Source organism: Columba livia, unplaced genomic scaffold (genome assembly GCF_036013475.1).
Source record: "Columba livia isolate bColLiv1 breed racing homer unplaced genomic scaffold, bColLiv1.pat.W.v2 Scaffold_105, whole genome shotgun sequence".
Classification (NCBI taxonomy): Eukaryota; Metazoa; Chordata; class Aves; order Columbiformes; family Columbidae; genus Columba; species Columba livia.
In genome coordinates this window covers 2,666,705-2,810,883 of record NW_027043010.1, presented here as the reverse complement: position 1 = coordinate 2,810,883, position 144,179 = coordinate 2,666,705, and positions in this window count along the sequence as shown.

Here is a 144,179-nt window from a genome sequence, read left to right as displayed (position 1 = left end):
GTGTGTCACAGTCCCCATTGGACAGATTGTGTGTGTCACAAACCCCATTGGACAACGTGTCTGTCATAAACCCCATTAAATAGCGTGTGTGTGTCACAATCCCCATTGGATAGCGCGCGTGTCACAAAGCCCACTGGACAGAGTATGTGTCACAAAACCCATTGCATAGCGTGTGTGTGTCACAAACCCTATTGGACAGTGAGTGTTACAAAACTCCCTGGACAGAGTGTGTGTCACAAGTGCCACTGGACAGAGTGTGTGTGTCACAAACCGCATTGGACAATATGTGTGTCACAAACCCCTGTGGGAACTGTGTGTATCACGAACGCCATCGGACAGTCTGTTTGTAACAACCCCCCCTGGACAGTGTGTGTGTCACAATCCCCAGTAGACTGCGTGTGTGTCACAAACCCCATTGGATAGTGTGTGTGTCACAAACCCCACTGGACAGAGTGTGTGTCTCAAACACCAATGGACAGTGTGTGTGTCACAAAACCCATTGGACAGAGTTTGTGTGTCACAATACCCATTGGACAGTGTGTGTGTCACAACCCCCATGTGACCGAGTGTGTGTGTCTCAATCCCCTTGGAGACCGTGTGTCTGACAAACCCCACTGGACAGTACGTGTGTCACAAAACCAATTGGACAGCATGCGTGTCACAAACACCATTGTACAGCGTGTGTATGTCACAATCGTCATTGCACTATGAGTGTGTCACAAACCCATTTGACAGCGTGTGTGTCACAAACGCCATTGGACAGAGTGTGTGTGTGACAAACACCATTGGACAGTGTCTGTGTCACAATCCCCATTGTACAGTGTGTTTTTGACAAACTCCATTGGACAGCGTGTGTGTGTCACAGTCCCCATTGGACAGCATGTGTGTTAGAAACCCAATTGGACAGCGTGTGTGTTACAAATCTCCCTGGATATTGTGCTTGTCACAAACCCCATTGGACAGAGTGTGTGTGTCATAAACCCGATTGGACAGAATGTGTGTCACAATCCCCATTGGACAGCGTGTGTGTGACACGAACCCCATTGGACAGCGTGTGTGTCACAAGCTCATTGGAAAGATTGTGTGTGTCACAAAACTCACTGGACAGTGTATGTGTCACAAAACCCACTGGAGAGCGTGTGTGTGTCCCAAAGCCTATTCGACAGTGTGTGTGTAACAAAACCTGTTGGTCAGCGTGTTTGTCACAAACCTCATGGGACAGCGTGTGTGTGTCACAAACCCCACTGGAAAGTGTGTGTGTCACAAACCCCATTGGATAGCGTGTGTGTGTCACAAACCCCTTTAGAAAGTGTACGTGTCACAAACCCCTTTGGATAGTGTGTGTGTGTCACACACCCTATTGGATAGTATGTCTGTCACAATCCCCATTTGACAGCGTCTGTGTCACAAACCCCATTAGAACGTGTGTGAGTCACAAACCCCATTGGAGAGCGTGTGTGTGTCACAATCCCCATTGGACAGCGTCTGTGTCACAAAACCCATTAGAACGTGTGTGAGTCACAAACCCCATTGGAGAGCGTGTGTGTGTCACAATCCCCATTGGACAGCGTCTGTGTCACAAAACCCATTAGAATGTGTGTGAGTCACAAACCCCATTGGAGAGCGTGTGTGTGTCACAATCCCTATTGGACAGTGTGTGTGTCACAAACCCCATGGGACAGAGTGTGTGTCACAAACACCCTTGGACAGTGTGTGTGTCACAAACCCCACTGGACAGCGTGTGTGTCACGAACCCCAATGGACAACGTGTGTGTGTCACAAAACGATTGGACAGCATGTGTCAAAATCCCCATTTGACAGAGTGTGTCAAAAAACCCATTGGACAGCGAGTGTGTCACAAGATCCATTGGACAGAGTGTGTGTGTCACAAACCCCATTGGACAGCAAGAGTGTCACAATCCCCATTGGACAGATTGTGTGTGTCACAAGACCCATTGGGCAACGTGTGTGTCATAAACCCCATTAGACAGCGTGTGTGTGTCATAATCCCCATTGGACAGCGTGTGTGTGACACGAACCCCATTGGAGAGCGTGTGTGTGTCACAAACCCTCCTGGTCAGTGTGTGTGTCACAAAGCCCATTGGAGATCGTTTGTGTCACAAAACCCTTGGACAGAGTGTGTGTCACAAACACCATTGGACATCGTGTGTGTGTCCAAATCCCCACTGGACAGCGTGTGTGTCACAATCCCCATTGGACAGAGTGTGTGTCACAAGCCCATTGGAAAGATTGTGTGTGTCACAAAACCCACTGGACAGTGTATGTGTCACAAAACCCACTGGAGAGCGTGTGCGTGTCCCAAAGCCTATTCGACAGTGTGTGTGTAACAAAACCTGTTGGTCAGCGTGTTTGTCACAAACCTCATGGGACAGCGTGTGTGTGTCACAAACCCCACTGGAAAGTGTGTGTGTCACAAACCCCATTGGATAGCGTGTGTGTGTCACAAACCCCTTTAGAAAGTGTACGTGTCACAAACCCCTTTGGATAGTGTGTGTGTGTCACACACCCTATTGGATAGTGTGTATGTCACAATCCCCTTTTGACAGCGTCTGTGTCACAAACCCCATTGGAGAGCGTGTGTGTGTCACAATCCCCATTGGACAGTGTGTGTGTCACAAACCCCATGGGGCAGAGTGTGTGTCACAAACACCCTTGGACAGTGTGTGTGTCACAAACCCCATTGGACAGCGTGTGTGTCACGAACCCCAATGGACAACGTGTGTGTCTCAAAACCATTGGACAGCGTGTGTCACAATCCCCATTTCACAGAGTGTGTCAAAAAACCCATTGGACAGCGAGTGTTTCACAAGACCCATTGGACAACGTGTGTGTCATAAACCCCCTTTAGACAGCGTCTGTGTGTCACAATCGCCATTGGACAGTGTGTGTGTCTCACAAACTCCATTGGACAGAGTGTGTGTGTCACAAAACCCACTGGACAATGTATGTGTCACAAAACCCATTGGATAGCGTGTGTGTGTCACAAACCCTACTGGACAGTGTGTGTGTCTTAAAGGGCATCGGACAACGTGTTTGTCACAACCCCCATGGGACAGTGTCTGTATCACAAACCACATTGGACAGTGTGTGTGTCACAAACCCCATTGGAAATTGTAGGTGTCACAAACTGCATTGGATAGTGTGTGTGTGTCATAAACTCCATTCTACAGCTTGTTTATCACAAGCCCATTGGATAGAGTGTGTGTGTCACAAACCCCATTGTACAGCATGTTTGTCACAATCCCCATTGGACAGAGAGTGTGTGACAAAGCCCATTGGACAGTTTGTGTGTCACAAACCCCATTTGACAGCGTGTGTGTGACAAATCCCCTGGACAGAGTGTGTCACGAACCCCATTGGACTGCGTGTGCATGTCACAGTCCCCATTGGACAGTTTGTGTGGCACAAACCCCATTGGACAGCGTGTTTGTCACCATCCCCATTAGACAACGTGTGTGTCACAAACCCCATTGGACAGAATGTGTGTGACAAACCCCATTGGACGGAGTGTGTGTCGGAAACCCCATTGGAAAGAGTGTGTGTCACAAACCCCATTGGACAGTGTGTGTGTCACAAACGCCATTCGACAACATCCGTGTCACAAACGCCATTAGACAGTGTTTGTCTTTCACAATCCCCATTGGACATGGTGTGTGTGTCACAATCCACATTGGACAGTGTGTGTGTGTGTCACAAACCCCATTGGACAGTGTGTGTTTCAGAAACCGTCATGGAAAATGTGTGTGTCACAATCCCCACTGGACAGCGTGTGTGTCTCACAAACCCCATTGGACAGAGTGTGTGTGTCACAAAACCTACTGGACAGCGTCTGTGTCACAATCCCCATTGGACGGTGTGCGTGTCACAAACCCCAATAGACAGCGTGTGCGTAAGAAACCGCCCTGGACAGTGTGTTTGTCATAAACCCTATTGTACAGCAAGTGTGTCACAATCCCCATTGGACAGCGTGTGTGTCAAAAACGCCATTTGAAATTGTGTGTAAAAAATCCCATTGGACAGTGTGTGTTTGTCACAAAACATCCTGGTCACTGTGTGTGTCACAAACCCCATTGGACAATGTGTGTGTGTCACAATTACCACTGGAGAGTGTGTGGTAGTTACAAACTCCATTGGACATTGTGTGTGTCACAATCCCTATTAGTTAGCGTGTATGTCACAAACCCCATTGGAGAGTGTATGTGTCACAAACCCTCCTGGACAGCTACTGTGTCACAATCCTCATTGGACAGTGTGCGTGTCACAAACCCCATTGGACACCGTGTGCGTCACAAACCGCCCTGGACAGTTTGTTTGTCACAAACCCCATTGGACAGCCTGTGTGTGTCACAAAGCCCCCTGGTCAGTGTGTGTGTCACAAACCCCATTGGACAGAGGGTGTGTGTCACAATACCCATTGGACAGTGTGTGTGTGTCACAATACCCATAGGAAAGCATGTGTGTCAAAAACCCCACTGGAAAGTGTGTTTTTCACAAACCGTATTGGTGATCGTGTGTGTCAGAAGCCCATTGTACAGAGTGTGTGTTTCAAAAAACCCAGTGGACAGCATGTGTGTCACGAACCCCTTTGGACTGCGCATGTGTCACAAGCACCATTGGATAGCGTGTGTGTGTCACAAACCTCATGGGACAGCGTGTGGTTATCACAAACCCCACTGGACAGAGTGTGTGACACGAACCCCATTGGACAGAGTGTGTGTCACAAACCCTCCTGGTCACTGTGTCTGTTACTAACCCCATTGGACAGTGTGTTTGTCACAAGCTCCATGGACAGAGTGTGTGTCACAAAACCCATTGGACAGCATGCGTGTCACAAACACCATTGTACAGAGTGTGTGCAAGAAACCCAATTGTACAGCGTGTTTGTCACAATCCCCATTGGACAGCGTGTGTTTCACAAACCCCATTGGATAGGGTGTGTGTGTCAAACCCCATTGGACAGCGTGTGTGTGTCACAATCCCCACTGGACAGCGTGTGTGTTTCACAAACCCCATTGGACAGTGTGTGTGTCACAAACAGTCATGGACATTGTGTGTGTCACAATCCCCATTGGTGAGCGTATGTGTGACAAACCCCATTGGACAGTGTGCGTGTCACAAACCCTCATGGACAGTGTCTGTGTCACAATCCCCATTGGACAGTATGCGTGTCACAAACCCCATGTGACAGCGTGTGCGTCACAAACCCCCTGGACAGTGTGTTTGTGTCACAAACAGTCATGGACATTGTGTTTGTCACAATCCCCATTGGACAGCGTGTGTGTAACAAAACCCATTCAACAGAGTGTGTGTGACAAACCTCATTGGACAGCGTGTATGTGTCACAATCCCCATTGCACAGTGTGTGTGTGTCACAAACCCCAATGGACATTGTGTGTGTCACAAACCATCATGGACATTGTGTGTGTCACAAACCCCATTGGACAGCGTGTGTGTCACAAGCCCAATGGACAGAGTGTGTGTCACAAAACCCATTGGACAGCAGCCGTATCACAAACACCATTGCACAGTGTGTGTGTAACAAACCCAATTGGTCAGCGTGTGTGTCACAAACCCCAGGGGACAGCGTGTGTGTGTCACAAACCCCATTGGAAAGTGTGTGTGTCACAAACCCCATTGGATAGCATGTGTGTGTCACAAACCCTATTGGACAGTGTGTGTGTCACAAACTGCTTTGGACAGTGTGTGTGTCACAAGCCGTCATGGACATTGTGTGTGTCACAATCCCCATTGGTGAGCGTGTGTGTGACAAACCCCATTGGACAGTGTATGTGTCACAAGCCCAATGGACAGAGTGTGTGTCACAAAACCCATTGGACAGCATGCGTGTCACAAACACCATTGGAGAATGTGTGTGTGTCAAAAACCCCATTGGACAGCGTGTGTGTGTCACAACCCCCATTGCACTGTGTGATTGTGTGACAAACACCATTGGACAGTGTGTGTGACACAAACTCCATTGGACAGTGTGTGTGTCATAAACCGCATTGGACAGAGTGTGTGTGTCACAAACCCCATTGGACAGTGTGTGTGTCACAAATCCCATTGGACAGCGTGTGCGTGAAAAACCCCCCTGGACAGTTTGTTTGTCACAAACCCCATTGGACAGAGTGTGTGTGTCATAAACCCCATTGGACAGCATGTGTGTCAGAAACCCCATTGGACAGTGTGTGTCACAAATGCCATTGGACAGCGTGTGTGTCACAAATCCCTTTGGACAGCCTCTGTGTATCACAAACCCCCCTCGTCAGTGTGTGTGTCACAATACGCATTGGACAGTGTGTGTGTGTCACGAACACGATTGGACAGTGTGTGTGTCACAAACCCCATTGGAGAGCGTATGTGTGTCACAAACCCTCCTGGTCAGTGTGTGTGATACAAACCCTATTGGACAGCATGAGTGTCACAAACACCATTGGACAGTGTAGTGTGCAGCAAACCCAATTGGTCGGCGTGTGTGTCACAAAGCCCATGGGACAGTGTGTGTGTCACAAACCCCAATGGACAGCGTGTGTGTGTCTCAAACCCTCCTGTTCAGTGTGTGTGTCACAAACCCCATGGGACAGCGTGTGTATATCACAATCCCCATTGGACAGCGTCTGTGTCACAAACCCCAATGAACAGCGTGTGTGTCACAAACAACATTGGACAGAGTGTGTTTGTCACAATCCCGATTGGACAGTGTGTGTGTCACAAGAACCATTGGACAGAGTGTGTGTGTCAAAAACTCCATTGGACAGAGTTTGTGTCATAAACCGCATTGGACAGCGTGTGGGTGTCACAATACCCATTGGACAGTGTGGGTGTGTCACAAACCCCATTGGACAGCGTGTGCGTCACAAAACCCATTGGAATGTGTGTGCCTCACAAACCCCATTGGACAGTGTGTGTGTGTCACAAACCCTATTGGAAAGGGTGTGTATCACAAACCCCATTGGGCAGAGTGGGGGTCAGAAACCCCCATGGACAGTGCGTGTGTCATGAAACCCATTGGGCAGCATGCGTGTGACAAACAACATTGGACAGCCTGTGTTTGTCACAAGAACCATTGGACAGAGTGTGTGTGTCACAAACCTCATTGGACAGAGTGTGTGTCACAAGAACCATTGGACAGGGTGTGTGTGTCACAAACACCATTGGACAGCGTGTGTGTCAAAAACCCCATTGGAAAGTGTGTGTGTCACAAGCCCCATTGGACAGTGTGTGTGTGTCACAAACTCCATTGGAAAGTTTGTGTGTCACAATCCCCATCAGAAAGTGTGCATGTTCACAAACCCCTTTGGATAGCGTGTGTGTGTCACAAACCCTATTGGATAGTGTGTATGTCACAACCCCCATTGGACAGCGTCTGTGTCACAAACAACATTGGATAGCGTGTGTGTGTCACAAACCCCACTGGACAGCGTGTTTGTCACGAAGAGCATTGGACAGCGTGTGTGTGTCAAGACCCATTGGACAGAGTGTGTGTTTCACAAACCCCATTGTACAGCGTGTGTGTCACAAAACCCATTGGAAAGTGTGTGTTTCACAAACTCCATTGGATAGCGTGTGTGTCACAAACCCCATGAGAAAGTGTGCGTGACACAAACACCATTGTATAGCATGTAGCATGTCACAAACCCTATTGGACAGTGTGTGTGTAAGAAAAACCATTGGACCATGTGTATGTGTCCACAAACCCTATTGGACAGAGTGTGTGTCACAAACCCCGTTGGACAGCATCCGTGTCACAAACACCATTGGACAGCGTGTTTGCGCCACAATCCCTATTGGACAGCGTGTGTTTCACAAACACCATTTGAGAATGTGTGTGTGTCAAAAACCCCATTGGACAGCGTGTGTGTGTCACAACCCCCATTGCACTGTGTGATTGTGTGACAAACACGATTGGACAGAGTGTGTGACACAAACTCCATTGGACAGAGTGTGTGTCAGGAACCCCATTGGACAGTGTGTGTGTGTCAGAAACGCCATTGGATAGTGCGCGTGTCACTAAACCGATTGGATAGCGTGTGTATCACAAACCCCATTAGAAAGTGTTTGTTTCAGAAACCCCTTTGGATAGCGTGTGTGTGTCACAAACACTATTGGACACTGTGTGTGTCACAAAACCCATTGGATAGAGTGTGTGTCACAAACCACATTACAAAATGTGTGTGTCACAAATCCCATTGGAAAGCGTGTGTGTCACAAACCCTATTGGACAGTGTGTGTGTCACAAACCCCACAGGACAGCGTGGGTGTCAAAAACCCCATTGGACAGATTGTGTGTTTCACAAACACCATTGGACAGCATGTGTGTCATAAACCGCATAGGACAGTGTGTGTGTGTCACAAACCCCATTGCACAGTGTGTGAGTCACAAACCCCATTAGACAGTGTGTGCATCACAAACCCCCCTGGACAGTTTGTTTGTCACAAACCCCACTGGAAAGAGTGTGTGTGTCATAAACCCCATTGGACAGCATCTGTGTCAGAAACCCCATTGGACAGTGTGTGTCACAAATGCCATTGGACAGCGTGTGTGTCACAAACCCCATTGGACAGCCTGTGTGTCATAAACCCCATTGGACAGCGTGTGTGTGTAACAATACCCATTGGACAGTGTGTGTGTGTCACAAACCCCATTGGAAAGTGCGTGTTTCACAAGGACTATTGGACAGCGTGTGTGTCACAACCCGTAGGACAGAGTGTGTGTGTCACAAAACCCACTGGACAGCGTGTGTGTCATGAACCCCTTTGGACAGTGTGTGTGTCACAACCAATATTGGACAGAGTGTGTGTGTCACAAACCCCTTTGGGAAGTGTACGTGTCACAAATCTCATTGGATAGCGTGTGTGTCACAAACCCCATGGGACACCGTGTGTGTGTCAAAAACCCCACGGCACAGAGTGTGTGTCACGAACCCCATTGGACAGAGTGTATGTGACAAACCCCATTGGACAGCGTGTGTGAGTCACAATCCCCATTGGACAGTGTGTGTGTGTCACAAACCCCATTGCACAGTGTGTGTGTCACAAACTGTCATGGACACTGTGTGTGTCACAATCCCCATTGGTGACCGTGTGTGTCACAAACCCCATTGGACAGTGTGTGTGTCACAAACCCTCCTGGACAGCGTCTGTGTCACTATCCACATTGGACAGTGTGTATGTGACAAACCCCATTGGACAGCGTGTTTGAGTCACAATCCCCATTGGACAGTGTGTGTGTGTCACAAACCCCATTGCACAGTGTGTGTGTCACAAACCGTCATGGACACTGTGTGTGTCACAATCCCCATTGGTGACCGTGTGTGTCACAAACCCCATTGGACAGTGTGTGTGTCACAAACACTCCTGGACAGCATCTGTGTCACAATCCCCATTGGACAGTGTGCGTGTCTCAAACCCCATTGGACAGCGGGTGCGTCACAAAACCCCCTGGACAGTGTGTTTGTCACAAACCCCATTGGACAGAATGTGTGTCAAAAACCCCATTGGACAGCCTGTGTGTGTCACAAACCCCCCGGTCAGTGTGTGTGTCACAAACCCCATTTAAACAGCCTGTGTGTCACAAACACCATTGGACAGTGTTTGTGTCACAAACCCCATGGGACAGCCTGTGTGTGTCACAAACCCTCCTGGTCAGTGTGTGTGTCACAAACCCCATTGGACTGCATGGGTGTCAAAAACACTATTGGACAGTGTGTGTGCATCAAACCAAATTGGTCGGCGTGTGTGTCACAAACCCCATTTTAAAGTGTGGGTGTCACAAACCCCATTGGAAAGTGTGCGTGTCACAAACCCCATTGTATAGTGTGTGTATGTCATAATCCCCATTGGACAGTGTCTGTGTCAGAAACCCCATGGGACAGCGTGTGTATGTCACAGTCACCATTGAACAGCGTCTGTGTCAGAAACCCCAATGCACAGCGTGCGTGTCACAAACACCATGGGACAGACTGTGTGTGTCACAAATCCCGCTGGTGAGTGTGTGTGTCACAAACTCCATTTGACATCGTGTGTTTCACAAACACCAATGCACAGTGTGTGTGTCACAAACCCCATTGGACAGCTTGTGTGTCACAAGCCCATTGGAGAGAGTGTTTGTCACAAAACCCTTTGGAAATTGTCCGTGTCACAAACCCCATTGGACATTGTGTGTGTCACAAACTCTCCTGGACAGCATCTGTGTCACAATACCCATTGGACAGTGTGCGTGTCACAAAGCCCATTGGACAGCGTGTGCGTGACAAACCCCCCTGGACAGTGTGTTTGTCACAAACCCCATTGGACAGTGTGTGTGTCATAAACCCCATTGGACAGCATGTGTGTCACAATGCCCATTAGACAACGTGTGTCTCGGAAACCCCACTGGACAGTGTGTGTCACAAATCCCATTGGACAGTGTGTGTGTCAAAAACCCCATTGGACAGCCTGTGTGTGTCACAAACCCCCCAGGTCAGTGTGTGTGTCACAAACCCCATATGACAGCGTGTGTGTCACAAACACCATTGGACAGTGTGTGTGTCACATACCCCATTGGACAGCGTGTGTGTCACAAGCCCAATGGACAGAGTGTGTGTCACAAAACCCATTGGACAGCATGCGTGTCACAAACACCATTGGACAGTGTGTTTGTAGCAAACCCAGTTGGTCGGCGTGTGTGTCACAAACCTCATTGGAAAGAGTGTGTGTCACAAACCCCATTGGATGGCGTGTGTGTCACAAACACTATTGGACAGTGTGTGTGTCACAAACCCCATTGGACAGCGTGTTTGTCACAATCCCCATTGTACATTGTGTTTGTCAAAAAACCCCATTGGACAGAGTGTGTGTGTCACACACCCGATTGTACAGCGTGTGTGTCTTAAACTCCATTGGACAGTGTGTGAGTGTCACAACCCCCATTGGATAGAGTGTGTGTGTCACAAACCCCATTGGACAGCGTGTGTGTCACAAAACCCATTGGATAGTGTGTGTGTGTCACAAACACTATTGGAGAGCGTGTGTGTCACAAGCCCATTGGATAGCGTCTGTGTGTCACAAACCCAATGGGACAGCGTGTGTGTGTCATTAAACCCACTGGACAGAGTGTGTGTCACGAACCCCAATGGACAGCGTGTATGTGTCACAATCCCATTGGACAGCGTGTGTGTCACAAACCCCATTGGACAGTGCGTATGTCACAAACCCCTCTGGACATCCCGTGTGTCATGAACTCCATTGGACAGTGTGTGTGTCACAAGACCATTGTACAGCGTGTTTGTCACAATCCCCATTGGACAGGGTGTGTGTCACAAACCCCATTAGGACATTGTGTGTGTGTCACAAACCCCATTGGACAGCGTGTGTGTCACAAACCCCACTGGATAGCGTGTGTGTCACAAACACTATTGGAGAGCATGTGTGTCACAAGCCCCATTGGACAGTGTGTGTGTGTCTCTAAACCCACTGGACAGAGTGTGTGTCATGAACCCCATTGGACAGCCTGTGTGTCATGAACTCCATTGGACAGTGTGTGTGTCACAAGCCCATTGGACAGAGTGTGTGTGTCACAAACCCCTCTGGACAGAGTGTGTGTCTACAAACGCCATTGGAAAGAGTGTGTGTGAGAAAACCCATTGGACTGCATGTGTGTCACAATCCCCGTTGGACAGCGTGTGTGTCAGAAACCCCATTGGGCAGTGTGTGTCACAAAACCACCTGGCCAGTGTCTGCGTCACAAACCCCATTTGACAGCGTGTGTGTCACAAACACCATTGATCAGTGTGTGTGTCACAAACTCCATTGGACAGCGTGTGTGTGTCACAAACTCCCCTGGTCAGAGTGTGTGTCACAAACGCCATTGAACAGCGTGTGTGTCACAAGCCCAATGGACAGAGTGTGTGTCACAAACGCCATTTGACAGTGTGTGTGTAACAAACCCAATTGGTCAGCGTGTGTGTCACAAACACCTTTGGACAGAGTGTGTGTGTCACAAAACGTATTGGACAGTGTGTGTGTCACAAAACCGATTGGATAGAGTGTGTGTCACAAACCCCATTAGAACGTGTGTGTTTCACAAACCCCATTGTATAGTGTGTGTGTGTCACAAACTGTATTGGACAGCGTGTGTGTCACGAACCCCATTGGACAGAGTGTTTGTGTCACAAACCCCCTCGGACAGCGTGTGTGTCATAAACCCCATTGGACAGCATGTGTGTGTCACAAACCCCATTGGACAGTGTGTGTGTCAGAAACCCCGTTGGAAAGTGTGTGTGTCACAAACCCCATGGAACAGAGTGTGTGTGTCACAAACCCATTTGGAAAGTGTGTGTGTCACAAACCTCATTAGACAGTGTGTGTGTCACAAACCCCACTGGTGAGAGTGGGGGTCACAAACCTCCATTGACAGTGCGTGTGTCACAAAATCCATTGGACAGCATGTGTGTCAGAAACACCATTGGACACCATGTGTGTGTTACAATCCTCATTGCACAGTGTGTGTGTCACAGACCCCATTTGACAGCGTGTGTGTCACAAACGCTATAGGACAGAGTGTGTGTGTGACAAACAGCACTGGACAGTGTGTGTGTCACAATCCCCATTGTACAGTGAGTTTGTGACAAACCCTACTGCACAGCATGTGTGTGTCACAATCCCCATTGGACAGCCTGTTTGTCACAAACCCCGCTGGACACTGTGTGTGTCACAAACCCCACTGGACAGAGTTTGTGTGTCATAAAGACCATTTGACAGTGTGTGTGTTACAAACACCACTGGACAGTGTGTGTGTCACAAACCCCATTGGACAGCGTGTGTGTGTCACAAACCCTCCTGGTCCGTGTGTGTGTCACAAACACCATTGGAAAGCATGTGTTTCACAAGCCCATTGGACAGAGTGTGTGTCACAAAACCCATTGGACAGCATGCGTGTCACAAACACCTTTGGACAGTCTGTGTGTAACAAACCCAATTGGTCAGCGTGTGATTAACTAAACCCATGGGACAGCGTGTGTGTGTCACAAACCCCATTGGAAACTGTGCGTGTCACAAACCCCTTTTAATAGCGTATGTATGTCACAGTCCCCATTGGACAGCGTCTGTGTAACAAACCCGATGGGACAGCGTGTGTGTGTCACAATACCCATTGGACAGTGTGTGTGTGTCACAAACCCCATTGGACAGTGTGTGTGTCACAATCCCCATTGGACAGCGACTGTGTCACAAACCCCAATGCACAGCGTGTGTGTCAAAAACACCATTGGACAGAATGTGTGTGTTACAATCCACATTTGACAGTGTGTGTGTCACAAAACCGATTGGATAACGTGTGTGTCACAAACCCCATTAGAAAGTGTGTGTTTGAGAAACCCCTTTGGATAGCGTGTGTGTGTCACAAACCCTATCGGACAGTTTGTGTGTCACAAACCCCATTAGAAAGTGTGTGTCACGAACCCCATTGGACAGATTGTGTGTTTCACAAACACCCATTGGACAGCGTGCGTGTCACAAGAACTATTGGACAGCGTGTGTGTGTCACAATACCCATTGGAAAGTGTGTGTGCGTCACAAACCCCGTTGGAATGTTTGTGCGTCACAAACCCCATTGGACAGTGTGTGTGTCACAAACACTATTGGAAAGTGTGTGTGTCACAAACCCCATTGGAAAGAGTGGGGGTCAGAAACCCCCATGGACAGTGCGTGTGTCACAAACCCATTGGACAGTGTGTGTGTCACAAACCCCATTGGACAGCCAGTGTGTGTCACAAACCCCCCAGGTCAGTGTGTGTGTCACAAACCCCATTGGACAGCGTGTGTGTCACAAACCCCATTTGACAGCGTGTGTGTCACAAACCCCATTGGACAGCGTGTGTGTGTCACAAACCCTCCTGGTCAGAGTTTGTGTCACAAACCCCATTGGACAGTGTGTGTGTCAAAAGCCCAATGGACAGAGTGTGTGTCACAAAACCCATTGGACAGCATGTGTGTCACAAACTCCATTGGACAGTGTGTGTGTAACAAAACCAATTGGTCGGCGTGTGTGTCACAAACCCCATGGGACAGCGTGTGTGTGTCACAAAGCCCACCGGACAGCCTGTGTGTGTCACAAACCCCCCAGGTCAAGTGTGTGTGTCACAAACCCCATTTGACAACGTGTGTGTCACAAACACCATTGGACAGTGTGTGTGTCACAAACCCCATTGGACAGCGTGTGTGTGTCACAAACCCTCCTGGTCTGTGTGTGTGTCACAAACCCCATTGGACAGCGTGTGTGTCACAATCCCAATGGACAGAGTGTGTGTCACAAAACCCATTGTATAGTGTGTGTATGTCACAATCCCCATTGGACAGCGTCTGTGTCACAAACCCCATGGTACAGCGTGTTTGTGTCAGAAACCCCACTGCACACACTGTGTGTCACGAACCCCATTGGACAGCGTGTATGTGTCACAATCCTCATTGGACAGCGTGTGTGTCACAAACCCCATTGGACAGAGTCTGCGTCACGAACCCCATTGGACAGTGTGAGCTGACCCTGGCAACTACAGGCCTGTCAGCCTGACCTCGGTGCCTGGCAGGGTTATGGAGCAGATCATCCTGAATGGAATCACACAGCACCTTCAGGATGGACAAGGGATCAGACCCAGCCAGCATGGGTTTAGGAGGGGCTGGTCCTGTCTGACCAACCTAATCTCCTTTTATGATCAGGTGACTCACCTGGTGGATGAGGGGAAAGCTGTGGATGTGGTCTATCTGGACTTCAGCAAGGTCTTTGACACTGTCTCCCATAATATACTCTTGCAAAAGCTGGTAGCCCATGGCTTGGACAAGTTTACTCTACGCTGGGTTAAGAACTGGCTGGAGGGCCGGGCCCAGAGAGTGCTGGTGAATGGGGCTGCATCCAGCTGGCGGCCAGTCACTAGTGGTGTTCCCCAGGGGTCAGTGTTGGGTCCAGTCCTGTTTAACATCTTTATTGATGATTTCGATGAGGGGATTGAGACCATCATCAGCAAATTTGCTGATGACACCAAGTTGGGAGGGAGTGTCGACCTGCTGGAAGGCAGGAGGGCTCTGCAGAGGGATCTGGATAGACTGGAAAAATGGGCTGATTCCAATGGGATGAAGTTCAATAAGGCCAAATGCCGGGTGCTGCACTTTGGTCACAACAACCCCCTGCAGCGCTACAGGCTGGGCGCAGAGTGGCTGGAGAGCAGTCAGACAGAAAGGGACCTGGGGGTACTAATTGACAGGAAGATCAACATGAGCCAACAGTGTGCCCAGGTGGCCGCGAAGGCAAATGGTATCCTGTCCTCTATCAAAAACAGCGTGGTCAGCAGGACAAGGGAAGTGATCCTTCCCCTGTACTCTGCATTGGTGAGGCCACACCTGGAGTATTATGTTCAGTTCTGGGCCCCTCAGTTCAGGAAAGACATTGAAGTGCTGGAGCGGGTCCAGAGAAGAGCAACACGACTGGTGAAGGCACTTGAACATAAGACCTATGAGGAGAGGCTGAGGGAGCTGGGGTTGTTTAGTCTAGAGAAGGGGAGGCTTAGAGGTGACCTCATCACTCTCTATAACTACCTGAAGGGAAGTTATAGCCAGGTGGGGATTGGTCTCTTCTCCCAGGCAGTTAGCAATAGGACAAGGGGGCATGGGCTTAAACTCTACCAGGGGAAATTTAGGCTGGATATTAGAAAGAAATTCTTTACACAGAGAGTGATCAGGCATTGGAATGGCCTGCCCAGGGAGGTAGAGGACTCGCCGTCCCTGGAGGTTTTTAAACTGAGATTGGACATGGCACTTAGTGCCATGATCTAGTAAACAGACTAGAGTTGGACCAAGGGTTGGACTCGATGATCTCTGAGGTCTTTTCCAACCCAGTCGATTCTGTGATTCTGTGATTCTGTGATTCGGTGATTCTGTGATTCTGTGTGTGTGTCACAAGCCCATTGGACAGAGTGTGTGTGTCACAAACCCCATTGGATAGCGTTTGTGTGTCACAAACCCCATGGGACAGCGTGTGTGTGAAACTAAACCCACTGGACAGAGTGTGTGTCACGAACACCATTGGACAGCGTGTATGTGTCACAATCCCCATTGGACAGCGTGTGTGTCACAAACCCCATTAGACAACGTGTGTCTCAGAAACCCCATTGGACAGTGTGTGTCACAAGTCCCATTGGACAGTGTGTGTGTCAAAAACCCCATTGGAAAGCCTGTGTGTGTCACAAACCCCCCAGGACAGTGTGTGTGTCACAAACCCCATATGACAGCGTGTGTGTCACAAACACCATTGGAAAGTGTGTGTGTCACAAACCCCATTGGACAGCGTGTGTGTCACAAGCCCAATGGAGAGAGTGTGTGTCACAAAACCCATTGGACAGCATGCGTGTCACAAACACCATTGGACAGTGTGTTTGTAGCAAACCCAGTTGGTCGGCGTGTTGTGTCACAAACCCCATTGGAAAGTGTGTGTGTCAGAAATCCCATTGGAAAGTGTGCGTGTCACAAACCCCATTGTATAGTGTGTCTGTGTCACAATCCCCATTGGACAGCGTCTGTGTCACAAACCCCAATGCACAGCGTGTGTGTCACAAACACCACTGGACAGAGTGTGTGTGTGAAAATCCCCATCGGACAGTGTGCGTGTTCACAAAACTGACTGGATAGCGTGTGTGTGACAAACCCCATTAGAAAGTGTGTGTTTCACAAACCCCTTTGTACAGTGTGTGTGTCACAAACCCCATTGGAAAGTGTGTGTGTCACAAACCCCATTGGATAGCGTGTGTGTGTCACAAACACTACTGGACAGTGTGTGTGTCACAAACCCCATTGGACAGCGTGTTTGTCACAATCCCCATTGTACAGCGTGTTTGTCACAAGCTCCATTGGACAGAGTGTGTGTGTCACACACCCCAATGTACAGCGTGTGTGTCTTAAACCACATTGGACAGTGTGTGAGTGTCACAACCCCCATTGGACAGTGAGTGTATGTCACAAACCCCATTGGACAGCGTGTGTGTGTCACGAACCCCATTGAACAGCGTGTGTGTCACAAGCCCAATGGACAGAGTGTGTGTCACAATCCCCATTGGACAGTGTGTGTGTGTCACAAACCCCATTGGACAGTGTGTGTGTCACAATCCCCATTGGACAGCAACTGTGTCACAAACCCCAATGCACAGCGTGTGTGTCACAAACCCCATTAGAAAGTGTGTGTTTGAGAAAACCCATTGGATAGCGTGTGTGTGTCACAAACCCTATCGGACAGTGTGTGTGTCACAAACCCCATTAGAAAGTGTGTGTCACGAACACCATTGGACAGATTGTGTGTTTCACAAACCCCATTGGACAGCGTGCGTGTCACAAGAACTATTGGACAGAGTGTGTGCGTCACAAACCCCATTGGACAGTGTGTGTGTGTCACAAACCCTATTGGAAAGGGTGTGTGTCACAAACCCCACTGGAAAGAGTGGGGGTCAGAAACCCCCATTGACAGTGCGTATGTCACAAAACCCATTGGACAGCGTGTGTGTCACAAACCCCATTGGACAGCCGGTGTGTGTCACAAACCCCCCAGGTCAGTGTGTGTGTCACAAACCCCATTTGACAGCATGTGTGTCACAAATTCCATTGGACAGCATGTGTGTGTCACAAACCCTCCTGGTCAGAGTTTGTGTCACAAACCCCATGGGACAACGTGTGTGTGTCAAAAACCCCATTGGAAAGTGTGCGTGTCACAAACCCCATTGGAAAGTGTGTGTGTCACAAAACCCATTGGAAAGTGTGCGTGTAACAAACCCCATTGGATAGGTTGTGTATGTCACAGTCCCCATTGGACAGCGTCTGTGTCACAACCCCATGGGACAGTGTGTGTATGTCACAATCCCCATTGGACAGCAACTGTGTCACAAACCCCAATGCACAGCGTGTGTGTCACAAACCCCATTAGAAAGTGTGTGTTTGATAAAACCCATTGGATAGCGTGTGTGTGTCACAAACCCCATTAGAAAGTGTGTGTCACGAACACTATTGGACAGATTGTGTGTTTCACAAACCCCATTGGACAGCGTGCGTGTCACAAGAACTATTGGACAGAGTGTGTGCGTCACAAACCCCATTGGACAGTGTGTGTGTGTCACAAACCCCATTGGAAAGAGTGGGGGTCAGAAACCCCCCTAGACAGTGCATGTGTCACAAAACCCATTGGACAGCGTGTGTGTCACAAACCCCATTGGAAAGTGTGCGTGACACAAACCCCTTTGGATGGCGTGTGTGTGTCACAAACCCTATTGGACAGTGTGTATGTCACAATCCCCATTGGACAGCGCGTGTGTGACAAGACCCATTGGACAGAGTGTGTGTGTCACAAACCCCTTTGGACAGCGTGTGTGTCACAAACCCCATGGGACAGCGTCTATGTGTCACAAACCCTCCTGGTCATTGTGTGTGTCACAAACCCCATTGGACAGCGTGTGTGTCACAAGCCCAATGGACAGAGTGTGTGTCACAAGCCCATTGGACAGCATGCGTGTCACAAACACCATTGGACAGTCTGTGTGTAACAAACCCAATTGGTCAGCGTGTGAGTCACAAAAACCATGGTACAGCGTGTGTGTTTCACAAACCCCATTGGAAAGTGTGAGTTTCACAAACCCCATTGGATAGCGTGTGTATGTCACAGTCCCCATTGGACAGCATCTGTGTCAAAAACCCCATGGGATAGCGTGTGTGTGTCACAATACCCATTGGACAGTGTGTGTGTGTCACAAACCCCATTGGACACTGTGTGTGTCACAAACGCCATTGGAAAGTGTGTGTGTCACAAATCCCATTGGACAGTGTGTGTGTGTCACAAACTCCATTGGAAAGTGTGTGTGTCACAAACCCCATTAGAAAGTGTGCGTGTTCACAAACCCCTTTGGATAGCGTGTATGTGTCACAAACACTATTGGACAGTGTGTATGTCACAACCCCCATTGGACAGCGTCTGTGTCACAAACCCCATTGGATAGCGTGTGTGTGTCACAAACCCCACTGGACAGCGTGTTTGTCACGAAGACCGTTGGACAGCGTGAGTGTGACAAGACCCATTGGAAAGAGTGTGTGTTTCACAAACCCCATTGGACAGCGTGTGTGTCACAATACCCATTGGACAGAGTCTGTGTGTCACAATTCCCTTTGGACAGCGTGTGTGTCACAAAACCCATTGGACAGAGTTTGTGTCACAATCCCCATTGGACAGTGTGTGTGTGTCACAAACACCATTGGACAGTGTGTGTGTCACAAACCGAATTGGTCTGCGTGTGTTTACAAAACCCATGGTACAGCGTGTGTGTGTCACAAACCCCATTGGAGAGTGTGTGTTTCACAAAACCCATTGGATAGCATGTGTGTCACAAGCCCCATGAGAAAGTGTGCGTGTCACAAACTCCATTTTATAGCATATAGCATGTCAAAAACCCCATTGCACAGTGTGTGTGTCACAAAAACCTTTGGACAGAGTGTGTGTGTCCACAAACCCCATTGGACAGAGTGTGTGTCACAGTCCCCATTGGACAGCGTGTGTTTCTCAAACACCATTGGACAGCATGGGTGTCACAGACACCATTGGAGAATGTTTGTGTGTCAAAAACCCCATTGGACAATATGTGTGTGTCACAATCCCCATTGGACTGCGTGATTGTGTGACAAACAGAGTTGGACATACTGTGTGATACAAACTCCATTGGACAGAGTGTGTGGCACGAACCCCATTGGACAGAGTGTGTGTCACAAACGCCATTGGACAGTGTGTGTGTCACAAAACCGATTGGATAGTGTGCGTGTCACAAACCCGATTAGAAAGTGTGTATTTCAGAAACCCCATTGGATAGCTTGTGTGTGTCACAAACCCTATTGGACAGTGTGTGTGTCACAAACCCCACTGGATAGAGTGTGCGTCACAAACCATATTAGAAAATGTGTGTGTCACAAATCCCATTGAAAAGCGTGTGTGTCACTAACCCTATTGGACAGTGTGTGTGTCACAATCCTCATTGGACAGTGTGTGTGTCACAAAACCGATTGGATAGCGTGTGTGTCACAAACCCTATTAGAAAGTGTGTGTTTCAGAAACCCCATTGGAAAGCGTGTGTGTCACAAACCCTATTGGATAGTGTGCGTGTTACAAACCCCACTGGACAGCATGTGTGTCACGAACCCCATTGGACAGATTGTGTGTTTCACAAACCCCATTGGACAGCGTGTGTGTCACAAGAACCATTGGACAGAGTGTGTGTGTCACAAACACCATTGGACAGCGTGTGTGTGTCACAATACCCATTGGACAGCGTGCGTGCGTCACAAACCCCTTTGGACAGAGTGTGTCTTTCACAAACCGTATTGGAAAGGGTGTCAAAAACCCATTGGACAGCATGCGTGTCACAAACACCATCGGACAGTGTGTATAACAAACCCAATTGGTTGGCCTGTGTGACACAAATCCCTTGAGACAGCGTGTGTGTGTCACAAACCCCATAGGAAAGTGTGTGTGTCACAAACCCCATTGGAAAGTGTGCGTGTCACAAACCCCATTGTATAGTGTGTGTATGTCACAATCCCCATTGGACAGCGTCTGTTTCACAAACCCAATGGGACAGCGTGTGTGTGTCACAAACCCCACTGCACAGAGTGTGTGTCACGAAACCCATTGAACAGCGTCTATGTGTCACAATCTCCGTTGGACACCGTGTGTGTCACAAACCCCATTAGAAAGTGTGTGTTTCACATACTCCATTGTATAACGTGTGTGTGTCACAAACTCTATTGGACAGTGTGTGTGTCACCAACCCCCTTGGACAGTGGGTGTGTCATAAACCCCATTGGACAGCGTGTGTGTTTCACAATACCCATTGGACAGCGTGTGTGTGTCTCAAACCTCATTGGACAGTGGGTGTGTCAATAACCCCATTGAAAGTGTGTGTGTCACAAAGCCCATGGGACAGCTTGTGTGTGTCACAAACCCCGTTGGAAAGTGTGTGTGTCACAAACCCCATTGGACGGCGTTTGTGTCACAAACCCCAATGCACAGCGTTTGTATGTCACAGTCACCATTGGACAGCGTCTGTGTCACAAACCCCAATGCACAGCGTGTGTGTCACAAACACCATTGGACAGCCTGTGTGTGTCACAAACCCCGCTGATCAGTGTGTGTGTCAAAAACCCCATTTGACATATGGTGTGTCACAAACAACATTGGACAGAGTGTGTGTGTCACAATCCCCATTGGACAGTGTGTGTGTCACAAGAACCATTGGACAGTGTGTGTGTGTCAAAAACTCCATTGGACAGAGTGTGTGTAATAAACCGCATTGCACAGCGTGTGTGTGTCACAATACCCGTTGGAAAGTGTGTCTGTGTCACAAAATCCATTGGACAGCGTGTGCGTCACAAACCCCATTGGAAAGTGTGTGTGTGTCACAAACCCTATTGGAAAGTGCGTGTGTCACAAGCCCCATTGGACAGAGTGGGGGTCAGAAACCCCCATGGACAGTGCATGTGTCACAAAAGCCATTGGAAAGCATGCGTGTCCAAACACCATTGGACAGCCTGTGTGTGTCACAATCCTCATTGCACAGTGTGTGTCACAAAACCCATTTGACAACGTGTGTTTCACAAACGCCATTGGACAGAGTGTGTTTGCGACGAACACCATTGGACAGCGGGTGTGTCACGAGAACCATTGGACAGCATGTGTGTCTCACACACTCCAATGGACAGTGTGTGTGTCATAAACCCCATTGGACAGCATGTGTGTCACAATCCCCATTGGACAGCGTATGTCTCAGAAACCCCATTGGACAGTGTGTGTGTAAGAAACCCAATTAGTCAGCGGGTGTGTCACAAACCACATTGGACAGAGTGTTTGAGTCACAAAACCCCATTGGACAGCGTGTGTGTGTCAAAAACCCCATTGGACAGTGTATGTGTCAAAAACACCCTTGGAAAGTGTGTGTGTCACAAACACCATGGAAAAGAGTGTGTTTGTCACAAACCCATTTGGAAAGTGTGTGTGTCACAAACCTCATTGGACAGTGTGTGTGTCACAAACCCCAATGGAGAGAGTGGGGGTCACAAACCTCCATTGACAGTGCGAGTGTCACAAAATCCATTGGACAGCATGCGTGTCAAAAACACCATTGGACAGCATGTGTGTGTCACAATCCTCATTGGACAGTGTGTGTGTCACAGACCCCATGTGACAGCGTGTGCATCACAAACGCCATCCGACAGAGTGTGTGTGTCACAAACATCATTGGATAGCGTTTGTGTGTCACAAACCCCATGGGACAGCGTGTGTGTGAAACTAAACCCTCTGGACAGAGTGTGTGTCACGAACCCCATTGGACAGCGTGCATGTGTCACAATCCCCATTGGACAGCGTGTGTGTGTCACAATCCCCATTGGACAGCGTGTGTGTCACTAACCCCATTGGACAGATTTTGTGTGTCACAAACCCTGTTGGACAGCGTGTGCGTCACAATCCCCATTGGACAGCGTGTGTCTCAGAAATCCCATTGGACAGTGTGTGGGTGTCCACAAACCCCCTTGGACAGCGTGTGTGTCACAAACACTCCTGGTCAGTGTGTGTGTCACAAACCCCATTGGACAGTGTGTGTGACACAAACCCCATTGGACAGCATGCGTGTCACAAACACCATTGGACAGTGTGTGGTCAACAAACCCAATTGGTCGGCGTGTGTGTGTCATAAACCCCATTGGAAAGTGTGGGTGTCACAAAGCCCTTTGGAAAGTGTGCGTGTCACAAACCCCATTGTATAGTGTATGTATGTCACAATATCCATTGGACAGCGTCTGTGTCACAAACCCCATGGGACAGCGTGTGTATGTCGCAGTCACCATTGGACACCGTCTGTGTTCACAAACCCCAATGCACAGCGTGTGTGTCACAAACACCATTGGACAGCCCGTGTGTGTCACAAACCCCACTGGTCAGTGTGTGTGTCACAAACCCCATTTGACATCGTGTGTTTCACAAACACCATTTGACAGTGTGTGTGTCACAAACCCCAATGGACAGCGTGTGTGTGTCACAAACCCTCCCGGTCAGTGTCTGTGTCACAAACCCCATTGGACACCGTGTGTGTCACAATCCCACTGGACAGAGTGTTTGTCACAAAACCCATTGGAAATTGTGCGTGTCACAAACCCCATCGGATAGCTTGTGTGTGTCATAATCCCCATTGGACAGTGTGTGTGTCACAAAACCGATTGCATAGGGTGTGTGTTCACACGCCCCATAAGAAAGTGTGTGTTTCAGAAAACCCATTGGATAGCTTTGTGTGTCACAAACCCCATGGGACAGTGTGTGTGTGAAACTAAACCCACTGGAGAGAGTGTTTGTCAGGAACCCCATTGGACAGCGTGAATGTGTCACAATCCCCTTTGGACTGCGTGTGTGTCACAAACCCCATTGGACAGCGTGTGCGTCACAAACCCCCCTGGACAGTGTGTTTGTCACAATTCCCATTGGACAGTGTGTGTGTCATAAACCCCTTTGGACAGCATGTGTGTCGCAACCCCCATTGGACAGCGTGTGTCTCAGAAACCCCATTGGACAGTGTGTGTCACAAATCCCATTGGACAGCGTGTGTGTCACAAACCCCATTGGATAGCGTGTGTGTCACAAACACTACTGGAGAGTGTGTGTGTCACAAGCCCTTTGGACAGAGTGTGTGTGTCACAAACCCCATGGGACATCGTGTGTGTCTCACAAACCCCATGGGACAGCGTGTGTGTGAAACTAAACCCACTGGACAGAGTGAGTGTCACGAACCCCATTGGACAGCGTGTATGTGTCACAATCCCCATTGGACAGCGTGTGTGTCAAAAACACCATTGGACAGACTTTGTGTGTCACAAACCCCGTTGGACAGCGTGTGCGTCACAAACCCCCCTGGACAGTGTGTTTGTCACAAACCCCATTGGACAGTGTGTGTGTCAAAAACCCCATTGGACAGCATGTTTGTCACAATCCCCATTGGACAGCGTGTGTCTCAGAAACCCCATTGGACAGTGTGTGTCACAAATCCCATTGGACAGCGTGTCTGTCACAAACCCCATTGGACAGCGTGTGTGTGTCACAAACCCTCCTAGTCAGTGTGTGTGTCACAGACTGCCGAGAGAAAAATTCCATCAGAGCGGACCCGAGCGGACGGAGGAAGAAATGCGGCCGACCCAATATGAGTGATAAAGCATACTTCAACTTTATTGCCTGAGATAGCGTGCATTTATACCAAATACCATAATTATGCATACTTGTCTCTATCTAATAGGCAAAGCACATCTACCCACTCCACCTACTTGGATTTAGCTAGCTATGCGCATCCCACATTCTTCTGACTCTTATCTCTTCAAAAATATACTGACCCTGCCTTAGTTAGTACTTTTCCGTTCCCCCCTTTCCCACGGCCTAACAGACAAGCTAACTAAGGCCTACTTATGTCAACTAAAATGGGCTCTGCTCGTACAGTTGCTTGGTGGACTCATGTCTGTGCTCCTTGAGCCAATCCCCGACAACAGACCCCATTGGATAGCGTGTGTGTCACAAGCAGAATGGACAGAGTGTGTGTCACAAAACCCATTGGACAGCATGTGTGTCACAAACACCATTGGACAGTGTGTGTGTAACAAACACAATTAGTCGGCGTGTATGTCACAAACCCCGTTGGACAGTGTGTGTGTGTCACAAACCCTATTGGAAAGAGTGTGTGTCAAAACCCCATTGGACAGAGTGGGGGTCAGAAACCCCCATGGACAGTGCGTGTGTCACAAAACGCATTGGACAGCATGCGTGTCACAAACACCATTGGACAGCCTGTGTGTGTCACAGTCATCATTGCACAGTGTGTATTTAACAAACCCCATTTGACAGCGTGTGTGTCACAAACACCATTGGACAGAGTATGTTTGTGACAAACACCACTGGACAGCTTATGTGTCACAAGAACCATTGGACAGAGTGTGTGTCTCACACACACCATTGGTCAGCATGTGTGTCATAAACCCCATTGGACAGCGTGTGTGTGTCACAATACCCATTGCACAGTGTGTGTGTGTCACAAACCCCATTGGACAGCTTGTGTGTCACAAACCACATTGGAAAATGTGTGTTTCACAAACGCTATTGAAGAGCGTGTGTGTCACAAGCCCATTGGACAGAGTGTGTGTGTCATAAAACCCACTAGACAGCGTGTGTGTCACGATTCCCTTTGGACAGCGTGTGTGTCACAAGCACCATTGGACAGAGCGTGTGTGTCACAAAACCCTTTGGAAAGTGTATGTGTCATAAACCCCACTGGATACCGTGTGTGTGTCACAAACCCCATGGGACAGCGTGTGTATGTCACAAACCCCAGTGGACACCATTGGACAGAGTGTGTGTATCGCAGTCCCCATTGGACAGTGTGTGTGTCACAAAACGTATTGGGTAGCATGTGTGTCACAAACCCTATTAGAAATTGTGTGTTTCACAAACCCCATTGTATAGCGTGTGTGTGTCACAAACTCTATTGGACAGTGTGTGTGTCACAAACCCCGCTGGACAGCGTGTTTGTCACGAACCCCATTGGACAGAGTGTCTGTGTCACAAATCCCCTTGGACAGCGTGTGTGTCATAATATCATTGGACAGCGTGTGTGTGTCACAAACCCCATTGGACAGTGTGTATGTCAGAAACCCCGTTGGAAAGTGTGTGTGTCATAAACCCCATGGAACAGAGTGTGTGTGTAACAAACCCCTTTGGAAAGTGTGTGTGTCACAAACCTCATTAGAGAGTGTGTGTGTCACAAACCCCACTGGAGAGAGTGGGGTTCACAAACCCCCATTGACAGTGCATGTGTCACAATATCCATTGGACAGCATGCGTGTCTCAAGCACCATTGGGCAGCGTATGTGTGTCACAATCATCATTGCACAGTGTGTGTGTCACAAACCCCATTTGACAGCGTGTGTGATACAAACGCCATCGGAGATAGTGTTTGTCTGACAAACACCATCGGACAGTGTGTGTGTGTCACAATCCCTATTGTACAGTGTGTTTGTGACAAACCCCATTGGACAGCATGTGTGTGTCTCAATCCCCATTGCACAGCGTGTTTGTCACAAAACCACCTGGACAGTGTGTGTGTCACAAACCCTCCTGGACAGTGTGTGTGTCAAAAACCCCATTGAACAGCGTGTGTGTCACAAGCCCATTGGACAGTGTGTGTGTGTCACAAACCCTCCTGGTCAGTGTGTGTGTCACAAACCCCATTGGACAGTGTGTGTGTCAGAAGCCCATTGGACAGAGTGTGTGTCACAAAACCCATTGGACAGCATGCGTGTCACAAACACCATTGGACAGTGTGTGTGTAACAAATCCAATTGGTCAGCATGTGAGTCACAAAACCATGGGACAGCGTGTGTGTGTCACAATACCCATTGGACAGTGTGTGTCTGTCACAAACCCCATTGGACAGCGTGTCACAATCCCCATTGAACAGCGACTGTGTCACAAACCCCAATGCACATCTTGTGTGTCAAAAACACCATTGGACGGAGTGAGTGTGTCACAATCCCAATTGGACAGTGTGTGTGTGTCACAAAACCGATTGGATAGCGTGTGTGTCACAAACCTCACTGGACAGCGTGTGTGTCACGAACCCCATTGGACAGATTGTGTGTTTCACAAACCCCATTGGACAGCGTTTGTGTCACAAGAACTATTGGACAGAGTGTGTGTGTCACAAACGCCATTGGACAGCGTGTGCGTCACAAACCCCATTGGAATGTGTGTGCGTCACAAACCCCGTTGGACAGTGTGTGTGTGTCACAAACCCTATTGGAAAGAGTGTGTGTCAAAACCCCATTGGACAGAGTGGGGGTCAGAAACCCCCATGGACAGTGCGTGTGTCACAAAACGCATTGGACAGCATGCGTGTCACAAACACCATTGGACAGCCTGTGTGTGTCACAGTCATCATTGCACAGTGTGTATTTAACAAACCCCATTTGACAGCGTGTGTGTCACAAACACCATTGGACAGAGTATGTTTGTGACAAACACCACTGGACAGCTTATGTGTCACAAGAACCATTGGACAGAGTGTGTGTCTCACACACACCATTGGTCAGCATGTGTGTCATAAACCCCATTGGACAGCGTGTGTGTGTCACAATACCCATTGCACAGTGTGTGTGTGTCACAAACCCCATTGGACAGCTTGTGTGTCACAAACCACATTGGAAAATGTGTGTTTCACAAACGCTATTGAAGAGCGTGTGTGTCACAAGCCCATTGGACAGAGTGTGTGTGTCATAAAACCCACTAGACAGCGTGTGTGTCACGATTCCCTTTGGACAGCGTGTGTGTCACAAGCACCATTGGACAGAGCGTGTGTGTCACAAAACCCTTTGGAAAGTGTATGTGTCATAAACCCCACTGGATACCGTGTGTGTGTCACAAACCCCATGGGACAGCGTGTGTATGTCACAAACCCCAGTGGACACCATTGGACAGAGTGTGTGTATCGCAGTCCCCATTGGACAGTGTGTGTGTCACAAAACGTATTGGATAGCATGTGTGTCACAAACCCTATTAGAAATTGTGTGTTTCACAAACCCCATTGTATAGCGTGTGTGTGTCACAAACTCTATTGGACAGTGTGTGTGTCACAAACCCCGCTGGACAGCGTGTTTGTCACGAACCCCATTGGACAGAGTGTCTGTGTCACAAATCCCCTTGGACAGCGTGTGTGTCATAATATCATTGGACAGCGTGTGTGTGTCACAAACCCCATTGGACAGTGTGTATGTCAGAAACCCCGTTGGAAAGTGTGTGTGTCATAAACCCCATGGAACAGAGTGTGTGTGTAACAAACCCCTTTGGAAAGTGTGTGTGTCACAAACCTCATTAGAGAGTGTGTGTGTCACAAACCCCACTGGAGAGAGTGGGGTTCACAAACCCCCATTGACAGTGCATGTGTCACAATATCCATTGGACAGCATGCGTGTCTCAAACACCATTGGGCAGCGTATGTGTGTCACAATCATCATTGCACAGTGTGTGTGTCACAAACCCCATTTGACAGCGTGTGTGATACAAACGCCATCGGAGATAGTGTTTGTCTGACAAACACCATCGGACAGTGTGTGTGTGTCACAATCCCTATTGTACAGTGTGTTTGTGACAAACCCCATTGGACAGCATGTGTGTGTCTCAATCCCCATTGCACAGCGTGTTTGTCACAAAACCACCTGGACAGTGTGTGTGTCACAAACCCTCCTGGACAGTGTGTGTGTCAAAAACCCCATTGAACAGCGTGTGTGTCACAAGCCCATTGGACAGTGTGTGTGTGTCACAAACCCTCCTGGTCAGTGTGTGTGTCACAAACCCCATTGGACAGTGTGTGTGTCAGAAGCCCATTGGACAGAGTGTGTGTCACAAAACCCATTGGACAGCATGCGTGTCACAAACACCATTGGACAGTGTGTGTGTAACAAATCCAATTGGTCAGCATGTGAGTCACAAAACCATGGGACAGCGTGTGTGTGTCACAATACCCATTGGACAGTGTGTGTCTGTCACAAACCCCATTGGACAGCGTGTCACAATCCCCATTGAACAGCGACTGTGTCACAAACCCCAATGCACATCTTGTGTGTCAAAAACACCATTGGACGGAGTGAGTGTGTCACAATCCCAATTGGACAGTGTGTGTGTGTCACAAAACCGATTGGATAGCGTGTGTGTCACAAACCTCACTGGACAGCGTGTGTGTCACGAACCCCATTGGACAGATTGTGTGTTTCACAAACCCCATTGGACAGCGTTTGTGTCACAAGAACTATTGGACAGAGTGTGTGTGTCACAAACGCCATTGGACAGCGTGTGCGTCACAAACCCCATTGGAATGTGTGTGCGTCACAAACCCCGTTGGACAGTGTGTGTGTGTCACAAACCCTATTGGAAAGAGTGTGTGTCAAAACCCCATTGGACAGAGTGGGGGTAAGAAACCCCCATGGACAGTGCGTGTGTCACAAAACGCATTGGACAGCATGCGTGTCACAAACACCATTGGACAGCCTGTGTGTGTCACAGTCATCATTGCACAGTGTGTATTTAACAAACCCCATTTGACAGCGTGTGTGTCACAAACACCATTGGACAGAGTATGTTTGTGACAAACACCACTGGACAGCTTATGTGTCACAAGAACCATTGGACAGAGTGTGTGTCTCACACACACCATTGGTCAGCATGTGTGTCATAAACCCCATTGGACAGCGTGTGTGTGTCACAATACCCATTGCACAGTCTGTGTGTGTCACAAACCCCATTGGACAGCTTGTGTGTCACAAACCACATTGGAAAATGTGTGTTTCACAAACGCTATTGAAGAGCGTGTGTGTCACAAGCCCATTGGACAGAGTGTGTGTGTCATAAAACCCACTAGACAGCGTGTGTGTCACGATTCCCTTTGGACAGCGTGTGTGTCACAAGCACCATTGGACAGAGCGTGTGTGTCACAAAACCCTTTGGAAAGTGTATGTGTCATAAACCCCACTGGATACCGTGTGTGTGTCACAAACCCCATGGGACAGCGTGTGTATGTCACAAACCCCAGTGGACACCATTGGACAGAGTGTGTGTATCGCAGTCCCCATTGGACAGTGTGTGTGTCACAAAACGTATTGGATAGCATGTGTGTCACAAACCCTATTAGAAATTGTGTGTTTCACAAACCCCATTGTATAGCGTGTGTGTGTCACAAACTCTATTGGACAGTGTGTGTGTCACAAACCCCGCTGGACAGCGTGTTTGTCACGAACCCCATTGGACAGAGTGTCTGTGTCACAAATCCCCTTGGACAGCGTGTGTGTCATAATATCATTGGACAGCGTGTGTGTGTCACAAACCCCATTGGACAGTGTGTATGTCAGAAACCCCGTTGGAAAGTGTGTGTGTCATAAACCCCATGGAACAGAGTGTGTGTGTAACAAACCCCTTTGGAAAGTGTGTGTGTCACAAACCTCATTAGAGAGTGTGTGTGTCACAAACCCCACTGGAGAGAGTGGGGTTCACAAACCCCCGTTGACAGTGCGTGTGTCACAATATCCATTGGACAGCATGCGTGTCTCAAACACCATTGGGCAGCGTATGTGTGTCACAATCCTCATTGCACAGTGTGTGTGTCACAAACCCCATTTGACAGCGTGTGTGATACAAACGCCATCGGAGATAGTGTTTGTCTGACAAACACCATCGGACAGTGTGTGTGTGTCACAATCCCTATTGTACAGTGTGTTTGTGACAAACCCCATTGGACAGCATGTGTGTGTCTCAATCCCCATTGCACAGCGTGTTTGTCACAAAACCACCTGGACAGTGTGTGTGTCACAAACACCACTGGACAGTGTGTGTGTCACAAACCCCATTGGAGTGCGTGTGTGTGTCACAAACCCTCCTGGACAGTGTGTGTGTCAAAAACCCCATTGAACAGCGTGTGTGTCACAAGCCCATTGGACAGAGTGTGTGTCACAAAACCCATTAGACAGCATGCGTGTCACAAACACCATCGGACAGTGAGTGTGTAACAAATCCAATTGGTCAGCGTGTGAGTCACAAAACCCATGGGACAGCGTGTGTGTCTCACAATACACATTGGACAGTGTGTGTGTGTCACAAACACCTTTGGACAGTATTTGTGTCATGATCCCCATTGAACAGCGACGGTGTCACAAACCCCAATGCACAGCGTGTGTGTCACAAACCCTGTTGGACAGTGTGTGTGTCACATACCCCATTGGACAGCGTGTGCTTGTCACAGTCCCCATTGGACAGTGTGTGTGTCACAAACGCCACTGGATAAAGTGTGTCCACGAACCCCATTGGACAGCGTGTGTGTGTCACAATCCCCGTTGGACAGAGTGTGTGTGACAAACCCCACTGGACAGTGTGTGTGTCACAAACCCCCGTAGACAGTGTGTGTGTAACAAAACCGATTGGACAGCATGTGTGTCAGAAATACCATTGGACAGCGTGTGTGTGTCACAATCCCCTTGAGACAGAGTGTGTGTCAGAAACCCCATTGGACAGCGTGTGTATCACAATCCCCTTTGGACAGCATGTGTGTCAAAAACACCATTGGACATTGTGTGGGTGTCCACAAACCCCATTGGACAGCGTGTGTGTCAAAAACAGTCCTGGTCAGTGTGTGTGTCACAAACCCCATTGGAAAGCATGCGTGTCACAAACACCATTGGACAGTGTGTGTGCAACAAACCCAATTAGTCGGCGTGTGTGTCACAAACCCCATGGGACAGCGTGTGTGTGTCATAAACCCCATTGGAAAGTGTGGGTGTCACAAAGCCCTTTGGAAAGTGTGCGTGTCACAAACCACATTGTATAGTGTATGTATGTCACAATCTCCATTGGACAGCGTCTGTGTCACAAACCCCATGGGACAGCGTGTGTATGTCGCGGTAACCATTGGACACCGTCTGTGTTCACAAACCCCAATGCACAGCGTGTGTGTCACAAACACCATTGGACAGCCTGTGTGTGTCACAAACCCCACTGGTCGGTGTGTGTGTCACAAACCCCATTTGACATCGTGTGTTTCACAAACACCATTTGACAGTGTGTGTGTCACAAACCCCAATGGACAGCGTGTGTGTGTCACAAACCCTCCTGGTCAGTGTCTGTGTCACAAACCCTATTGGACACCGTGTGTGTCACAGTCCCATTGGACAGAGTATTTGTCACAAAACCCATTGGAAATTGTGCATGTCACAAACTCCATCGGATAGCTTGTGTGTGTCATAATCCCCATTAGACAGTGTGTGTGTCACAAAACCGATTGCATAGCGTGTGTGTTCACAAACCCCATAAGAAAGTGTGTGTTTCAGAAAACCCATTGGATAGCTTTGTGTGTCACAAACCCCATGGGAGAGCGTGTCTGTGAAACTAAACCCACTGGAGAGAGTGTTTGTCAGGAACCCCATTGGACAGCGTGAATGTGTCACGATCCCCATTGGACAGCGTGTGCGTCACAAACCCCCCTGGACAGTGTGTTTGTCACAATTCCCATTGGACAGTGTGTGTGTCATAAACCCCTTTGGACAGCATGTGTGTCACAATCCCCATTGGACAGCGTGTGTCTCAGAAATCCCATTGGACAGTGTGTGTTACAAATCCTATTGGACAGCGTGTGTGTCACAAACCCCATTGGATAGCGTGTGTGTCACAAACACTACTGGAGAGCGTGTGTGTCACAAGCCCTTTGGACAGAGTGTGTGTGACAAACCCCAATGGATAGCGTTTGTGTGTCACAAACCCCATGGGACAGCGTGTGTGTGTCATAAACCCCATTGGAAAGTGTGGGTGTCACAAAGCCCTTTGGAAAGTGTGCGTGTCACAAACCACATTGTATAGTGTATGTATGTCACAATCTCCATTGGACAGCGTCTGTGTCACAAACCCCATGGGACAGCGTGTGTATGTCGCGGTAACCATTGGACACCATCTGTGTTCACAAACCCCAATGCACAGCGTGTGTGTCACAAACACCATTGGACAGCCTGTGTGTGTCACAAACCCCACTGGTCGGTGTGTGTGTCACAAACCCCATTTGACATCGTGTGTTTCACAAACACCATTTGACAGTGTGTGTGTCACAAACCCCAATGGACAGCGTGTGTGTGTCACAAACCCTCCTGGTCAGTGTCTGTGTCACAAACCCCATTGGACACCGTGTGTGTCACAGTCCCATTGGACAGAGTATTTGTCACAAAACCCATTGGAAATTGTGCGTGTCACAAACTCCATCGGATAGCTTGTGTGTGTCATAATCCCCATTGGACAGTGTGTGTGTCACAAAACCGATTGCATAGCGTGTGTGTTCACAAACCCCATAAGAAAGCGTGTGTTTCAGAAAACCCATTGGATAGCTTTGTGTGTCACAAACCCCATGGGAGAGCGTGTGTGTGAAACTAAACCCACTGGAGAGAGTGTTTGTCAGGAACCCCATTGGACAGCGTGAATGTGTCACAATCCCCATTGGACAGCGTGTGCGTCACAAACCCCCCTGGACAGTGTGTTTGTCACAATTCCCATTGGACAGTGTGTGTGTCATAAACCCCTTTGGACAGCATGTGTGTCACAATCCCCATTGGACAACGTGTGTCTCAGAAATCCCATTGGACAGTGTGTGTCACAAATCCTATTGGACAGCGTGTGTGTCACAAACCCCATTGGATAGCGTGTGTGTCACAAACACTACTGGAGAGCGTGTGTGTCACAAGCCCTTTGGAGAGAGTGTGTGTGTCACAAACCCCATTGGATAGCGTTTGTGTGTCACAAACCCCATGGTACAGCGTGTGTGTGAAACTAAACCCACTGGACAAAGTGAGTGTCACGAACCCCATTGGACAGCCTGTATGTGTCACAATCCCCTTTGGACAGCGTGTGTGTCAAAAACACCATTGGACAGACTGTGTGTGTCATAAACCCCATTGGACAGCGTGTGCGTCACAAACCCCCCTGGACAGTGTGTTTGTCATAAACCCTCCTAGTCAGTGTGTGTGTCACAGACCCCATTGGACAACGTGTGTGTCACAAGCAGAATGGACAACGTGTGTGTCACAAAACCCATTGGACAGCATGTGTGTCACAAACACCATTGGACAGTGTGTGTGTAACAAACCCAATTAGTCGGCATGTATGTCACAAACCCCATGGGACAGCGTGTGTGTGTCACAAACCCCATTGAAAGTGTGTGTGTCACAAACCCCATTGGAAATTGTGCGTGTCACAAACTCTATTGTATAGTGTGTTTATGTCACAATCCCCATTGGACAATGTGTGTGGCACAAAACCTATTGGATAGCGTGTGTGTCACAAACCCCATTAGAAAGTGTGTGTTTCTCAAACCCCATTGTATAGCGTGTGTGTGTCACAAACTCTATTGGGCAGTGTGTGTGTCACAAACCCCGCTGGACAGCTTGTGTCTCACAAACCCATTGGACAGAGTGTCTGTGTCACAAACCCCCTTGGACAGCGTGTGTGTCATAAACCCCATTGGACAGCGTGTGTGTCAGAAGCCCATTGGACAGAGTGTCACAAACCCCACTGGACAGAGTGTGTGTGTCATAAAGACCATTTGACAGCGCGTTTGTCACAAACACCACTGGAGAGTGTGTGTGTCACAAACCCCATTGGAAATCGTGTGTGTGTCACAAACCCTCCTGGTCAGTGTGTGTGTCACAAACTCCATTGGACAGCGTGTGTGTCAGAAGCCCATTGGACAGAGTGTGTGACACAAAACCCATTGGACAGTGTGTGTCTGTCACAAACCCCATTGGACAGCGTGTCACAATCCCCATTGAACAGCGACTGTATCACAAACCCCAATGCACATCGTGTGTGTCAAAAACACCATTGGACAGAGTGAGTGTGTCACAATCCCAATTGGACAGTGTGTGTGTCACAAAAAAGATTGGATAGCGTGTGTGTCACAAACCCCATTATGAAGTGTCAGTTTCAGAAACTCCATTGGATAGCGTGTGTGTGTCACAAACCGTATTGTACAGTGTGTGTGTCACAAACCCCACTGGACAGCGTGTGTGTCACGAACCCCATTGGACAGATTGTGTGTTTCACAAACCCCATTGGACAGCGTTTGTGTCACAAGAACTATTGGACAGAGTGTGTGTGTCACAAACGCCATTGGACAGCGCGTGCATCACAAACCCCATTGGAATGTGTGTGCGTCACAAACCCCGTTGGACAGTGTGTGTGTGTCACAAACCCTATTGGAAAGAGTGTGTGTCAGAAGCCCATTGGACAGAGTGGGGGTCAGAACCCCCCATGGACAGTGCATGTGTCACAAAACGCATTGGACAGCATGCGTGTCACAAACACCATTGGACAGCCTGAGTGTGTCACAATCATCATTGCACAGTGTGTATTTCACAAACCCCATTTGACAGCGTGTGTGTCACAAACGCCATTGGACAGAGTATGTTTGTGACAAACACCATTGGACAGCGTATGTGTCACACGAACCATTGGACAGAGTGTGTGTCTCACACACACCATTGGTCAGCATGTGTGTCATAAACCCCATTGGACAGCGTGTGTGTGTCACAATACCCATTGCACAGTGTGTGTGTGTCACAAACCCCATTGGACAGCTTGTGTGTCACAAACCGCATTGGAAAATGTGTGTTTCACAAACGCTATTGAAGAGCGTGTGTGTCACAAGCCCATTGGACAGAGTGTGTGTGTCATAAAACCCACTGGACAGCGTGTGTGTCACGAATGCCTTTGGACAGCGTGTGTGTCACAAGCACCATTGGACAGAGCGTGTGTGTCACAAAACCCTTTGGAAAGTGTATGTGTCAAAACCCCCACTGGATACAGTGTGTGTGTCACAAACCCCATGGGACAGCGTGTGTGTGTCACAAACCCCAGTGGACAGAGTGTTTGTCACGAACCCCATTGAACAGTGTGTGTGTCACAAGCCCATTGTACAGAGTGTGTGTGTCACAAACCCCATTGTACAGCGTGTTTGTCACAATCCCCACTGGACAGCGTGTGTGCCACAAACCCCATTGGACAGAGTGTGTGTGAAAAACCCCATTGGACAGCGTGTGTGTGATACAATCCCCATTGGACAGTGTGTGTGTGTCACAAACCGTCATGGACATTGTGTGTGTCACAATCCCCATTGGAGAGCGTGTGTGTCATGAAACCCATTGGTGAGAGTGTGTGTCACAAACCACATTGGATAGCGTGTGTGTCAGAAACCCCATTGGACAGTGTGTGTGTCACAAACACCACTGGACAGCCTGTGTCTTATGAACGCCATTGGACAGTGTATGTATCAGAAGCCCACTGGACAGAGTGTGTGTGTCACAAACCCCATTGTACAGCATGTTTTTCACAAGCCCCATTGGACAGCGTGTGTGTTACAAACCCCATTGGAAAGAGTGTGTGTGACAAAACCCATTGGACAGCGTGTGTGTGTCACAAACCCCATTGGACAGCATATGTGTCACAAACCCCATTAGAAAATGTGTTTTTCACAAACTCTATTGGAGAGCGTGTGTGTCACAAGCCCATTGGACACAGTGTGTGTGTCATAAAACCCTTTGGAAAGTGTATGTGTCACAAACCCCATTGAATACCGTGTGTGTGTCACCAACCCCATGGAACAGCCTGTGTGTCTCACACACACCATTGCTCAGCGTGTGTGTCATAAACCCCATTGGACAGAGTTTGTGTGTCACAATACCCATTGGACAGTGTGTGTGTGTCACAAACCCCATTAGACAGCATGTGTGTCACAAACCCCATTGGAAAATGTGTGTTTAACAAACACTATTGGAGAGAGCGTGTGTCACAAGCCCGTTGGACAGAGTGTGTGTGTCATAAAACCCACTGGACAACGTGTGTGTCACGAACGCCTTTGGACAGCGTGTGTGTCACAAGCACCATTGGACAGAGTGTGTGTGTCACAAAACCCTTTGGAAAGTGTATGTGTCACAAACCCCATTGGATACCGTGTGTGTGTCACAAACCCCATGGGACAGCGTGTGTGTTTCACAAACCCCACTGGACAGAGTGTGTGTCACGAAACCCATTGGAGAGCGTGTATATGTCACAATCCCCATTGGAAAGCGTGTGTGTCACAAACCCCATTGTACAGTGTGTGTGTCACAAACCCCACTGGACAGAGTGTTTGTCACGAACCCCATTGGACAGTGTGTGTGTCACAAGACCATTGGACAGAGTGTATGTCACAAATCCCCTTTGTAAAGTGTTTGTGTGACAAACCCCATTAGACAGTGTGTGTGTGTCACTAAACCCACTGGAAAGTGTGTGTGTCAGAAAACCGATTGGACAGCATCTGTGTCACAAACCCCAATGCACAGCGTGTGTGTCACAAACACCATTGGACAGAGTGTGTGTGTCACAATCCCCGTTGGACAGTGTGCGTGTCACAAAAACCATTGGACAGCGTGTGTGTCACAATCCCCGTTGGACAGATTGTGTTTTCCACAAACCCCATTGGACACCGAGTGCGTCATAAACCCCATTGGACAGCGTGTGTGTCACGAACCCCATTGGACAGCGTGTGTGTGTCACAATCCCCGTGGACAGAGTGTGTGTGACAAACCCCACTGGACAGTGTGTGTCACAAACCCCCGTGGACAGTGTGCGTGTAACAGAATCGATTGGAGAGCATGTGTGTCAGAAATACCATTGGACAGCGTGTGTGTGTCGCAATCCCCACTGGACAGAGTGTGTGTCTCGAACCCCATTGGACAGCGTGTGTGTCACAATCCCCATTGGACAGCGTGTGTGTCACAAACACCATTGGACATTGTGTGGGTGTCCACAAACCCCATTGGACAGCGTGTGTGTCACAAACACTAATGGACAGTTTGTGTGTCACAATCCCCAGTGGACAGCATCCATGTCGCAAACGCCATTGGACAGCGTGTGTGTGTCACAATCCCCGTTGGAAAGCGTGTGTGTCACAAAAACCATTGGACAGAGTGTGTGTGACAAACCCCATTGAAGAGTGTGTGTTACAAACCCCATTGGACAGCGTGTGTGTCACAATCCCCATTGGACAGATTGTGTGTGTCACAAACCCTATTGGATAGCGAGTGTCACAAACACCATTGGAGAGAGTGTTTGTCACAAGCCCATTGGACAGAGTGTGTGTGTCAGAAAAACCAATGGACAGCGTGTGTGTCACAAACCCCTTTGGACAGCGTGTGTGTCACAAGCACCGTTGGACAGAGTGTGTGTGTCTCAAACCACATTGGAAAGTGTATGTGTCACAAATCCCATTAGACAGTGTGTGTGTCACAAACCCCACTGGACAGAGTGTGTGTCACCAACCCCATTGGACAGCGTGTATGTTTCACAATCCCCATTGGACAGCATGTGTGTCACAAACCCCATTTGACAGAGTGTGTGTCACAAGCACCATTGGCCAGTGTGTGTGTCACAAGCCCCAATGGACAACGTGTGTGTCACAAGCCCATTGGACAGAGTGCGTTGCACAAAACCCATAAGACAGCATGTGAGTTAGCAACACCATTGGACAGTGTGTGTATAACAAAACCAATTGGTCCGCGTGTGTGTCACAATCCCCATTGGACAGCGTGAATGTCACAAACCCGATTGGACAGATTGTGTGTGTCATAAACCCCATTGGACAGCGTGTGTGTCAGAAACCCCATTGGACAGCGTGTGTGTCTCACAATACCCATTGTACATTGTGTGTATCTCACAGTCACCATTGGACAGTGTGTGTGCATCACAAACCCTATTGGACAGTGTGTGTGTCACAAACCCCATTGGACAGCATGCGTGTCACAAACAGCATTGGACAGTGTGTGTGTAACAAACCGTATAGGCCAGCGTGTGTGTCACATACCCCATGGGACAGCGTGTGTGTATCACAAACCCCACTGGATAGAGTGTCTGTAGTCACAAACCACATTATAAACTGCGAGTGTCAAAAACCACTTTGGATAGCGTGTGTTTGTCACAAACCCTATCGGACAGTGTGTATGTCACAATCCCCATTGGACAGCTTCTGTGACACAAACCCCATTGCAAGGAGTGTGTGTCACAAACACCATTGGACATCGTGTGTGTGTCACAATCTCCTTTGGACATTGTGTGTGTCACAAAACACTTTTATATCATGTGTGTCACAAAACCCATTAGTAAGTGTGTGTGTCACAAACCCCATTGGATAGCGTGTATGTGTCACAAACCCTATTGGACAGTGTGTGTGTCACAAACCCCACTGGACAGTGTGTCTGTCACAAACCCCATTGGACATCAAGTGTGTCACAAGACCCATTGGACAGAGTGTGTGTGTCACAAACCCCATTGGACAGTGTGTGTGTCACAAAAACCATTGGACAGCGTGTGTGTCACAATCCCCGTTGGACAGCGTATGTGTGACAAACCCCATTGGACAGCCTGTGTGTCACAATCCTCATTTTACAGATTGTGTGAGTCACAAACCCCATTCGACACCATGTGTCATAAACCCCATTGGACAGCGTGTGTGTGTCACAATCTCCACTGGACAGTGTGTGTGTGTCACAAACCCTATTGCACAGTGTGTGTGTCACAAAACCCATTGGACAACATGCATGTCACAAACCCCAATTAACAGCGTGTGTGTCATACTCCCCATTGGACAATGTGTGTGTTACAAACACCATTGGACAGTGTATGTGTGTCCACAAACCCCATTGGACAGAGTGTGTGTCACAAAACCCATGGGACAGAGTGTGTGCTACAATCCCCATTGGACAGAGTGTTTGTTACAAACAGCATTGGATAGAGTGTGTGTGTCACAATCCCGGTTGGACAACATGTGTGTCACAAACCCCTTTGGACAGTGTGTGTGTAACTAAACCAACTGGTCAGCGTGTGTGTCACAAACCCCATAGGACAGCATGTGTGTGACAAACCCAATTGGACAGCGTGTGTAGTCACAATCCCCATTGGACAGTTTGTGTGTGTCACAAACCCCATTGGACTCCGTGTCTGTCATAAAACCCTTTGGACAGCGTGTGTGTGTCACAATACCCATTGGACAGTGTGTGTGTATCACAAACCCCATTGGACAGCGTGTGTGTCACAAACCCCATTGGAAATTGTGTGTGTCAGAAAAATCACTGGACAGCGTATGTGTTCACGAACCCCTTTGGACAGCGTGTGTGTCACAAGCACCACTGGACAGAGTGTATGTCATGCACCCCATTGGACAGCGTGTGTGTCACAAAACCCTTTGGACAGTATGCGTGTCACAAACACCATTGGACAGTGTGTGTGTAACAAACCCAATTGGTCAACGTGTGTATCACAAACCCATGGGACAGCGTGTGTTTGTCACAAATACTTTTGGATAGTGTGTGTCTCACAAACGCTACTGGACAGCGTTTGTGCACGAACCCCATTGGACAGCGTGTGTGTCACACGACCCATTGGACAGAGTGTGTGTGTCACAAACCTCATTGGACAGCATGTGTGTGACAAAACCCACTCTACAAAGTGTGTCACGAACCCCATTAGACAGCGTGTGTGTCACCGGTCATTGGAAAGCGTGTGTGTGTCACAAAACCTCCTGGTCAGTGAGTGTGTCACAAACACCATTGGACAGCATGTGTGTCATAAACCGCATTGGACAGCGTGTGTTTTTCACAATCCCCATTGGACAATGTGTGTGTGTCACAAACCCCATTGGACAGCGTGTTTGTCACAAACCCCTTTGGACAGTCTGTGTGTCAGGAAGCCCATTTCACAGTGTGTGTGCCACAATCCCCATTATACAGTGTGTGTGTCGCAATTTCAATGCAAAGAGTGCGGGTCACAAACCCTGCTGGACAGAGCGTGTGTCACAAAACCCATTGGACAGCGTGCGTGTCACAAAACCCATTGGACATCATGCGTGTCACAAATACCATTGGACAGCGTGTGTGTGTCACAATCCTCATTGCACAGTGTGTGTGTCAAAACCCCATTTGACAGCATGTGTGCCACAATCCTCATTGGACAGCGTGTGTGCCACAAACCCCACTGGATAGAGTGTGTATGTCACACACCCCACTGGACAGCATGTGTGTCACAAATCCCATTGGACAGCGTGTGTGTCACAAAACCCATTAGTAAGTGTGTGTATCACAATGCCCATTGTATAGAGTGTGTGTGTCACAAACCCTATTGGACAGCATGTGTGTCACAAGACCTATTGGACAGAGTGTGTGTGTCACAAACCCCGTTGGACAGTGTGTGTGTCACAAAAACCATTGAACAGCGTGTTTGTCACAATCCCCGTTGGACAGCGTGTGTGTGACAAACCCCATTGGACAGCGTGTGTGTCACAATCCCCATTAGACAGATTGTGTGTGTCACAAACCCCATTGGACAGTGTGTGTGTGCCACAGTACCCATTGGACAGTGTGTGTGTAACAAATCCAATTGGTTAGCGTGTGTGTCACAAACCTATGGGACAGTGTGTGTGTGTCACAAACCCTATTGGATAGTATTTGTGTCACAAACCCCACTGGACAGCATTTGTGTCACAAACCCCATTGGACAGAGTGTGTGTGTGTCACACACCCCATTGTACAGCGTGTGTGTCATAAACCCCATTGGACAGCGTGTGACTGTCACAATAGCCGTTGGACAGTCTGTGTGTGTCACAACCCCCATTGGACAGCGTGTGTGTCAAAAACACCATTGGAGATAGTGTGTGTCACAAGACCATTGCACAGAGTGTGTGTGTCAGAACACACACTGGACAGAGTGTGTGTCACAAACTGCTTTATACAGCGTGTGTGTCACAAGCACCATTGGAGAGAGTTTGTGTATCTTAAGCCGCATTGGAAAGTGTATGTGTCACAAACCCCATTGGATAGCGAGTGTGAGTCACAAACCCTATTGGACAGTTTGTGTGTCACACACCCCACTGGACAGAGTGTGTGTCAACAACCCAATTAGACAGCGTGTACGAGTCACAATGCCCATTGGACAGCATGTGTGTCACAAACACCATTGGACAATGTGTGTGTCACAAACCCCGCTGGACAGAGTTTGTGTCACGAACCCCGTTGGACAGCGTGTGTGTCACAATACCCATTGGACAGAATGTGTGTGTCACAAACCCCATAGAACAGCGTGTTTGTCACAATCCCCATTGCACAGCGTGTGTCTCACAAGCCCTATTGGACAGTGTGTGTGTCACAAACCCCTCTCGACAGCGTGTGTGTCACAAAACCCATTGTATAGCGTGTGTGTCTCAAACCCCATAAGTAAGTCACAAAGCCCATTGTATAGCGTGTGTGTGTCACAAACTCCATTGGACAGTGTGTGTGTCACAAACTCCACTGCACAGCGTGTGTGTCAGAAAACCCACTGGACAGCGTTTGTGTCACGAACCCCTTTAAACAGCGTGTGTGTCACAAGCACCATTGGACAGAGTGTGTGTGTCTCAAACCACATTGGAAAGTGTATGTGTCACAAACCCCATTGGATAGCGAGTGTGAGTCACAAACCCTATTGGACAGTTTGTGTGTCACAAACCCCACTGGACAGAGTGTGTCTCACCAACCCCATTGGACAGCTTGTATGTGTCACAATCCCCATTGGACAGCGTGTGTATATCGCAATCCCATTGGACAGTGTCTGTGTCACAAACCCCATTACACAGCATGTGTGTCACAAACACCATTGGACAGAGTGTGTGTGTCACAAACCCCATTGTACAACGTGTTTGTCACAATCCTTTGGACAGCGTGTGTCTCACAAACCCCATAGGACAGAGTGTGTGTGACAAACCCCATTGGACCGAGTGTGTGTCATAAACCCCTTTGGACAGTGTGTGTGTCACAAACTCCATTGGACAGCATCCGTGTCTCAAACACAATTGGATACCGTGTGTGTGTCACAATCCCCGTTGGACAGTGTGTGTGTGTCAGAAACCCAACTGGACAGCGTGTGTGTCACAAACTCCTTTGGATAGTGTGTGTGTCACAAACCCCATTGGAAAGCATGTACGTGTAACAAACCCCACTGGAAAGCGTGTGTTTCACAAACCCTTTTGAATAGCATGTGTGTGTCACAAAGCCTATTGGATAGTGTGTATGTCACAATCCCCATTGGACAGCCTCTGTGTATTAAACCCCATTGAACAGCGTGTGTGTCACAAACACCATTGGACATTGTGTGTGTGTCACAATCCCCATTGGACAGCGTGTGTGTCACAAAACCCATTGGACAGCCTTTGTGTCACAATCCCCATTGGACAGCGTGTGTGTCACAAGACCCATTGGACAGAGTGTGTGTGTCACAAACCCCATGGGACAGCGTGTGTGTCATAAACCCCATTAGACAGCGTGTGTGTGTCACAATCCCCATTGGACAGTGTGTGTGTTTCACAAACCCCATAGGACAGTGTATGTGTCACAAAACCCATTGGATAGAGTGTGTGTGTCACAAACCCTATTGGACAGCGTGTTTGTCACAATCCCCACTGGACATCGTCTGTGTCACAAACCCCATTGGACAGAATATGTGTCACAAACACCATTGGACATCGTGTGTGTGTCACAATCCCCATTGGACAGTGTGCGTGTCACAAAACCCATTGTACAGCGTGCGTGTCAGAAACCACATTTGAAAGTGTGTGTGTCACAAACCCCACTCGGCAGCGTGTGTATCACGAACCCCATTAGACAGCGTGTTTGTCACAAGACCCACTGCACAGAGTGTGTGTGTCACAAACCCCACTCGACAGCGTGTTTGTCACAATCCCAAAAGGGCAGCGTGTCTGTCACAGTGTCTGTGTCACAAACCCCACTGGACAGTGTGTGTGTCACAAAACCCATTGGATAGCGTGTGTGTGTCACAAACCCCATTGTACAGCGTGTGTGTCATAAACTCCATTTTACAGCGTGTGTGTCATAAACCCCATTGGACAGTGTGTGTGTGACAATCCCCATTTGACAGCGTGTGTGTCACAAACCCCATTGAATAGTGTGTGTATGTCAGAAACCCCATTGGATCGCGTGTGTAGTCACAAACGCTATTGGACTGCGTGTATGTCACAATCCCATTGGACAGAGTGTGTGTGTCTCAAAACCCACTGGACAGCGTGTGTGTCACAAGCACCATTGGACAGAGTGTGTGTGTTACAAACACCATTGGACAGCGTGTGTGTGTCACAGTTGCCATTGGACAGAGTGTGTGTCACAAGCCCCATTGGACAGCATGCGTGTCACAAACACCATTGGACAGATTGTGTGTGACACAATCCTCATTGCACAGTGTGTGTGTCACAAACCCCATTTGACAGCGTGTGTGTCACGAACCCCATGGGATAGCGTGTGTATGTCACAAACCCCATTACACAGCGTGTGTGTCACAAACACCTTTGGACAGCGTGTGTGTGTCACAATACCCATTGGACACAGTGTGTGTCACAAACCCCTTTGGACATTATGTGTGTCACAAACCCCATTGGACAGTGTGTGTGTGTCACAAACCGCATTGGATCGAGTGTGTGTCACAAACCCCTTTGGACATTATGTGTGTCACAAACCCCATTGGACAGCGTGTGTGTGTCACAAGCCCCATTGGAAAGTGTGTGTGTCACAAACCCGGTGGGACAGAATGTGTTTCACAAACACTATTGGACAGTTTGTGTGTCCCAAATCCTATTGGTCAGCGTGTGTGTCACAAAAGCCATTGGATAGCATGCGTGTCACAAGCAACTTTGGTCAACGTGTATGTGTCACAAAACCCATTAGACAGTGTGTGTTTAACAAACCCAATTGGTCAGCGTGTGTGGCACAAACCCCATTGGACAGCGTGTGTTTTTCACGATCCCCATGGGACAGCGTGTGTATGTCACAAACCCCAATGGAAAGTGTTTGTGTCACAAACCCCATTGGACAACGTGTGTGTCACAATCCCCAATGGACAGTGTGTGTGCAAGAAAACCCCATTGGACAGAGTGTGTCTGACAAACCCCATTGGATACCGTGTGTGTGTCACAAACCCCTTAAGACAGTGTGCTTGTCAAAAACCCTTTTGGATAGCGCGCGTGTGTTATAAAACCCTATTGGATAGTGTGTATGTCACAATCCCCATTGCACAGCGTCTGTGTCACAAACCCCATTGGACAGCGTGTGTGTTACAAACACCATTGTACAGATTGTGTGTGTGACAAACCTCATTGGATAATGTGTGTGTCACAAACCCCTTTGGACAGTGGGTGTGTCACAAACCCCATTGGACAGCGTGTGTGTGTCACAATCCCCGTTGGACAGAGTGTGTGTGACAAACCCCACTGGACAGCGTGTGTGTCACGAACACATTTGGACAGCGTGTGTGTCACAAACACAATTGGACAGAGTGTGTGTGTCACAATCCCCACTGGACAGAGTGTGTGTGACAAACCCCACTGGACAGTGTGTGTGTCACGAACACCATTAGACAGCATGTGTGTCACAAACACAATTGGACAGCGTGTTTGTGTCACAATCCCACTTGGACAGAGTGTGTGTCACAAACCCCATTGGTCATTGTGTGTGTCACAATCCCCATTGGACTGCGTGTGTGTCACAATCCCCATTGGACATCGTGCGTTTCACAGACACCATTGGACAGTGTGTGTGTGTCCACAAACCCCATTGGAAAGAGTGTGTGTCACAAACCCTATTGGGCAGTGTGTGTGTCACAAACCCCTTTGGACAGCATCCGTGTCACAAACACCATTGGACAGCATGTGTGTCAGAAACCCCATTGGATGGTGTGTGTGTCACAAAACCCATTGGACAGTGTGTGTGTCACAAACCCCTTTGGACAGCATCCGCGTCACAACCAGCATTGGACAGCATGTGTGTCAGAAACCCCATTTTACAGCGTGTGTGTGTCACAATACCCATTGGACAGTGAGCGTGTGTCACAAAACCCATAGGACAGCATGCGTTTCACAAACCCCATTTTACAGCGTGTGTGTGTCACAATCCTCATTGCACAGTGTGAGTTTCACAAACCCCATTGGACAGCGTATGTGTCACAAACAGCATTGGACAGTGTGTGTGTGTCACAAACCCCATTGGACAGCGTGTGTGTCACGAACCCCATTGGACAGTGTGTGTGTCACAAGTACCATTGGGCAGAGTGTGTGTGTCACAAATACCATTGGACAGTGTGTGTGTCACAAAACCCATTGGATAGCTTGTGCGTCACAAACCCCATTAGAAAGTGTGTGTGTCACAAACTCCATTGGATAGAGTGTGTGTGCCGCAAACCCTAGTGGACACTGTGTGTGTCACTAACCCCACTGGAAAGCGTTTATGTCACGAACCCCATTGGACAGAGTGTGTGTCACAATACCAATTGGACAGTGTGTGTGTCACAAACCCCATAGGACTGTGTGTGTGTCACAAACCCTATTGGACAGCGTGTTTGTCACAAAACCCATTGGACAGCATGCATGTTACAAATACCATTGGACAGCCTGTGTGTGTCACAATCCCCATTGGACAGCATGTGTGTCACAAAACCCATTGGACAGTGCATGTGTGTCACAAACCCCAATGGAAAACGTATGTGTCACAAACCCCATTGTATAGTGTGTGTGTGTCACAACCCCTGTTGGACAGCATGTGTGTCATAAAAGGCACTGTACTGTGTGTGTGCACAAACCCCTTTGGACAGCGTGTGTGTCACAAGCGCCATTGGACAGAGTGTGTGTGTCACAATATCCATTGGACAGCGTGTCTGTCACAAACCCCATAGGACAGTGTGTGTGTCACAAACGCCATTGGACATCGTGTGTGTCACAAACCCCGTTGGAAAGTCTATGTGTCACAAAACGCATTGGATAGAGTGTGTGTGTTGCAAACCCCAATGGACAGTGTGTGTCATAAACCCCATTGGACAGCGTGTGTGTGTCACAGACCCCATTGGACGGTGTGTGTGTCACAAACCCCATTGGAAAGTGTATGTGCCAGAAACCCCATTTGACAGAGTGTGTGTGATATACCCCATTGGACAGTGTGTGTGTCACAAACCCCATGGGACAGAGTGTGTGTCACAAACAGCATTGGACAACGTGTGTGTCACAAGCCCATTGGACAGAGTGTGTGTGTCACAAAACCCACTGGACATTGTATGTGTCACGAACGCCATTGGACAGTATGTGTGTCACAAACCCCATTGCGCAGTATGTGTGTCACAATCCCCAGTGGACAGCATGTGATTCACAAACCCCATTGGACAGTGTGTGTGTCATATAACCCACTGGACACGTGTGTGTCACAAACACCCATGGACAGTGTGAGTGTCACAAACCCCATTGGACAGCGGGTGAGTCACAAACCCCTTTGGACAGTGTGTGTGTCACAAACCCCACTGGACAGCATGTGTGTGTCACAAACCCCATTGGACAGCGTGTGTGTATAACAATACACATTGGACAGTGTGTGTGTCACAAAACCCATTGGACTGCGTGTGTGTCACAAACCCCTCTGGAAACTGTCTGTCACGAACACCATTAGACAGTGTGTTTATCACAAACCCCCCTGGACAGTATCTGTGTCACAATCTCCAGTGGACAGCGTGTGTGTCACAAACCACTGTGGACACTGTGTGTGTCACAAACTCCATTGGACAGTGTCTGTGTCACAAACCCCACTGGTCAGCGTGTGTGTCACAAAAACCCATGGACAGTGTGCGTGTCACAAACCCCATTGGACATCGTGTGTGTCACAATGCCCTTTGGGCAGTTTGTGTGTCACAAACACCATTGGACAGTGTGTGTTTGTCACAATCCCCAATGGACAGTGTGTGTGTCACAAACCCCATGGGACAGAGTGTGTGTGTCACAAACCGCATTGGACATCGTGTGTGTCACAAACCCTATTGGACAGTGTGTGTGTCACAAACCCCTTTGAACAGCGTGTGTGTGTAACAATACCCATTGGACAGTGTGTGTGTCGCAAACCCCATTGGACAGCGTGTGTGTTACAAACCCCCGTGGACACTGTGTGTGTCACTAACGCCATTGGATAGTGTGTGTGTCACAAACCCCATTGGGCAGCATGTGTGTCACAATCCCCAGTGGACAGCATGTGATTCTCAAACCCCATTGGACAGTGTGTGTGTCATATAGCCCACTGGACACGTGTGTGTCACAAACACCCATGGACAGTGGGAGTGTCACAAATCCCATTGGACAGCATGTGTGTGTCACAAACCCCATTGGACAGCGTGTGTGTATAACAATACCCATTGGACAGTGTGTGTGTCACAAACCCCATTGGACAACATGTGTGTCACAAAAACCCATGGACAGTGTGCGTGTCGCAAACCCCATTGGACATCGTTTGTGTCACAATGCCCTTTGCACAGTGTGTCTGTCACAAACCCCATGGGGCAGAGTGTGTGTGTCACAAACCGCATTGGACAGCATGTGTTTCACAAACACTATTGGACAGTGTGTGTGTCACAAACCCCATTGGACCGCGTGTGTGTGTAACAATACCCATTGGACAGTGTGTGTGTCACAAACCCCTTTGGAAATCGTGTGTGTTACAAACCCCCGTGGACACTGTGTGTGTCATGAACGCCATTGGACAGTGTGTGTGTCACAAACCCCATTGCGCAGTATGTGTGTCACAATCCCCAGTGGACAGCATGTGATTCACAAACCCCATTGGACAGTGTGTGTGTCATATAACCCACTGGACACGTGTGTGTCACAAACACCCATGGACAGTGTGAGTGTCACAAAACCCATTGGACAGCGGGTGAGTCACAAACCCCTTTGGACAGTGTGTGTGTCACAAACCCCATTGGACAGCATGTGTGTGTCACAAACCCCATTGGACAGCGTGTGTGTATAACAATCCCCATTGCACAGCGTGCGTGCGACAATCCCCATTGGACAGTGTGTTTGTCACAAACCCCCCTGGACAGTGTGTGTGTCACGATCACCATTGGACAACTTGTGTGTCATAAATCCATTGCAAAGCCTGTGTTTCTAAATCCCCATTGGACACCGTGTTTGTAACAAACCCCCCTGGACAGAATGTTTGTCACAAACACCATTGGACAGTGTGTGTGTCACAAACCCCATTGGACAGTGTGTGCCACAAACCCCTTTGTACAGTCTGTGTGTCATAAACACATAGGACAGCCTGTGTTTCACAAACCCCATTGGACAGTGTGCGTGTTATATACCCCATAGGACAGCGTGTCTGTGTCATAATCCACTTTTGTCAGCGTGTGTGTGTCACAAACCCCGTTGGACCGTGTGTATGTCACGAACCCCATTGGACAGTGTGTGTGTAACAAACCCCGTAGGCCAGTGTGTGTGGCAAAAACCGCACATCACAGTCTGTGGGTCACGAACGCCACTGGACAGCGCGTGTGTCTCAGAAACCACATCGGACAGTGTGTGTGTGTCACAATCCCCATTTAACAGTGTGCGTGTCACAATCCCCATTGGACAGTGTGTGTCACAAACCCCCCTGGACAGTGTGTGTGTCACGAACCCCATTGGACAGCATGTGTGTCACAAATCCCATTGTACAGTGTGTGTGTAATAAAACCCGTTGGACAGCGTGTGATTGTCACAATCCTCATTGTACAGTGTGTGTGTCACAAACCCCATTGGACAGTATGTGTGTGTCACAAACTCCATTGGACAGCGTGTGTGTATAACAATACCCATTGGACAGTGTGTGTGTCACAAACCCCACTGGACAGCATGTGTGTCACAAACCCCTCTGGAAACTGTCTGTCACGAACGCCCTTAGACAGTGTGTTTGTCAAAAACCCCCCTGGACAGTGTGTGTGTCACAATCTCCAGTGGACAGCGTGTGTGTCACAAACCACTGTGGACACTGTGTGTGTCAGAAACTCCATTGGACAGTGTCTGTGTCACAAACCCCACTGGACATCGTGTGTGTCACAATGCCCTTTGGACAGTGTGTGTGTCACAAACCCCATTGGATAGTGTGTGTATGTCACAATCCCCAATGGACAGTGTGTCTGTCACAAACCCCATGGGACAGAGTGTGTGTGTCACAAACCGCATTGGACAGCGTGTGTGTCACAAACCCTATTGGACAGTTTGTGTGTCACAAAACCCATTGGACAGCGTGTGTGTGTAACAATACCCATTGGGCAGTATGTGTGTCACAATCCCCAATGGACAGCATGTTATTCACAAACCCCATTGTACAGTGTGTGTGTCATATAGCCCACTGGACACGTGTGTGTCACAAACACCCATGGACAGTGTGAGTGTCACAAACCCCATTGGAAAGCGGGTGAATCACAAACCCCTTTGGATAGTGTGTGTGTCACAAACCCCATTGGACAGCATGTGTGTGTCACAAACCCCACTGGACAGCGTGTGTGTATAACAATACCCTTTGGACAGCGTGTGTGTCACAAACCCCTGTGGAAACTGTCTGTCACGAACATCATTAGACAGTGTATTTGTCACAAACCCCCCTGGACAGTGTGTGTGTCACAATCTCCAGTTGACAGCGTGTGTGTCACAAACCACTGTGGACACTGTGTGTGTCACAAACTCCATTGGACAGTGTCTGTGTCACAAACCCCATTGGACAGCGTGTGTGTCACAATTCTATTTGGACAGCGTGTGTGTCACAAACCCCATTGGACTGCATGTGAGTATCACAAAAACTATTGGAATGAGTGTGTGTCAGAAACCCCATTGTATAGAGTACGCGTGTCACAAACCCCATAGGATAGTGTGCGTGTGTCACAAACCCCATTAGAATGTGTGTGTGTCACAAACCCCATTGGACAGTATGTGTATGTCTTTAACCCCATTGGACAGCATGTGTGTGTCACAATCCCCATTGCACAACGTGCGGGCGACAATCCCCATAGGACATTGTGTGTCACAAACCCCCCTGGACACTGTGTGTGTCACGATCACCATTGGACAACTTGTGTGTCATAAACCCATTGCAAAGCCTGTGTTTCTCAATCCCCATTGGACAACGTGTTTGTGACAAACGCCATTGGACAGCGTGTGTGTCACAAACCCCGTTGGACAGTGTGTGTGTCATAAACCCCCTTAGACAGTGTGTGTGTCACGAAACCCATTGGACAGCATGTGTGTGACACAAACCCCATTGGACAGTGTGTGTGTATAACAATACCCATTGGACAGTGTGTGTGTCACAAATCCCATTGGACAGCATGTGTGTCACAACCCCCTCTGGAAACTGTCTGTCACGAACGCCTTTAGACAGTGTGTTTGTCACAAACCCCACTGGACAGTGTGTGTGTCACAATCTCCAGTAGACAGCGTGTGTGTCACAAACCACTGTGGACACTTTGTGTGTCACAAACTCCATTGGACAGTGTCTGTGTCACAAACCCCACTGGTTAGCGTGTCTTTGACAAAAACCCATGGACAGTGTGTGTGTCACAAACCCCATTGGACATCGTGTGTGTCACAATGCCCTTTGGACAGTGTGTGTGTGACAAACACCATTGGACTGTGTGTGTGTGTCACAATCCCCAATGGACAGTGTGTCTGTCACAAACCCCATGGGACAGAGTGTGTGTGTCACAAACCCTATAGGACAGCATGTGTGTGTAACAATACCCATTGGACAGTGTGTATGTCACAAACCCCTTTGCACAGCGTGTGTGTTAGAAACCCCTGTGGACACTGTGTCTGTCACGAACGCCATTGGACAGTGTGTGTGTCATATAACCCACTGGACACGTGTGTGTCACAAACCCTATTGGACAGTGTGAGTGTCACAAACCCCATTGGACAGCGGGTGAGTCACAAACCCCTTTGGACAGTGTGTGTGTCACAAACCGCATTGGATAGAATGTGCGTGTCACAAACCCCATTGGACAGCGTGTGTGTATAACAATACCCATTGGACAGTGTGTGTGTCACAAACCCCATTGGACAACGTGTGTGTCACAAACCCCTGTGGACAATGTGTGTGTCACAAACTCCATTGGACAGTGTCTGGGTCACAAACCCCACTGGTCAGCGTGTGTGTCACAAAAACCCATGGACAGTGTGCGTGTCACAAACCCCATTGGACATCGTGTGTGTCACAAACCCCTTTGGACAGTGTGTGTGTCATAAACCCTATTGAACAGCGTGCGTGTGTCATAATCCCCAATGGAAAGTGTGTCTGTCACAAACCCCATTGGACAGAGTGTGTGTCACAAACACCATTGGAAAGCGTGTGTGTTACAAGCCCATTGGACAGAGTGTGTGTGTTACAAAACCCACTGGACAGCGTATGTGTCACGAACCCCACTGGACAGCGTGTGTGTCAGAAGCGCCATTGGACAGAGTGTGTGTGTCACAAACCCCATTGGATAGTGTGTTTGTGTCACATACCCTATTGGAGAACAGGCGTGTCACAAACACCATTGGAGAGCGTGTGTGTGTCACAATCCCCATTGTCCAGTGTACGTGTCTCAAACCCCATTGGCCATCCTGTGTGTCAGAAACCCCATTGGACAGCGTGTGTGTCACAAACAACATTGGACAGCGTGTGTGTGTCACAATCCCCATTGGACAGTGTGTGTTTCACAAAACCCATTGGAGAGCATGTGTGTGTCACAAACCCCACTGGATAGCGTGTGTATGTCACAAACCCTATTGGACAGCATGTGTGTCACAAGAAACACTGGACAGAGTGTGTGTGACACAATCCGCATTGGACTGTTTGTGTGTCACAAACCCCATGGGACATAGTGTGTGTGTCACAAACCTCACTGGACAGTGTGTGTGTGTAAGAATACCCATTGGACAGCGTGTGTGTTACAAACCCCATTGGACAGCGTGTGTGTCACAAAGCCCCGTGGACACTGTCTGTCATGAACGCCATTGGACTGTGTGTGTGTCACAAACCCCACTGCACAGCGTGTGTGTCACAAACACCATTGGACAACGTGTGTGTCACAAACCCCATGGGACAGAGTGTGTGTCACAAACACCATTGGACAACGTGTGTGTCACAAGCCCATTGGACAGGGTTTGTGTAGTCACAAAACCCACTGGACATCGTATGTGTTATGAACCCCATTGGACAGCGTGTGTGTCACAAGCGCCATTGGACAGAGTGTGTGTGTCACAAACCCCATTGGATAGTGTGTGTGTGTCACATACCCTATTGGACAGTGTGTGTGTCACAAAACCTATTGGAGAGCATGTGTGTCACAAACACCGTTGGAAAGCGTGTGTGTGTCACAATCCCCATTGGACTGTGTGTGTGTCACAAACCCCATTGGACAGTGTGTGTGTCACTAAACCCAATGGGCAGTGCGTGTGTCACGAACCCCATTGGACAGAGTGTGTGTCACAAGTTCCATTGGACAGAGTGTGTATGTCACAAACCCCATTGGACAGCGTGTGTTTTACAAACGTCATTGGAAAGTGTGTGTGTCACAAAACCCATTGGATAGCGCGTGTGTGTCACAAACCCCACTGGACAGCGTGTGTGTGTCACAATCCCCATTGGACATGGTGTGTTTAACAAAACCCATTGGATAGCGTGTGTGTGTCACAATCCCCATTGGACATGGTGTGTTTCACAAAACCCATTGGATACCGCGTGTGTGTCACAAACCCCATTGGACAGTGTGTGTGTCACAATCCCCATTGGATAGCGTGTTTGTCACAAAACCCATGGGACAGAGTTTGTGTCCCACAAACCGCATTGGACCTTGTGTGTGTCACAAAACCTATTGGACAGTGTGTGTGTCACAAACCCCATTGGACAGCGTGTGTGTGTAACAATACCCTTTGGACAGAGTGTCTGTCACAAACCCCATGGGACAGAGAGTGTGTGTAACAATAACCATTGGACAGTGTGTGTGTCACAAACCCCATTGGACAGCGTGTGTGTGTGTCACAATCCCCAATGGACAGTGTGTCTGTCACAAACCCCATGGGACTGAGAGTGTGTGTAACAATACCCATTGGACAGTGTGTGTGTCACAAACCCCTTTGCACAGCGTGTGTATTACAAACCCCCGTGGACACTGTGTGTGTCACGAACGCCATTGGACAGTGTGTGTGTCACAAACCCCATTGGGCAGTATGTGTGTCACAATCCCCAGTGGACAGCATGTGATTCACAAACCCCATTGGACAGTGTGTGTGTCATATAGCACACTGGACACGTGTGTGTCACAAACACCCATGGACAGTGTGAGTGTCACAAACCCCATTGGACAGCGGGTGAGTCACAAACCCCTTTGAACAGTGTGCGTGTCACAAACCCCATTGGACAGCATGTCTGTGTCACAAACCCCATTGGACATCGTGTGTGTCACAATGCCCTTTGGACAGTGTGTCTGTCACAAACTCCATGGGACAGAGTGTGTGTGTCACAAACCGCATTGTACAGCGTGTGTGTGTAACAATACCCATTGGAGAGTGTGTGTGTCACAAACTCCATTGGACAGCGTGTGTGTTATAAACCCCCGTGAACACTGTGTGTGTCACAAACACCATTGGACAGTGTGTGTGTCACAAACCCCTTTGGGCAGTATGTGTGTCACAATCCCCAGTGGACAGCATGTGATTCACAAACCCCATTGGACAGTGGGTGTGTCATATAGCCCACTGGACACGTGTGTGTCACAAACACCCATGGACAGTGTGAGTTTCACAAACCCCATTGGACATCGTGTGTGTCACAATGCCCTTTGGACAGTGTGTGTGTCACAAACCCCATTGGACAGTGTGTGTGTGTCACAATCCCCAATGTACAGTGTGTCTGTCACAAATCCCTCTGGAAACTCTCTGTCACGAACGCCATTAGACAGTGTGTTTCTCTCAAACCCCCCTGTACAGTGTGTGTGTCACAATCTCCAGTGGACAGCGTGTGTGTCACAAACCGCTGTGGACACTGTGTGTGTCACAAACTCCATTGGACAGTGTCTGTGTCACAAACCCCACTGGTCAGCGTGTGTGTCAGAAAATCCCATGGACACTGTGAGTGTCACAAACCCCATTGGACATCGTGTGTGTCACAATGCCCTTTGGACAGTGTGTGTGTCACAAACCCCATTGGACAGTGTGTGTGTGTCACAATCCCCATGGGACAGATTGTGTGTCGCAAACCGCATTGGACAGCGTGTGTGTCACAAACCCTATTGGACAGTGTGTGTGTCACAAACCCCATTGGACAGCTTGTGTGTGTATCAATACCCATTGGACAGTGTGTGTGTCACAAACCCCTTTGGACAGCGTGTGTTTTACAAACCCCCGTGGACATTCTGTGTGTCACGAACGCCATTGGACAGTGTGTGTGTCACAAACCCCATTGGGCAGTATGTGTGTCACAATCCCCAGTGGACAGCATGTGATTCACAAACCCCATTGGACAGTGTGTGTTTCATATAGCCCACTGGACACGTGTGTGTCACAAACACCCATGGACAGTGTGAGTGTCACAAACCCCATTGGACAGCGGCTGAGTCACAAACCCCTTTGGACAGTGTGTGTGTCACAAACCCCATTGGACAGTGTACGTGTCACGAAACCCATTGGACAGCTTGTGTATCATGAAAACCATTGGATAGCGTGTGTGTCACAAGCACCATTGGACAGAGTGTGTGTGTTACAAACCCCATTAGACAGCGTGTGAGACGAACCCCATTGGACAGTGTGTGTGTCACAAAACCACTGGACAGTGTGTGTGTCACAAACCCCATTGGACAGGGTGGGTGTGAGAAACCCCATTGGACATTGTGTGTGTCACAAATTGCCCTGGATAGTGTGTGTGTCACAGACCCCCAGGATAGCATGTGTGTCACAGACCCCATTGGACAGCATGTGTGGATCACAAGCCCCGTTGGACAGAGTATGTGTGTCTCAATCCTCATTGGACTGCGTGTGTGTCACAAACACCTGTGGACACTGTGTTTGTCACAAACCCCATGGGACACTGTGTGTGTCATAAACCACATTGGAAAGTGTGTGTGTCACAAACCCTATTGGACAGTGTGTGTGTCACAAACCCCACTGGACAGCGTGTGTGTCACGAACCCCATTGGACAGCATGTGTGTCACAAGCCCCATTGGACAGAGTGTGTGTGTCACAAAACCCATTGGACAGTGTGTGTGTCACAAATAGCATTGGACAGAGTGTGTGTGAGAAACCCCATTGGACAGCGTGTGTGTCACATACCCGCCAGGATAGTGAGTGTGTCACAAACCCCCTGGACAGCGTGTGGGTCACAAACCCCGTTGGACAGCGGGTGTGTCACAAGCCCCATTGGACAGCGTGTGTGTTGCAAACCCCTGTGGACACTGTGTATGTCACAAAACCCATTAGAAAGTGTGTGTCAGAAACCCCCTGGATAGTATGTCACAAACCCCCTGGACAGCGTGTGTCACGAAACCCATTAGACAGCCTGTGTGTCAAAAACACCGTTGGACAGTGTGTGTGTCACAAACACCATGGGACAGTGTGTGTGTCACAAACCACATTGGACAGTGTGTGTGTCACAAACCCTTTTGGACAGCCTGTGTGACACAAACTCCCCTGGACAGTGTGTGTTTCACAAACCACATTTGACAGAGTGGGTGTCACAAACCCCAATGGACAGTGTGTGTGTCACAAACCCTATTGGACAGCGTGTGGGTGTTACAAACCCCAATAGACAGTGTGTGTTTCACAAACCGCATTGGACAGAGTGTGTGTCACAAACCCAACTAGACAGCGTGTGTGTCATGAACCGCATTAGACAGCGTGTGTGTCACAAGTCCCATTGAACAGAGTGTATGTGTCACAAAGCCCATTTGACAGCGTGTATGTCACAAACACCATTGGGCAGTGTGTGTCACAAAGCTGCCTGGACAGTGTGTGTGTCAAAAACCCCTTTGTTTAGCGTGTGTGTCACAAACCCGTTTGGACTGCTTGTGTGTATCACAAACCGTATCGGAGAGTGTGTGTGTCAGAAACCCCATTGGATATAGTATGTGTGTCACAAACCCCATTGGATAGTGTGTATGTGTCATAATCCCCATTGGACAGTATGTCTGACACACCCTCATGGACCGTTTGTATGTCAAAAACCCCATTGGACAGTGTGTGTGTAATAAAACCCATTGGACAGCCTGTGTTTCACAATCCCCATTGGACAGTGTGTGTGACACACCCCCATGGACCGTGTGTATGTCAAAAAACCCATTGGACAGTGTGTGTGTCAGAAACCACATTAGACAGTGTGTGTGTCACAAAAAACCTTGGACAGTGCGTGTGTCACAAACCCCATTGGACAGTGTGTGTGTCACAAACCCCCCTGTACAGTCTTTGCGTCACGAACGCCATTGGACAGTGTGTGTGTCATAAACCCCATTGGACAGCGTGTGTCACAAACCCTCCTGGACAGTGTCTGTGTCACAAACCCCCCTGGACAGTGTGTGTGTCACGATCAGCATTGGACAGTTTGTGTGTCACAAACCACATTGGAAAGCATGTGTGTGTCACAAACTGCATTGAATAGTTTGTGTGTGTCACAAATCCCATTAGACAGTGTGTGTGTCATAAACCCGATTGGACAGCGTTTGTGTGTCACAATCCCCATTGGACAGCATGTGTGTCACAAACCCCATTGGACAGCCTGTGTTTCACAAACCCCATTGGACAGTGTGTGTATCCAAATCCCCATTGGACAGTGTGCGTTTCACAAACCCCATTGGACAGTGTGTGTGACACAAACCCTATTGGACAGTGTGTGCTTCACGATCCCCATTGGACAGCTTGTGTGTCACAAACCACATTGGAATGCATGTGTGTGTCACAAACCCCATTGGAATGTGTGTGTGTCACAAATCACATTGAATATTGTCTGGGTGTCACAAAACCCATTAGACAGTCCGTGTGTCATAAACCCCATTGGACAGCCTGTGTATCACAATCCTATTTGGAAAGCGTGTGTGTAACAAACCCCATTGGACTGCATGTGAGTATCACAAAAACTATTGGAATGAGTGTGTGTCAGAAACCCCATTGTATAGAGCACGCGTGTCACAAACCCCATAGGATAGTGTGCGTCTGTCACAAACCCCATTAGAAAGTGTGTGTGTCACAAACCCCATTGGACACTGTGTATGTCTTTAAACCCATTGGACAGCGTGTGTGTGTCACAATCCCCATTGCACAGCGTGTGTGCGACAATCCCCATTGGACAGTGTGTGTCAAAAACCCCCCTGGACACTGTGTGTGTCACGATCACCATTGGACAATTTGTGTGTCATAAACCCATTGCAAAGCCTGTGTTTCTCAATCCCCATTGGACACCGTGTTTGTCACAAACCCCATTGGACAGTGTGTGTCACGAACCCCATTGGACAGCGTGTTTGTAACAAACCCCCCTGGAGAGAATGTTTGTCACAAACACCATTGGACAGTGTGTGTGTCACAAACCACATTGGATAGTGTGTGTGTGTCACAAACCCCGTTGGACCGTGTGTTTGTCACGAACCCCATTGGACAGTGTGTATGTAACAAACCCCGTAGGCCAGTGTGTGTGGCAAAAACCGCCCATCACAGTCTGTGTGTCACGAACGCCACTAGACAACGCGTGTGTCTCAGAAACCACATTGGACAGTGTGTGTGTGTCACAATCCAAATTGGACAGCGTGTGTGTCACAAACCCCGTTGGACAGTGTGTGTGTCATAAACCCCATTAGACAGTGTGTGTGTCACAAAACCCATTTGAGAGCGTGTGTGTCACAAACCCCGTTGTACAGTGTGTATGTCATAAAACCCGTTGGACAGCGTGTGTTTGTCACAATCCTCATTGGACATTGTGTGTGTCATAAACCCCATTGGACAGCCTGTGTTTCGTACTTCCCATTGGACAGTGTGTGTGTCACAAATCCCATTGGACTGTGTGTGTCAGATATCCCCATGGACAGCGTGTTTGTCACAAGCACCATTGGACACAGTGTGTTTGTTACAATCTCCATTGGACAGTGTGTGTGTCATAAACCCCATTGGACAACTTTGTTTCACAATCCCCATTGGAAAGCGTGTGAGTGACAAACCGCATTGGACAGTGTGTGTCACAAACACCCCTGGACAGCGTGTGTGTCACGAACCCCATTGGACAGTATGTGTGTTTTAAACGCACCTGGACAGCGTGTTTGTCAGAATCCGCATTGGACAAAGTGTTTGTCACAAATCCCATTGGACAGTGTGTGTCACAAACCCCCCTGGACAGCGTATGTGTCACAAACCCCATTTGACAGCGTGTGTGTGTCACGATCCCCATTGGACAGCGTGCGTGTCACAATCCCCATTGGACAGTGTTTTTCACAAACTCCCATGGACAGTGTGTCTGTCAAGAACCCCATTGCACAGCGTGTCTGTCGCAAACCCCATTGGACAGCGTGTGTGTCTCAAACTGCATTGGATCATTTGTGTGTGTCACAAAACCCATTAGAAAGTGTGTGTGTCATAAACCCCATTGGACAGCCTTTGTGTCACAATCCCCTTTGGAAAGCGAGTGTGTCACAATCCCCAGTGGACAGTGTGTGTCACAAAGCTGCCTGGACAGTGTGTGTGTCAAAAACCCCTTTGTTTAGCGTGTGTGTCACAAACCCGTTTGGACTGCTTGTGTGTATCACAAACCCTATCGTAAAGTGTGTGTGTCAGAAACCCCATTGGATAGAGTATGTGTGTCACAGACCCCATTGGATAGTTTGTATGTGTCACAATCCCAATTGGACAGTGTGTGTGTAATAAACCCCATTGGACAGCGTGTGTTTGTCACAATCCCCATTGGACAGTGTGTGTGACACACCCCCATGGACCGTGTGTATGTCAAAAACCCCATTGGACAGTGTGTGTGTCACAAAACCCTTTGGACAGCATGTGTGTCACAAAGGCCATTGGACAGCTTGTGTGTCACAGAAAACATAGGACAGTGTGTGTCACAGACCAGCCTGGATAGTGTGTGTGCCACAATCCCCACTCGATAGCATGAGTGTCATAAACCCATTGGACAGCCTGTGTTTCACAATACCCATTGGACACTGTCTTTATCACAAACCCCATTGGACAGTGTGTGTCACGAACCCCATTGGACAGAATGTGTTTTACAAACCCCATTGGACAGTGTGTGTGTCACAAGTCCTCCTGGACAGTGTGTGTGTCATGGACCCCATTGAACAGCATGTGTGTCAGAAACCACATTGGACAGTGTGTGTGTCACAAAGCCCCCTGGACACAGTGTGTGTCACAAACAACATTGGACAGCGTGCGTGTCACAAAACCGATTGGACAGTGTGTGTGTCGTAAACTCCATTGGACATGTTGGTGTATCACAATCATCATTGGACAGCGTGCGTGTCACAATACCCATTGGACAGTGTTTGTCACAAGGCCCCATTGGACAGCGTGTGTGTCACAAACCCCATTGGACAGAGTTTGTTTCACAAACCCCCCTGGACTGTGTTTGTGTCACGATCCCCATTGGACAGCTTGTGTGTCACAAACCACATTGGAAAGCATGTGTGTGTCACAAACCCCATTGGAATGTGTATGTGTCACAAACCGCATTGGATAGTGTGTGTGTGTGTGTCACAAAACCCAATAGACAGTTTGTGTGTCATAAACCCCCTTGGACAGCCTGTGTGTCACAATCCTATTTGGACATCATGTGTGTCACAAACCCCATTGGTCAGCGGCTGTGTCATAAAGCCCATTGGACAGCCTGTGTTTCACAAACCCCATTGGATAGTATGAATTTCATAAAACCCATTGGACAGCGTTTGTGTGTCACAATCCCCATTGGACAGCGTGTGTTTCACAAAAACCATTTGACAGTGTCTGTCACAAACCCCCCTGGACAGTGTGTGTGTCACGAACCCCATTGGACAGCGTGTGTGTCACAAACACCATTGGACAGTGTGTCTGTCACAAACCCCAGTAGAGAGTGTATGTGTCAAGAACCCCATTGGACAGAGTGTGTGTGTCACAAACCCCATTGGACAGTGTGTGTGTCACAAACCCCCCTGGACAGCATGTGTGTCACAAACACCATTGGACAGCGTGGGTGTCACAATCCCATTAGACAGTGTGTGTGTCATAAACCCCGTTGGACAGCGTGTGTATGTCGCAATCCCCATTGGACATTGTCTGTGTCATATACCACAATGGGCACCCTGTGTTTCGCATTCCCTATTGGACAGCGTGTGAGCCACATACCCCATTGGACAGTGTATGTCACAAACCCCCATGGACAGCGTGTGTGTCATGAACCCAATTGGACAGTGTGTGCATCACAAACCCCCCTGGACAGCGTGTGTGTCAGAATCTGCATTGGACAAAGTGTTTGTCACAAACCCCATTGGACAGTGTGTGTCACAAACTCACCTGGACAGTTTGTGTGTCACGAAGCCCATTTGAGAGCGTGTGTGTCACAAACCCGATTGGAAAGTGTGTGTGTCACAAACACCTTTGGACAGCGTTTGTGTGTCACAATTCCCATTGGGCAGCGTGTGTTTCACAAAACCCATTGGACAGTGTGTGTCAAAAACCCCCCTGGACAGTGTGTGTGTCACGAACCCCATTTGACAGTATGTGTGTCACAAAGAACACTGGACACTGTGTGTGTCACAAACCCCATTAGACAGTGTATGTGTCACAAACACCATTGGACAGTGTGCGTGACATAAACCCCATTGGACAATATGTCTGTGTCACAGTCCCCATTGGACAGCGTGTGTGTGTCACAAAACCCCATGGAACCTGTGTATGTCACGAACCCCATCGGACAGTGTGTGTCTCACGAACCCCATTGGACAGCATGTGTGTAACAAACCCCAGAGGCCAACGTGTGTCTCAAAAACCGCCCTGTACAGTCTGTGTGTCACGAACGCCACTGGACAGCCTGTGTGTGTGAGAAACCACATTGGACAGTGTGTGTGTGTCACAATCTCCATTGGAAAGCGTGCGTGTCACAATCCCCATTGGACAGTGTGTGTCACAAACCCCGCTGCACAGTGTGTGTGTCACGATCACCATTGGACAGCTTGTGTGTCATAAACACATTGGACAGCCTGTGTTTCACAATCGCCATTGGACAGAGTGAGTGTCATAAACCCATTGGATTGCCTGTGTTTCACAATACCCATTGAACAGCGTGAGTGTCATAAACCCATTGGAGAGCCTGTGTTTCACAATCCCCATTCGACACCGTGTTTGTCACAAACCACATTGGACAGTGTGTCTGTCACAAACCCTCCTGGACAGAGTGTATGTCACAAACATCATTGGACAGCGTCTGTGTCACAAAACCAATTGGACAGTGTGTGTGTCATTAACCCCATTGGACAGGCTGTGTGTCACAATCCTATTTGGAAGCGTGTGTGTCAAAAATCCCATTGGTCAGCGAGTGTGTCATAAAGCCCGTTGGACAGCCTGTGTCTCACCAACCCCATTGGACAGTGTGTGTGTCACAATCCCCCCTGTACAGTCTGTGTGTCACGAACCCCATTGGACAGCGTGTGTGTCACAAACCCCATTGGACAGGGTGTGTCACAAACCCTCTTGGACAGTCTGTGTGTCACGAACGCCATTGGAAAGCGTGTGTGTCACGAACCCCATTGGACAGCGTGCGTGTCACAAAAACGATTGGACAGTGTGTGTGCCATAAACCCCATTGGACATGTTGGTGTATCACAATCATCACTGGACAGCGTGCGTGTTCACAATACCCATTGGACTGTGTTTGTTACAAACCCCAATTCACAGTGTGTGTGTCCCAGTCCCCATTGGACAGCGTGTGTGTCTCAATCCCCATTGGACAGTGTCTGTGTCACAATCCCCTCTTGACAGTGTGTGTGTCATAAACCCCATTGGACAGTGTCTGTGTCACAATCCCCTCTTTACAGTGTGTGTGTCATAAACCCCATTGGACAGCCTGTGTGTCACAATCACCATTGGACAGCCTGTGTGTAACAAACCCTGTTGGAAAGTGTGTGTGTCAGAAATCCCATTGGACAGCGTGTCTGTGGCACAAACACCATTGGATAGTGTGTGTGTGTGTCACAAAACCCATTGGAGACTCTGTTTGTCATAAACCCCATTGGACAGCGTGTGTGTCTCACAAACCCCCATGGACAGTGTGTGTGTCACGAACCCCATTGGACAGCGTGTGTGTCACAAACCCCATTAAACAGTGTGTATGTGTCACAAACACTATTGGACAGCGTGCGTGTCACAATCCCCGTTGGACAGTGTTTGTCCAAAACCCTGGACAGTGTATGTGTCATGATACTCATTGGACATCGTGAGTATCAGAAAACCCATTGGAATGTGTGTGTGTCTCAAACTGCTTTGGATCGTTTGTGTGTGTCACAAAATCATTAGACAGTGTGTTTGTCATAAACCCCATTGGATAGATTATGTGTGTCACAAACCCCATTGGATAGTGTGTGTGAAACAAACGCCATTAGAAAGTGTGTGTGTCACAAAACCCACTTAGCAGTGTGTGTGATTGTCACAATCCTCATTGGACAACGTTCGTGTCATAATCCCCATTGGACAGTATGTGTCACAAACCTCCGTGGACAAAGTGTGTGTCACAAACCCCTTTGGAAAGGGTGTGTCACAAAACCCATTGGACACTGTGTGTCACAAAACCCATTGGTCAGTGTGTGTGTCTTAAATGCCATCAGTCAGCGTGTGTGTGTCACAGTCCCCAATGGACAGTGTGTATTTCATAGACCTCATTGGACAGCCTGTGTTTCACAATCCCCGTTGGCCAGTGTGTGTCTCAAAAACCCCATTGGACAGTGTGTGTCACAAATCCCCCTGTACAGTCTGTGTGTCACGAACGCCATTGGACATCGTGTGTGTTACCAACCCCATTGGACAGCATGTGTGTGTCATAAACCACATTGGACAGTGTGTGTGTGTCAAAATCCCCATTGAACAGCGTGCGTGTCACAATTCCCATTGGACAGTGTGTGTACAACAAACCCCATTGGACAGTGTGTGTGTGTCACAAACCCCATTAGACAGCATGTGTGTCACAAACACCATTGGACAGTGTGTGTGCTACAAAACATAATGGACAGTGTATGTGTCACAAACGCAGTTGCACAGCGTGTGTTTTACAAACCCCATTGGACAGCGTGTGGGTCACAATCCCAATTAGACATCGTGTGTGTCACAAACACCTTTGGACAGTGTGTGTGTCACAAACCCCTCTTGACAGCGTGTGTGTCACAAACCCCATTGGACAATGTGTGTGTCACAAACACCTCTGGACAGCGTGTGTGTTACAAACCCTTCTGGACAGTGTGTTTGTCACAAACCCATTTGGAAAGTGTGTGTGTATCTCAAACCCCATTGAATAGCGTGTGTGTGCCACAAACCCCATAGGACACTGTGTGTGTCATGAACCCCATTGTATAGCGTGTTTGTGTCACAAACCCCATTAGACAGCGTGTTTGTCTCAAACCCCATTGGACAGCGTGTGTGACTCAAACCTCATTGGACAGAGTGTACGTCACAAAAGTCATTGGACAGCGTGTGAGCCTCAAACATATTGGACACTGAGTGTGTGTCTCACATGCCATTGGACAGCTATTGTGTGTCACAAGCCCCATTGGACAGTGTGTGTGACACAAATCCCATTGGACAGTGTGTGTGACACAAATCCCATTGGACAACGTGTATATCACAAACCCCTATGGACAGTGTGTGTGTCTCAAACCCATTGGACAGTGTGCGTCTGACAAACTCCTCTGGACAGCGTGTTTTTCACAAACCCTTCTGTACAGTGTGTGTGTCACAAAAGACATTGGACAACGTGTGTGTCTCAAACCTCACTGGACAGTGTGTGTGTCACAAACGACATTGGACAGTGTGTGTGTCTCAAACACATTGGACAATGTGTGTGTATCATATCCCATTGGACAGCGTGTGTGTGTCACAAACCCCATTGGACAGCGTGTGTGTCACAAACCCCATTGGACAACGTGTGTGTCTCAAACCGCATTGGACAGTGTGTGTGTCAGAAACCCCATTGGACAGTGTGCATTTCTCAAACCCCATTGGACAGCGTGTGTCTCAAAAACCCCATTGGACAGTGTGTGTGTCACAAACCCCATTTAACAGCCTCTGTGTTTCACAAACCCCATTGGACAGCGTGTGTGTGTCACAATCCCCATTGGACAGTTTGGTTGTCACAAAACCCACTGGACAATATGTGTGTCATAAACCCCATTCGAATATTTGTTTATCACAAGCCCCTTTGGATATCCTGTGTGTGTCACAAACCCCACTGGACACTCTGTGTGACAAAAACCCCATTGGGCAGCCTGTGTTTCTCAAACCCCATTGGACATTGTGCATGTCTCAAATCCCTTTGGACAGTGTGTGTCTCAAACCCCATTGGACACTCTGTCTGTCTCAAACCCCATTGGACAGCGTGTGTTTTACAAACCCCTCTAGACAGTGTTTCAAATTTTTCCAGTTCTCTCAAAATTTTTAAAATCCTGTTGAATCTTATAAAATTCCCACTGAATTTTTCCAAATATCCGTCAAAATTTTTACAATTTCACTTCAAAATTTCTAACATTCCAGTTGAGAGTCTTAAAATCAATGTTGAATTTTTTCAAATTCCTGTTAAAATTTTTGAAGTTTTTTAAGATTTTTAAATTTTCTCCTCAAAATTTCTGAAATTCTAGTTGAAGTTTGTAAAATTAGTGTTGAAATATTTCAACTTCCCTTCAAAATTTTTCAATTCCTTTAAAATTGTTCAAATTCCCATTGAAATTTTTGAAATTCCTTTCAAATTTTTGAAATCCTGTTGAAATTTTTAAAATTCTCACTGAAATTTTCCAAATCCCTGTCAAAATTTTTACAATTTCACATCTATATTTGTAATATTCCATTTGATATTTGTAAAATCAGTGTTGACATTTTTCAGTTAGTTCAAAATTTTTAAATTCCCATCAAATTTTTTTAATTCCCATTGAAATTTTTCAAATTCCTTACAAAATTTTTCAAATCCTGTTGAAACTTTAAAAGTTCTGCTGAAGGTTTCCAAATCCCCATTATAATTTTTACAATTTCTCATCAAAATTTCTAAAATTCCAGTTGAAATTCTTAAAATTAATGTTCAAATTTTTAAAATTCCCATCTAAATTTTTAAAATTTCTATTGAAATTTTGTCAATTCCTTTTGAAATGTTTAAAATTCCCATTCAATTTTTTCAATTCCTGTTCAAATTGTTCAAATTTTCTTTAAAATGTTTCAAATTTCATTTCAAAATTTTTCAAGTCCTGTTGAAACTTTTTAAATTCTCAAAAGAATTTTTCAAATGTTTGTCAAAACTTTTCAATTTCACATCCAAATTTCTAAAATTCCAGTTGTAATTCTTAAAATTAATGTTCAAATTTTTAAAGGTCCCATCAATATTTTAAAAATCCCTGTCAATATTCTTCAAATTTTTCTCAAAATTTTTACAATTTTACTTCAAAATTTTTAAAATCCCAGTTGAAATTTGTAAAAGTAGTGTTGAAATTGTTCAAGTTTCCTTCATAATTTTCAAAATCCTAACAAAATTTTTCAAATTCCCTTCAAAATTTTTACAATTTCACTTCGCAATTTCTAAAATTGCAGTTGAAATTTGCAAAATTAATGTTGAAATTTTTCAAATTCCCTTCATAACTTTTGAATTCCTGTCCAAATTGTTCAAATTCCCATTGAAATCGTTCAAATTCCTCTCAAAATTTTTAAATCCTGTTGAAACTTTTAAAATTCTCACTAAATTTTCCAAATCCCCATCAAAATTTTTAGTTTCACATCAAAATTTCTAAATGTCCAGTTGAAATTCTTAAAATTAATGTTCAAATTTTTAAAGTTCCCATTCAAAATTTTTAAATCCCCACCAAAATTCTTTGATTTTTTGTTAAAATTTTTACAATTTCATGTCAAAATTTCTAAAATTCCAGTTGAAATTTGTAAATTTAATGTTGAAATTGTTCAAGTTTCCTTCTAAAATTTTCAAAATCCCCAACAAAATTTTTCAAATTCCCGTCAAAATTTTTAAATTTCACATCACAAGTTCTGAAATTCCAGTTGAAATTCTTAAAATTAATGTTGAAATTTTTAAAGAGGCTTAGAGGAGTCAATGCAGCTGTGATTTAGGGCCCAGCAAGTCCCGTGTGTCAAAAGTGTTCCAAATCGTGCTGAGGAAACAGATGCTTCCCACAAAATGATGTGGGTATCTCTAGATGTGCATCACTACCTTTCTGGCCACGGCCCCAACTGACTTGTTGCAGCACAGCCCCGCAGCACCAGAACATGTTGCTGGTCACCTCCCACCTGAGGAGTGCAGGTTGGACAGCTGTGGCAAGTTACTTGCTTTGTTCTATGTCAGTTTTACTCCTTTTGCTTTTCATGAAGTGAGGCTGTTTCACATCCACTCCATCATGACGTTCCAATTTCCCTGAAAGTGCTGGCGTCACCTCATCCCCAAGAAGGACCGCACTGTGAGCAGGAGGAATACACCAGTCCAAGCCAGGAAAAGAAGGGCTCTGCTCCGGGGACGTGGTAGTGCTGTGCTTTGTCCTGAGCCCCCAGCCGATCGCAATACAACTCTGCCCTTCCCAGGCAGAAATTCCCCGCAGGGCAACTGGAGGCTGGGGAGAGAGATGCTGCTGCTCCCGGTGCTGCCCCAGTCATTGCAATCAGCTCTGGTTCTGTGCAGTGCACGGGGGTGCTGGGGAAGAGGAGGATGCTGCGAAGGCTGCAGCCCAGGGCATGCAGCAGCCACAGACAGCCATGGCTGGTTTGCAATGCGCCACACAGGGATCAGCAGCTGCTGCGGCTCTTGGCTAACTGGGTTTATACCTGAGCCTCCCTCCATTTTTGGGCCCCAGAAACCCAGGGCAGAGTAACTCACACCTGAGACGAAGCTCTGAGTGGGTGGATTTCTTGTCAAGACCAGCACTGTTTGCGGCGCTTCTCCCCGGTGTCTCAGGCCTGAACGTGCTCTCGTGACACTGGAAGCCTCGTGCATCAGAGCCTTGTGCAGAGATGGATCATGGCTCAGATTTCCAGCAAGGGAGCGAGCAGCCAGCTCTTCATGACTTGGAAGACCCTCGGGGGAGGCGAGGGACCACATGTGGGTTTGGAGGGTCTCGCCTGTATCAGCTAATGTAGGTGCTCCGAAACACCCCCGCAACAGGGCGGTTCCTTGTGAGACAAAGGGGATGCCGTACGGTGCAGGTCAAGAAGGCCAAGTCGGCAATAGATCTCAAATGTTCCAAGTCCTGGACTGGAATTGGAGACAGGCGGGTGGGAAGGGAGCTTGAGGGGGATCCGGTCAAACTGCCGGCTTGCGGCAGCACCAGCCCAGGGCTTCCCGCAACCAATGCCGGGACACCCCGAGGACAGAGATTTCCTGCAGCCTTCTTTGTCCCGAGGTGGAGCAGGAACAGATGAGCACGGGGGGAAATCTGTCATTTTTTTTTTATTGTGGATTTATTGATTTCTGAAAACAATCCAAGGCCAAGCAGAGGCTGGCAGCACCATGTCCTCAGGGCAGGTGAATGCCGCAGTCGCCGTCCATGCACCTATCCCTGGCTTGGCACCCTCAGACGCTCCCTCTGGACCCTGCGCAGGCTCAGGACCAGCCGCATGTGCAGGCACCCGCGTGGCGCTGGCAGCCGGGCTCTACTCCTCTTGCTGTCCCGCGGTGCAGCTGCAGCGGAAAGCCCTGTGCAGAGCCCGGAGTGCCCTCCTGAACCGGGAAGGTCGTCGCTGTGGAGCTGGGCCATGCGCTGGGCAGGCGATGTCTGCACTGGTCTCTCTTCCATGCTCTGCAGACATTGGAGAAACCGTGTTCTCTTCTTCATCCTTTGCAACTGGGACGAGAGGGGCTGTGCTGGCCTGTCCCTCATCCTCTCCTGCCAAATGAGCCTCAATGGCTTCAAGTCCTGCAGGTGCTGGTGCTGCCACTGGAACATCCATGCATTGGGCCAGGTCCTGCTGTTCCACCGGTTGCTGGCCAGGTCCCTGGATCTCAGCCTCAGCCCTGCACACAGCCTCACTGATGATGTACTGCACAATGTCTGCCAGGTCCACACTGTCCTCTGTGGGGCTGTGCTGGGCAGGTGCTGGGCAGGTGCTGGGCAGGTGCTGGGCAGGTGCTGGGCGCTCTGCCTCTGCTGCTGCCTCCGTGTCTGTGCAGCTGGGCAAGCCAGACCCCTCCTGGGGACCTGCAGGGGCATCCTGGAGGTGCTCCTGGACCGAGGGGTTGATCCAGATGCTGTGGATGGTGTCTCCGCCTTGGCACCCCTCTTTGCTGTTCTCGTCTTGCAAGTCCATGTGCTGGGCCAGGTCCTGCTGTTCCTCCGGTTCCTGGCCAGCTGCCATGATCTCAGCCACAGCCCTGCGCATGGCCTCACTGACGATGCGCTGAGCTGTGTCCCACAGAGCCGTGTCGACGGCTGTGGGGCCCTGTGGGGCAGGTGCTGGGCACTCTGCCTCTGCTGCTGCCTCGGTGTTGGTGCTGCGAGGCCAGCCAGACCCCTCCTGGGGACCTTTATGGTGGTCCTGCAAGTGCTCCTGGATCAAGGGAGTGACCCAGGTGCTCTGGAGGGTGTGCTGGCCAAGGCTGTGACTGATCTGCGAGCAGGAGGAGGAGCAGGACACATGGGATGGAGGCAGCAGTCCCGGCACTGCAGCAGCTGCTTGCGGCCCCGTCCAACCACCGGCCTCTCCCTCCTGCCCTGTCCTGTCCCTCCCCTGTGGCCTATGGAGTAAGGGGGGCAGCCCGAAGGGCTGGGAGTGGGTGTTCGCCTCCTCGTCAATGGGCATCTTGGGTCTCGTCTATCACAGAGCTACAGTGAGCACCCAGGGGAGATGATGCCTCCTGAGAAGCTGCTGCCTCCTGAGAAGCTGCTCTCCTGGGAGTGAGCACCCCAGTGCTCTCGCTCCTTAAATACCCCCATGGTCAGGGCGGGGACCCCCGTGTCACAATGGCCTCTGGCTATGACGACCCCATGTCACAATGGCCTCTGGTTATGACGTCACAGAACCCGGGCGGTCGTCACGGAGACACCCACCTCCGGGCCCGGCTGGGACTGGCTGTGCGTGGCGTGGGGCAGCCCCTGCTTGAAGGAGGAGGGAGCAGAGAATGGCGAGGGAAGCTGTCCCCAGCACACAGGACCCCGTCCCCCAGAGCTTTGCTCAGAGACGCTGCTGCCTGCTCCACTACACCTGCAAGAATCCGCATTCAGAGCTTGGTTGCAGGACAAACCAAGGGCCACTCTACAGCCTCACCACACTGATTCTTTGTTTTTGTCGTGGTTTGATCGTGGGGAGACAATCAAAACCATGGGAGAAGGTTTCCCTTCACCCTTTTTCCCCCTTCCCCCTTCAGGCCACAGTAGTCTACAGTTAACCTCCACTCATCGCTAGACTTACACACTGGCCAAATTGGGCTATTGAAAGGTGAGCGAGTCTTCCTGATCACACCCTGGCTTTCCAGTTGATGAATCAATTTCTGAATAGGAATCCAAGAGTCCCGATTGGTGCGATACTGTCGACAATGCACCGTTGTGGTAGCAACTGGCACCTGCTGATCATCAACCATCAGCAGTCCTACAACAGAAGGACCATCTGAAAGACCAGGAAAATCAGACAGCTGTTCAATTCTCTCAGTGTCCACAGCTGCTATCCCAAATGCCCACCTATACCCTTCTGGGTCCTTAAAATACCCTCTCTTAAGGTAGTCTGTTCCAAGGATGCATGGAACATCTGGGCCAGTCACAATGGGATGCTTTTGCCAATTTTTTTCCAGTTAGGCTCACTTCAGCCTCTACAACAGTCAGCTCTTGGGATTCCCCAAGTCACTCCAAAAATACTGATGAGTTGTGTCCCCTTACAGTCTGAAGGAATTACTGTGCACTGAGCAGCAGTGTCCACCAAAGCCTTGTACTCCTGAGGGCGTGTTGTACCAGCCCATCTTATCTGTACCGTCCAGTAAACTCTGTTATCCCTTTCCTCTGCCTGGCTGGAGGCAGGGCACCTCTAATCTCGGTCTTCCACGGTCACTTGGTGTGAATTAGAGGTTCCTTCACAAGCACCAGAATCTCTTTTGTAAACCGGGGCAGCCCTTTTCCTAGAAGCCTGCCCTATTAACTTGTGCACTCGTTCTTGAAGTTCCCCAGCAGGTTTATTGTGCCACTTACTCATATCTTCTCCCTGCTCACGAAGGAAGGACCACAGTAAACCTCTGATGGTGGCCTGCCTGTGTTCTCTCTCTCTGGAGATTGGGGACACCTTCTCTCTCTCTGGGGACTGGAAACGCTTTCTCTCTCTCTCTGGATATTGGAAATGCTTTCTCCTAATAGCTGAAACATTGGTTCCTACAAATCGAGAGTCATGTGTGTGTTCCCTGAGTGCTTTCATTTTTCTCAACAGCTTTTCAAAACATTCAACAGTTGTTTCACTCAGTTTCTCCACCCTAGAGACATAAGCCCCTAGGGGATCAGAAAGGTTTTCCTCAAATTCCCAGAGCCGCTCAGTCATGTCATTAATACTTTGTCTACCACCAGTTGACACGAACGTTCCTGCCAATATCTTAGCATATGGAGCTGGTGCACTCTGTGAGAATCTGCGCCACATAGACCGTGTACACTCAACTCTATCTGGATTCACCCCCTCCTGGCTATCTGGCCCAAAATAGATAATCTCTCGTGCAGCTAACTCTCTCAGGAACTGGATACCTCACTCCGTAGCATTCCATTTCCTTGATGTGCATTGACAGTCATCCTTGTTACGAAACCTTGTTTTCATGGCTATCAAGAGTCGGGTCCAGAGGGCCGTGGGGTTGGGCTCACTGGCAATTGCCCTATCAAGGGCGGAATCCCTTGACAGGGATCCCAACTGTTTGGCTTCTCCGCCCTCCAGTTCTCTTGTGTCAGCCCCGTCATCCCAGCATCGGAGCATTCAGGTTAACATATTCTCACCATCTTTACGAGTATATTCTTTTCGCAACTCTCTTAGCTCACTTGGAGAAAAAGACCGGCTAACGGTCACTTCCTCCCCTGTTGACACCCCGGGGGATGAATGTGGCCCCTTGCCATCATCTGCAGCCCGATTAGTCTTCTTAGTCGCTTTCTTACAACCGGCTACTGATGCCGATATGGGCTTAACATTATCACTGGGCTTGTTTTTGCTACAACAGGAACAATGCCCCTTATTTGAGGAAGAAGCTTGAGCCTGAGTAGCCATGGTGTTTATGACTGGGGAAGTGGCGGCTGTAATAAGTGATGGTCAAAATTGTTAATGTTGAACAAATCGAGTAGGATTCAATTGTATTATGCATATTATTGTAAGCAGTAACTGCGCTTGTGCAAGTTTGATTATGTTTTGTAGAACCTTGTAGTAGTAGTTAAAGCCAATGCCATAAATAACAGGACTCCCAGATGGTGCCATAAATAACAGGACTACCAGGTGGTGCCATAAATAACAGGACTACCGGATGGTGTCATAAATAACAGGACTCCCGGATGGTGCCACAGATAATAGGACTCCCAGATGGTGTTACAGATAACAGAGCGCCCGGATGTTGCAACAGATAACAAAAGCTCCAGAGACGGAAATTCCCAGCACGTAAACGAGCGTATAACATATATAAGCACATACGAAAGGTTGATTTGGTGTGCCTGTTGGCGAAACTGAGCTTCCCCCGGTCACCCAGCGCTGTTTTGCTTAATTACCGCTTGCTAAATAAAATCGATTGATTGACTCAGAATCGATTTATTGGCTCTTATTTATAACAGCGGCCACAATGGCAGCCCCTTTTCCAGCCTCACCAGACACCGTGCAACTCTCATTGATCAAAAGATACACAAGCCTTCAATTTAACCTAATCTCTCCTAACAAATATATGAATACTAAGATATTTGTCAGGACAGAGATCAGTATCATAGTTCTTTCAAAACTCCATGAATATTCCAAGTGCTCAAAAACATCACGAATCGGCTCAAATGAGAAGGGAGAAGTATGCTGAGTCCTACTTTCCCAAGATTCACTAGCCCATTTAGCAAACACATAACTGGAATTTAGCTCTCCTGGCGGTCTCTCAAGGTACAGCAGAAAGGAGCAGAAACTCATTATTGGTTGCACTACCACAGAGTAAACCACTGCCAAGCCACAGAGTACCGTTATAAGCATGGTCCAGTTCTTTGTCGTTATCTAATGTAAAACTCTATTGACAAGAAACATCCAGGGACAACATGGAATACTTGTGCAAAAGGTATCAAATAACTTACAGAAAATATACCACAGCATTTTTCAAATCAAAGTAATTCACCTCTACTTTAATACCACTATTCAATATTATAAACACCCAGACCTGCAAGTCTTGTAATCCTATGAGTTAACACTGTGCCAGGAAAATTCAAAGGTACTGTTGATCAGTTTTAAAAACCTCCCGTTTTTTTTCCCCGTGCCACCCCACGCTGAACCCGCCGCGTGGCAACGTGGAGCCGAGCCGCGCTCAAACAAAGACACGCCAGACAGCGACACCTAGTGCCCGTGCTGCACAACGCTGAGCCCGCCACATGGCCGCCGAGGCAAAGGCTGATAGCGGCAGAGAAACGGCAGGGCGCAGGAGCACGAGGGTCCGACCCTGCCCTTATAAGTGCCAAAATACTAAAAATTTCTCAAGTCCCGAATTTGCCCGCATTCTCCACCAATTATCTGTCGTGGTTTGATCGTGGGGAGACAATCCAAACCGTGGCAGATGGTTTCCCTTCACCCTTTATTCCTCTTCAGCAACCCTCCCTCTCTCCTTCCCCCTCCTTCTCACTAGGATGTGGGGAGGACAGGAAAAGAGAAAAGTAAAGGAAAAGAGAATTGGGAAACTTGAAAACGTTTACTAAGACTAGGAAAACGAACACAGAGCAAAAATAACACAGAAACAAATATTGGAAAACCAGTCCTGAAGTCCAGCAGGATCCCACAGTTGAACCGGAAACAGCACGAGACTTCAGCTTGCAGGAACAGTAGAATGAAGGAAAGCAGTCCGATGAAAAACAACCCATGTGCCGAGCAGCCCATGCAAAAAGAGAGCAGGCCAGTCCACGTGCTCTGCTTTTATAGGCAGGAAATCGTGAATGGGATGGAATACCCCTATTGGTCAGTTCGTGGCCACATGACTCGGGCCAGTTCCTTCCATTGCTCCCCGCTTCCGCTTCAGCCCAAAACGAGGGGGGGTGGTTCACAACACCAGGACGATTTTCAACATGATCGTCATGAGTTTTCTTAAGTAGGTATGAGCCTCCTTTGAAGAAATAGGCTGAAGCCACATTCACAAGACCACACAGTCCATTTTCAGCAATAGAATCTACCGTTTCCCCCTTTAGTGACAACCAGGGTTCTCCCAAGGTGCGCTTTTACAGTACTTCGGAGCTGTTCAGTGACTCACTTGCTAAAGGAGGTGGCCTCATCCAACTCCCAGTTTTAGCCTGCCAGCTCTCCAATGCATTGCCTCTGCCACCTTCCTTCTACCGGGCCCTAAGTGCATTCTACTACCTGGTTAGGGAGGTGCACGTGCCACCGGTCCCAAAGCATCACTCTGGGGACCCATCATAGCTGGCCATTACCTCTCAGCTGCTGCACCAGCCAAACCTTTCTGGAACAGCAAACTTTCAGAATCTGCTCCAGGTCTGTAAGAGTCGGTCCAAAACCAGTATCTGCCTGAACATCGCTACCAAGAACAGACTGACAGTGACTTAGAGAGAGGCTTGAGGAGAAGCATTGTGTTAAACAGGTGTCTCCAACATGGAAGGCTACTGCTAACAATGGCTGCTGTGTGGAGTTTGCTTGCTGCTTCAGCCAAGCTAGCCCCCACCTCCTAAAAGGGACTGTTAGACAGGTCTCTCTGACCCAGGGACAACCACTGCCATCCAGAAGATGGATTCTTGCCTGCAGCCTCAGTCACACCTTGTCCCCCACCCGCTCCCTCGAACAAAGGATAACAAAAAAGAGCATGCCCAGAAGCTCGCCAAGGGTCCTGAGGCCACCCAATTGACCAGAGAGATACCCCTGAATGCAGGCCACGCAGGCACAGACAAGCGCTGGCAAGAGAGGTGAAGACTTTTCGAGCCTGCGCAGTTAAGCCCGGATTGAGAAACAAAGGCGGAGATTGGCCTGAAACAATGGGAGCGAGGGGGATGAAGAAGTATAAAGATAGTTCCTGACTGGACGTCATTGAGATCTCCCCACCAGAGGATCCCAAACCACCATGGAGGACCGGCAGGACTCCATGGGACTGGACACCAGAGGGATGCCTTTGGAGCTCACCTGCTAGTAAACCAGTCCTCATTCCCATCTTTTCCTTCTTCTTTCCCTGTTTCTTTTTCCTTTCCCTTTTTCTTACTCTCTCGCTATCGCGTGCCGCTTTACGGGCAAAATAATAAAGTAACACTGTTTGACTGTATTCTAAGCCCTTGGCATTGCCGATGCCTTAATTTTGTGCTTCGAGAAGAACGTAAATGAACCATCAGGAATCCATCACTGAGTGGACCCTAACAAGGTCCTTGCAAGCTCTCAATCTCCTTTTGCTCCCCTAGCACACTTCTTCCCCCCTCCATGCAGTTTTGTTTCAGCCTAGGGAGCAGACAAATCCTTGGAAAAAGTAGGCATTCTTTTCATGTCCTATGTCGGCACGGGAAAAGAAGAAAATCCCAAAGTCTCAACATCTACACCGCTCTAAGTGGAAGGCCAACGTGTCCCCACCATCCACCAGCATGATGTGCCACTAGTTCATATACGACTCAGTGATCTTGAGAGAGGTAGAAGAAAACAGGCACCAAAAATTAGAAAAAAGTCTGAAAGCTTAAGACAAAACAGCACTTCTTTAGAAGGAGATGATTGGCTCGAAGGGGGATGGGGTTGTAGCTGAGCTTGTCCCAGTCGGGCAGCATTCTAAAACTGATGAGGACCAGGTGGCCTCCTGTGCCCCTAGGGAGAAATTGATGTGCTCTGCTCGCTCCCTGAAATGCCTGTACACCAATGCGCGCAGCATGGGGAATAAGCAGGAGGAGTTAGAATCCTATGTTCGGTCGGGAGATTATGATCTGGTGGCAATTACAGAAACATAGTGGGACAGTTCACATGACTGGAATGTGGTCATGGATGGCTATGCCCTTTTCAGGAAAGACAGGCCAGCCAGGCATGGTGGTGGAGTTCCTCTCTATGTGAGAGAGCAACTACAATGTACTAAATTTTGCCCAGGAGTGGATGACGAGCGAGTTGAGAGTGTATGGGTCAGGATCAAGGGTCAGGCTGGCAGGGGTGACACTGTTGTGGGCGTCTGTTACAGGCCACCAGATCAGGCTGAGGAAGTTGATGAGGCCTTCTATGGGCAGTTGAGAGTGGCCTCACAGTCACAGGCCCTGGTTGTTGCGAGTGATTTTAACTTCCCTGATGTTTGCTGGAAGGACCATTCAGCCAGCCAGCCACAGTCCAGGAGATTCCTCCAGTGCATTGATGATAACTTCCTCATGCAGATGGTAGAGGAGCCGACTAGGAGAGGTGCACTGCTGGATCTCATCCTCACTAACAAGGAGGGTCTGGTCGAAGCAGTAAAGGTTGAGGGCTGCCTGGGTTGCAGTGACCATGAGATGGTGGAGTTCAGCATCTTGTATGGCAGGAACAGAATAGCAAGCAGAATTGCAACCCTGGACTTTAGCAGGGCTAACTTTGGCCTTTTCAAGAAATTGCTGGGGGAAATCCCATGGGCAAGACTGCTTGAAGGTAAAGGGGCCCAAGATAGCTGGATTGCATTCAGAGGTTGCTTCTTCCACGCTCAGGACCAGAGCATCCCCACACGTAGGAAGTCAAGGAAGGGAGCCAGGAGGCCTGCCTGGTTGAATAGGGATCTGTTGGGTATGCTCAAGCAGAAGAGGAGAGTTTACAGGTCATGGGAACAGGGGCTGGCCACTTGGGAAGAATATAAGGCTGCTGTTAGAAGATGTAGGAAGGCAGCTAGGATAGCCAACGCCTCCTTAGAATTACAGCTGGTGAGAGGGGTCAAGGACAGCAAAAATAACTTTTTCAAATACCTAGCAGATAAAACTAATACCAGAGGCGATGTAGGCCCACTGATGAATGGGGTGGGTACCCTGGTGGCAGAAGGTACAGAGAAGGCAGAATTACTGAATGCCTTCTTTGTCTCTGTCTACTCTGCCGGAGGCTGTCCTGGGGAGCCCTGTCCTGTACCCCTGGGCTGTCCTGTACCCCTGAGACCCCGGATGAAGCCAGGTCAATGGAGGAGTTTGCTCTTTAGTCGATGAGGACTGGGTTAGGGAGCAATGAAATAGTCTGGACATCCATAAATCCGTGGGTCCAGATGGGATGCATCCACGGGTGCTGAGGTAGCTGGCTGAAGTCATTGCTGGACTGCTCTCCAACATCTTTGCCAAGTCTTGGGAAACGGTGGAGGTGCCCGAGTATTGGAGGAAAGCAAATGTCACTCCAGTCTTCAAAAAGGGCAAGAAGGAGGACCCGGGTAATTATAGACCGGTCAGCCTCACCTCTGTCCCTGGGAAAGTAATGGAACAGCTTATCCTTGGTGCCATCTCAAGGCATATCAAGGATAAGAGGGTTATTAGGGGCAGTCAGCATGGCTTTACCAAGGGTAAGTCATGCTTGACCAACCTCATAGCCTTTTATGAGAATGTAACAAGGTGGATGGATGATGGCAGAGCGGTGGATGTGGTCTACCTTGACTTCAGTAAAGCCTTTGACACAGTCTCCCACAGCATTCTCACAGCTAAGTTGAGGAGGTATGGTCTGGACAATAGAGTAGTGAGGTGGGTTGCAAACTGGCTTACGGAGAGAAGCCAGAGAGTGGTAGTCAATGGTGTGAAGTCTAGTTGGAGGCCAGTATCTAGTGGAGTGCCTCAGGGGTCAGTACTGGGGCCAATGTTATTCAATATATTCATTAACGATTTGGACGAGGGAATAAAGTGTACTATCAGCAAGTTTGCTGATGACACTAAGCTGGGAGGGGTGGCTGACATGCCAGAAGGCTGTGCTGCCATCCAGTGGGACTTGGACAGGCTGGAGAGTTGGGCGGGGAATAACCTAATGAAATTTAACAAGGGAAAGTGTAGAGTCCTGCATCTGGGCAGGAACAACCCCAGGTTCCAGTATAGGTTGGGAAATTACATAGTAGAGAGCACTGTAGAGGAAAGGGACCTGGGGGTCCTGGTGGACAGCAGGATGACCATGAGCCAGCACTGTGCCCTTGTGGCCAGGAAGGCCAAAGGCATCCCGGCATGTATTACGAGGGGGGTGGTTAGTAGATCGAGAGAGGTCCTCCTTCCCCTCTACTCCACCCTGGTGAGACCCCATCTGGAATGTTGTGTCCAGTTCTGGGACCCTCAGTTCAAGAAGGACAGGGAACTGCTGGAGAGGGTCCAGCGTAGGGCAGCGAAGATGATGAAGGGAGTGGAGCACCTCCCTTATGAAGAAAGGCTGAGGGAGCTGGGTCTCTTTAGTTTGGAGAAGAGGAGACTAAGGGGGGACCTTATAAATGTTTATAAATATATAAAAGGTGAGTGCCATGAGGATGGAGCCAGGCTCTTCTCGGTCGCCAACAATGATAGGACAAGGGGTAAAGGGATAAAGCTGGAACACAAGAGGTTCCACTTAAATTTGAGAAAAAACTTCTCAGTAAGGGTGACAGAACACTGGAACAGGCTGCCCAGGGAGGTTGTAAAGTCTCCTTCTCTGGAGACATTCAAAACCCGCCTGCACATGTTTCTGTGTGACCTCATTTAGGGATTCCTGCTCCAGCAGGGGGATTGGACTAGATGATCTTTTGAGGTCCCTTCCAATCTCAAACATACTGTGATAATGTGATACTGTGATCCCTGCACCACACCACCAAGACTCAGTCTAAGGAGATCTGCAGTTTCTTTTTTTATACTGCCAGCAGATTGTGGAAGTACAGTATAAAAACCATCCTTATGGAGAGATCTTGGTATTTTAGGCTTAGTCTAAGTGTCTCAAGTAGCTGGAGTTTTTGCTTGGGTCTAATCCATAAGGTTTTATGGCTTTCCTCCTCGTCTGAAGATGAATGTGCTGGAAACTATAAAGCAAAAAAATGTCCTGCAGTCTTGCCTGTCCTTGCCTGTCCTTGACTTGCCTCATTTTCTTCTCATCCTGTTCTCTGTCCCATCCTCTCTCACTAATCCCTCGTCTGGCTGCATGTCTCTTCTTTCCTATTCTCCTTCCTTTTCTCTGGCTCTCCTGCTTCCTGCCTCTTTTCTTTCAATTCCTCCATCTCACTCGTGCAGACCAACAATACTTTTTATTCTTCCTTCCCTTTCTCCTGCTCCCTTCGCTTTCTCCCTCTGTCCCATATCTTTCTTCCCGATTTGTCTCTTGGAGACTTTGGGCCACTTTGGCCGTAAGTCTGGGAATGGTTTGACCAGAGTTCAGAGGCCTGGCTTGTGACAGCAGGGACAGCAGGCAGTGACTGGCCCGGGGCTGACAGGCACCCCCTCCCCTAGTGGACGCTAGGCTGCCACACCCAGTTGACATAGAACCTTTGTCACAATGCCCGCTACTGTGGCGAGGATGCAGTGACTCTTCAGGTGACAGGGACACTGCAGGACTTGGTGTCAGCTCAGCAATTTCTCAGTTCTCCAAAGAAGCGAAATTCTGCAAATTGCTGCCTTTGCTCTTGAAAGGATGTCATCAGGTGGGTGTTTTCGTGTAATACACTAAAAACGAGAGCAGAAATGGCGAAATATTCCCATGATATGCGTGGTCCCTGCACCAACTCACCATGACTCAGTCTAAGGAGATCTGCAGCTTATTTTTTTGTACTGCCAGCAGATTGTGGAAGTACAGTATAAAAACCATCCTTATGGAGAGATCTTCGTATTTTAGGCTTAATCTAAGTGTCTCAGATAGCTGAGGTTTTTGCTTGGGCCTAATCCATACTGTCTTACGGCTTTCCTCCTCATCTGAAGACGAATGTGCTAGAAACTATAAAGCAAAAAAGTGTCCTGCAGCCTAGCCTTGCCTTGCCTGTCCTTGCCTTGCCTTATTTCCTTCTCATCCTGTTCTCTGTCCCATCCTCTCTCACTAACCCCTCGTCTGGCTGCATGTCTCTTCTTTCCTTTTCTCTCACTCTCCTGCTTCCTGCCTCTTTTCTTGCAATTCCTCCATCTCACTCCTGCAGCCCAACACTACTTTTTATTCTTCCTTCCCTTTCTCCTGCTCCTTTCGCTTTCTCCCTCTGTCCCATATCTTTCTTCCCGACTTGTCTGTTTGAGACGTTGGGCCAAATTGGCCCCACGTCTGGGCATTGTTTGACAAGTTTTCAGAGGCCTGGCTGGTGAGAGCAGGGACAGCAGGCAGTGACAGGCCCGGGGCTGACAGGCTCCCCATCCCCTAGGGGTCGCCTGGCTGCCACACCCAGCTGACATAGAACCTTTGTCACAATGCCCGCTACCGTGGCCAGGATGCGTTGACTCTGCAGGTGACAGGGACACTGCAGGACTTGGTGTCAGCTCAGCAATTTCTCTCTTCCCCAAAAAAGCGGAATTCTGCAAATTGCTGCCTTTGCTCTTGAAAGGATGTCATCAGGTGGGTGTTTTGGTGTATTACACCGAAAACAGGGCAGAAACTGTGAAATATTCCCATGATATTCATGCTACCTGCACCAAAGCACCATGACTCATCCTAAGGAGATCTGCAGCTTATTTTTTTGTACTGCCAGCAGATTGTGGAACTGCAGTATGAAACACAGAATCACAGAATCACAGAATCGACTGGGTTGTAGGAGACCTCAGAGATAAACCCATCCTTATGGAGACATCTTCGTATTTTAGGCTTAGTCTAAGTGTCTCAAGTAGCTGGGCTTTTTGCTTGGGTCTAATCCAGAGGGTCTTACAGCTTTCCTCCTCGTCTGAAGACGAATGTGCTAGAAAATATAAAGCAAAAAATGTCCTACAGCCTAGCCTTGCCTTGCCTGTCCTTGACTTGCCTCATTTTCTTCTCATCCTCTTCTCTGTCCTATCCTCGCTCACTAACCCCACGTCTGGCTGCATGTCTCTTCTTTCCTATCTTCTCTCCTTTTCTCTGACTCTCCTGCTTCCTGCCTCTTTTATTGCAATTCCTCCATCTCACTCCTGCAGCCCAACACTACTTTTTATTCTTCCTTCCCTTTCTCCTGCTCCCTTCGCTTTCTCCCTCTGTCCCATATCTTTCTTCCCGACTTGTCTGTTTGAGACGTTGGGCCAAATTGGCCCCACGTCTGGGCATGGTTTGACCTGTTTTCAGAGGCCTGGCTGGTGACAGCACGACAGCAGGCAGTGACAGGCCCGGGGCTGACAGGCTCCCCATCCCCTAGGGGGCACCTGGCTGCCACACCCAGCTGACATAGAACCTTTGTCACAATGCCCGCAACCGTGGCGAGGATGCGGTGACTCTGCAGGTGACAGGGACACTGCAGGACTTGGTGTCAGCTCAGCAATTTCTCTGTTCCCCAAAGAAGCAGAATTCTGCAAATAGCTGACTTTGCTCTTGAAAGGATATCATCAGGTGTGTGTTTTGTTGTAATATACTGAAAACCTGAGCAGAAATGGTGAATTATTCCCATGATATGCATGGTCCCTGCACCAATGTACCATGACTCAGCCTAAGGTGACCTGCAGCTTATTTTTTTGTACTGCCAGCAGATTGTGGAAGTACAGTATAAAAACCATCCTTATGGAGAGATCCTCGTATTTTTGGCTTAATCTAAGTGTCTCACGTAGCTGGGGTTTTTCCTTGGGCCTAATCCATACGGAGTTATGGCTTTCCTACTAGTCTGAAGATGAATGTGCTAGAAACTATAAATCAAAAAAGTGTACTGCAGCCAAGCCTTGCCTTCCCTGTCCTTGCCTGTACTTGCCTTGCCTTATTTCCTTCTCATCCTGTTCTCTGTCCCATCCTCTCTCACTAACCCCTCGTCTGGCTGCATGTCTCTTCTTTCCTTTTCTCTCACTCTCCTGCTTCCTGCCTCTTTTCTTGCAATTCCTCCATCTCACTCCTGCAGCCCAACACTACTTTTTATTCTTCCTTCCCTTTCTCCTGCTCCCTTCGCTTTCTCCCTCTGTCCCATATCTTTCCTCCCGACTTGTCTCTTGGAGACTTTGGGCCAAATAGGCCCCACGTCTGGGCATGGTTTGACAAGTTTTCAGAGGCCTGGCTGGTGACAGCAGGACCAGCAGGCAGTGAGAGGCCCGGGGCTGACAGGCTCCCCATCCCCTAGGGGTCGCCTGGCTGCCACACCCAGCTGACATAGAACCTTTGTCACAATGCCCGCTATCGTGGCCAGGATGCGTTGACTCTGCAGGTGACAGGGACACTGCAGGACTTGGTGTCAGCTCAGCAATATCTCACTTCCCCAAAGAAGCTGAATTCTGCAAATTGCTGCCTTTGCTCTTGAAAGGATGTCATCAGGTGGGTGTTTTGGTGTCATACACAGAAAACGGGGCAGATACTGTGAAATATTCCCATGATATGCATGGTCCCTGCCCCAAAGCACCATGACTCAGCCTAAGGAGATCTGCAGGTTATTTTTCTGTACTGCCAGCAGATTGTGGAAGTACAGCATAAAAACCATCCTTATGGAGAGATCTTCGAATTTTAAGGCTTAGTCTAAGTGTCTCAAGTAGCTGGGGTTTTTGCTTGGGCCTAATCCATACGCTCTTATGGCTTTCCTCCTAGTCCGAAGACGAATGTTCTAAAAACTACAAAGCACAAACATGTCCTGCAGCCTAGCCTTGCCTTGCCTTGCCTATCCTTGCCTTGCCTTGCCTTATTTCCTTCTCATCCTGTTCTCTGTCCCATCCACTCTCACTGACCCCTCGTCTGGCTGCATGTCTCTTCTTTCCTTTTCTCTCACTCTCCTGCTTCCTGCCTCTTTTCTTGCAATTCCTCCATCTCACTCCTGCAGCCCAACACAACTTTTTATTCTTCCTTCCCTTTCTCCTGCTCCTTTCGCTTTCTCCCTCTGTCCCATATCTTTCTTCCCGACTTGTCTGTTTGAGACGTTGGGCCAAATTGGCCCCACGTCTGGGCATTCTTTGACAAGTTTTCAGAGGCCTGGCTGGTGACAGCAGGGACAGCAGGCAGTGACAGGCCCGGGGCTGACAGGCTCCCCATCCCCTAGGGGTCGCCTGGCTGCCACACCCAGCTGACATAGAACCTTTGTCACAATGCCCGCTACCGTGGCCAGGATGCGTTGACTCTGCAGGTGACAGGGACACTGCAGGACTTGGTGTCAGCTCAGCAATTTCTCTCTTCCCCAAAAAAGCGGAATTCTGCAAATTGCTGCCTTTGCTCTTGAAAGGATATCATCAGGTGGGTGTTTTGGTGTCATACACCGAAAACAGGGCAGAAACTGTGTAATATTCCCATGATATGCATGGTCCCTGCCCCAAAGCACCATGACTCAGCCTAAGGAGATCTGCAGCTTATTTTTTTGTACTGCCAGCAGATTGTGGAAGTACAGTATAAAAACCATCCTTATGGAGAGATCTTCGTATTTTTGGCTCAGTCTAAGTGTCTCAAGTAGCTGGGGTTTTTGCTTGGGCCTAATCCATACGGTCTTATGGCTTTCCTCCTAGTCTGAAGACGAATGTGCTAGAAACTATAAAGCAAAATAATGTCCTGCAGCCTAGCCTTGCCTTGCCTGTCCTTGCCTGTCCTTGCATTGCCTTATTTCCTTCTCATCCTGTTCTCTGTCCCATCCTCTCTCATTAACCCTCGTCTGGCTGCATGTCTCTTCTTTCCTTTTCTCTCACTCTCCTGCTTCCTGCCTCTTTTCTTGCAATTCCTCCATCTCACTCTTTCAGCCCAACTCTACTTTTTATTCTTCCTTCCCTTTCTCCTGCTCCCTTCGCTTTCTCCCTCTGTCCCGTATCTTTCTTCCCGACTTGTCTCTTGGAGACTTTGGGCCAAATTGGTCCCACGTCTGGGCATGGTTTGACAAGTTTACAGAGGCCAGGCTGGTGACAGCAGGGCCAGCAGGCGGTACAGGCCTGGGGATGACAGGCTCCCCATCCCCTAGGGGGTGCCTGGCTGCCACACCCAGCTGACATAGAACCTTTGTCGCGATGCCCGCTGCCGTGGCGACGATGCGGTGACTCTGCAGGTGACAGGGACACTGCAGGACTTGGTGTCAGCTCAGCAATTTCTCACTTCCCCAAAGAAGCGGAATTCTGCAAATTGCTGCCTTTGCTCTTGAAAGAATGTCATCAGGTCGGTGTTTTGGTGTAATACACTGAAAACAGAGCAGAAACTGTGAAATATTCCCATGATATGCATGGTCCCTGCCCCAAAGCACCATGACTCAGCCTAAGGAGATCTGTAGGTTATTTTTTTGTACTGCCAGCAGATTGTGGAAGTACAGTATAAAAGCCATTCTTATGGAGAGAGTTTCGTATTTTAGGCTTAGTCTAAGTGTCTCAAGTAGCTGGCGTTTTAGCTTGGGCCTAATCCATACGGTCTTCTGGCTTTCCTCCTAGTCTGAAGACCAAGGTGCTAGAAACTATAAAGCAAGAAAATGTCCGCAATCCTAGCCTTGCCTTGCCTGTCCTTGCCTTGCCTTGCCTTATTTCCTTCTCATCCTGTTCTCTGTCCCAGCCCCTCTCACTAAACCCTCGTCTGGCTGCATGTTGCTTCTTTCCTTTTCTCTCACTCTCCTGCTTCCTGCCTCTTTTCTTGCAATTCCTCCATCTCACTCCTGCAGCCCAAGACTACTTTTTATTCTTCCTTCCGTTTCTCCTGCTCCCTTCGCTTTCTCCCTCTGTCCCATGTCTTTCTTCCCGACTTGTCTTTTGGAGACTATGGGCCAAATTGGCCCCACGTCTGGGCATGGTTTGACAAGTTTCCAGAGGCCTGGCTGGTGAACGCAGGGACAGCAGGCAGTGACAGGCCTGGGGCTGACAGGCTCCCCATCCCCTAGGGGTCGCCTGGCTGCCACACCCAGGTGACACAGAACCTTTGTCACAATGCCCGCTACCGTGGCGAGGATGCGGTGACTCTGCAGGTGACAGGGACACTGCAGGACTTGGTGTCAGCTCAGCAATATCTCACTTCCCCAAAGAAGCGGAATTCTGCAAATTGCTGCCTTTGCTCTTGAAAGGATGTCATCAGGTGGGTGTTTGGGTGTAATACACTGAAAACAGAGCAGAAACTGTGAAATATTCAAATGATATGCGTGGTCCCTGCCCCAAAGCACCATGACTCAGCCCAAGGAGATCTGCAGATTATTTTTTTCTACTGCCAGCAGATTGTGGAAGTATAGTATAAAAACCATCCTTATGGAGAGATCTTCGTATTGTAGGCTTAGTCTAAGTGTCTCAAGTAGCTGGAGTTTTTGCTTGGGCCTAATCCATACGGTCTTATGGCTTTCCTCCTAGTCTGAAGACGAATGTGCTAGAAACTATAAAGCAAAAAAATGCCCCGCAGCCTAGCCTTGCCTTGCCTGTCCTTGCCTGTCCTTGCCTTGCCTTATTTCCTTCTCATCCTGTTCTCTGTCCCATCCTCTCTCACTAACCTTTCATCTCGCTGCATGTCTCTTCTTTAGTTTTCTCTCACTCTCCTGCTTCCTGCCTCTTTTCTTGCAATTCCTCCATCTCACTCCTGCAGCCCAACACTACTTTTTATTCTTCCTTCCCTTTCTCCTGCTCCCTTCGCTTTCTCCCTCTGTCCCATATCTAGCTCCTCGACTTGTCTCTTGGAGACTTTGGGCCAAAGAGGCCCCACGTCTGGGCATTGTTTGACAAGTTTTTAGAGGCCTGGCTGGTGAGAACAGGGACAGCAGGCAGTGACAGGCCCGGGGCTGACAGGCTCCCCATCCCCTAGGGGGCGCCTGGCTGCCACACCCAGCTGACATAGAACCTTTGTCACAATGCCCGCTACCGTGGCCAGGATGCGGTGACTCTGCAGGTGACAGGGACACTGCAGGACTTGGTGTCAGCTCAGCAATATCTCACTTCCCCAAAGAAGCGGAATTCTGCAAATTGCTGCCTTTGCTCTTGAAAGGATATCATCAGGTGGGTGTTTTGGTGTCATACACTGAAAACAGAGCAGAAACTGTGATATATTCGCATGATATGCATGGTCCCTGCCGCAAAGCACCATGACTCAGCCTAAGGAGATCTGCAGCTTATTTTTTTGTACTGCCAGCAGATTGTGGAAGTACAGTATAAAAGCCATCCTTATGGAGAGATCTTCGTATTTTAGGCTTAGTCTAAGTGTCTCAAGTAGCTGGGGTTTTTGCTTGGGCCTAATCCATATGGTCTTATGGCTTTCCTCCTAGTCTGAAGACGAATGTGCTAGAAACTATAAAGCAAAAAAATGTCCCGCAGCCTAGCCTTGCCTTGCCTGTCCTTGCCTTGCCTTATTTCCTTCTCACCCTGTTCTCTGTCCTATCCTCTCTCACTAACCTTTCGTCTCGCTGCATGTCTCTTCTTTCCTTTTCTCTCACTCTCCTGCTTCCTGCCTCTTTTCTTGCAATTCCTCCATCTCACTCCTGCAGCCCAACACTACTTTTTATTCTTCCTTCCCTTTCTCCTGCTCCCTTCGCTTTCTCCCTCTGTCCCATATCTTGCTCCCCGACTTGTCTCTTGGAGACTTTGGGCCCAATTGGCCCCAAACCTGGGCATGGTTTGACAAGTTTCCAGAGGCCTGGCTGGTGAGAGCAGGGACAGCAGGCAGTGACAGGCCCGCGGCTGACAGGCTCCCCATCCCCTAGGGGGCTCCTGGCTGCCACGCCCGTCTGACATAGAACCTTTGTCACAATGCCCGCTACCGTGGCCAGGATGCGGTGACTCTGCAGGTGACAGGGACACTGCAGGACTTGGTGTTAGCTCAGCAATATCTCACTTCCCCAAAGAAGCGGAATTCTGCAAATTGCTGCCTTTGCTCTTGAAAGGATGTCATCAGGTGGGTGTTTTGGTGTAATACACTGAAAACAGAGCAGAAACTGTGAAATATTCCCATGATATGCATGGTCCCTGCCCCAAAGCACCATGACTCAGCCTAAGGAGATCTGCAGCTTATTTTTTTGTACTGCCAGCAGATTGTGGAAATACAGTATAAAAGCCATCCTTATGGAGAGATCTTCGTATTTTAGGCTTAGTCTAAGTGTCTCAAGTAGCTGGGGTTTTTGCTTGGGCCTAATCCATACGGTCTTATGGCTTTCCTCCTAGTCTGAAGACCAATGTGCTAGAAACTATAAAGCAAAAAAATGTCCCGCAGCCTAGCCATGCCTTGCCTGTCCTTGCCTTGCCTTATTTCCTTCTCGTCCTGTTCTCTGTCCCATCCTCTCTCACTAACCCCTCCGCATGTCTCTTCTTTCCTTTTCTCTCACTCTCCTGCTTCCTGCCTCTTTTCTTACAATTCCTCCATCTCACTGCTGCAGCCCAACTCTACTTTTTATTCTTCCTTCCCTTTGTCCTGCTCCCTTCGCTTTCTCCCTCTGTCCCATATCTTGCTCCCCGCCTTGTCTCTTGGAGACTTTGGGCCAAATTGGCCCCACGTCTGGGCATGGTTTGACAAGTTTTCAGAGGCCTGGCTGGTGAGAGCAGGGACAGCAGGCAGTGACAGGCCCGGGGCTGACAGGCTCCCCATCCCCTAGGGGTCGCCTGGCTGCCACACCCAGCGGACATAGAACCTTTGTCACAATGCCCGCTACCGTGGCCAGGATGCGGTGACTCTGCAGGTGACAGGGACACTGCAGGACTTGGTGTCAGCTCAGCAATATCTCACTTCCCCAAAGAAGCGGAATTCTGCAAATTGCTGCCTTTGCTCTTGAAAGGATGTCATCAGGTGGGTGTTTTGGTGTCATACACTGAAAACAGAGCAGAAACTGTGAAATATTCCCATGATATGCATGGTCCCTGCCCCAAAGCACCATGACTCAGCCTAAGGAGATCTGCAGCTTATTTTTTTGTACTGCCAGCAGATTGTGGAAGTACAGTATAAAAGCCATCCTTATGGAGAGATCTTCGTATTTTAGGCTTAGTCTAAGTGTCTCAAGTAGCTGGGGTTTTTGCTTGGGCCTAATCCATACGGTCTCATGGCTTTCCTCCTAGTCTGAAGACGAATGTGCTAGAAACTATAAAGCAAAAATATGTCCCGCAGCCTAGCCTTGCCTTGCCTGTCCTTGCCTGTCCTTGCCTTGCCTTATTTCATTCTCATCCTGTTCTCTGTCCCATCCTCTCTCACTAACCCCTCGGCATGTCTCTTCTTTCCTTTTCTCTCACTCTCCTGCTTCCTGCCTCTTTTCTTGCAATTCCTCCATCTCACTCCTGCAGCCCAACACTACTTTTTATTCTTCCTTCCCTTTCTCCTGCTCCCTTCGCTTTCTCCCTCTGTCCCATATCTTGCTCCCCGACTTGTCTCTTGGAGACTTTGGGCCAAATTGGCCCCACGTCTGGGCATGGTTTGACAAGTTTTCAGAGGCCTGGCTGGTGAGAGCAGGGACAGCAGGCAGTGAGAGGCCCGGGGCTGACAGGCTTCCCATCCCCTAGGGGGCGCCTGGCTGCCACACCCGGCTGACATAGAACCTTTGTCACAATGCCCGCTACCGTGGCGAGGATGCGGTGACTCTGCAGGTGACAGGGACACTGCAGGACTTGGTGTCAGCTCAGCAATATCTCACTTCCCCAAAGAAGCGGAATTCTGCAAATTGCTGCCTTTGCTCTTGAAAGGATGTCATCATGTGGGTGTTTGGGTGTAATACACTGAAAACGGAGCAGAAACTGTGAAATATTCCCATGATATGCATGGTCCCTGCCCCAAAGCACCATGACTCAGCCTAAGGAGATCTGCAGGTTATTTTTCTGTACTGCCAGCAGATTGTGGAAGTACAGCATAAAAACCATCCTTATGGAGAGATCTTCGTATTTTAAGGCTTAGTCTAAGTGTCTCAAGTAGCTGGGGTTTTTGCTTGGGCCTAATCCATACGCTCTTATGGCTTTCCTCCTAGTCCGAAGACGAATGTTCTAAAAACTACAAAGCACAAACATGTCCTGCAGCCTAGCCTTGCCTTGCCTTGCCTATCCTTGCCTTGCCTTGCCTTATTTCCTTCTCATCCTGTTCTCTGTCCCATCCACTCTCACTGACCCCTCGTCTGGCTGCATGTCTCTTCTTTCCTTTTCTCTCACTCTCCTGCTTCCTGCCTCTTTTCTTGCAATTCCTCCATCTCACTCCTGCAGCCCAACACAACTTTTTATTCTTCCTTCCCTTTCTCCTGCTCCTTTCGCTTTCTCCCTCTGTCCCATATCTTGCTCCCCGACTTGTCTCTTGGAGACTTTGGGCCAAATTGGCCCCACGTCTGGGCATGGTTTGACAAGTTTTCAGAGGCCTGGCTGGTGAGAGCAGGGACAGCAGGCAGTGACAGGCCCGGGGCTGACAGGCTCCCCATCCCCTAGGGGACGCCTGGCTGCCACACCCAGCTGACATAGAACCTTTGTCACAATGCCCGCTACCGTGTCCAGGATGCGGTGACTCTGCAGGTGACAGGGACACTGCAGGACTTGGTGTCAGCTCAGCAATTTCTCTCTTCCCCAAAAAAGCGGAATTCTGCAAATTGCTGCCTTTGCTCTTGAAAGGATATCATCAGGTGGGTGTTTTGGTGTCATACACCGAAAACAGGGCAGAAACTGTGTAATATTCCCATGATATGCATGGTCCCTGCCCCAAAGCACCATGACTCAGCCTAAGGAGATCTGCAGCTTATTTTTTTGTACTGCCAGCAGATTGTGGAAGTACAGTATAAAAGCCATCCTTATGGAGAGATCTTCGTATTTTAGGCTTAGTCTAAGTGTCTCAAGTAGCTGGGGTTTTTGCTTGGGCCTAATCCATACGGTCTCATGGCTTTCCTCCTAGTCTGAAGACGAATGTGCTAGAAACTATAAAGCAAAAATATGTCCCGCAGCCTAGCCTTGCCTTGCCTGTCCTTGCCTGTCCTTGCCTTGCCTTATTTCATTCTCATCCTGTTCTCTGTCCCATCCTCTCTCACTAACCCCTCGGCATGTCTCTTCTTTCCTTTTCTCTCACTCTCCTGCTTCCTGCCTCTTTTCTTGCAATTCCTCCATCTCACTCCTGCAGCCCAACACTACTTTTTATTCTTCCTTCCCTTTCTCCTGCTCCCTTCGCTTTCTCCCTCTGTCCCATATCTTGCTCCCCGACTTGTCTCTTGGAGACTATGGGCCAAATTGGCCCCACGACTGGGCATGGTTTGACAAGTTTCCAGAGGCCTGGCTGGTGAGAGCAGGGACAGCAGGCAGTGACAGGCCCGCGGCTGACAGGCTCCCCATCCCCTAGGGGGCTCCTGGCTGCCACGCCCGTCTGACATAGAACCTTTGTCACAATGCCCGCTACCGTGGCGAGGATGCGGTGACTCTGCAGGTGACAGGGACACTGCAGGACTTGGTGTTAGCTCAGCAATATCTCACTTCCCCAAAGAAGCGGAATTCTGCAAATTGCTGCCTTTGCTCTTGAAAGGATGTCATCAGGTGGGTGTTTTGGTGTAATACACTGAAAACAGAGCAGAAACTGTGAAATATTCCCATGATATGCATGGTCCCTGCCCCAAAGCACCATGACTCAGCCTAAGGAGATCTGCAGCTTATTTTTTTGTACTGCCAGCAGATTGTGGAAATACAGTATAAAAGCCATCCTTATGGAGAGATCTTCGTATTTTAGGCTTAGTCTAAGTGTCTCAAGTAGCTGGGGTTTTTGCTTGGGCCTAATCCATACGGTCTTATGGCTTTCCTCCTAGTCTGAAGACCAATGTGCTAGAAACTATAAAGCAAAAAAATGTCCCGCAGCCTAGCCATGCCTTGCCTGTCCTTGCCTTGCCTTATTTCCTTCTCGTCCTGTTCTCTGTCCCATCCTCTCTCACTAACCCCTCCGCATGTCTCTTCTTTCCTTTTCTCTCACTCTCCTGCTTCCTGCCTCTTTTCTTACAATTCCTCCATCTCACTGCTGCAGCCCAACTCTACTTTTTATTCTTCCTTCCCTTTGTCCTGCTCCCTTCGCTTTCTCCCTCTGTCCCATATCTTGCTCCCCGCCTTGTCTCTTGGAGACTTTGGGCCAAATTGGCCCCACGTCTGGGCATGGTTTGACAAGTTTTCAGAGGCCTGGCTGGTGAGAGCAGGGACAGCAGGCAGTGACAGGCCCGGGGCTGACAGGCTCCCCATCCCCTAGGGGTCGCCTGGCTGCCACACCCAGCGGACATAGAACCTTTGTCACAATGCCCGCTACCGTGGCCAGGATGCGGTGACTCTGCAGGTGACAGGGACACTGCAGGACTTGGTGTCAGCTCAGCAATATCTCACTTCCCCAAAGAAGCGGAATTCTGCAAATTGCTGCCTTTGCTCTTGAAAGGATGTCATCAGGTGGGTGTTTTGGTGTCATACACTGAAAACAGAGCAGAAACTGTGAAATATTCCCATGATATGCATGGTCCCTGCCCCAAAGCACCATGACTCAGCCTAAGGAGATCTGCAGGTTATTTTTCTGTACTGCCAGCAGATTGTGGAAGTACAGCATAAAAACCATCCTTATGGAGAGATCTTCGTATTTTAAGGCTTAGTCTAAGTGTCTCAAGTAGCTGGGGTTTTTGCTTGGGCCTAATCCATACGCTCTTATGGCTTTCCTCCTAGTCCGAAGACGAATGTTCTAAAAACTACAAAGCACAAACATGTCCTGCAGCCTAGCCTTGCCTTGCCTTGCCTATCCTTGCCTTGCCTTGCCTTATTTCCTTCTCATCCTGTTCTCTGTCCCATCCACTCTCACTGACCCCTCGTCTGGCTGCATGTCACTTCTTTCCTTTTCTCTCACTCTCCTGCTTCCTGCCTCTTTTCTTGCAATTCCTCCATCTCACTCCTGCAGCCCAACACAACTTTTTATTCTTCCTTCCCTTTCTCCTGCTCCTTTCGCTTTCTCCCTCTGTCCCATATCTTGCTCCCCGACTTGTCTCTTGGAGACTTTGGGCCAAATTGGCCCCACGTCTGGGCATGGTTTGACAAGTTTTCAGAGGCCTGGCTGGTGAGAGCAGGGACAGCAGGCAGTGACAGGCCCGGGGCTGACAGGCTCCCCATCCCCTAGGGGACGCCTGGCTGCCACACCCAGCTGACATAGAACCTTTGTCACAATGCCCGCTACCGTGTCCAGGATGCGGTGACTCTGCAGGTGACAGGGACACTGCAGGACTTGGTGTCAGCTCAGCAATTTCTCTCTTCCCCAAAAAAGCGGAATTCTGCAAATTGCTGCCTTTGCTCTTGAAAGGATATCATCAGGTGGGTGTTTTGGTGTCATACACCGAAAACAGGGCAGAAACTGTGTAATATTCCCATGATATGCATGGTCCCTGCCCCAAAGCACCATGACTCAGCCTAAGGAGATCTGCAGCTTATTTTTTTGTACTGCCAGCAGATTGTGGAAGTACAGTATAAAAGCCATCCTTATGGAGAGATCTTCGTATTTTAGGCTTAGTCTAAGTGTCTCAAGTAGCTGGGGTTTTTGCTTGGGCCTAATCCATACGGTCTCATGGCTTTCCTCCTAGTCTGAAGACGAATGTGCTAGAAACTATAAAGCAAAAATATGTCCCGCAGCCTAGCCTTGCCTTGCCTGTCCTTGCCTGTCCTTGCCTTGCCTTATTTCATTCTCATCCTGTTCTCTGTCCCATCCTCTCTCACTAACCCCTCGGCATGTCTCTTCTTTCCTTTTCTCTCACTCTCCTGCTTCCTGCCTCTTTTCTTGCAATTCCTCCATCTCATTCCTGCAGCCCAACACTACTTTTTATTCTTCCTTCCCTTTCTCCTGCTCCCTTCGCTATCTCCCTCTGTCCCATATCTTGCTCCCCGACTTGTCTCTTGGAGACTTTGGGCCAAATTGGCCCCACGTCTGGGCATGGTTTGACAAGTTTTCAGAGGCCTGGCTGGTGACAGCAGGGACAGCAGGCAGTGACAGGCCCGGGGCTGACAGGCTCCCCATCCCCTAGGGGTCGCCTGGCTGCCACACCCAGCTGACATAGAACCTTTGTCACAATGCCCGCTACCGTGTCCAGGATGCGGTGACTCTGCAGGTGACAGGGACACTGCAGGACTTGGTGTCAGCTCAGCAATATCTCACTTCCCCAAAGAAGCGGAATTCTGCAAATTGCTGCCTTTGCTCTTGAAAGGATGTCATCAGGTGGGTGTTTGGGTGTAATACACTGAAAACAGAGCAGAAACTGTGAAATATTCCCATGATATGCATGGTCCCTGCCCCAAAGCACCATGACTCAGCCTAAGGAGATCTGCAGCTTCTTTTTTTGTACTGCCAGCAGATTGTGGAAGTACAGTATAAAAGCCATCCTTATGGAGAGATCTTCGTATTTTAGGCTTAGTCTAAGTGTCTCAAGTAGCTGGGGTTTTTGCTTGGGCCTATTCCATATGGTCTTATGGCTTTCCTCCTAGTCTGAAGACGAATGTGCTAGAAACTATAAAGCAAAAAAATGTCCCGCAGCCTAGCCTTGCCTTACCTGTCCTTGCCTGTCCTTGCCTTGCCTTATTTCCTTCTCATCCTGTTCTCTGTCCCATCCTCTCTCACTAACCCCTCGGCATGTCTCTTCTTTCCTTTTCTCTCACTCTCCTGCTTCCTGCCTCTTTTCTTGCAATTCCTCCATCTCACTCCTGCAGCCCAACACTACTTTTTATTCTTCCTTCCCTTTCTCCTGCTCCCTTCGCTTTCTCCCTCTGTCCCATATCTTGCTCCCCGACTTGTCTCTTGGAGACTTTGGGCCAAATTGGCCCCACGTCTGGGCATGGTTTGACAAGTTTTCAGAGGCCTGGCTGGTGAGAGCAGGGACAGCAGGCAGTGAGAGGCCCGGGGCTGACAGGCTTCCCATCCCCTAGGGGGCGCCTGGCTGCCACACCCGGCTGACATAGAACCTTTGTCACAATGCCCGCTACTGTGGCGAGGATGCGGTGACTCTGCAGGTGACAGGGACACTGCAGGACTTGGTGTCAGCTCAGCAATATCTCACTTCCCCAAAGAAGCGGAATTCTGCAAATTGCTGCCTTTGCTCTTGAAAGGATGTCATCATGTGGGTGTTTGGGTGTAATACACTGAAAACGGAGCAGAAACTGTGAAATATTCCCATGATATGCATGGTCCCTGCCCCAAAGCACCATGACTCAGCCTAAGGAGATCTGCAGGTTATTTTTCTGTACTGCCAGCAGATTGTGGAAGTACAGCATAAAAACCATCATTATGGAGAGATCTTCGTATTTTAAGGCTTAGTCTAAGTGTCTCAAGTAGCTGGGGTTTTTGCTTGGGCCTAATCCATACGCTCTTATGGCTTTCCTCCTAGTCCGAAGACGAATGTTCTAAAAACTACAAAGCACAAACATATCCTGCAGCCTAGCCTTGCCTTGCCTTGCCTATCCTTGCCTTGCCTTGCCTTATTTCCTTCTCATCCTGTTCTCTGTCCCATCCACTCTCACTGACCCCTCGTCTGGCTGCATGTCTCTTCTTTCCTTTTCTCTCACTCTCCTGCTTCCTGCCTCTTTTCTTGCAATTCCTCCATCTCACTCCTGCAGCCCAACACAACTTTTTATTCTTCCTTCCCTTTCTCCTGCTCCTTTCGCTTTCTCCCTCTTTCCCATATCTTTCTTCCCGACTTGTCTGTTTGAGACGTTGGGCCAAATTGGCCCCACGTCTGAGCATTCTTTGACAAGTTTTCAGAGGCCTGTCTGGTGACAGCAGGGACAGCAGGCAGTGACAGGCCCGGGGCTGACAGGCTCCCCATCCCCTAGGGGACGCCTGGCTGCCACACCCAGCTGACATAGAACCTTTGTCACAATGCCCGCTACCGTGTCCAGGATGCGGTGACTCTGCAGGTGACAGGGACACTGCAGGACTTGGTGTCAGCTCAGCAATTTCTCTCTTCCCCAAAAAAGCGGAATTCTGCAAATTGCTGCCTTTGCTCTTGAAAGGATATCATCAGGTGGGTGTTTTGGTGTCATACACCGAAAACAGGGCAGAAACTGTGTAATATTCCCATGATATGCATGGTCCCTGCCCCAAAGCACCATGACTCAGCCTAAGGAGATCTGCAGCTTATTTTTTTGTACTGCCAGCAGATTGTGGAAGTACAGTATAAAAACCATCCTTATGGAGAGATCTTCGTATTTTTGGCTCAGTCTAAGTTTCTCAAGTAGCTGGGGTTTTTGCTTGGGCCTATTCCATACGGTCTTATGGCTTTCCTCCTAGTCTGAAGACGAATGTGCTAGAAACTATAAAGCAAAATAATGTCCTGCAGCCTAGCCTTGCCTTGCCTGTCCTTGCCTGTCCTTGCATTGCCTTATTTCCTTCTCATCCTGTTCTCTGTCCCATCCTCTCTCATTAACCCTCGTCTGGCTGCATGTCTCTTCTTTCCTTTTCTCTCACTCTCCTGCTTCCTGCCTCTTTTCTTGCAATTCCTCCATCTCACTCTTTCAGCCCAACTCTACTTTTTATTCTTCCTTCCCTTTCTCCTGCTCCCTTCGCTTTCTCCCTCTGTCCCGTATCTTTCTTCCCGACTTGTCTGTTGGAGACTTTGGGCCAAATTGGTCCCACGTCTGGGCATGGTTTGTCAAGTTTCCAGAGGCCTGGCTGGTGAACGCAGGGACAGCAGGCAGTGAAAGGCCTGGGGCTGACAGGCTCCCCATCACCTAGGGGTCGCCTGGCTGCCACACCCAGGTGACACAGAACCTTTGTCACAATGCCCGCAGCCTAGCCTTGCCTTGCCTGTCCTTGCCTTGCCTTATTTCCTTCTCATCCTGTTCTCTGTCCCATCCTCTCTCACTAACCTTTCGTCTCGCTGCATGTCTCTTCTTTCCTTTTCTCTCACTCTCCTGCTTCATGCCTCTTTTCTTACAATTCCTCCATCTCAATCCTGCAGCCCAACACTACTTTTTATTCTTCCTTCCCTTTCTCCTGCTCCCTTTGCTTTCTCCCTCTGTCCCATATCTTGCTCCCCGACTTGTCTCTGGGAGACTTTGGGCCAAATTGGCCCCATATCTGGGCATGGGTTGACATGTTTTCAGAGGCCAGGCCGGTGAGAGCAGGGACAGCAGGCAGTGACAGGCCCGGGGCTGACAGGCTCCCCATCCCCTAGGGGGCGCCTGGCTGCCACACCCGGCTGACATAGAACCTTTGTCACGATGCCCGCTACCGTGGCGAGGATGCGGTGACTCTGCAGGTGACAGGGACACTGCAGGACTTGGTGTCAGCTCAGCAATTTCTCACTTCCCCAAAGAAGCGGAATTCTGCAAATTGCTGCCTTTGCTCTTGAAAGAATGTCATCAGGTCGGTGTTTTGGTGTAATACACTGAAAACAGAGCAGAAACTGTGAAATATTCCCATGATATGCATGGTCCCTGCCCCAAAGCACCATGACTCAGCCTAAGGAGATCTGCAGCTTATTTTTTGTACTGCCAGCAGATTGTGGAAGTACAGTATAAAAGCCATTCTTATGGAGAGAGTTTCGTATTTTAGGCTTAGTCTAAGTGTCTCAAGTAGCTGGGGTTTTTGCTTGGGCCTAATCCATACGGTCTTATGGCTTTCCTCCTCGTCTGAAGACGAATGTGCTAGAAACTATAAAGCAAAAACATGTCCTGCAGCCTAGCCTTGCCTTGCCTGTCCTTGCCTGTCCCAGCCTTGCCTTATGTCCTTCTCATCCTGTTCTCTGTCCCATCCTCTCTCACTAAGCCCTCGTCTGGCTGCATGTCTCTTCTTTCCTTTTCTCTCACTCTCCTGCTTCCTGCCTCTTTTCTTGCAATTCCTCCATCTCACTCCTGCAGCCCAACACTACTTTTTATTCTTCCTTCCCTATCTCCTGCTCCCTTCGCTTTCTCCCTCTGTCCCATATCTTTCTTCCCTACTTGTCTGTTGGAGACTTTGGACCCAATTGGCCACACGTCTGGTCATGGTTTGACAAGTTTTCAGAGGCCTGGCTGGTGAGAGCAGGGCAGTGGCAGGCCCGGGGCTGACAGGCTCCCCATCCCCTAGGGGGCGCCTGGCTGCCACACCCAGCTGACATAGAACCTTTGTCACAATGCCCGCTACCGTGGCCAGGATGCGGTGACTCTGCAGGTGACAGGGACACTGCAGGACTTGGTGTCAGCTCAGCAATATCTCACTTCCCCAAAGAAGCGGAATTCTGCAAATTGCTGCCTTTGCTCTTGAAAGGATGTCATCAGGTGGGTGTTTGGGTGTAATACACTGAAAACAGAGCAGAAACTGCGAAATATTCCCGTGATATGCATGGTCCCTGACCCAAAGCACCATGAATCAGCCTAAGGAGATCTGCAGCTTATTTTTTTGTACTGCCAGCAGATTGTGGAGGTACAGTATAAAAGCCATCCTTATGGAGAGATCTTCGTATTTTAGGCTTAGTCTAAGTATCTCAAGTAGCTGGGGTTTTTGCTTGGGCCGAATCCATACGGTCTTATGGCTTTCCTCCTAGTCTGAAGACCAATGTGCTAGAAACTATAAAGCAAAAGAATGTCCCGCAGCCTAGCCTTGCCTTGCCTGTCCTTGCCTTGCCTTATTTCCTTCTCATCCTGTTCTCTGTCCCATCCTCTCTCACTAAGCTTTCGTCACACTGCATGTCTCTTCTTTCCTTTTCTCTCACTCTCCTGCTTCCTGCCTCTTTTCTTGCAATTCCTCCATCTCACTCCTGCAGCCCAACACTACTTTTTATTCTTCCTTCCCTTTCTCCTGCTCCTTTCGCTTTCTCCCTCTGTCCCATATCTTTCTTCCCGACTTGTCTGTTGGAGACTTTTGGCCCAATTGGCCCCACGTCTGGGCATGGTTTGACAAGTTTCCAGAGGCCTGGCTGGTGAGAGCAGGGACAGCAGGCAGTGACAGGCCCGGGGCTGACAGGCTCCCCATCCCCTAGGGGGCGCCTGGCTGCCACACCCAGCTGACATAGAACCTTTGTCACAATGCCCGCTACCGTGTCCAGGATGCGGTGACTCTGCAGGTGACAGGGACACTGCAGGACTTGGTGTCAGCTCAGCAATATCTCACTTCCCCAAAGAAGAGGAATTCTGCAAATTGCTGCCTTTGCTCTTGAAAGGATGTCATCAGGTGGGTGTTTTGGTGTAATACACTGAAAACAGAGCAGAAACTGTGAAATATTCCCGTGATATGCATGGTCCCTGCCCCAAAGCACCATGACTCAGCCTAAGGAGATCTGCAGCTTATTTTTTTGTACTGCCAGCAGATTGTGGAAGTACAGTATAAAAGCCATCCTTATGGAGAGATCTTCGTATTTTAGGCTTAGTCTAAGTGTCTCAAGTAGCTGGGGTTTTTGCTTGGGCCTAATCCATACGGTCTTATGGCTTTCCTCCTAGTCTGAAGACGAATGTGCTAGAAACTATAAAGCAAAAAAATGTCCCGCAGCCTAGCCTTGCCTTGCCTGTCCTTGCCTTGCCTTATTTCCTTCTCACCCTGTTCTCTGTCCCATCCTCTCTCATTAACCTTTCGTCACACTGCATGTCTCTTCTTTCCTTTTCTCTCACTCTCCTGCTTCCTGCCTCTTTTCTTGCAATTCCTCCATCTCACTCCTGCAGCCCAACACTACTTTTTATTCTTCCTTCCCTTTCTCCTGCTCCTTTCGCTTTCTCCCTCTGTCCCATATCTTTCTTCCCGACTTGTCTGTTGGAGACTTTGGGCCCAATTGGCCCCACGTCTGGGCATGGTTTGACAAGTTTCCAGAGGCCTGGCTGGTGAGAGCAGGGACAGCAGGCAGTGACAGGCCCGGGGCTGACAGGCTCCCCATCCCCTAGGGGGCGCCTGGCTGCCACACCCAGCGGACATAGAGCCTTTGTCACAATGCCCGCTACCGTGGCCAGGATGCGGTGACTCTGCAGGTGACAGGGACACTGCAGGACTTGGTGTCAGCTCAGCAATATCTCACTTCCGCAGAGAAGAGGAATTCTGCAAATTGCTGCCTTTGCTCTTGAAAGGATGTCATCAGGTGGGTGTTTTGGTGTCATACACTGAAAACAGAGCAGAAACTGTGAAATATTCCCGTGATATGCATGGTCCCTGACCCAAAGCACCATGAATCAGCCTAAGGAGATCTGCAGCTTATTTTTTTGTACTGCCAGCAGATTGTGGAGGTACAGTATAAAAGCCATCCTTATGGAGAGATCTTCGTATTTTAGGCTTAGTCTAAGTATCTCAAGTAGCTGGGGTTTTTGCTTGGGCCGAATCCATACGCTCTTCTGGCTTTCCTCCTAGTCTGAAGACGAATGTGCTAGAAACTATAAAGCAAAAAAATGTCCCGCAGCCTTGCCTGTCCTTGCCTGTCCTTGCCTTGCCTTATTTCCTTCTCATCCTGTTCTCTGTCCCATCCTCTCTCACTAACCCTTCGGTATGTCTCTTCTTTCCTTTTCTCTCACTCTCCTGCTTCCTGCCTCTTTTCTTACAATTCCTCCATCTCACTCCTGCAGCCCAACACTACTTTTTATTCTTCCTTCCCTTTCTCCTGCTCCTTTCGCTTTCTCCCTCTGTCCCATATCTTTCTTCCCGACTTGTCTGTTGGAGACTTTGGGCCAAATTGGCCCCAAGTCTGGGCATGGTTTGTCAAGTTTTCAGAGGCCTGGCTGGTGAGAGCAGGGACAGCAGGCAGTGACAGGCCCGGGGCTGACAGGCTCCACATCCCCTAGGGGGCGCCTGGCTGCCACACCCAGCTGACATAGAACCTTTGTCACAATGCCCGCTACCGTGCCCAGGATGCTGTGACTCTGCAAGTGACAGGGACACTGCAGGACTTGGTGTCAGCTCAGCAATATCTCACTTCCCCAAGGAAGAGGAATTCTGCAAATTGCTGCCTTTGCTCTTGAAAGGATGTCATCAGGTGGGTGTTTTGGTGTAATACACTGAAAACAGAGCAGAAACTGTGAAATATTCCCGTGATATGCATGGTCCCTGCCCCAAAGCACCATGACTCAGCCTAAGGAGATCTGCAGCTTCTTTTTTTGTACTGCCAGCAGATTGTGGAAGTACAGTATAAAAGCCATCCTTATGGAGAGATCTTCGTATTTTAGGCTTAGTCTAAGTGTCTCAAGTAGCTGGGGTTTTTGCTTGGGCCTAATCCATACGGTCTTATGGCTTTCCTCCTAGTCTGAAGACCAATGTGCTAGAAACTATAAAGCAAAAGAATGTCCCGCAGCCTAGCCTTGCCTTGCCTGTCCTTGCCTTGCCTTATTTCCTTCTCATCCTGTTCTCTGTCCCATCCTCTCTCACTAAGCTTTCGTCACACTGCATGTCTCTTCTTTCCTTTTCTCTCACTCTCCTGCTTCCTGCCTCTTTTCTTGCAATTCCTCCATCTCACTCCTGCAGCCCAACACTACTTTTTATTCTTCCTTCCCTTTCTCCTGCTCCTTTCGCTTTCTCCCTCTGTCCCATATCTTTCTTCCCGACTTGTCTGTTGGAGACTTTTGGCCCAATTGGCCCCACGTCTGGGCATGGTTTGACAAGTTTCCAGAGGCCTGGCTGGTGAGAGCAGGGACAGCAGGCAGTGACAGGCCCGGGGCTGACAGGCTCCCCATCCCCTAGGGGGCGCCTGGCTGCCACACCCAGCTGACATAGAACCTTTGTCACAATGCCCGCTACCGTGTCCAGGATGCGGTGACTCTGCAGGTGACAGGGACACTGCAGGACTTGGTGTCAGCTCAGCAATATCTCACTTCCCCAAAGAAGAGGAATTCTGCAAATTGCTGCCTTTGCTCTTGAAAGGATGTCATCAGGTGGGTGTTTTGGTGTAATACACTGAAAACAGAGCAGAAACTGTGAAATATTCCCGTGATATGCATGGTCCCTGCCCCAAAGCACCATGACTCAGCCTAAGGAGATCTGCAGCTTATTTTTTTGTACTGCCAGCAGATTGTGGAAGTACAGTATAAAAGCCATCCTTATGGAGAGATCTTCGTATTTTAGGCTTAGTCTAAGTGTCTCAAGTAGCTGGGGTTTTTGCTTGGGCCTAATCCATACGGTCTTATGGCTTTCCTCCTAGTCTGAAGACGAATGTGCTAGAAACTATAAAGCAAAAAAATGTCCCGCAGCCTAGCCTTGCCTTGCCTGTCCTTGCCTTGCCTTATTTCCTTCTCACCCTGTTCTCTGTCCCATCCTCTCTCATTAACCTTTCGTCTTGCTGCATGTCTCTTCTTTCCTTTTCTCTCACTCTCCTGCTTCCTGCCTCTTTTCTTGCAATTCCTCCATCTCACTCCTGCAGCCCAACACTACTTTTTATTCTTCCTTCCCTTTCTCCTGCTCCCTTCGCTTTCTCCCTCTGTCCCATATCTTTCTTCCCGACTTGTCTGTTGGAGACTTTGGGCCCAATTGGCCCCACGTCTGGGCATGGTTTGACAAGTTTCCAGAGGCCTGGCTGGTGAGAGCAGGGACAGCAGGCAGTGACAGGCCCGGGGCTGACAGGCTCCCCATCCCCTAGGGGGCGCCTGGCTGCCACACCCAGCGGACATAGAACCTTTGTCACAATGCCCGCTACCGTGGCCAGGATGCGGTGACTCTGCAGGTGACAGGGACACTGCAGGACTTGGTGTCAGCTCAGCAATATCTCACTTCCGCAGAGAAGAGGAATTCTGCAAATTGCTGCCTTTGCTCTTGAAAGGATGTCATCAGGTGGGTGTTTTGGTGTCATACACTGAAAACAGAGCAGAAACTGTGAAATATTCCCGTGATATGCATGGTCCCTGCCCCAAAGCACCATGAATCAGCCTAAGGAGATCTGCAGCTTACTTTTTTGTACTGCCAGCAGATTGTGGAAGTACAGTATAAAAGCCATCCTTATGGAGAGATCTTCGTATTTTAGGCTTAGTCTAAGTGTCTCAAGTAGCTGGGGTTTTTGCTTGGGCCTACTCCAAACGTTCTTATGGCTTTCCTCCTAGTCTGAAGACGAATGTGCTAGAAACTATAAAGCAAAAAAATGTCCCGCAGCCTAGCCTTGCCTTGCCTGTCCTTGCCTGTCCTAGCCTTGCCTGATTTCCTTCTCATCCTGTTCTCTGTCCCATCCTCTCTCACTAACCTTTCGTCTCGCTGAATGTCTCTTCTTTCCTTTTCTCTCACTCTCCTGCTTCCTGCCTCTTTTCTTACAATTCCTCCATCTCACTCCTGCAGCCCAACACTACTTTTTATTCTTCCTTCCCTTTCTCCTGCTCCCTTCGCTTTCTCCCTCTGTCCCATATCTTGCTCCCCGACTTGTCTCTTGGAGACTTTGGGCCAAATTGGCCCCACGTCTGGGCATGGTTTGACAAGTTTTCAGAGGCCTGGCTGGTGAGAGCAGGGACAGCAGGCAGTGACAGGTCCGGGGCTGACAGGCTCCCCATCCCCTAGGGGGCGCCTGGCTGCCACACCCAGCTGACGTAGAACCTTTGTCACAATGCCCGCTACCGTGTCCAGGATGCGGTGACTCTGCAGGTGACAGGGACACTGCAGGACTTGGTGTCAGCTCAGCAATATCTCACTTCCCCAAAGAAGCGGAATTCTGCAAATTGCTGCCTTTGCTCTTGAAAGGATGTCATCAGGTGGGTGTTTTGGTGTCATACACTGAAAACAGAGCAGAAACTGTGAAATATTCAAATGATATGCATGGTCCCTGCCCCAAAGCACCATGACTCAGCCCAAGGAGATCTGCAGATTATTTTTTTCTACTGCCAGCAGATTGTGGAAGTATAGTATAAAAACCATCCTTATGGAGAGATCTTCGTATTTTAGGCTTAGTCTAAGTGTCTCAAGTAGCTGGGGTTTTTTCTTGGGCCTAATCCATACGGTCTTATGGCTTTCCTCCTAGTCTGAAGACGAATGTGCTAGAAACTATAAAGCAAAAAAATGCCCCGCAGCCTAGCCTTGCCTTGCCTGTCCTTGCCTGTCCTTGCCTTGCCTTATTTCCTTCTCATCCTGTTCTCTGTCCCATCCTCTCTCACTAACCTTTCATCTCGCTGCATGTCTCTTCTTTAGTTTTCTCTCACTCTCCTGCTTCCTGCCTCTTTTCTTGCAATTCCTCCATCTCACTCCTGCAGCCCAACACTACTTTTTATTCTTCCTTCCCTTTCTCCTGCTCCCTTCGCTTTCTCCCTCTGTCCCATATCTAGCTCCTCGACTTGTCTCTTGGAGTCTTTGGGCCAAATAGGCCCCACGTCTGGGCATTGTTTGACAAGTTTTTAGAGGCCTGGCTGGTGAGAACAGGGACAGCAGGCAGTGACAGGCCCGGGGCTGACAGGCTCCCCATCCCCTAGGGGGCGCCTGGCTGCCACACCCAGCTGACATAGAACCTTTGTCACGATGCCCGCTACCGTGGCCAGGATGCGGTGACTCTGCAGGTGACAGGGACACTGCAGGACTTGGTGTCAGCTCAGCAATATCTCACTTCCCCAAAGAAGCGGAATTCTGCAAATTGCTGCCTTTGCTCTTGAAAGGATGTCATCAGGTGGGTGTTTTGGTGTCATACACTGAAAACAGAGCAGAAACTGTGATATATTCCCATGATATGCATGGTCCCTGCCGCAAAGCACCATGACTCAGCCTAAGGAGATCTGCAGCTTATTTTTTTGTACTGCCAGCAGATTGTGGAAGTACAGTATAAAAGCCATCCTTATGGAGAGATCTTCGTATTTTAGGCTTAGTCTAAGTGTCTCAAGTAGCTGGGGTTTTTGCTTGGGCCTAATCCATATGGTCTTATGTCTTTCCTCCTAGTCTGAAGACGAATGTGCTAGAAACTATAAAGCAAAAAAATGTCCCGCAGCCTAGCCTTGCCTTGCATGTCCATGCCTTGCCTTATTTCCTTCTCACCCTGTTCTCTGTCCTATCCTCTCTCACTAACCTTTCGTCTCGCTGCATGTCTCTTCTTTCCTTTTCTCTCACTCTCCTGCTTCCTGCCTCTTTTCTTGCAATTCCTCCATCTCACTCCTGCAGCCCAACACTACTTTTTATTCTTCCTTCCCTTTCTCCTGCTCCCTTCGCTTTCTCCCTCTGTCCCATATCTTGCTCCCCGACTTGTCTCTTGGAGACTTTGGGCCCAATTGGCCCCAAACCTGGGCATGGTTTGACAAGTTTCCAGAGGCCTGGCTGGTGAGAGCAAGGACAGCAGGCAGTGACAGGCCCGCGGCTGACAGGCTCCCCATCCCCTAGGGGGCGCCTGGCTGCCACACCCAGCTGACATAGAACCTTTGTCACAATGCCCGCTACCGTGGCGAGGATGCGGTGACTCTGCAGGTGACAGGGACACTGCAGGACTTGGTGTTAGCTCAGCAATATCTCACTTCCCCAAAGAAGCGGAATTCTGCAAATTGCTGCCTTTGCTCTTGAAAGGATGTCATCAGGTGGGTGTTTTGGTGTAATACACTGAAAACAGAGCAGAAACTGTGAAATATTCCCATGATATGCATGGTCCCTGCCCCAAAGCACCATGACTCAGCCTAAGGAGATCTGCAGCTTATTTTTTTGTACTGCCAGCAGATTGTGGAAATACAGTATAAAAGCCATCCTTATGGAGAGATCTTCGTATTTTAGGCTTAGTCTAAGTGTCTCAAGTAGCTGGGGTTTTTGCTTGGGCCTAATCCATACGGTCTTATGGCTTTCCTCCTAGTCTGAAGACGAATGTGCTAGAAACTATAAAGCAAAAAAATGTCCCGCAGCCTAGCCATGCCTTGCCTGTCCTTGCCTTGCCTTATTTCCTTCTGGTCCTGTTCTCTGTCCCATCCTCTCTCACTAACCCCTCCGCATGTCTCTTCTTTCCTTTTCTCTCACTCTCCTGCTTCCTGCCTCTTTTCTTACAATTCCTCCATCTCACTCCTGCAACCCAACACTACTTTTTATTCTTCCTTCCCTTTCTCCTGCTCCCTTTGCTTTCTCCCTCTGTCCCATATCTTGCTCCTCGACTTGTCTCTTGGAGACTTTGGGCCAAATTGGCCCCACGTCTGGGCATTGTTTGACAAGTTTTCAGAGGCCTGGCTGGTGAGAACAGGGACAGCAGGCAGTGACAGGCCCGGGGCTGACAGGCTCCCCATCCCCTAGGGGACGCCTGGCTGCCACACCCAGCTGACATAGAACCTTTGTCACAATGCCCGCTACCGTGGCGAGGATGCGGTGACTCTGCAGGTGACAGGGACACTGCAGGACTTGGTGTCAGCTCAGCAATATCTCACTTCCCAAAGAAGCGGAATTCTGCAAATTGCTGCCTTTGCTCTTGAAAGGATGTCATCAGGTGGGTGTTTTGGTGTCATACACTGAAAACAGAGCAGAAACTGTGAAATATTCCCATGATATGCATGGTCCCTGCCGCAAAGCACCATGACTCAGCCTAAGGAGATCTGCAGCTTATTTTTTTGTACTGCCAGAAGATTGTGGAAGTACAGTATAAAAGCCATCCTTATGGAGAGATCTTCGTATTTTAGGCTTAGTCTAAGTGTCTCAAGTAGCTGGGGTTTTTGCTTGGGCCTAATCCATACGGTCTTATGGCTTTCCTCCTAGTCTGAAGACGAATGTGCTAGAAACTATAAAGCAAAAAAATGCCCCGCAGCCTAGCCTTGCCTTGCCTGTCCTTGCCTGTCCTTGCCTTGCCTTATTTCCTTCTCATCCTGTTCTCTGTCCCATCCTCTCTCACTAACCTTTCATCTCGCTGCATGTCTCTTCTTTAGTTTTCTCTCACTCTCCTGCTTCCTGCCTCTTTTCTTGCAATTCCTCCATCTCACTCCTGCAGCCCAACACTACTTTTTATTCTTCCTTCCCTTTCTCCTGCTCCCTTCGCTTTCTCCCTCTGTCCCATATCTTGCTCCTCGACTTGTCTCTTGGAGACTTTGGGCCAAATAGGCCCCACGTCTGGGCATTGTTTGACAAGTTTTTAGAGGCCTGGCTGGTGAGAACAGGGACAGCAGGCAGTGACAGGCCCGGGGCTGACAGGCTCCCCATCCCCTAGGGGGCGCCTGGCTGCCACACCCAGCTGACATAGAACCTTTGTCACAATGCCCGCTACCGTGGCCAGGATGCGGTGACTCTGCAGGTGACAGGGACACTGTAGGACTTGGTGTCAGCTCAGCAATATCTCACTTCCCCAAAGAAGCGGAATTCTGCAAATTGCTGCCTTTGCTCTTGAAAGGATGTCATCAGGTGGGTGTTTTGGTGTCATACACTGAAAACAGAGCAGAAACTGTGATATATTCCCATGATATGCATGGTCCCTGCCGCAAAGCACCATGACTCAGCCTAAGGAGATCTGCAGCTTATTTTTTTGTACTGCCAGCAGATTGTGGAAGTACAGTATAAAAGCCATCCTTATGGAGAGATCTTCGTATTTTAGGCTTAGTCTAAGTGTCTCAAGTAGCTGGGGTTTTTGCTTGGGCCTAATCCATATGGTCTTATGGCTTTCCTCCTAGTCTGAAGACGAATGTGCTAGAAACTATAAAGCAAAAAAATGTCCCGCAGCCTAGCCTTGCCTTGCCTGTCCTTGCCTTGCCTTATTTCCTTCTCACCCTGTTCTCTGTCCTATCCTCTCTCACTAACCTTTCGTCTCGCTGCATGTCTCTTCTTTCCTTTTCTCTCACTCTCCTGCTTCCTGCCTCTTTTCTTGCAATTCCTCCATCTCACTCCTGCAGCCCAACACTACTTTTTATTCTTCCTTCCCTTTCTCCTGCTCCCTTCGCTTTCTCCCTCTGTCCCATATCTTGCTCCCCGCCTTGTCTCTTGGAGACTTTGGGCCCAATTGGCCCCACATCTGGGCATGGTTTGACAAGTTTCCAGAGGCCTGGCTGGTGAGAGCAGGGACAGCAGGCAGTGACAGGCCCGAAACTGACAGGCTCCCCATCCCCTAGGGGGTGCCTGGCTGCCACACCCAGCTGACATAGAACCTTTGTCACAATGCCCGCTACCGTGGCGAGGATGCGGTGACTCTGCAGGTGACAGGGACACTGCAGGACTTGGTGTTAGCTCAGCAATATCTCACTTCCCCAAAGAAGCGGAATTCTGCAAATTGCTGCCTTTGCTCTTGAAAGGATGTCATCAGGTGGGTGTTTTGGTGTCATACACTGAAAACAGAGCAGAAACTGTGAAATATTCCCATGATATGCATGGTCCCTGCCCCAAAGCACCATGACTCAGCCTAAGGAGATCTGCAGCTTATTTTTTTGTACTGCCAGCAGATTGTGGAAATACAGTATAAAAGCCATCCTTATGGAGAGATCTTCGTATTTTAGGCTTAGTCTAAGTGTCTCAAGTAGCTGGGGTTTTTGCTTGGGCCTAATCCATACGGTCTTATGGCTTTCCTCCTAGTCTGAAGACGAATGTGCTAGAAACTATAAAGCAAAAAAATGTCCCGCAGCCTAGCCATGCCTTGCCTGTCCTTGCCTTGCCTTATTTCCTTCTGGTCCTGTTCTCTGTCCCATCCTCTCTCACTAACCCCTCCGCATGTCTCTTCTTTCCTTTTCTCTCACTCTCCTGCTTCCTGCCTCTTTTCTTGAAATTCCTCCATCTCACTCCTGCAGCCCAACACTACTTTTTATTCTTCCTTCCCTTTGTCCTGCTCCCTTCGCTTTCTCCCTCTGTCCCATATCTTGCTCCCCGACTTGTCTCTTGGAGATTTTGGGACAAATTTACCCCACGTCTGGGCATTGTTTGACAAGTTTTCAGAGGCCTGGCTGGTGAGAGCAGGGACAGCAGGCAGTGACAGGCCCGCGGCTGACAGGCTCCCCATCCCATATGGGGCGCCTGGCTGCCACACCCAGCGGACATAGAACCTTTGTCACAATGCCCGCTACCGTGGCCAGGATGCGGTGACTCTGCAGGTGACAGGGACACTGCAGGACTTGGTGTCAGCTCAGCAATATCTCACTTCCCCAAAGAAGCGGAATTCTGCAAATTGCTGCCTTTGCTCTTGAAAGGATGTCATCAGGTGGGTGTTTTGGTGTCATACACTGAAAACAGAGCAGAAACTGTGAAATATTCCCATGATATGCATGGTCCCTGCCGCAAAGCACCATGACTCAGCCTAAGGAGATCTGCAGCTTATTTTTTTGTACTGCCAGCAGATTGTGGAAGTACAGTATAAAAGCCATCCTTATGGAGAGATCTTTGTATTTTAGGCTTAGTCTAAGTGTCTCAAGTAGCTGGGGTTTTTGCTTGGGCCTAATCCATACGGTCTCATGGCTTTCCTCCTAGTCTGAAGACGAATGTGCTAGAAACTATAAAGCAAAAATATGTCCCGCAGCCTAGCCTTGCCTTGCCTGTCCTTGCCTGTCCTTGCCTTGCCTTATTTCCTTCTCATCCTGTTCTCTGTCCCATCCTCTCTCACTAACCCCTCGGCATGTCTCTTCTTTCCTTTTCTCTCACTCTCCTGCTTCCTGCCTCTTTTCTTGCAATTCCTCCATCTCACTCCTGCAGCCCAACACTACTTTTTATTCTTCCTTCCCTTTCTCCTGCTCCCTTCGCTTTCTCCCTCTGTCCCATATCTTGCTCCCCGCCTTGTCTCCTGGAGACTTTGGGCCAAATTGGCCCCACGTCTGGGCATGGTTTGACAAGTTTTCAGAGGCCTGGCTGGTGAGAGCAGGGACAGCAGGCAGTGAGAGGCCCGGGGCTGACAGGCTTCCCATCCCCTAGGGGGCGCCTGGCTGCCACACCCAGCTGACATAGAACCTTTGTCACAATGGCTGCTACCGTGGCGAGGATGCGGTGACTCTGCAGTTGACAGGGACACTGCAGGACTTGGTGTCAGCTCAGCAATATCTCACTTCCCCAAAGAAGCGGAATTCTGCAAATTGCTGCCTTTGCTCTTGAAAGGATGTCATCAGGTGGGTGTTTTGTGTAATACACTGAAAACAGAGTAGAAACTGTGAAATATTCCCATGATATGCATGGTCCCTGCCCCAAAGCACCATGACTCAGCCTAAGGAGATCTGCAGCTTATTTTTTTGTACTGCCAGCAGATTGTGGAAGTACAGTATAAAAGCCATCCTTATGGAGAGATCTTCGTATTTTAGGCTTAGTCTAAGTGTCTCAAGTAGCTGGGGTTTTTCCTTGGGCCTAATCCATACGGTCTTATGTCTTTCCTCCTAGACTGAAGACGAATGTGCTAGAAACTATAAAGCAAAAAAATGTCCCTCAGCCTAGCCTTGCCTTGCCTGTCCTTGCCTGTACTTGCCTTGCCTTATTTCCTTCTCATCCTGTTCTCTGTCCCATCCTCTCTCACTAACCTTTCATCTCGCTGCATGTCTCTTCTTTCCTTTTCTCTCACTCTCCTGCTTCCTGCCTCTTTTCTTGCAATTCCTCCATCTCACTCCTGCAGCCCAACACTACTTTTTATTCTTCCTTCCCTTTCTCCTGCTCCCTTTGCTTTCTCCCTCTGTCCCATATCTTGCTCCCCGACTTGTCTGTTGGAGACTTTGGGCCAAATTCGCCCCACGTCTGGGCATGATTTGACAAGTTTTCAGAGGCCTGGCTGGTGAGAGCAGGGCCAGCAGGCAGTGAGAGGCCCGGGGCTGACAGGCTCCCCATCCCCTAGGGGGCGCCTGGCTGCCACACCCAGCTGACATAGAACCTTTGTCACAATGCCCGCTACCGTGGCGAGGATGCGGTGACTCTGCAGGTGACAGGGACACTGCACGACTTGGTGTCAGCTCAGCAATATCTCACTTCCCCAAAGAAGCGGAATTCTGCAAATTGCTGCCTTTGCTCTTGAAAGGATGTCATCAGATGGGTGTTTTGGTGTCATACACTGAAAACAGAGCAGAAACTGTGAAATATTCCCATGATATGCGTGGTCCCTGCCCCAAAGCACCTTGACTCAGCCTAAGGAGATCTGCAGCTTATTTTTTTGTACTGCCAGCAGATTGTGGAAGTACAGTATAAAAGCCATCCTTATGGAGAGATCTTCGTATTTTAGGCTTAGTCTAAGTGTCTCAAGTAGCTGGGGTTTTTGCTTGGGCCTAATCCATACGGTCTTATGGCTTTCCTCCTAGTCTGCAGACGGATGTGCTAGAAACTATAAAGCAAAAATATGTCCCGCAGCCTAGCCTTGCCTTGCCTGTCCTTGCCTGTCCTTGCCTGTCCTTGCCTGTCCTTGCCTTGCCTTATTTCCTTCTCATCCTCTTCTCTGTCCCATCCTGTCTCACTAACCTTTCGTCTCGCTGCATGTGTCTTCTTTCCTTTCTCTCACTCTCGTACTTTCTGCCTCTTTTCTTACAATTCCTCCATCTCACTGCTGCAGCCCAACACTACTTTTTATTCTTCCTTCCCTTTCTCCTGCTCCCTTCGCTTTCTCCCTCTGTCCCATATCTTGCTCCCAGCCTTGTCTCTTGGAGACTTTGGGCCAAATTGGCCCCACGTCTGGGCATGGTTTGCCAAGTTTACAGAGGCCTGGCTGGTGATAGCAGGGACAGCAGGCAGTGACAGACCCGGGGATGACAGGCTCCCCATCCCCTAGGGGGCTCCTGGCTGCCACGCCCGTCTGACATAGACCCTTTGTCACAATGCCCGCTACCGTGGCCAGGATGCGGTGACTCTGCAGGTGACAGGGACACTGCAGGACTTGGTGTTAGCTCAGCAATATCTCACTTCCCCAAAGAAGCGGAATTCTGCAAATTGCTGCCTTTGCTCTTGAAAGGATGTCATCAGGTGGGTGTTTTGGTGTAATACACTGAAAACAGAGCAGAAACTGTGAAATATTCAAATGATATGCATGGTCCCTGCCCCAAAGCACCATGACTCAGCCTAAGGAGATCTGCAGCTTATTTTTTTGTACTGCCAGCAGATTGTGGAAGTACAGTATAAAAGCCATCCTTATGGAGAGATCTTTGTATTTTAGGCTTAGTGTAAGTGTCTCAAGTAGCTGGGGTTTTTGCTTGGGCCTAATCCATACGGTCTTATGGCTTTCCTCCTAGTCTGAAGACGAATGTGCTAGAAACTATAAAGCAAAAAAATGTCCCGCAGCCTAGCCTTGCCTTGCCTGTCCTTGCCTGTCCTTGCCTTGCCTTATTTCATTCTCATCCTGTTCTCTGTCCCATCCTCTCTCACTAACCCCTCGGCATGTCTCTTCTTTCCTTTTCTCTCACTCTCCTGCTTCCTGCCTCTTTTCTTACAATTCCTCCATCTCACTGCTGCAGCCCAACTCTACTTTTTATTCTTCCTTCCCTTTGTCCTGCTCCCTTCGCTTTCTCCCTCTGTCCCATATCTTGCTCCCCGCCTTGTCTCTTGGAGACTTTGGGCCAAATTGGCCCCACGTCTGGGCATGGTTTGACAAGTTTTCAGAGGCCTGGCTGGTGAGAGCAGGGACAGCAGGCAGTGACAGACCCGGGGATGACAGGCTCCCCATCCCCTAGGGGGCGCCTGGCTGCCACACCCAGCGGACATAGAACCTTTGTCACAATGCCCGCTACCGTGGCCAGGATGCGGTGACTCTGCAGGTGACAGGGACACTGCAGGACTTGGTGTCAGCTCAGCAATATCTCACTTCCCCAAAGAAGCGGAATTCTGCAAACTGCTGCCTTTGCTCTTGAAAGGATGTCATCAGGTGGGTGTTTTGGTGTCATACACTGAAAACAGAGCAGAAACTGTGAAATATTCAAATGATATGCATGGTCCCTGCCCCAAAGCACCATTACTCAGCCTAAGGAGATCTGCAGCTTATTTTTTTGTACTGCCAGCAGATTGTGGAAGTACAGTATAAAAGCCATCCTTATGGAGAGATCTTCGTATTTTAGGCTTAGTCTAAGTGTCTCAAGTAGCTGGGGTTTTTGCTTGGGCCTAATCCATACGGTCTTCTGGCTTTCCTCCTAGTCTGAAGACGAATGTGCTAGAAACTATAAAGCAAAAGAATGTCCCGCAGCCTAGCCTTGCCTTGCCTGTCCTTGCCTGTCCTTGCCTTGCCTTATTTCCTTCTCGTCCTGTTCTCTGTCCCATCCTCTCTCACTAACCCCTCCGCATGTCTCTTCTTTCCTTTTCTCTCACTCTCCTGCTTCCTGCCTCTTTTCTTACAATTCCTCCATCTCACTCCTGCAACCCAACACTACTTTTTATTCTTCCTCCCCTTTCTCCTGCTCCCTTTGCTTTCTCCCTCTGTCCCATATCTTGCTCCTCGACTTGTCTCTTGGAGACTTTGGGCCAAATTGGCCCCACGTCTGGGCATTGTTTGACAAGTTTTCAGAGGCCTGGCTGGTGAGAACAGGGACAGCAGGCAGTGACAGGCCCGGGGCTGACAGGCTCCCCATCCCCTAGGGGACGCCTGGCTGCCACACCCAGCTGACATAGAACCTTTGTCACAATGCCCGCTACCGTGGCGAGGATGCGGTGACTCTGCAGGTGACAGGGACACTGCAGGACTTGGTGTCAGCTCAGCAATATCTCACTTCCCAAAGAAGCGGAATTCTGCAAATTGCTGCCTTTGCTCTTGAAAGGATGTCATCAGGTGGGTGTTTTGGTGTAATATACTGAAAACAGAGCAGAAACTGTGAAATATTCCCATGATATGCATGGTCCCTGCCCCAAAGCACCATGACTCAGCCTAAGGAGATCTGCAGCTTATTTTTTTGTACTGCCAGCAGATTGTGGAAGTACAGTATAAAAGCCATCCTTATGGAGAGATCTTTGTATTTTAGGCTTAGTGTAAGTGTCTCAAGTAGCTGGGGTTTTTGCTTGGGCCTAATCCATACGGTCTTATGGCTTTCCTCCTAGTCTGAAGACGAATGTGCTAGAAACTATAAAGCAAAAAAATGTCCCGCAGCCTAGCCTTGCCTTGCCTGTTCTTGCCTGTCCTTGCCTTGCCTTATTTCCTTCTCACCCTGTTCTCTGTCCCATCCTCTCTCACTAACCTTTCGTCTCGCTGCATGTCTCTTCTTTCCTTTTCTCTCACTCTGCTTCTTCCTGCCCCTTTTCTTGCAATTCCTCCATCTCACTGCTGTAGCCCAACACTACTTTTTATTCTTCCTTCCCTTTCTCCTGCTCCCTTCGCTTTCTCCCTCTGTCCCATATCTTTCTTCCCGACTTGTCTGTTGGAGACTTTGGGCCCAATTGGCCCCACGTCTGGGCATGGTTTGACAAGTTTCCAGAGGCCTGGCTGGTGAGAGCAGGGACAGCAGGCAGTGACAGGCCCGGGGCTGACAGGCTCCCCATCCCCTAGGGGGCGCCTGGCAGCCACACCCAGCTGACATAGAACCTTTGTCACAATGCCCACTACCGTGTCCAGGATGCCGTGACTCTGCAGGTGACAGGGACACTGCAGGACTTGGTGTCAGCTCAGCAATATCTCACTTCCCCAAAGAAGCGGAATTCTGCAAATTGCTGCCTTTGCTCTTGAAAGGATGTCATCAGGTGGGTGTTTTGGTGTCATACACTGAAAACAGAGCAGAAACTGTGAAATATTCCCATGATATGCATGGTCCCTGCCCCAAAGCACCATGACTCAGCCTAAGGAGATCTGCAGCTTATTTTTTTGTACTGCCAGCAGATTGTGGAAGTACAGTATAAAAGCCATCCTTATGGAGAGATCTTCGTATTTTAGGCTTAGTCTAAGTGTCTCAAGTAGCTGGGGTTTTTGCTTGGGCCTAATCCATACGGTCTTCTGGCTTTCCTCCTAGTCTGAAGACGAATGTGCTAGAAACTATAAAGCAAAAGAATGTCCCGCAGCCTAGCCTTGCCTTGCCTGTTCTTGCCTGTCCTTGCCTTGCCTTATTTCCTTCTCACCCTGTTCTCTGTCCCATCCTCTCTCACTAACCTTTCGTCTCGCTGCATGTCTCTTCTTTCCTTTTCTCTCACTCTCCTTCTTCCTGCCCCTTTTCTTGCAATTCCTCCATCTCACTGCTGTAGCCCAACACTACTTTTTATTCTTCCTTCCCTTTCTCCTGCTCCCTTCGCTTTCTCCCTCTGTCCCATATCTTTCTTCCCGACTTGTCTGTTGGAGACTTTGGGCCCAATTGGCCCCACGTCTGGGCATGGTTTGACAAGTTTCCAGAGGCCTGGCTGGTGAGAGCAGGGACAGCAGGCAGTGACAGGCCCGGGGCTGACAGGCTCCCCATCCCCTAGGGGGCGCCTGGCAGCCACACCCAGCTGACATAGAACCTTTGTCACAATGCCCACTACCGTGTCCAGGATGCCGTGACTCTGCAGGTGACAGGGACACTGCAGGACTTGGTGTCAGCTCAGCAATATCTCACTTCCCCAAAGAAGCGGAATTCTGCAAATTGCTGCCTTTGCTCTTGAAAGGATGTCATCAGGTGGGTGTTTTGGTGTCATACACTGAAAACAGAGCAGAAACTGTGAAATATTCCCATGATATGCATGGTCCCTGCCCCAAAGCACCATGACTCAGCCTAAGGAGATCTGCAGCTTATTTTTTTGTACTGCCAGCAGATTGTGGAAGTACAGTATAAAAGCCATCCTTATGGAGAGATCTTCGTATTTTAGGCTTAGTCTAAGTGTCTCAAGTAGCTGGGGTTTTTGCTTGGGCCTAATCCATACGGTCTTCTGGCTTTCCTCCTAGTCTGAAGACGAATGTGCTAGAAACTATAAAGCAAAAGAATGTCCCGCAGCCTAGCCTTGCCTTGCCTGTCCTTGCCTTGCCTTATTTCCTTCTCATCCTGTTCTCTGTCCCATCCTCTCTCACTAAGCTTTCGTCTCGCTGCATGTCTCTTCTTTCCTTTTCTCTCACTCTCCTGCTTCCTGCCTCTTTTCTTGCAATTCCTCCATCTCACTCCTGCAGCCCAACACTACTTTTTATTCTTCCTTCCCTTTCTCCTGCTCCCTTCGCTTTCTCCCTCTGTCCCATATCTTGCTCCCCGACTTGTCTGTTGGAGACTTTGGGCCCAATTGGCCCCACGTCTGGGCATTGTTTGACAAGTTTTCAGAGGCCTGGCTGGTGAGAGCAGGGACAGCAGGCAGTGAGAGGCCCGGGGCTGACAGGCTCCCCATCCCCTAGGGGGCGCCTGGCTGCCACACCCAGCTGACATAGAACCTTTGTCACAATGCCCGCTACCGTGGGGACGATGCGGTGACTCTGCAGGTGACAGGGACACTGCAGGACTTGGTGTCAGCTCAGCGATATCTCACTTCCCCAAAGAAGCGGAATTCTGCAAATTGCTGCCTTTGCTCTTGAAAGGATGTCATCAGGTGGGTGTTTTGGTGTAATACACTGAAAACAGAGCAGAAACTGTGAAATATTCAAATGATATGCATGGTCCCTGCCCCAAAGCACCATGGCTCAGCCTAAGGAGATCTGCAGCTTATTTTTTTGTACTGCCAGCAGATTGTGGAAGTACAGTATAAAAGCCATCCTTATGGAGAGATCTTCGTATTTTAGTCTTAGTCTACGTGTCTCGAGTAGATGGGGTTTTTGCTTGGGCCTAATCCATGCGGTCTTCTGGCTTTCCTCCTAGTCGGAAGACGAATGTGCTAGAAACTATAAAGCAAAAAAATGTCCCGCAGCCTAGCCTTGCCTTGCCTGTCCTTGCCTGTCCTTGCCTTGCCTTATTTCCTTCTCATCCTGTTCTCTGTCCCATCCTCTCTCACTAACCCCTCGGCACGTCTCTTCTTTCCTTTTCTCTCACTCTCCTGCTTCCTGCCTCTTTTCTTGCAATTCCTCCATCTCACTCCTGCAGCCCAACACTACTTTTTATTCTTCCTTCCCTTTCTCCTGCTCCCTTCGCTTTCTCCCTCTGTCCCATATCTTGCTCCCCGCCTTGTCTCTTGGAGACTTTGGGCCAAATTGGCCCCACGTCTGGGCATGGTTTGACAAGTTTTCAGAGGCCTGGCTGGTGAGAGCAGGGACAGCAGGCAGTGACAGGCCCGGGGCTGACAGGCCCACCATCCCCTAGGTGTGCCTGGCTGCCACACCGAGCTGACATAGAACCTTTGTCACAATGCCCGCTACCGTGGCGAGGATGCGGTGACTCTGCAGGTGACAGGGACACTGCAGGACCTGGTGTCAGCTCAGCAATATCTCACTTCCCCAAAGAAGCGGAATTCTGCAAATTGCTGCCTTTGCTCTTGAAAGGATGTCATCAGGTGGGTGTTTTGGTGTAATACACTGAAAACAGAGCAGAAACTGTGAAATATTCCCATGATATGCATGGTCCCTGCCCCAAAGCACCATGACTCAGCCTAAGGAGATCTGCAGCTTATTTTTTTGTACTGCCAGCAGATTGTGGAAGTACAGTATAAAAGCCATCCTTATGGAGAGATCTTCGTATTTTAGGCTTAGTCTAAGTGTCTCAAGTAGCTGGGGTTTTTGCTTGGGCCTAATCCATACGGTCTTATGGCTTTCCTCCTAGTCTGAAGACGGATGTGCTAGAAACTATAAAGCAAAAAAATGTCCCGCAGCCTAGCCTTGCCTTGCCTGTCCTTGCCTGTCCTTGCCTTGCCTTATTTCCTTCTCATCCTGTTCTCTGTCCCATCCTCTCTCACTAACCCCTCCGCATGTCTCTTCTTTCCTTTTCTCTCACTCTCCTGCTTCCTGCCTCTTTTCTTGCAATTCCTCCATCTCACTCCTGCAGCCCAACACTACTTTTTATTCTTCCTTCCCTTTCTCCTGCTCCCTTCGCTTTCTCCCTCTGTCCCATATCTTGCTCCCCGACTTGTCTCTTGGAGACTTTGGGCCAAATTTACCCCACGTCTGGGCATTGTTTGACAAGTTTTCAGAGGCCTGGCTGGTGAGAGCAGGGACAGCAGGCAGTGACAGGCCCGAGGCTGACAGGCTCCCCATCCCCTAGGGGGCGCCTGGCTGCCACACCCAGCTGACATAGAACCTTTGTCACAATGCCCGCTACCATGGCCAGGATGCGGTGACTCTGCAGGTGACAGGGACACTGCAGGACTTGGTGTCAGCTCAGCAATATCTCACTTCCCCAAAGAAGCGGAATTCTGCAAATTGCTGCCTTTGCTCATGAAAGGATGTCATCAGGTGGGTGTTTTGGTGTAATACACTGAAAACAGAGCAGAAACTGTGAAATACTCCCATGATATGCATGGTCCCTGCCGCAAAGCACCATGACTCAGCCTAAGGAGATCTGCAGCTTATTTTTTTGTACTGCCAGCAGATTGTGGAAGTACAGTATAAAAGCCATCCTTATGGAGAGATCTTCGTATTTTAGGCTTAGTCTAAGTGTCTCAAGTAGCTGGTGTTTTTGCTCGGGCCTAATCCATACGGTCTTATGGCTTTCCTCCTAGTCTGAAGACGAATGTGCTAGAAACTATAAAGCAAAAAAATGTCCCGCAGCCTAGCCTTGCCTTGCCTGTCCTTGCCTGTCCTTGCCTTGCCTTATTTCCTTCTCACCCTGTTCTCTGTCCCATCCTCTCTCACTAACCTTTCGTCTCGCTGCATGTCTCTTCTTTCCTTTTCTCTCACTCTCCTGCTTCCTGCCCCTTTTCTTGCAATTCCTCCATCTCACTGCTGTAGCCCAACACTACTTTTTATTCTTCCTTCCCTTTCTCCTGCTCCCTTCGCTTTCTCCCTCTGTCCCATATCTTTCTTCCCGACTTGTCTGTTGGAGACTTTGGGCCCAATTGGCCCCACGTCTGGGCATGGTTTGACAAGTTTCCAGAGGCCTGGCTGGTGAGAGCAGGGACAGCAGGCAGTGACAGGCCCGGGGCTGACAGGCTCCCCATCCCCTAGGGGGCGCCTGGCAGCCACACCCAGCTGACATAGAACCTTTGTCACAATGCCCACTACCGTGTCCAGGATGCCGTGACTCTGCAGGTGACAGGGACACTGCAGGACTTGGTGTCAGCTCAGCAATATCTCACTTCCCCAAAGAAGCGGAATTCTGCAAATTGCTGCCTTTGCTCTTGAAAGGATGTCATCAGGTGGGTGTTTTGGTGTCATACACTGAAAACAGAGCAGAAACTGTGAAATATTCAAATGATATGCATGGTCCCTGCCCCAAAGCACCATGACTCAGCCTAAGGAGATCTGCAGCTTATTTTTTTGTACTGCCAGCAGATTGTGGAAGTACAGTATAAAAGCCATCCTTATGGAGAGATCTTCGTATTTTAGGCTTAGTCTAAGTGTCTCAAGTAGCTGGGGTTTTTGTTTGGGCCTAATCCATACGGTCTTATGGCTTTCCTCCTAGTCTGAAGACCAATGTGCTAGAAACTATAAAGCAAAAGAATGTCCCGCAGCCTAGCCTTGCCTTGCCTGTCCTTGCCTTGCCTTATTTCCTTCTCATCCTGTTCTCTGTCCCATCCTCTCTCACTAAGCTTTCGTCTCGCTGCATGTCTCTTCTTTCCTTTTCTCTCACTCTTCTTCTTCCTGCCTCTTTTCTTGCAATTCCTCCATCTCACTCCTGCAGCCCAACACTACCTTTTATTCTTCCTTCCCTTTCTCCTGCTCCCTTCGCTTTCTCCCTCTGTCCCATATCTTGCTCCCCGACTTGTCTGTTGGAGACTTTGGGCCCAATTGGCCCCACGTCTGGGCATTGTTTGACAAGTTTTCAGAGGCCTGGCTCGTGAGAGCAGGGACAGCAGGCAGTGACAGGCCCGCGGCTGACAGGCTCCCCATCCCCTAGGGGGCGCCTGGCTGCCACACCCAGCTGACATAGAACCTTTGTCACAATGCCCGCTACCGTGGCCAGGATGCGGTGACTCTGCAGGTGACAGGGACACTGCAGGACTTGGTGTCAGCAGAAACTGTGAAATATTCCCATGATATGCATGGTCCCTGCCCCAAAGCACCATGACTCAGCCTAAGGAGATCTGTGTTGGGACATGGCTAATAGAGAAGGGGCATGGCTCTATTGATCCGTTGTATCAGGAGAATTCTGTTCTAAGTTAGCATGAGTAGGCCTCAGTTAGCATGAGTTTGGTGTAGCATAGTGGAAAAGTACTGAGCGGTTGCTCTCTGGTTCAGCTGAGCGTTTAGATAAACAAGCTGGGGAATTATCTCTAGCAGGGTGAGAAGGTTGCATTCCAGAGAAACCACAAGAAGGTTGAGCTCATTATGTATACTATCCAATCAATAGAAGACGAGTAGGCATAATTATTGTATACTATCCAATTAATAGAAGACGAGTAGGCATAATTACTGTATACTATCCAATTAATAGGTGACGAGTATGCATAATTATTGTAAGTCTTATATAAATCAGCTTAGTGCATCAATAAAGTTGAGGTATGCTTATCACTCATATTGGGTCGACCGCATTCCTTCCTCCGTCCGCTCGGGTCTGGAACTCTGATGGAATTTTTCTCTCGGCAGATCTACAGCTTATTTTTTTGTACTGACAGCAGATTGTGGAAGTACAGTATAAAAACCATCCTTATGGAGAGATCTTGGTATTTTAGGCTTAGTCTAAGTGTCTCAGGTAGCTGGGGTTTTTGCTTGGGCCTAATCCATACGGTATTATGGCTTTCCTGCTAGTCTGAAGACGAATGTGCTAGAAACTATAAAGCAAAAACATGTCCTGCAGCCTAGCCTTGCCTTGCCTGTCCTTGCCTGTCCTAGCCTTGCCTTATGTCCTTCTCATCCTGTTCTCTGTCCCATCCTCTCTCACTAAGCCCTCGTCTGGCTGCATGTCTCTTCTTTCCTTTTCTCTCACTCTCCTGCTTCCTGCCTCTTTTCTTGCAATTCCTCCATCTCACTCCTGCAGCCCCACACTAATTTTTATTCTTCCTTCCCTTTCTCCTGCTCCCTTTGCTTTCTCCCTCTGTCCCATATCTTTCTTCCCGACTTGTCTCTTGGAGACTTTGGGCCAAACTGGCCCCAAGTCTGGGCATGGTTTGACAAGTTTTCAGAGGCCTGGCTGGTGGCAGCAGGGACACCAGGCAGTGACAGGCCCGGGGCTTACAGGCTCCCCATCCCCTAGGGGGCGCCTGGCTGCCACACCGAGCTGACATAGAACCTTTGTCACAGTGCCCGCTACCGTGGCGAGGATGCGGTGGCTCTGCAGGTGACAGGGACACTGCAGGACTTGGTGTCAGCTCAGCAATTTCTCACTTCCCCTAAGAAGCGGAATTGTGCAAATTGCTGCCTTTGCTCTTGAAAGGATGTCATCAGGTGGGTGTTTTGGTGTCATACACTGGAAACAGAGCACAAACTGTGAAATATTCCCATGATATGCATGGTGCCTGCCCCAAAGCACCATGACTCAGCCTAAGGAGATCTGCAGCTTATGATTATGTACGGCCAGCAGATTGTGAAAGTACAGTATAAAAACCATCCTTATGGAGAGATCTTGGTATTTTAGGCTTAGTCTAAGTGTCTCAAGTAGCTGGGGTTTTTGCTTGGGCCTAATCCATACGGTCTTATGGCTTTCCTGCTAGTCTGAAGACGAATGTGCTAGAAACTATAAAGCAAAAACATGTCCTGCAGCCTAGCCTTGCCTTGCCTGTCCTTGCCTGTCCTAGCCTTGCCTTATGTCCTTCTCATCCTGTTCTCTGTCCCATCCTCTCTCACTAAGCCCTCGTCTGGCTGCATGTCTCTTCTTTCCTTTTCTCTCACTCTCCTGCTTCCTGCCTCTTTTCTTGCAATTCCTCCATCTCACTCCTGCAGCCCAACACTACTTTTTATTCTTCCTTCCCTTTCTCCTGCTCCCTTCGCTTTCTCCCTCTGTCCCATATCTTTCTTCCCGACTTGTCTCTTGGAGACTTTGGGCCAAACTGGCCCCAAGTCTGGGCATGGTTTGACAAGTTTTCCGAGGCCTGGCTGGTGCCAGCAGGGACACCAGGCAGTGACAGGCCCGGGGCTGACAGGCTCCCCATCCCCTAGGGGGCGCCTGGCTGCCACACCCAGCTGACATAGAACCTTTGTCACAATGCCCGCTACCGTGGCGAGGATGCGGTGCCTCTGCAGGTGACAGGGACACTGCAGGACTTGGTGTCAGCTCAGCAATTTCTCACTTCCCCTAAGAAGCGGAATTGTGCAAATTGCTGCCTTTGCTCTTGAAAGGATGTCATCAGGTGGGTGTTTTGGTGTCATACACTGGAAACAGATCACAAAATGTGAAATTTTCCCATGATATGCATGGTCCCTGCCCCAAAGCACCATGACTCAGCCTAAGGAGATCTGCAGCTTATGATTATGTACGGCCAGCAGATTGTGAAAGTACAGTATAAAAACCATCCTTATGGAGAGATCTTGGTATTTTAGGCTTAGTCTAAGTGTCTCAAGTAGCTGGGGTTTTTGCTTGGGCCTAATCCATACGGTCTTATGGCTTTCCTGCTAGTCTGAAGACGAATGTGCTAGAAACTATAAAGCAAAAACATGTCCTGCAGCCTAGCCTTGCCTTGCCTGTCCTTGCCTGTCCTAGCCTTGCATTATGTCCTTCTCATCTTGTTCTCTGTCGCATCCTCTCTCACTAACCCCTCGTCTGGCTGCATGTCTCTTCTTTCCTTTTCTCTCACTCTCCTGCTTCCTGCCTCTTTTCTTGCAATTCCTCCATCTCACTCCTGCAGCCCAACACTACTTTTTATTCTTCCTTCCCTTTCTCCTGCTCCCTTCGCTTTCTCCCACTGTCCCATATCTTTCTTCCCGACTTGTCTCTTGCAGACTTTGGGCCAAACTGGCCCCAAGTCTGGGCATGGTTTGACAAGTTTTCCGAGGCCTGGCTGGTGGCAGCAGGGACACCAGGCAGTGACAGGCCCGGGACTGACAGGCTCCCCATCCCCTAGGGGGCGCCTGGCTGCCACACCCAGCTGACATAGAACCTTTGTCACAATGCCCGCTACCGTGGCGAGGATGCAGTGGCTCTGCAGGTGACAGGGACACTGCAGGACTTGGTGTCAGCTCAGCAATTTCTCACTTCCCCTAAGAAGCGGAATTCTGCAAATTGCTGCCTTTGCTCTTGAAAGGATGTCATCAGGTGGGTGTTTTGGTGTCATACACTGAAAACAGAGCAGAAACTGTGAAATATTCCCATGATATGCATGGTCCCTGCCCCAAAGCACCATGACTCAGCCTAAGGAGATCTGTGTTGGGACATGGCTAATAGAGAAGGGGCATGGCTCTATTGATCCGTTGTATCAGGAGAATTCTGTTCTAAGTTAGCATGAGTAGGCCTCAGTTAGCATGAGTTTGGTGTAGCATAGTGGAAAAGTACTGAGCGGTTGCTCTCTGGTTCAGCTGAGCGTTTAGATAAACAAGCTGGGGAATTATCTCTAGCAGGGTGAGAAGGTTGCATTCCAGAGAAACCACAAGAAGGTTGAGCTCATTATGTATACTATCCAATCAATAGAAGACGAGTAGGCATAATTATTGTATACTATCCAATTAATAGAAGACGAGTAGGCATAATTACTGTATACTATCCAATTAATAGGTGACGAGTATGCATAATTATTGTAAGTCTTATATAAATCAGCTTAGTGCATCAATAAAGTTGAGGTATGCTTATCACTCATATTGGGTCGACCGCATTCCTTCCTCCGTCCGCTCGGGTCTGGAACTCTGATGGAATTTTTCTCTCGGCAGATCTGCAGCTTATTTTTTTGTACTGCCAGCAGATTGTGGAAGTACAGTATAAAAACCATCCTTATGGAGAGATCTTGGTATTTTAGGCTTAGTCTAAGTGTCTCAGGTAGCTGGGGTTTTTGCTTGGGCCTAATCCATACGGTCTTATGGCTTTCCTGCTAGTCTGAAGACGAATGTGCTAGAAACTATAAAGCAAAAACATGTCCTGCAGCCTAGCCTTGCCTTGCCTGTCCTTGCCTGTCCTAGCCTTGCCTTATGTCCTTCTCATCCTGTTCTCTGTCCCATCCTCTCTCACTAAGCCCTCGTCTGGCTGCATGTCTCTTCTTTCCTTTTCTCTCACTCTCCTGCTTCCTGCCTCTTTTCTTGCAATTCCTCCATCTCACTCCTGCAGCCCCACACTAATTTTTATTCTTCCTTCCCTTTCTCCTGCTCCCTTTGCTTTCTCCCTCTGTCCCATATCTTTCTTCCCGACTTGTCTCTTGGAGACTTTGGGCCAAACTGGCCCCAAGTCTGGGCATGGTTTGACAAGTTTTCAGAGGCCTGGCTGGTGGCAGCAGGGACACCAGGCAGTGACAGGCCCGGGGCTTACAGGCTCCCCATCCCCTAGGGGGCGCCTGGCTGCCACACCGAGCTGACATAGAACCTTTGTCACAATGCCCGCTACCGTGGCGAGGATGCGGTGGCTCTGCAGGTGACAGGGACACTGCAGGACTTGGTGTCAGCTCAGGAATTTCTCACTTCCCCTAAGAAGCGGAATTCTGCAAATTGCTGCCTTTGCTCTTGAAAGGATGTCATCAGGTGGGTGTTTTGGTGTCATACACTGAAAACAGAGCAGAAACTGTGAAATATTCCCATGATATGCATGGTCCCTGCCCCAAAGCACCATGACTCAGCCTAAGGAGATCTGCAGCTTATTTTTTTGTACTGCCAGCAGATTGTGGAAGTACAGTATAAAAGCCATCCTTATGGAGAGATCTTCGTATTTTAGGCTTAGTCTAAGTGTCTCAAGTAGCTGGGGTTTTTGCTTGGGCCTAATCCATACGGTCTCATGGCTTTCCTCCTAGTCTGAAGACGAATGTGCTAGAAACTATAAAGCAAAAATATGTCCCGCAGCCTAGCCTTGCCTTGCCTGTCCTTGCCTGTCCTTGCCTTGCCTTATTTCCTTCTCACCCTGTTCTCTGTCCCATCCTCTCTCACTAACCTTTTGTCTCGCTGCATGTCTCTTCTTTCCTTTTCTCTCACTCTCCTTCTTCCTGCGTCTTTTCTTACAATTCCTCCATCTCACTCCTGCAGCCCAACACTACTTTTTATTCTTCCTTCCCTTTCTCCTGCTCCCTTCGCTTTCTCCCTCTGTCCCATATCTTGCTCCCCGCCTTGTCTCTTGGAGACTTTGGGCCAAATTGGCCCCACGTCTGGACATTGTTTGACAAGTTTTCAGAGGCCTGGCTGGTGAGAGCAGGGACAGCAGGCAGTGACAGGCCCGGAGCTGACAGGCCCACCATCCCCTAGGTGTGCCTGGCTGCCACACCGAGCTGACATAGAACCTTTGTCACAATGCCCGCTACCGTGGCGAGGATGCGGTGACTCTGCAGGTGACAGGGACACTGCAGGACCTGGTGTCAGCTCAGCAATATCTCACTTCCCCAAAGAAGCGGAATTCTGCAAATTGCTGCCTTTGCTCTTGAAAGGATGTCATCAGGTGGGTGTTTTGGTGTAATACACTGAAAACAGAGCAGAAACTGTGAAATACTCCCATGATATGCATGGTCCCTGCCGCAAAGCACCATGACTCAGCCTAAGGAGATCTGCAGCTTCTTTTTTTGTACTGCCAGCAGATTGTGGAAGTACAGTATAAAAGCCATCCTTATGGAGAGATCTTCGTATTTTAGTCTTAGTCTAAGTGTCTCAAGTAGCTGGGGTTTTTGCTTGGGCCTAATCCATACGGTCTTATGGCTTTCCTCCTAGTCTGAAGACCAATGTGCTAGAAACTATAAAGCAAAAGAATGTCCCGCAGCCTAGCCTGTCCTTGCCTGTCCTTGCCTTGCCTTATTTCCTACTCATCCTGTTCTCTGTCCCATCCTCTCTCACTAGCCCCTCGGCACGTCTCTTCTTTCCTTTTCTCTCACTCTCCTGCTTCCTGCCTCTTTTCTTGCAATTCCTCCATCTCACTGCTGCAGCCCAACACTACTTTTTATTCTTCCTTCCCTTTCTCCTGCTCCCTTCGCTTTCTCCCTCTGTCCCATATCTTGCTCCCCGCCTTGTCTCTTGGAGACTTTGGGCCAAATTGGCCCCACGTCTGGGCATGGTTTGACAAGTTTTCAGAGGCCTGGCTGGTGAGAGCAGGGACAGCAGGCAGTGACAGGCCCGGGGCTGACAGGCCCACCATCCCCTAGGTGTGCCTGGCTGCCACACCCAGCTGACATAGAACCTTTGTCACAATGCCCGCTACCGTGGCGAGGATGCGGTGACTCTGCAGGTGACAGGGACACTGCAGGACTTGGTGTCAGCTCAGCAATATCTCACTTCCCCAAAGAAGCGGAATTCTGCAAATTGCTGCCTTTGCTCTTGAAAGGATGTCATCAGGTGGGTGTTTTGGTGTATTACACTGAAAACAGAGCAGAAACTGTGAAATATTCCCATGATATGCATGGTTCCTGCCCCAAAGCACCATGACTCAACCTAAGGAGATCTGCAGCTTATTTTTTTGTACTGCCAGCAGATTGTGGAAGTACAGTATAAAAGCCATCCTTATGGAGAGATCTTCGTATTTTAGGCTTAGTCTAAGTGTCTCAAGTAGATGGGGTTTTTGCTTGGGCCTAATCTATACGGTCTTCTGGCTTTCCTCCTAGTCTGAAGACGAATGTGCTAGAAACTATAAAGCAAAAAAATGTCCCGCAGCCTAGCCTTGCCTTGCCTGTCCTTGCCTGTCCTTGCCTTGCCTTATTTCCTTCTCATCCTCTTCTCTGTCCCATCCTCTCTCACTAACCCCTCGGCACGTCTCTTCTTTCCTTTTCTCTCACTCTCCTGCTTCCTGCCTCTTTTCTTGCAATTCCTCCATCTCACTCCTGCAGCCCAACACTACTTTTTATTCTTCCTTCCCTTTCTCCTGCTCCCTTTGCTTTCTCCCTCTGTCCCATATCTTGCTCCCCGCCTTGTCTCTTGGAGACTTTGGGCCAAATTGGCCCCACGTCTGGGCATGGTTTGACAAGTTTTCAGAGGCCTGGCTGGTGAGAGCAGGGACAGGAGGCAGTGACAGGCCCGAAACTGACAGGCTCCCCATCCCCTAGGGGGCGCCTGGCTGCCACACCCAGCTGACATAGAACCTTTGTCACAATGCCCGCTACCGTGGTGAGGATGCGGTGACTCTGCAGGTGACAGGGACACTGCAGGACTTGGTGTCAGCTCAGCAATATCTCACTTCCCCAAAGAAGCGGAATTCTGCAAATTGCTGCCTTTGCTCTTGAAAGGATGTCATCAGGTGGGTGTTTTGTTGTCATACACTGAAAACAGAGCAGAAACTGTGAAATATTCCCATGATATGCATGGTCCCTGCCCCAAAGCACCATGACTCAGCCTAAGGAGATCGGCAGCTTATTTTTTTGTACTGCCAGCAGATTGTGGAAGTACAGTATAAAAGCCATCCTTATGGAGAGATCTTCGTATTTTAGGCTTAGTCTAAGTGTCTCAAGTAGCTGGGGTTTTTGCTTGGGCCTAATCCATACGGTCTTATGGCTTTCCTCCTAGTCTGAAGACGAATGTGCTAGAAACTATAAAGCAAAAAAATGTCCTGCAGCCTAGCCTTGCCTTGCCTGTCCTTCCCTGTCCTTGCCTTGCCTTATTTCCTTCTCATCCTGTTCTCTGTCCCATCCTCTCTCACTAACCTTTCGTCTCGCTGCATGTCTCTTCTTTCCTTTTCTCTCACTCTCCTGCTTCCTGCCTCTTTTCTTACAATTACTCCATCACACTCCTGCAACCCAACACTACTTTTTATTCTTCCTTCCCTTTCTCCTGCTCCCTTCGCTTTCTCCCTCTGTCCCATATCTTGCTCCCCGCCTTGTCTCTTGGAGACTTTGGGCCAAATTGGCCCCACGTCTGGGCATGGTTTGACAAGTTTTCAGAGGCCTGGCTGGTGAGAGCAGGGACAGCAGGCAGTGACAGGCCCGAAACTGACAGGCTCCCCATCCCCTAGGGGGCGCCTGGCTGCCACACCCAGCTGACATAGAACCTTTGTCACAATGCCCGCTACCGTGGCGAGGATGCGGTGACTCTGCAGGTGACAGGGACACTGCAGGACTTGGTGTCAGCTCAGCAATATCTCACTTCCCCAAAGAAGCAGAATTCTGCAAATTGCTGCCTTTGCTCTTGAAAGGATGTCATCAGGTGGGTGTTTTGTTGTCATACACTGAAAACAGAGCAGAAACTGTGAAATATTCAAATGATATGCATGGTCCCTGCCCCAAAGCACCATGACTCAGCCTAAGGAGATCGGCAGCTTATTTTTTTGTACTGCCAGCAGATTGTGGAAGTACAGTATAAAAGCCATCCTTATGGAGAGATCTTCGTATTTTAGGCTTAGTCTAAGTGTCTCAAGTAGCTGGGGTTTTTGCTTGGGCCTAATCCATACGGTCTTATGGCTTTCCTCCTAGTCTGAAGACGAATGTGCTAGAAACTATAAAGCAAAAAAATGTCCCGCAGCCTAGCCTTGTTTTGCCTGTCCTTGCCTGTCCTTGCCTTGCCTTATTTCCTTCTCATCCTCTTCTCTGTCCCATCCTCTCTCACTAACCTTTCATCTCGCTGCATGTCTCTTCTTTCCTTTTCTCTCACTCTCCTGCTTCCTGCGTCTTTTCTTACAATTCCTCCATCTCACTGCTGCAGCCCAACACTACTTTTTATTCTTCCTTCCCTTTCTCCTGCTCCCTTCACTTTCTCCCTCTGTCCCATATCTTGCTCCCCGACTTGTCTCTTGGATACTTTGGGCCAAATTTGCCCCACGTCTGGGCATGGTTTGACAAGTTTTCAGAGGCCTGGCTGGTGAGAGCAGGGACAGCAGGCAGTGACAGGCCCGGGGCTGACAGGCTCCCCATCCCCTGGGGGGCGCCTGGCTGCCACACCCAGCTGACATAGAACCTTTGTCACGATGCCCGCTACCGTGGCGAGGATGCGGTGACTCTGCAGGTGACAGGGACACTGCAGGACTTGGTGTCAGCTCAGCAATATCTCACTTCCCCAAAGAAGCGGAATTCTGCAAATTGCTGCCTTTGCTCTTGAAAGGATGTCATCAGGTGGGTGTTTTGGTGTCATACACTGAAAACAGAGCAGAAACTGTGAAATATTCCCATGATATGCATGGTCCCTGCCCCAAAGCACCATGACTCAGCCTAAGGAGATCTGCAGCTTATTTTTTTGTACTGCCAGCAGATTGTGGAAGTACAGTATAAAAGCCATCCTTATGGAGAGATCTTCGTATTTTAGGCTTAGTCTAAGTGTCTCAAGTAGCTGGGGTTTTTGCTTGGGCCTAATCCATACGGTCTTATGGCTTTCCTCCTAGTCTGAAGACGAATGTGCTAGAAACTATAAAGCAAAAAAATGTCCCGCAGCCTAGTCTTGTTTTGCCTGTCCTTGCCTGTCCTTGCCTTGTCTTATTTCCTTCTCATCCTGTTCTCTGTCCCATCCTCTCTCACTAACCTTTCGTCTCGCTGCATGTCTCTTCTTTCCTTTTCTCTCACTCTCCTGCTTCCTGCCTCTTTTCTTACAATTACTCCATCACACTCTTGCAACCCAACACTACTTTTTATTCTTCCTTCCCTTTGTCCTGCTCCCTTCGCTTTCTCCCTCTGTCCCATATCTTGCTCCCCGACTTGTCTCTTGGAGACTTTGGGCCAAATTGGCCCCACGTCTGGGCATGGTTTGACAAGTTTTCAGAGGCCTGGCTGGTGAGAGTAGGGACAGCAGGCAGTGACAGGCCCGAAACTGACAGGCTCCCCATCCCCTAGGGGGCGCCTGGCTGCCACACCCAGCTGACATAGAACCTTTGTCACAATGCCCGCTACCGTGGCGAGGATGCGGTGACTCTGCAGGTGACAGGGACACTGCAGGACTTGGTGTCAGCTCAGCAATATCTCACTTCCCCAAAGAAGCGGAATTCTGCAAATTGCTGCCTTTGCTCTTGAAAGAATGTCATCAGGTGGGTGTTTTGTTGTCATACACTGAAAACAGAGCAGAAACTGTGAAATATTCAAATGATATGCATGGTCCCTGCCCCAAAGCACCATGACTCAGCCTAAGGAGATCTGCAGCTTATTTTTTTGTACTGCCAGCAGATTGTGGAAGTACAGTATAAAAGCCATCCTTATGGAGAGATCTTCGTATTTTAGGCTTAGTCTAAGTGTCTCAAGAATCTGGGGTTTTTCCTTGGGCCTAATCCATACGGTCTTATGGCTTTCCGCCTAGTCTGAAGACGAATGTGCTAGAAACTATAAAGCAAAAAAATGTCCCGCAGCCTAGCCTTGCCTTGCCTGTCCTTGCCTGTCCTTGCCTTGCCTTATTTCCTTCTCATCCTGTTCTCTGTCCCATCCTCTCTCACTAAACTTTCGTTTCGCTGCATGTCTCTTCTTTCCTTTTCTCTCACTCTCCTGCTTCCTGCCTGTTCTCTTACAATTCCTCCATCACATTCCTGCAGCCCAACACTACTTTTTATTCTTCCTTCCCTTTCTCCTGCTCCCTTCGCTTTCTCCCTCTGTCCCATATATTTCTTCCCGACTTGTCTCTTGGAGACTTTGGGCCAAATTTGCCCCACGTCTGGGCATGGTTTGACAAGTTTTCAGAGGCCTGGCTGGTGAGAGCAGGGACAGCAGGCAGTGACAGGCCCGGGGCTGACAGGCTCCCCATCCCCTAGGGGGCGCCTGGCTGCCACACCCAGCTGACATAGAACCTTTGTCACAATGCCCGCTACCGTGGCGAGGATGCGGTGACTCTGCAGGTGACAGGGACACTGCAGGACTTGGTGTCAGCTCAGCAATATCTCACTTCCCCAAACAAGTGGAATTCTGCAAATTGCTGCCTTTGCTCTTGAAAGGATGTCATCAGGTGGGTGTTTTGGTGTCATACACTGAAAACAGAGCAGAAACTGTGAAATATTCCCATGATATGCATGGTCCCTGCCCCAAAGCACCATGACTCAGCCTAAGGAGATCTGCAGCTTATTTTTTTGTACTGCCAGCAGATTGTGGAAGTACAGTATAAAAGCCATCCTTATGGAGAGATCTTCGTATTTTAGGCTTAGTCTAAGTGTCTCAAGTAGCTGGGGTTTTTGCTTGGGCCTAATCCATACGGTCTTATGGCTTTCCTCCTAGTCTGAAGACGAATGTGCTAGAAACTATAAAGCAAAAAAATGTCCCGCAGCCTAGCCTTGCCTTGCCTGTCCTTGCCTGTCCTTGCCTTGCCTTATTTCCTTCTCATCCTCTTCTCTGTCCCATCCTCTCTCACTAACCTTTCGTCTCGCTGCATGTCTCTTCTTTCCTTTTCTCTCACTCTCCTGCTTCCTGCCTCTTTTCTTACAATTCCTCCATCACACTCCTGCAACCCAACACTACTTTTTATTCTTCCTTCCCTTTCTCCTGCTCCCTTCGCTTTCTCCCTCTGTCCCATATCTTGCTCCCCGACTTGTCTCTTGGAGACTTTGGGCCAAATTGGCCCCACGTCTGGGCATGGTTTGACAAGTTTTCAGAGGCCTGGCTGGTGAGAGCAGGGACAGCAGGCAGTGACAGGCCCGAAACTGACAGGCTCCCCATCCCCTAGGGGGCGCCTGGCTGCCACACCCAGCTGACATAGAACCTTTGTCACAATGCCCGCTACCGTGGCGAGGATGCGGTGACTCTGCAGGTGACAGGGACACTGCAGGACTTGGTGTCAGCTCAGCAATATCTCACTTCCCCAAAGAAGTGGAATTCTGCAAATTGCTGCCTTTGCTCTTGAAAGGATGTCATCAGGTGGGTGTTTTGGTGTAATACACTGAAAACAGAGCAGAAACTGTGAAATATTCCCATGATATGCATGGTCCCTGCCCCAAAGCACCATGACTCAGCCTAAGGAGATCTGCAGCTTATTTTTTTGTACTGCCAGCAGATTGTGGAAGTACAGTATAAAAGCCATCCTTATGGAGAGATCTTCGTATTTTAGGCTTAGTCTAAGTGTCTCAAGTAGCTGGGGTTTTTGCTTGGGCCTAATCCATACGGTCTTATGGCTTTCCTCCTAGTCTGAAGACGAATGTGCTAGAAACTATAAAGCAAAAAAATGTCCCGCAGCCTAGCCTTGTTTTGCCTGTCCTTGCCTGTCCTAGCCTTGCCTTATTTCCTTCTCATCCTGTTCTCTGTCCCATCCTCTCTCACTAACCTTTCGTCTCGCTGCATGTCTCTTCTTTCCTTTTCTCTCACTCTCCTGCTTCCTGCCTCTTTTCTTACAATTCCTCCATCACACTCCTGCAACCCAACACTACTTTTTATTCTTCCTTCCCTTTCTCCTGCTCCCTTCGCTTTCTCCCTCTGTCCCATATCTTGCTCCCCGACTTGTCTCTTGGAGACTTTGGGCCAAATTGGCCCCACGTCTGGGCATGGTTTGACAAGTTTTCAGAGGCCTGGCTGGTGAGAGCAGGGACAGCAGGCAGTGACAGGCCCGAAACTGACAGGCTCCCCATCCCCTAGGGGGCGCCTGGCTGCCACACCCAGCTGACATAGAACCTTTGTCACAATGCCCGCTACCGTGGCGAGGATGCGGTGACTCTGCAGGTGACAGGGACACTGCAGGACTTGGTGTCAGCTCAGCAATATCTCACTTCCCCAAACAAGTGGAATTCTGCAAATTGCTGCCTTTGCTCTTGAAAGGATGTCATCAGGTGGGTGTTTTGGTGTCATACACTGAAAACAGAGCAGAAACTGTGAAATATTCCCATGATATGCATGGTCCCTGCCCCAAAGCACCATGACTCAGCCTAAGGAGATCTGCAGCTTATTTTTTTGTACTGCCAGCAGATTGTGGAAGTACAGTATAAAAGCCATTCTTATGGAGAGATCTTCGTATTTTAGGCTTAGTCTAAGTGTCTCAAGTAGCTGGGGTTTTTGCTTGGGCCTAATCCATACGGTCTTATGGCTTTCCTCCTAGTCTGAAGACCAATGTGCTAGAAACTATAAAGCAAAAAAATGTCCCGCAGCCTAGCCTTGTTTTGCCTGTCCTTGCCTTGCCTTATTTCCTTCTCATCCTGTTCTCTGTCCCATTCTCTCTCACTAACCTTTCGTCTCGCTGCATGTCTCTTCTTTCCTTTTCTCTCACTCTCCTGCTTCCTGCCTCTTTTCTTGCAATTCCTCCATCTCACTCCTGCAGCCCAACACTACTTTTTATTCTTCCTTCCCTTTCTCCTGCTCCCTTCGCTTTCTCCCTCTCTCCCATATCTTGCTCCCCGCCTTGTCTCTTGGAGACTTTGGGCCCAATTTGCCCCACGTCTGGGCATGGTTTGATAAGTTTTCAGAGGCCTGGCTGGTGAGAGCAGGGACAGCAGGCAGTGACAGGCACAGAACTGACAGGCTCCCCATCCCCTAGGGGGCGCCTGGCTGCCACACCCAGCTGACATAGAACCTTTGTCACAATGCCCGCTACCGTGGTGAGGATGCGGTGACTCTGCAGGTGACAGGGACACTGCAGGACTTGGTGTCAGCTCAGCAATATCTCACTTCCCCAAAGAAGCGGAATTCTGCAAATTGCTGCCTTTGCTCTTGAAAGGATGTCATCAGGTGGGTGTTTTGGTGTAATACACTGAAAACAGAGCAGAAACTGTGAAATATTCCCATGATATGCATGGTCCCTGCCCCAAAGCACCATGACTCAGCCTAAGGAGATCTGCAGCTTATTTTTTTGTACTGCCAGCAGATTGTGGAAGTACAGTATAAAAGCCATCCTTATGGAGAGATCTTCGTATTTTAGGCTTAGTCTAAGTGTCTCAAGTAGCTGGGGTTTTTGCTTGGGCCTAATCCATACGGTCTTATGGCTTTCCTCCTAGTCTGAAGACGAATGTGCTAGAAACTATAAAGCAAAAAAATGTCCCGCAGCCTAGCCTTGTTTTGCCTGTCCTTGCCTGTCCTTGCCTTGCCTTATTTCCTTCTCATCCTGTTCTCTGTCCCATCCTCTCTCACTAACCTTTCGTCTCGCTGCATGTCTCTTCTTTCCTTTTCTCTCACTCTCCTGCTTCCTGCCTCTTTTCTTACAATTCTTCCATCACACTCCTGCAGCCCAACACTACTTTTTATTCTTCCTTCCCTTTCTCCTGCTCCCTTTGCTTTCTCCCTCTGTCCCATATCTTGCTCCCCGACTTGTCTCTTGGAGACTTTGGGCCAAATTTGCCCCACGTCTGGGCATTGTTTGACAAGTTTTCAGAGGCCTGGCTTGTGAGAGCAGGGACAGCAGGCAGTGACAGGCCCGGGGCTGACAGGCTCCCCATCCCCTAGGGGGCGCCTGGCTGCCACACCCAGCTGACATAGAACCTTTGTCACGATGCCCGCTACCGTGGCGAGGATGCGGTGACTCTGCAGGTGACAGGGACACTGCAGGACTTGGTGTCAGCTCAGCAATATCTCACTTCCCCAAAGAAGCGGAATTCTGCAAATTGCTGCCTTTGCTCTTGAAAGGATGTCATCAGGTGGGTGTTTTGGTGTCATACACTGAAAACAGAGCAGAAACTGTGAAATATTCCCATGATATGCATGGTCCCTGCCCCAAAGCACCATGACTCAGCCTAAGGAGATCTGCAGCTTATTTTTTTGTACTGCCAGCAGATTGTGGAAGTACAGTATAAAAGCCATCCTTATGGAGAGATCTTCGTATTTTAGGCTTAGTCTAAGTGTCTCAAGTAGCTGGGGTTTTTGCTTGGGCCTAATCCATACGGTCTTATGGCTTTCCTCCTAGTCTGAAGACGAATGTGCTAGAAACTATAAAGCAAAAAAATGTCCCGCAGCCTAGTCTTGTTTTGCCTGTCCTTGCCTGTCCTTGCCTTGTCTTATTTCCTTCTCATCCTGTTCTCTGTCCCATCCTCTCTCACTAACCTTTCGTCTGGCTGCATGTCTCTTCTTTCCTTTTCTCTCACTCTCCTGCTTCCTGCCTCTTTTCTTACAATTACTCCATCACACTCTTGCAACCCAACACTACTTTTTATTCTTCCTTCCCTTTGTCCTGCTCCCTTCGCTTTCTCCCTCTGTCCCATATCTTGCTCCCCGACTTGTCTCTTGGAGACTTTGGGCCAAATTGGCCCCACGTCTGGGCATGGTTTGACAAGTTTTCAGAGGCCTGGCTGGTGAGAGTAGGGACAGCAGGCAGTGACAGGCCCGAAACTGACAGGCTCCCCATCCCCTAGGGGGCGCCTGGCTGCCACACCCAGCTGACATAGAACCTTTGTCACAATGCCCGCTACCGTGGCGAGGATGCGGTGACTCTGCAGGTGACAGGGACACTGCAGGACTTGGTGTCAGCTCAGCAATATCTCACTTCCCCAAAGAAGCGGAATTCTGCAAATTGCTGCCTTTGCTCTTGAAAGAATGTCATCAGGTGGGTGTTTTGTTGTCATACACTGAAAACAGAGCAGAAACTGTGAAATATTCAAATGATATGCATGGTCCCTGCCCCAAAGCACCATGACTCAGCCTAAGGAGATCTGCAGCTTATTTTTTTGTACTGCCAGCAGATTGTGGAAGTACAGTATAAAAGCCATCCTTATGGAGAGATCTTCGTATTTTAGGCTTAGTCTAAGTGTCTCAAGAATCTGGGGTTTTTCCTTGGGCCTAATCCATACGGTCTTATGGCTTTCCGCCTAGTCTGAAGACGAATGTGCTAGAAACTATAAAGCAAAAAAATGTCCCGCAGCCTAGCCTTGCCTTGCCTGTCCTTGCCTGTCCTTGCCTTGCCTTATTTCCTTCTCATCCTGTTCTCTGTCCCATCCTCTCTCACTAAACTTTCGTTTCGCTGCATGTCTCTTCTTTCCTTTTCTCTCACTCTCCTGCTTCCTGCCTGTTCTCTTACAATTCCTCCATCACATTCCTGCAGCCCAACACTACTTTTTATTCTTCCTTCCCTTTCTCCTGCTCCCTTCGCTTTCTCCCTCTGTCCCATATATTTCTTCCCGACTTGTCTCTTGGAGACTTTGGGCCAAATTTGCCCCACGTCTGGGCATGGTTTGACAAGTTTTCAGAGGCCTGGCTGGTGAGAGCAGGGACAGCAGGCAGTGACAGGCCCGGGGCTGACAGGCTCCCCATCCCCTAGGGGGCGCCTGGCTGCCACACCCAGCTGACATAGAACCTTTGTCACAATGCCCGCTACCGTGGCGAGGATGCGGTGACTCTGCAGGTGACAGGGACACTGCAGGACTTGGTGTCAGCTCAGCAATATCTCACTTCCCCAAACAAGTGGAATTCTGCAAATTGCTGCCTTTGCTCTTGAAAGGATGTCATCAGGTGGGTGTTTTGGTGTCATACACTGAAAACAGAGCAGAAACTGTGAAATATTCCCATGATATGCATGGTCCCTGCCCCAAAGCACCATGACTCAGCCTAAGGAGATCTGCAGCTTATTTTTTTGTACTGCCAGCAGATTGTGGAAGTACAGTATAAAAGCCATCCTTATGGAGAGATCTTCGTATTTTAGGCTTAGTCTAAGTGTCTCAAGTAGCTGGGGTTTTTGCTTGGGCCTAATCCATACGGTCTTATGGCTTTCCTCCTAGTCTGAAGACGAATGTGCTAGAAACTATAAAGCAAAAAAATGTCCCGCAGCCTAGCCTTGCCTTGCCTGTCCTTGCCTGTCCTTGCCTTGCCTTATTTCCTTCTCATCCTCTTCTCTGTCCCATCCTCTCTCACTAACCTTTCGTCTGGCTGCATGTCTCTTCTTTCCTTTTCTCTCACTCTCCTGCTTCCTGCCTCTTTTCTTACAATTCCTCCATCACACTCCTGCAACCCAACACTACTTTTTATTCTTCCTTCCCTTTCTCCTGCTCCCTTCGCTTTCTCCCTCTGTCCCATATCTTGCTCCCCGACTTGTCTCTTGGAGACTTTGGGCCAAATTGGCCCCACGTCTGGGCATGGTTTGACAAGTTTTCAGAGGCCTGGCTGGTGAGAGCAGGGACAGCAGGCAGTGACAGGCCCGAAACTGACAGGCTCCCCATCCCCTAGGGGGCGCCTGGCTGCCACACCCAGCTGACATAGAACCTTTGTCACAATGCCCGCTACCGTGGCGAGGATGCGGTGACTCTGCAGGTGACAGGGACACTGCAGGACTTGGTGTCAGCTCAGCAATATCTCACTTCCCCAAAGAAGTGGAATTCTGCAAATTGCTGCCTTTGCTCTTGAAAGGATGTCATCAGGTGGGTGTTTTGGTGTCATACACTGAAAACAGAGCAGAAACTGTGAAATATTCCCATGATATGCATGGTCCCTGCCCCAAAGCACCATGACTCAGCCTAAGGAGATCTGCAGCTTATTTTTTTGTACTGCCAGCAGATTGTGGAAGTACAGTATAAAAGCCATCCTTATGGAGAGATCTTCGTATTTTAGGCTTAGTCTAAGTGTCTCAAGTAGCTGGGGTTTTTGCTTGGGCCTAATCCATACGGTCTTATGGCTTTCCTCCTAGTCTGAAGACGAATGTGCTAGAAACTATAAAGCAAAAAAATGTCCCGCAGCCTAGCCTTGTTTTGCCTGTCCTTGCCTGTCCTAGCCTTGCCTTATTTCCTTCTCATCCTGTTCTCTGTCCCATCCTCTCTCACTAACCTTTCGTCTCGCTGCATGTCTCTTCTTTCCTTTTCTCTCACTCTCCTGCTTCCTGCCTCTTTTCTTACAATTCCTCCATCACACTCCTGCAACCCAACACTACTTTTTATTCTTCCTTCCCTTTCTCCTGCTCCCTTCGCTTTCTCCCTCTGTCCCATATCTTGCTCCCCGACTTGTCTCTTGGAGACTTTGGGCCAAATTGGCCCCACGTCTGGGCATGGTTTGACAAGTTTTCAGAGGCCTGGCTGGTGAGAGCAGGGACAGCAGGCAGTGACAGGCCCGAAACTGACAGGCTCCCCATCCCCTAGGGGGCGCCTGGCTGCCACACCCAGCTGACATAGAACCTTTGTCACAATGCCCGCTACCGTGGCGAGGATGCGGTGACTCTGCAGGTGACAGGGACACTGCAGGACTTGGTGTCAGCTCAGCAATATCTCACTTCCCCAAACAAGTGGAATTCTGCAAATTGCTGCCTTTGCTCTTGAAAGGATGTCATCAGGTGGGTGTTTTGGTGTCATACACTGAAAACAGAGCAGAAACTGTGAAATATTCCCATGATATGCATGGTCCCTGCCCCAAAGCACCATGACTCAGCCTAAGGAGATCTGCAGCTTATTTTTTTGTACTGCCAGCAGATTGTGGAAGTACAGTATAAAAGCCATCCTTATGGAGAGATCTTCGTATTTTAGGCTTAGTCTAAGTGTCTCAAGTAGCTGGGGTTTTTGCTTGGGCCTAATCCATACGGTCTTATGGCTTTCCTCCTAGTCTGAAGACCAATGTGCTAGAAACTATAAAGCAAAAAAATGTCCCGCAGCCTAGCCTTGTTTTGCCTGTCCTTGCCTTGCCTTATTTCCTTCTCATCCTGTTCTCTGTCCCATTCTCTCTCACTAACCTTTCGTCTCGCTGCATGTCTCTTCTTTCCTTTTCTCTCACTCTCCTGCTTCCTGCCTCTTTTCTTGCAATTCCTCCATCTCACTCCTGCAGCCCAACACTACTTTTTATTCTTCCTTCCCTTTCTCCTGCTCCCTTCGCTTTCTCCCTCTGTCCCATATCTTGCTCCCCGCCTTGTCTCTTGGAGACTTTGGGCCCAATTTGCCCCACGTCTGGGCATGGTTTGATAAGTTTTCAGAGGCCTGGCTGGTGAGAGCAGGGACAGCAGGCAGTGACAGGCACAGAACTGACAGGCTCCCCATCCCCTAGGGGGCGCCTGGCTGCCACACCCAGCTGACATAGAACCTTTGTCACAATGCCCGCTACCGTGGTGAGGATGCGGTGACTCTGCAGGTGACAGGGACACTGCAGGACTTGGTGTCAGCTCAGCAATATCTCACTTCCCCAAAGAAGCGGAATTCTGCAAATTGCTGCCTTTGCTCTTGAAAGGATGTCATCAGGTGGGTGTTTTGGTGTCATACACTGAAAACAGAGCAGAAACTGTGAAATATTCCCATGATATGCATGGTCCCTGCCCCAAAGCACCATGACTCAGCCTAAGGAGATCTGCAGCTTATTTTTTTGTACTGCCAGCAGATTGTGGAAGTACAGTATAAAAGCCATCCTTATGGAGAGATCTTCGTATTTTAGGCTTAGTCTAAGTGTCTCAAGTAGCTGGGGTTTTTGCTTGGGCCTAATCCATACGGTCTTATGGCTTTCCTCCTAGTCTGAAGACGAATGTGCTAGAAACTATAAAGCAAAAAAATGTCCCGCAGCCTAGCCTTGTTTTGCCTGTCCTTGCCTGTCCTTGCCTTGCCTTATTTCCTTCTCATCCTGTTCTCTGTCCCATCCTCTCTCACTAACCTTTCGTCTCGCTGCATGTCTCTTCTTTCCTTTTCTCTCACTCTCCTGCTTCCTGCCTCTTTTCTTACAATTCTTCCATCACACTCCTGCAGCCCAACACTACTTTTTATTCTTCCTTCCCTTTCTCCTGCTCCCTTTGCTTTCTCCCTCTGTCCCATATCTTGCTCCCCGACTTGTCTCTTGGAGACTTTGGGCCAAATTTGCCCCACGTCTGGGCATTGTTTGACAAGTTTTCAGAGGCCTGGCTGGTGAGAGCAGGGACAGCAGGCAGTGACAGGCCCGGGGCTGACAGGCTCCCCATCCCCTAGGGGGCGCCTGGCTGCCACACCCAGCTGACATAGAACCTTTGTCACGATGCCCGCTACCGTGGCGAGGATGCGGTGACTCTGCAGGTGACAGGGACACTGCAGGACTTGGTGTCAGCTCAGCAATATCTCACTTCCCCAAAGAAGCGGAATTCTGCAAATTGCTGCCTTTGCTCTTGAAAGGATGTCATCAGGTGGGTGTTTTGGTGTCATACACCGAAAACAGAGCAGAAACTGTGAAATATTCCCATGATATGCATGGTCCCTACCCCAAAGCACCATGACTCAGCCTAAGGAGATCTGCAGCTTATTTTTTTGTACTGCCAGTAGATTGTGGAAGTACAGTATAAAAGCCATCCTTATGGAGAGATCTTCGTATTTTAGGCTTAGTCTAAGTGTCTCAAGTAGCTGGGGTTTTTGCTTGGGCCTAATCCATACGGTCTTATGGCTTTCCTCCTAGTCTGAAGACAAATGTGCTAGAAACTATAAAGCAAAAAAATGTCCCGCAGCCTAGCCTTGTTTTGCCTGTCCTTGCCTTGCCTTATTTCCTTCTCATCCTGTTCTCTGTCCCATTCTCTCTCACTAACCTTTCGTCTCGCTGCATGTCTCTTCTTTCCTTTTCTCTCACTCTCCTGCTTCCTGCCTCTTTTCTTGCAATTCCTCCATCTCACTCCTGCAGCCCAACACTACTTTTTATTCTTCCTTCCCTTTCTCCTGCTCCCTTCGCTTTCTCCCTCTGTCCCATATCTTGCTCCCCGCCTTGTCTCTTGGAGACTTTGGGCCCAATTTGCCCCACGTCTGGGCATGGTTTGATAAGTTTTCAGAGGCCTGGCTGGTGAGAGCAGGGACAGCAGGCAGTGACAGGCACGGAACTGACAGGCTCCCCATCCCCTAGGGGGCGCCTGGCTGCCACACCCAGCTGACATAGAACCTTTGTCACAATGCCCGCTACCGTGGTGAGGATGCGGTGACTCTGCAGGTGACAGGGACACTGCAGGACTTGGTGTCAGCTCAGCAATATCTCACTTCCCCAAAGAAGCGGAATTCTGCAAATTGCTGCCTTTGCTCTTGAAAGGATGTCATCAGGTGGGTGTTTTGGTGTCATACACTGAAAACAGAGAAGAAACTGTGAAATATTCCCATGATATGCATGGTCCCTGCCCCAAAGCACCATGACTCAGCCTAAGGAGATCTGCAGCTTATTTTTTTGTACTGCCAGCAGATTGTGGAAGTACAGTATAAAAGCCATCCTTATGGAGAGATCTTCGTATTTTAGGCTTAGTCTAAGTGTCTCAAGTAGCTGGGGTTTTTGCTTGGGCCTAATCCATACGGTCTTATGGCTTTCCTCCTAGTCTGAAGACGAATGTGCTAGAAACTATAAAGCAAAAAAATGTCCCGCAGCCTAGCCTTGTTTTGCCTGTCCTTGCCTGTCCTTGCCTTGCCTTATTTCCTTCTCATCCTGTTCTCTGTCCCATCCTCTCTCACTAACCTTTCGTCTCGCTGCATGTCTCTTCTTTCCTTTTCTCTCACTCTCCTGCTTCCTGCCTCTTTTCTTACAATTCTTCCATCACACTCCTGCAGCCCAACACTACTTTTTATTCTTCCTTCCCTTTCTCCTGCTCCCTTTGCTTTCTCCCTCTGTCCCATATCTTGCTCCCCGACTTGTCTCTTGGAGACTTTGGGCCAAATTGGCCCCACGTCTGGGCATTGTTTGACAAGTTTTCAGAGGCCTGGCTGGTGAGAGCAGGGACAGCAGGCAGTGACAGGCCCGAAACTGACAGGCTCCCCATCCCCTAGGGGGCGCCTGGCTGCCACACCCAGCTGACATAGAACCTTTGTCACAATGCCCGCTACCGTGGCCAGGATGCGGTGACTCTGCAGGTGACAGGGACACTGCAGGACTTGGTGTCAGCTCAGCAATATCTCACTTCCCCAAAGAAGCGGAATTCTGCAAATTGCTGCCTTTGCTCTTGAAAGAATGTCATCAGGTGGGTGTTTTGTTGTCATACACTGAAAACAGAGCAGAAACTGTGAAATATTCAAATGATATGCATGGTCCCTGCCCCAAAGCACCATGACTCAGCCTAAGGAGATCTGCAGCTTATTTTTTTGTACTGCCAGCAGATTGTGGAAGTACAGTATAAAAGCCATCCTTATGGAGAGATCTTCGTATTTTAGGCTTAGTCTAAGTGTCTCAAGTAGCTGGGGTTTTTGCTTGGGCCTAATCCATACGGTCTTATGGCTTTCCTCCTAGTCTGAAGACGAATGTGCTAGAAACTATAAAGCAAAAAAATGTCCCGCAGCCTAGTCTTGTTTTGCCTGTCCTTGCCTTGCCTTATTTCCTTCTCATCCTGTTCTCTGTCCCATCCTCTCTCACTAACCTTTCGTCTCGCTGCATGTCTCTTCTTTCCTTTTCTCTCACTCTCCTGCTTCCTGCCTCTTTTCTTACAATTCCTCCATCACACTCCTGCAACCCAACACTACTTTTTATTCTTCCTTCCCTTTCTCCTGCTCCCTTCGCTTTCTCCCTCTGTCCCATATCTTGCTCCCCGACTTGTCTCTTGGAGACTTTGGGCCAAATTGGCCCCACGTCTGGGCATGGTTTGACAAGTTTTCAGAGGCCTGGCTGGTGAGAGCAGGGACAGCAGGCAGTGACAGGCCCGAAACTGACAGGCTCCCCATCCCCTAGGGGGCGCCTGGCTGCCACACCCAGCTGACATAGAACCTTTGTCACAATGCCCGCTACCGTGGCGAGGATGCGGTGACTCTGCAGGTGACAGGGACACTGCAGGACTTGGTGTCAGCTCAGCAATATCTCACTTCCCCAAAGAAGCGGAATTCTGCAAATTGCTGCCTTTGCTCTTGAAAGGATGTCATCAGGTGGGTGTTTTGGTGTCATACACCGAAAACAGAGCAGAAACTGTGAAATATTCCCATGATATGCATGGTCCCTACCCCAAAGCACCATGACTCAGACTAAGGAGATCTGCAGCTTATTTTTTTGTACTGCCAGTAGATTGTGGAAGTACAGTATAAAAGCCATCCTTATGGAGAGATCTTCGTATTTTAGGCTTAGTCTAAGTGTCTCAAGTAGCTGGGGTTTTTGCTTGGGCCTAATCCATACGGTCTTATGGCTTTCCTCCTAGTCTGAAGACGAATGTGCTAGAAACTATAAAGCAAAAAAATGTCCCGCAGCCTAGCCTTGTTTTGCCTGTCCTTGCCTATCCTTGCCTTGCCTTATTTCCTTCTCATCCTGTTCTCTGTCCCATCCTCTCTCACTAACCTTTCGTCTCTCTGCATGTCTCTTCTTTCCTTTTCTCTCACTCTCCTGCTTCCTGCCTCTTTTCTTGCAATTCCTCCATCTCACTCCTGCAGCCCAACACTACTTTTTATTCTTCCTTCCCTTTCTCCTGCTCCCTTCGCTTTCTCCCTCTGTCCCATATCTTGCTCCCCGACTTGTCTCTTGGAGACTTTGGGCCAAATTGGCCCCACGTCTGGGCATGGTTTGACAAGTTTTCAGAGGCCTGGCTGGTGAGAGCAGGGACAGCAGGCAGTGACAGGCCTGGGGCTGACAGGCTCCCCATCCCCTAGGGGTGCCTGGCTGCCACACCCAGCTGACATAGAACCTTTGTCACAATGCCCGATACTGTGGCGACGATGCGGTGACTCTGCAGGTGACAGGGACACTGCAGGACTTGGTGTCAGCTCAGCAATATCTCACTTCCCCAAAGAAGTGGAATTCTGCAAATTGCTGCCTTTGCTCTTGAAAGGATGTCATCAGGTGGGTGTTTTGGTGTCATACACTGAAAACAGAGCAGAAACTGTGAAATATTCCCATGATATGCATGGTCCCTGCCCCAAAGCACCATGACTCAGCCTAAGGAGATCTGCAGCTTATTTTTTTGTACTGCCAGCAGATTGTGGAAGTACAGTATAAAAGCCATCCTTATGGAGAGATCTTCGTATTTTAGGCTTAGTCTAAGTGTCTCAAGTAGCTGGGGTTTTTGCTTGGGCCTAATCCATACGGTCTTATGGCTTTCCTCCTAGTCTGAAGACGAATGTGCTAGAAACTATAAAGCAAAAAAATGTCCCGCAGCCTAGCCTTGTTTTGCCTGTCCTTGCCTGTCCTAGCCTTGCCTTATTTCCTTCTCATCCTGTTCTCTGTCCCATCCTCTCTCACTAACCTTTCGTCTCGCTGCATGTCTCTTCTTTCCTTTTCTCTCACTCTCCTGCTTCCTGCTTCTTCTCTTACAATTCTTCCATCACACTCCTGCAGCCCAAAACTACTTTTTATTCTTCCTTCCCTTTCTCCTGCTCCCTTCGCTTTCTCCCTCTGTCCCATATCTTGCTCCCCGACTTGTCTCTTGGAGACTTTGGGCCAAATTTGCCCCACGTCTGGGCATTGTTTGACAAGTTTTCAGAGGCCTGGCTGGTGAGAGCAGGGACAGCAGGCAGTGACAGGCCCGGGGCTGACAGGCTCCCCATCCCCTAGGGGGTGCCTGGCTGCCACACCCAGCTGACATAGAACCTTTGTCACAATGCCCGCTACCGTGGCGAGGATGCAGTGACTCTGCAGGTGATAGGGACACTGCAGGACTTGGTGTCAGCTCAGCAATATCTCACTTCCCCAAAGAAGCGGAATTCTGCAAATTGCTGCCTTTGCTCTTGAAAGGATGTCATCAGGTGGGTGTTTTGGTGTAATACACTGAAAACAGAGCAGAAACTGTGAAATATTCCCATGATATGCATGGTCCCTGCCCCAAAGCACCATGACTCAGCCTAAGGAGATCTGCAGCTTATTTTTTTGTACTGCCAGCAGATTGTGGAAGTACAGTATAAAAGCCATCCTTATGGAGAGATCTTCGTATTTTAGGCTTAGCCTAAGTGTCTCAAGTAGCTGGGGTTTTTGCTTGGGCCTAATCCATACGGTCTTATGGCTTTCCTCCTAGTCTGAAGACGAATGTGCTAGAAACTATAAAGCAAAAAAATGTCCCGCAGCCTAGCCTTGCCTTGCCTGTCCTTGCCTGTCCTTGCCTGTCTTTGCCTTGCCTTATTTCCTTCTCATCCTGTTCTCTGTCCCATCCTCTCTCACTAACCTTTCGTCTCGCTGCATGTCTCTTCTTTCCTTTTCTCTCACTCTCCTGCTTCCTGCCTCTTTTCTTGCAATTCTTCCATCTCACTCCTGCAGCCCAACACTCCTTTATATTCTTCCTTCCCTTTCTCCTGCTCCCTTCACTTTCTCCCTCTGTCCCATATCTTGCTCCCCGACTTGTCTCATGGAGACGTTGGGCCAAATTGGCCCCACGTCTGGGCATGGTTTGACAAGTTTTCAGAGGCCTGGCTGGTGACAGCAGGACCAGCAGGCAGTGACAGGCCCGGGGCTGACAGGCTCCCCGTCCCCTTGGGGGCACCTGGCTGCTACACCCAGCTGACATTGAACCTTTGTCACAATGCCCGCTACCGTGGCGAGGATGCGGTGACTCTGCAGGTGACAGGGACACTGCAGGACTTGGTGTCAGCTCAGCAATATCTCACTTCCCCAAAGAAGCGGAATTCTGCAAATTGCTGCCTTTGCTCTTGAAAGGATGTCATCAGGTGGGTGTTTTGGTGTCATACACTGAAAACAGAGCAGAAACTGTGAAATATTCCCATGATATGCATGGTCCCTGCCCCAAAGCACCATGACTCAGCCTAAAGAGATCTGCAGCTTATATTTTTGTACTGCCAGCAGATTGTGGAAGTACAGTATAAAAGCCATCCTTATGGAGAGATCTTCGTATTTTAGGCTTAGTCTAAGTGTCTCAAGTAGCTGGGGTTTTTGCTTGGGCCTAATCCATACGGTCTTATGGCTTTCCTCCTAGTCTGAAGACGAATGTGCTAGAAACTATAAAGCAAAAAAATGTCCCGCAGCCTAGCCTTGTTTTGCCTGTCCTTGCCTATCCTTGCCTTGCCTTATTTCCTTCTCATCCTGTTCTCTGTCCCATCCTCTCTCACTAACCTTTCGTCTCGCTGCATGTCTCTTCTTTCCTTTTCTCTCACTCTCCTGCTTCCTGCCTCTTTTCTTACAATTCCTCCATCACACTCCTGCCACCCAACACTACTTTTTATTCTTCCTTCCCTTTCTCCTGCTCCCTT